The sequence below is a fragment of the Natrix helvetica genome, assembly GCF_964273705.1.
Source record: "Natrix helvetica genome assembly, chromosome: 4".
Classification (NCBI taxonomy): domain Eukaryota; kingdom Metazoa; phylum Chordata; class Lepidosauria; order Squamata; family Natricidae; genus Natrix; species Natrix helvetica.
In genome coordinates, this window is record NC_138550.1 from 155,610,971 (window position 1) to 155,755,149 (window position 144,179).

Consider the following 144,179-nt stretch of genomic DNA (forward strand, 5'->3'; position numbering starts at 1 on the left):
TTGTAAACCGTTGATTTTTTTTTCTTACTATATGATGAATTATTATATTATAATCTCATTACTAGAACTGGAATTGGAAAACTTGTAAATAAACAAATGCTTCAGCTACACATGGTTTCTTGTTTATTAGTAAAGGAGATTTTTTAAACTTACAATAAAACTATGTTTGATGAGTGTTTTCAGAGCAAATATTTATTTCAGTACAGTAGCCTATGTATTTTGCAAAGGGGTAAAGATCTCTCTCTCTCTCTCTCTCTCTCTCTCTCTCTCTCTCTCTCTCTCTCTCTCTCTCTCTCTCTTTCCCTCCCTCCCTCCCTCCCTCCCTCCCTCCCTCTCTCTCTCCCTCTCCCCCTTTTAAAATACATAGGCTACTGTACTGAAATAAGTATTTGCTCTGAAAACACTCATCAAAGATACTTTTATTGTAAGTAAAAAAAAACACCCTTAAAAATAACAAAAGGAACAGATGGAAAATATTTTATTAATACAATTTTGTTTAGAAGAGTTTCCAATCCAGAATTTGAAATTCCGGCAATGGAATTAGTAGCTACATGTAAATTTCCTTCAAAGACTAGTTTTCAAGAAGAATTTTGGAAATTAGGAAGAATGTTGGCTAAGTGTTTTCCTCTCCCCACGGTTCAAAGTCTTTGTGTAATAACATAGGAAATTTATTTGTTTGTTTTACCTAAGTTTCCTTGTAACATCCATATGCAGAGGCTTACAAGTTATTGTATGCTGGAGTGTCACGATGTTAAAAAGTTTGCTAGGCCTGAACTGCCTAAACTGACACTCAAGAGTTAAACTAAGAAAGCTTTATTGCGCAGGTCATAAAACAAAAAAGGGTTCTTATCTGAAAGTGATTTATTGCGCACGCGTTACACATTCCAAATTCCTCTCTTCTTTGTTCGGCAGCCAACTTTGGCAAACGTAGCTTTCATTATCAAAATGTAACCAATTAGTTATTTCTGTTTTCATTTACTTTTATTATTTTATTATTAAAAGTTTGTTTATCAATTAGAATACTTTAAAGACTTATTTTTCTCAATATCTCAAAAGATATGCGGAAGGGAAACAGCCACGGTCCATTGATCTCCAACAGGGTGTTTTTTCCCCTGACATGGATGAGTTTGGGCAACTAATAATTGCTGGGATGGGATATTTTTTCCTTATTCTATATTCTGTTTCTCCAGAGCTCTTTTGTATTCAAGAATGCAAACTGAATCTGCAAAACCTTTCCAACCCTCAATTACATATCTTGACTTCTCAAGCTACAAAATTGGAGCTGCATTACACAACGGTTGTTTCTGATATGTCAAATTGACTTACAAGACCGATCATTTAGGCTGGTCATTTCTTGTTCATTTCTAAATTATAAAAACCTAAAATCTCCAAGTTTAATTCAAATTTGGATGATTATTTAGGAACAACGCAGAAGCATTTGACACTGATTTGCTTTAAATTTGGGGGGAGGGGAGGCAGAACTTTCCATTTTGATCTACTACCCTGGTGCTTCCTGGTGGTGCCCCTCCAAGTACTAACCACGTCAAACCCTGCTTAGCATTTTGAGATGAGCCAAAGGGCTTTCATCAGAGATATATTTTCTGAGTTAGAGCCTTCCCTAAAGCAAAATTGATGTTAAACAATGGGTGTCTACATATCAGGGTTAGTTAACTAATATTACACTTTTGAAAGAATAACTCCCCAAAAGCATCACATGCAGGGGTGAAATGTTCTAAAATCTGCTACCGGTTTGCTTTGCACTCATGTGCACCAAACGTGTGCTACTACGCAGTGCTGAAAAAGGAGGATTACGTTAAGTAGACCAGCAAGAGGGGGGAACAGCTGTGCCGTGTGATTTAGATTCATTAGGAAGTAGGATTTCCTTTTTTCTAACGAATATAAATCATGCAGCACAGCTGATTGTGGCATAGCTAATCATCGGAACGTAAAAAAATGCTACCGGTTCGCCCAAACCGGTAGCCTTTTTCTTTCCTACCGGCTCAGGTGAACTGGTAGCATGTTTTACTACCAGTTTGGGCGAACCAGTCCGATCCAGTATCATTTCACTCCTGATCACATGTACACTACGCAGAGGAATTACGTATATAAGAAGCCAAGATCTCAAATCTGTGCTCTCCACACACAAATCTTGGATATGACCCTCTTGGATATAACCTTAAGCAATTGTTACCAAAAGGAATTATAAATATTAAAGACAGTCTAAGGCAGTGGTTCTCAACCTATGGGTCGGGACCCCTTTGGGGGTCAAACGACTCTTTCACAGGGGTCGCTTAAGACCATGGGAAAACACATATTTTCGATGGTCTTAGGAACCGAGACACCAATTTTATGGTTGGGGGTCACCACAACATGAGGAACTGTATTAAAGGGTTCCCAGCATTGGGAAGGTTGAGAACCACTGGTCTAGGGATTGTTCTGAACCCATTCCTTGCTACTTTCTAGCTGTTTGGGAAATATTTGAAAATGTGAGCAATGTGGGTAAGCATAAACCCCAATGTGATTTAGAAATCTTCACTGTTAAACCGGTGTGAAAGATGGGGAACCTATAGCACATATACAGGTAGTTCTTGACTTACAACTGTCCGTTTGGTGACCATTGAAAGTTACAATGGGACTGAAAAAAGTGACTTATGACTGTTTTTCAGTTATGGCTTTTGCAGCATCCCCATGGTCAGCTGATCAAAATTTGGACACTTGGCAACTTGGCCTGTATTTATGATCGTTGTGGTGTCCTGGGATCATGTGATCATCTTTTGCGACCTTCTGACAAGCAAGGTCAATGGGAAAACCAGATTCGCTTAATAAACATGTTACTAACTTAACAACTGCAGGGATTCACTTAACAAATGTGACAGGAAAAGTCGTAAAATGGGGCAAAACTCACTTAACCACTGCCTCGTTTAGCAACAGAAATCTTGGGGTCAATTTTAGTCGAGAGTATCTGTAGCAAGTTTAACTTACTCCGAATTTAAACAAATTTTGCTTCCCCATAAAGGTGCCTGAATGGTAGGCTAAAAAAAAGATGGTAGCCACAACAGTATGATTGAACCTCAGTTTCTATATGCATTAACTTATATAAAAACAACCAGGCAGAGCTTTGATTCTACTATTGCATCCGCCATGTTGAATTTTTTGACCATATCTCGTTTCCCCAACAACAAATGGAAGGGTTGGGTGATAAAGACTTGGGTAGTTTGTTCCCCAAGGAATTCACCACTGGTATTCCCATAAGGCTTGGACAGTTTAGGAAATCCAGAGATTCCTTGGTAACTTATTCCTCAGCAAGGTCATATTGGAATGAGGCCAAATATGTTTTATTTATTTTGTCAGAAACTAGCCATAGAATTTTCCTGACTCCTACTGCACTGTAGAAAAATTGAGAAAACAATTTTAAAAACGACAGTCACAAACGTTATGTGTTTGAATGAATGTTTGAGGAATCTTCCATTTTTTACCTTCAGATGTTTGAGGTATGATGAGAATACAGCCAAAGCATATCCCCCCTCCTCTCTCTCTCACACACACACACACACACCTGCATATAAAATTTGCAGAGTTAGAAATACCGGTACTTTGTATTATACTTAGAAAAGGAGAAAAGGGACCAGGTATGCACACAGCTAAATGGAAACGTGGGCCCACATAAAACATTATTGATCAACCAAACCAAGCTTGCCTTTTGATGCTGACTTCCATGATTAAATTAAGATTCTATTAAATTAAGACACTATTGTAGAAAAAAAATGTAATACACTCACAATTGTACAAAAATATTTTATTTATTAAAGTAACAATTGTACTAAACAACCTATATTTGAAATGCATTGAATTATTGCTAGAATAAATACAGGCAATAAATTCAATATTTTTTTTAATAAAATGAAAAGAATTATTTGACACTCAAACGTTATTTCCCCAAAGCTTTAACTTATACAATATAAATAGTTAAAAGGCAAAGTCAAGTTTCTTTCCCCCCCACTTGTGTTGTTTATTTGTTTTGTTTCATTTTTTAAACATTTTTTTTAATACTGATCCATTCGGTGGCTAAAAAGGATGTTCCCCTTGCCCAGCTGAAGCATATATCAAAAACACATTTGCAAGCAAGCATGCTTGTCTCCATATCACAGACAAATAAAAGGAAAGTGTGTTACACATCATTTTATGACAGAAAAAGAAGCATCTTAATAAAAGATGGTCGAAGAGGTGTCTGAAATCAGATGAATGTATTTTCCACAATCCAGTCAAGAAACTAGATTTGCAAACCAGTGTGGTGCTGATAATATTTCAGTAAATATCCTTTGAGAATTTGTATTATATGATTTTGCCCAACCCATAGGCATTAGGCCCCAATTTCTTTCTTTTTCTAAACTAGAAACATATTTATAGGCATAAGTAAAACAAACTTTGTTTACAAACGTGAATATCAGCATTTCTCAATGTTGACCATTTTAAGATGCGCATCTTAAGTCTAAGTTGAAGTCTACACATTTTAAAATGCTCAACGTTGAGAAAATGCTGGTATAGATGAAATTGGAATAGATGGTATTACAACAGCCCATATCCATGTTTATTCATTTCACAGAGTTGCATCTAGTGTGTTCATATTACCTTGAAGTAAATCACATTCAGTCCTGTGAGTTTTATAGTAAAGTTATGAGATTATATTTGTAATCACATATCTGTCTATGGAAATCAATGGAGCATTAGACTTATTTAAGTCATCTTCCATAAGCTAGCATTCTTCTGATTGGCAGGATTGCAGTTTCCCTTCAAATCAATCGCCATGCTTACTGAGAATCTTGGATGGAAAATTTTTGAGATGAGATATTGGGTTCATATGTGAGTAACCTAGCTTTAGATCCAGCTAACATGTTTAAAAACTTGGAAAGTAAGGAATTATGTAAAGACCCCTTTTCAGTTTCCAAACTGGGGTCATTCAAATTGAAAAATGATATTCAAATTCCTTTTAGTTGCATTTCCTCTGTGTGCATTTTTTTTAAAAAAAATCACTTTCACTAACATTGATTTAAAGTTGCTGTGGTTTGTGAGTCTTTTGGTTTTGTTTTAATGGCATTTCTGTACATTTTAAACACAGAAGCACTGTACCATGGCTACCAACTGCTACACAATTGAGTACCTTAATTAGTATCTTTGATTATGTCATGTGCTCACAGCTTGTAAATTACCTTGCTCCAAGATAGCAAAAGCAATAGCATTTAGACTTGTGTACCGCTTCCCAGTGCTTTACAGCCCTCTCTAAGCGGTTTACAGAGTCAGCCTATTGCCCTCAATAATCTGGGTCGTCATTTTACCGACCTCGAAAGGATGGAAGTCAGAGTCAACCTTGAGCCAATGTAGATCGAACTCCAGGCTGTGGGCAGAGTTAGTCTGCAATACTGCACTCTAGCCACTGTACCACTGCCGCTCCCAAAGATCCTCACAGATCTTTGGCTGAAACAGAGATTATGGGATTGATTCATCTGTCAGGAAATATATTCTGTTTTGCAATATCCAAAGCACCTGAAGGCAGGACCTGAAGAAGTAATGGGTGGAAACTGACCAAGGAGAGAAGCAACCTAGAACTAAGGAGAAATTTCCTGACAGTGAGAGCAATTAATCAGTGGAATGACTTGCCTCCAGAAGTTGTGAGTGCTCCAACGTTTGACGTTTTTAAGAAGAGATTTGTACAACCATTTGACTGAAATGGTATAGAGTTGAACTAGAACAGGGGTGTCCAAACTTGGCAACTTTAAGACTTGTGGACTTCTGGGGAATTCTGGGAGTTGAAGTCCACAAGTCTTAAAGTTGCCAAGTTTGGACACCCCTGAACTAGAAGATCTCCCTTCCACCTCTATTATTCTGTTATTTCTGGGAGGGGAAAACAATTGCACATATCTATCCCTTTGGCCTTAATGGGGCAGAATGTCCTTCAGTACAACCCACACTAAACACACAGAGTTGTGCATAATCACTCCAAATTCCCAGGAGAATGTAGGGCAAGCACTCTGCAACAGAGGTGGCATGCTGCTGGTTCTAACCGGTTCGTCCAAACCAGTAGTAGAAATCGTGGGTGGCCTCTCTCACCCGCCCCGGCTCTACGGCATCACATTTAGGCCCTTTTTTTTAAAAGGCAAAGCATAGGTGTGGCAGACGGAGTGCATGCACGGACGTGGTAGAGCGTGCGTGGTCACATTTGCAAACTGGTAAGGAAGGTAAGCGAATACCACCCGCTGCACTGCAGGTGCAACAAATAATAGAATTATCGGTAGGAAACGGGGACAATAGATGTGGAGAGCTACAGTTCGGGCTGTTTTTATCAAAATGATGGAAGAACTGTCGTAATAGAAGCCCTGCCCTTTTTGACATCACACAAGGGATGTCATGATGCCTCTACAGAAGCATTGGGGCTTGCTTCACTGGATGCGCTAACACCAGATGGATTGGTTTGACCGATGCGCATGGAACAGAGAGCAAGGGGTGAGATTCACCTGAAAAACCAAACTTGGTGGACTGACGTAGAAGACCTTTTTAGAAGTTTCCCTCATCGTTTTTCTGTCCGTCCCCCCATCAACTGACCATCAGGTTGCTTTTCCCAAATAAAATTAAAGCAAGTCACACAAGTTTATATATACTGTAATGGAAATAGTCATCCATCCATTGAAAAATACAGAAATTAAGTTTTAATTCTTAAAACAAAAACACAGAGCATCCATTTTCACATTGTGGGCAAGAAGGTTGTTCTCGTTTTTAAACCTTTTATTTTAAAGTAACCATTTTTCAAACACTTGTTTAGAAAAGTAGGCTGTTAAGTAGGATGGGAAGAAAAGATTTTTTGGCAGTAATATAAAATACGAGCTTGTTGTTTTTTTAAAAAAAAATGGTGTAAAAGGTAAACAAAGACAAATTATTACAATGATATAAAAATACAACTGGATCATCCACTCTTGTAAAAATTGACTTTGGAATTGCATTTGGCAGTTTCACATTTACACACATACACGCGCACACACATACAAACACACAAAAGCACACATGTGCCACATCATTCTAAAAAAAAAATCACAGAACAATGCAAAGAAATTTATAAATTATGGTCGCAAGGGGTTGTCAAATCCTTTGCCTGTGTCTCCAAAACTCCCTTTCTTCTGTGTCTGTCCATATCAGAGTGAGTAATGAGGTATATAGGACATTAACACTTTCGGACATACGTGTGATAGAAGAAAGTGCATTTTCAGAGACATCCCCCCCCCGCACAGGAATGGGTTGAATCCATGATTTTTTTATCCTCCCCTACCAAAAAAGGCACAATCACATTTTTATTTTATGTTTTTTTGTTTTGTTTTTCTCTTTTGCTTTGGCATGCTTCGTTAATGTTCAAATCCAAGCAGCAGTAATCCTTTTCCCTTAGCGATGTCAAAATTCAGTGCCACCAACTCTGAAAAGGTTTATTTTCATGTCCCTTGAAGAAGAAGAAAAAACACTTTGCTAAGGGCAGCAAAGATGAAACAACCACAACAGGAAAATGTCCATGCTGGTGAAATCACACGTCAAGCACCATGTCGTATTGTTGTTCCTTCTTCCGCCGGCCACATTTAGTGATAAGAGCTAAATATAAAGTCAAAAGCATCACCCAGTAGCAGGCATAAAGTATAGTGCCAATGATCAGCACCGTCTGTTTTGATTCGGAAAATGGCTTTCTAGATTCCTTGTATATGGTGAAAATAACCCCGCCTAGAAGGATTGTAAACCAAACAGACACGGGGATGAGTCCTATGAAATTGACCACGATAGTTTTTCGGCCAGATGTGCCCCATCCTGCCTTGTTTATGGTGGCAATTGCAAACATCTTGGCGGGAAGTAAACTTGACATGTACAACACTGAGTAAAGGGACATAAACACCATGACAATGTTCCCTCTAAGGCAGCTGGCAAAGGAAGACTTGATGAGGCCAACAAGTTGGACAGTCAACAAGAAGAGAAGGATGTTCCACAGTTTCCCCCGGTAAAAAAGTTGTATGACAGTGGCAATGAGAAAAAAGGGAAAGAACCCTGTGATGACCGCCTCGTAGGTCATCCACAAGTGATGCTTGTGGAACCACATGGCGTTGTACAACCACTCGCGGAAATAGGACTTACTCCAACGGGTCTGCTGGTTCAACCATCTGAGATATTCGATGGGCGTTTCCGTAAGGCACTTGGATCGAGCGGTGTACTTCGTTGCATAGCCGAGGCTTAGGACCCTGTTGGTGAGATGTCGATCGTCTCCAAAGCTACACTGAGAGCCCATGAATTCCTGATTGTACCAATCTTCCACAAATTCGTGGAGTAAGGAGTTCCTGTACATCCCTAAGGGTCCACTGATACACTGCACACAGCCAAAGTAGGACTGGCATGCTCGTTCAATATTAAAGGCCATCCAGTACCTGACACTGCTGAGAAAGGAGATCCATGAATCGTACTTGTTCAAAATCTGCAAGAGAAGATTAAAAGTTAGTTCCTGAGAGAAAGCCCGCAAGGTTATCCTTGACACAGCACCTTGTTATTTTTTAATATTGTAATATGGAAGGTTTCCCATTTATTGTTTTCATTAACCAGCTCTTACCCGCATAAGAGTAACAACTCATTGTTCCTATCAGCCATCTCTTCTCACTGCCCCATTAGTTATAATCCCACTTTAGGCACAAAAGCAGCTGGGGGGACATTGGGCCAGTGATATAAGAAGGAGACCAGGACAAACTAGTTCTGAAATCTTGCCAAGTAAACAGCAGAGACTTGTTCAAGCAGTTACAAAGAAAGCACCAAAAAACAAAAATGCCATACTAAAATCAGAAAGATTACTATATCTACCTGTACGTCTCCTCCAACACCACCAACCATCGGATCTTCTTCTAAAACCTTTACCATTTCCACCGAAGATGCTGGATCGAGCATCGTGTCTGAATCACATACCTGTCCATAAAAAAAACAAAGCACATGCAAAAATAAGAGATCAGGGGCAAGATTGTTGAAAGAACGAACTACAAGCAATTACATAGTTCAGGGGTCAGCAAACTGCGGCTCTGGAGCCGCATGTGGCTCTTTCATCCCTCTGCTGCAGCTGTCGCCAATCAGCGCCACAATTGATAGGGCTTTCCGTTAGGACAGGTAGTGGAAAAAGGATGCCACTCTAGGAGGAGACTATGATGGGGGAACTAGACTTCCGGTCAGCTCCAGAGTTGAATGTGGGCCTTCCGTTTAGGTCCTTTGTGGCTCTTTTGAGTGTTTAAGGCTGCTGACCCCTGACATAGTTGAATAATAATGCTTGCATATTGATGATATTTTCTCGAGAAATCCCATAATTATTACATCCAGTACTTGGAATTCTTTAGCGATGAGTTGGAAATGGAGAACAAGTGTTCTGAAAGTGTAAAATATACCCCTGTGTCTTTAGAATATGGGCCGAAGAAACTTGTGAAATTGATTACAAATTGGGAGAAACAAATTTCTGCAGGGCGCTTGCTTTGTATGCAGAATATAGTCTGCTATCCCATCCCACTGAGAGTTCAGTTGGTTTTTCTGAATCTCTAAAATCTGGATCTCTAAAAACCCAACCAATGGAATTTGTATTGTTTAGTCTTTGCAAGCAGCGTTAAACTCAAAGGAGTGGAGTGGTCATATCACTGCAATGATTCATTACAGTTAGCCCTTCAATTATGACCACAATTGAGCCCAAAATTTATTGAGATATGTGTGTGTGTGTGTGTGTGTGTGTACGCGCGCAAGCACATATATGGGTCGTCGTCATCATCATCATCATCATCTATCCATTGTAGGATGAAGACTCTTCCGTATATTTCCAAACAATATGATCCTGAGCTAGCGCTAGAGCTCTCTCTCTCTCTCCCTCTTTCTCTCTCCTTCTCTCTCCCTCCCTCTCCCTCCCTCTCCACACACACACACACACACACACACACACACAGAGATAGTCCTGGACTTACAACCACAATTGAGCCCAAAATCTCTGTTGCTAAGTGAGACATTTCTTAAGTGAGTTTTGCCCCATTTTACAACCTTCTTTGCCACAGTTGTTAAGTGAATCCCTGCAGTTGTTAAATTAGTAACACAGTTGTTAAGAGAATCTGGATTCCCCGTTGATTTTGCTTGTCCGAAGGTTACAAAAGGTGAACACGTGATCCTTGGACATTGCAATTGTCCTAAGTATGGGTCACTTGCCAAGCATCTGGATTTGGATCGTATGACCATGGGGATGCTGCAATGGTTGCAACGGTGAAAAACGGTCATGTCACTTTTTTCAGTGTTGTTGAAACTTTGAACAGTCACTAAGTGAATAGTTGTCAGTTGAGGACTACCTGTATATATTCTTTGGAGAGCGGGCATCAGAAGTTCATTTTTTAATGTGTGCCAGTGTGTTCACAGAAAAAAAAGTGACAATAAAGGTGATCTCATCATCTTATCTCATCTTATCTCACCACCTTATATCTTCTATTAGTATTTGATACAGAACAGCGGTAAAGAAACACTACTTGGTGGGCGCTTTGCGCTTTTCCTGATCTTCACTTCCCCTCGAGGCGGGGAAAAAAGATTGCATTTGGTGCCCCAGTGCAAATGTTTCCCACTGTCCTAAGGGGGAATGAATGATGAGTGAACTTACAGATGCTTCCCTAAAAAAATTGGCAGAGGATCTGGGAAGAAACATGATAGCCCTTTTCGCTCACAGAAGGTTTAGCTATTCATGTGAAATATATACCTTGGATCCCACCATCCAGCTCGCTTTGAACTCTCAGTTCATGGGGCTCCACACTTCTAAACATTAATAAAAGTCTGTTTCACTCTTACGTTTAGAGTGCATGTTATTTTATTTCCTGATTACGTTTCCAATGGACTGGGAAGGGTTTATATTTTTAGCCTCCTTAAAATGTGAAATAGATACCTCTTTTGAGCACGGTTGTTGTGAATACAACTAGTATTTGTGTTGTATATACAGCACACTTTGCATAGCTTGGTTTAAAAAAAGATTTCGTGGCTGTGTGAAATTTGGTTTATTTTTAATCTTACTGGAGGTATCTCTGTGTTAAAGTGCTATGTAAACCCAACTTCTCTGGCTGGTTTATGGTTTACAGTGCTGTGTAAACTGAGAGAATGGGTTAATTCAGTAAGCAAGCAGATTTATGAACACATTCTTTGAACTGTTGCAACTCTGACTTTAATCCATAGTTTTCTGGAGGATCTATCCTCATGTCAATATAGTGTAAACGGGATTAATCTCATCTCTTCTATGTCCAGCCTTAGATATACACACAACACTTTTGAATTTAAAGTTTTGAGTTTAAATTCCGAGCTTAAAACCAAAACAGTTGGTTCAGATTCAAGAAGGGTTATCTTAAGCATTTGGGTTGAAAATCAGAGGGCTTGTTTCAAGCTCAAGGATTGTTTGCACACCTTAACAATACCTTATCTCTTCTATAGAGTTGAGACCAGTGGTGAAATTCAATTTTTTTTACTATCAGTTCTGTGGGCATGGCTTGGTGGGCGTGGCAGGGGAAGCATACTGCAAAATCTCCATTCCTACTCCATTCCAGGGGAAGGATACTGCAAAATCCCCATTCCCTCCCCAATCCTGGGGGAAGGATACTGCAAAATCCCCATTCCCTCCCCAATCCTGGGGGAAGGATACTGCAAAATCCCCATTCCCACCCCACTTTAGGGGAAGGATATTGCAAAATCTCCAATCCTACCCCACTCTGAGGCCAGCAGAGGTGGTATTTGCCAGTTCTCCGAACTACTCAAAATTTTCACAACCAGCTCTCCAGAACGTGTCAGAACCTGCTGAATTTCACCTATGGTTGAGGCATCCCTGACAACCATCAAGTTCATGTGCTGCCTGTAGCACATTCAAAAGATTCCATTGGTGGTCAAACTTATAAGGGAGGAATTTCATACAAAAAAGGGACATTTCAAAGATCAAGATAAAATAAAGAAAAGGGAGAAAATGATTATTATTTTCAGAGCGAGTAGGACCTTCAATATTTTGAGAGAGTCCATTCAGGAATGGAAAGGCAATTTAAGGCAACTTAAGATAATTAAAAGAATATGTACAATATTGGGCATGCTAATCAAATCAGCATGATTAAACTCAAAATTAAAATCAGCCTTGTTAAAACCAGCCTTCCTCCTTCGGAAGAAGATTTGATAAACTTTCTGTACACAAATGAAGGTGCCCAAAAATTTCAAATGTTTTTTTTTTTAAAAAAGAGAGAGAATATAATGTTTTCAAGTCAAGCAAACAAAGTACTCTAGCCATTCACACTGCATCTCCTTTCCCAACAGGGCCTCAATGCCTGTGATTCATCATGATCAAATCATTAAAGTTAGATGAAACCTAATGACTCATGGGGAGAAAACATCACATGCATTTAAAAAAAAATTAGAAATTATTTCTGAATTCTAAATTGGGGAGTTATTGCCAAATGTCAAGTTTGTGTGGCCTAATGGTAAAAGGTAAAGGTAAAGGTTCCTCTCGTACATATGTGCTACTTGTTTCTGACTCTAGGGGGAGGTGCTCATCTCCGTTTCAAAGCCGAAGAGCCAACGCTGTCTGAAGACGTCTCCGTGGTCATGTGGCTGGCATGACTAAACACCGAAGGTGCACGGAACACTGTAATCTTACAAAAGGTGGCCCTGTTTTTTCTACTTGCATTTTTTACATGCTTTTGAACTTTTAGGTTGGCAGAAGCTGGGAAATGTAATGAGAGCTCACTCTGTTACGCTGCACTAGGGATTCGAACCGCTGACCTTTCTGATCGACAAGCTCAGCGTCTTAGCCACTGAGCCACCAGCTCAGCAGTTTAAAATCGGAGGTAATGGCTAAAAAAGATGGAGGCCAATCCTTCTCCTGGATGTTCAGCTACTATCTCTTTGGGATGCTTTAATTTGGATTTATGCATTACGAAGGGGCTTGAATGACCTCTATAATTCTGCTGCTTTGTTTCTGTATCTATTAATGGCCCGATGTGACCATAACTCAACTTTATGCAATGTTTTACTTCAATCCACCTTTTTCTGGATTTCTAGTATCTGTCCTCCATGGCTAATCCAATACTCTTGCTTCCCATGGTCAGGGTGTTGGGTGTGACCAACTGAAAACCCTACTCATTTTGCTGCTCTCCTCCCCATCCATTGCAGAAGAGTCATCTAGATGAGCAACTGTGTTTTTCTTGGACATTAAAAATGGCTCCATGACCTTCATTTTGGAAAGTACAGATGGTGACTGCCCTCTTCTCTCTCTTTTGCTGGTGTATAGCACATCTGCTGGCAGTAACAATCTCATTTTGCCCAGCAATAGGACCAGCTTGTCAGGGAATTGAGCAACCAGTGTCCAAATGGAGTCAGAGATGCTGACATGGGAGTTTTATATAAATAAATATATTTTATAACTATATACACAGCAAACTAGAAAGTCAGACAAACAGGAGCATCATTAGATAAATCAACACAGTGGGAACATCATGAGGTAAATCACACAGAAAGGACACACAGCACATAGAGGAAAAAGGCGGGAAACAAGGAAACTCCCCCTCTACACTCCTAGTAACAAATCACAAAGTAGATTGCCTCATGCAATGGCCAGTTCTTTTCAAACAATTAACTGTAACTGTGTGTTCTTGGTCATTATCCAACTCTTCACTCCTCCAGCTATTAAATATCTTAACATGGCTTTTGTGGGTCACCCAAAAAAGAAAAAAGAAAAGGTAATACAGAGAATCTGTTCACATCTCTGTACCTTCTTGATAGAAGGTACAGAGAAAAGACAGACAGACAGACAGACAGACAGACAGACAGACAGACAGACAGACAGACAGATGATAGATAGATAGATAGATAGATAGATAGATAGATAGATAGATAGATAGATGATAGATAGATGATAGATGGATGGATGGATGGATGGAGAGAGAGAGAAGAGCAGATAGATAGATAGATAGATAGATAGATAGATAGATAGATAGATAGATAGATGATAGATAGATAGATAGATAGATAGATAGATAGATAGATAGATAGATAGATAGATAGATGATAGACAGGCAGGCAGGCAGGCAGGCAGGCAGGCAGACAGATTAGGTATGCAGGTAGGCAGACAGATAGACAGACAGATAGTAGATAGAGATGATAGATAGATAGATAGATAGATAGATAGATAGATAGATAGATAGATAGATAGATAGATAGATAGATAGATGATAGATAGATAGATAGATGATAGATAGATAGAAGATAGATAGATAGATAGATAGATAGATAGATGGTAGATAGATAGATAGATAGATAGATAGATAGATAGATAGATAGATAGATAGATAGATAGATAATAGATAGATAGATAGATGATAGATAGATAGATAGATAGATAGATAGATGACAGATAGATGACAGATAGAGAGATAGAGAGATGATAGATAGATAGATAGATGATAGATGATAGATGGATGGATGGACGGATGGATAGAGAGAGAGAGAAGAGTAGATAGATGATAGATAGATAGATAGATAGATAGATAGATAGATAGATAGATGGATGGATGGATGGATGGATGGATGGATGGATGGATGGATGGATGGATGGATGGATGATAGATAGATAGATAGATAGACAGACAGACAGACAGACAGACAGACAGATAGATAGATAGATAGATAGATGATAGATAGATAGAAGATAGATAGATAGATAGATAGATAGATAGATAGATAGATAGATAGATGGTAGATAGATAGATAGATAGATAGATAGATAGATAGATAGATAGATAGATAGATAGAAGAGGGTATCAAGAATACAAATACACTGATGATTAATAAAAGTAGATTACATGAATAAAATATAGTTCGGGGGATAAGCTGTCCCGTCTACACCATCTACTTCATTTTTAGGGGGTTATGCATGGGTGGAGGTATCTACTAGATATAGCCTAGCTGACAGATAATCCCCGCCTGAAGCTTGTACTTTAGAATTGAGGAGTTGGCCTGGCCTAATTCATTTTTAAGCGAACAGTATCACCAAGGCTTTAAATACAAAGCTTTTGCCTTGAGTGAGGTAATGCAGCTGTGGAGGCTGAAGCCAAAGAACTTGGCTGAATGACTTGTCTTGTTTGTATTTCTAGGCTCCCACCCCTCCATCTTCCTACTGACCCAACCCACTTTCCCTCCCTGCTTCTTAACAAGTTTTTATAGGATTACAAACTTTCCATTTTCACGGATGCTGCCAGACCTTTGAGTTTCTCTTTTGAGACGTAAGACCATATGTTCGCATAAGAGAGCCTCTGAGATGCTCTCAGAATGAACTAAGCCTTCAGCTTCTAGCTGGGATTGCTGTTTTTTTAATTGCTTGATTTTTTTTTTTCTTGGAAAAAAAAATAATAGGAAAAAAAAACTTTTAAAGATAGACGGAGAGAGAAATGCATTGTTAATATTAGATAACAGTGGCCTGGAATTCATCCCAAATTGTATAGTTAAAAGTCTCTAGAGATCCTCAGTCATCCAGGCCATGGTTATCCTTAAAGGTGCTTTTTCAGGAGGCAACTGGACTTTCTTGTTTTTTCCTTGAAGACATTTGCTTGGTGGTCAGTTGTGGGCCGATGGCTGAGGACCACTCCAATTTCAAAGGGGGAGGCATTACAGGTGATCCAAACCAGCAAAGTATGGTTGAATTGGATGCACACACTGTTGGAGGATAGGAGCTCTTTTACCGCTGCGAAGGCCCAGTCTTCCTTCTGTCCCCAGGTCCATGGCACTGTCTTTCCCAGGAGATTGTGCAGTGGCTCAGCAACGGTGGCCTTCTGCTGTAAAAAAATACTATAGAAGTTCAATAGTCCTAAGAAGGCTTGGAGCTCTGTCTTGTTACTTGGGGTGGGGGCGTTTCTAACAGCCTTTACTTTGCTGTCGGTGGGCTGGATGCCAGACCCGTCTATGAGGTACCCCAGGAACTCCACCTGCCTCATGCCAATTTTACATTTCTTTGGGTTCACTTTAAGTCCCTTCTCCTTGAACCTCCCCAAAGTCTTGCGCACGTGTTCCATCTGCTGCTCTATGGAGTCCCCTGAGATGAATATGTCATCAAAGTATGGCACTACCCCCGAGATTCCTTGCAGTAGCCACTCCATTAAACACTGAAACAGTCCTGGGGCTATGCTGCAGTCTGGTGCATTTGAAAGCCTCCCTATGGGTCACAATCATCTGTGCTTCTGTGGTGGCTTCGTCCACAGGCAATTGTTGGTATGCCTGGGCCAGGTCCAGTTTGGTGAATATTTTCCCGCTTCCTAGGGAATGCAACAGATTTTCACAACTGGCACCAGGTAGGCGCTTTGCTGTAATGCCTTATTCAGCATACATTTGTAATCTGTGCAGAGGCAGACGGAACCATCTGGCTTCACGGGGGTGGCTGTTGGGGTTTCCCATACCGCGTGGTCGGTTGGCATGAGGATTCCTTGAGCAATTAGTTTGTCCAATTGCTCATCCACCTTGGCCCGTAGAGCAAAGGGGACCCTTCGGGGTTTGAACCTGATGGGGGTTACATGAGGGTCTAGGTTAAATGAAATGGGTTTCCCCATATATTTACCTAGGCCCTCATCAAAGATATCCATGAACTCTGCCAGTAGCCAATCCAGGTCGTGGGTTGAGATTCGATGCAGGCCGGTGATGCCTAGCCCAGGGTCTTGAACCATTCCAATCCCAGTAGGGATGGTCGGTGGCGATGACCGTGAGGGGTAGATGGCCCTGGAATTCATGGAACACCACCTTGACCTCCATTTTTCCTAGGACTTGGATCAGGTTCCTCTAGTAGTCATTGAGCCAGATGTTTGGTGATTTGAGGCGCTTCTTGCTGGCTGTCGGGTTCAATTTCTTAATGGTCTGCCAGGATACAATCATAAAGTATGATCCTGTGTCCAGGTCCATCTTGCATGGTCCCCCTTCAATGGTCATCATGGCATGGAACTTTTCCCCTTCATAGGCGCCTGAGTGGCCCACAGTGATGTGCTGGATCTCCCTCTGGGCTTGGTTCTGTTCCTCTCTCCATCTATTCTGCTGTTGGCCAGGTCATGGGTTGTTTTGTCTCCCCTGTGGAGCCGTGGGTCTTGGATGGGACAGGGTGGGCTGGGATGCTCTGCACACCTTGGCAATGTGGCCTTTCTGCTGGCATCTGTGGCAGATGACTTCCCAGAAATGGCATGCTGCTCTTGAATGGAATCCCATGCAGCCTGGGCAACATGGCTGCCTGCCCTCTATGTCCCTTGCGCTTAGTCTCCTCTCTGGGTACACACGGTGGATGGCATCGGCATCATCCCCTTCATCGTCGTACTCCAGAACTTCAGATGCCCAGTCAGGTTCCCTGAAAATTTGGTATACCCCACTGGTTTTCCTTATGTGCGCTGCCAAGTTATCCGACGACTCAGCTGCCCGGGCTTCCTTGACCATGTCCTTGAATGAGATTCCCCTTCTGATTAGCAGTTTCTTTTGCAAGGAGAGGTCTCTCATTCCTAGGATGATCCGGTCCTTCATCATTTCTTCTGGGTTCATGAAGTCGCACCGGGTCATGATTTCTCAGAGGCTGGCCATGAAATCATTCACCTTCTCTCCTTCCGGTTGACGCTGGTGGTAAAACTCATTCCAGCTCACCATGGGGGTGGCGGATGGCGTGTAGTGGTCTTCCAGGGTGGGTTGTAGGGTTGTCCATGCAACGGTCTCTATGTCTGCTGGGGCAATCAACGTCTATGCCATCTTATAGATTTTCGTTCTGCAGTAAGTTAGGAATAATGCCCTCTTCCTATTGTCCGACTGGTCATGGTAGTCGTTGGCTTCCAGGAACATTCGGAATCGCCCCATGTATGTGTGCCAATCCTCTGTCTGCGGGTTGAAGATTGCTGGTGCAGGAGATGCTTGCGATGCCATCTCGTCTCTTGGTCCTTGTGCGAAATGGCTGCTTGTCCAACGAGGGTTCTCAGGTCCTTTTGTCCTTCATCGCCAGTGTTAGATTGGCAAGAAGCAGCAGGTGAGAGGATTGTTTCAGCACTTTTTATTGCAAGAGTAAGTGACTGTGCTCTGCTGGCTGGGCTGCTGGAGTTCGCCTTTTAAGGAGCTCCGGCAGACCAGCCGGCCAATGACAGTAGTTTAAACTTCCCAGGGTTTGGGCAACCAATCCCCAGTGAGCATGTGAAAACATGTAAATTAAGGAACTCCAGCAGCCCAGCCGGCCAATGACAATTGTTTAAACTTCCTGGGGTTTGGGCAACCAATCCCCGGTGAGCATGTGAAAACATGTAAATTTAACAACGTATGTCGGTACATAACACTGCCTTAATCATGAAAGCCAACTGTATGACTTTGGACCAATTACTCTCTCAGCCCAACAAACCTTACAGGGTGGGGAAAATAAAAGGAAGTAGTATTAGATACCTTTACCACCTTCAGTTACTTATCAAAATAATAAAGGTGGAGTATAAATAAATACAAATAAACAAATAAAATATATAAGCTATCCCCTGTGGCTCTGTGGAGCATCTGAACTTCCACTTGTGATAGCAGACCGAAGGCAGATGTGGTATGCTGCCAGTTTGCATCGATTTGAGCTCCGCCCACCCACTCAGACATCATCAATGCACGTTTGCACATGTGCAGAAAGTTCTGTGCAAGCCCAGACATGCTGCAGGCAAACGAAATGAGTGTGCAAGCAACGCGCTCCTGCTATCAAACCAGTAGTGAAGAAAATAGAATACCATTACTGACCAAAGATATGAGGGAAATCAAATATCAGGAAAAAATAAATAAAAACCTTTGCTAACTCAGCCTAAAGTTCTACCCATTTCCACAGTGGCCAATCAGATGTTTTTTGAGAAGCAAAAAGGGAGAAATGAGCATAATGCCTTCCTCTTTCTTGTGTTCCAAACAGTAAATATTGAGAAGTAAACGTCTATTGAAACAGAAGAAATGGTCATTCTAAACAAAGTAGTAACTGCAAAAGCAAACTGCAATCTTGACATATTAAGATTCTAGCTGTAGGTTCTTATTTCCCATATTGGGGGTATTTTTCTTAAAAAGCAACTCCTAGTATTACATATCATGTCTAATTATGGTGATTTCATTCTAAAAAAATAGGATCCAAATTTATAAATGTGATTAGGGGTGTTATACAGGTAGTCCTCAACTTGCAACCATAATGGAATCTGGCCATCGTGATTGCAAAAATGGGTCAGTCATGTTACTAACTTTTTTTTTTGCAGCAGTTGTTAATTGGATCAGCATGTTCACTAAGAGAACTGATGGTTTGCTACGGGCACGGTTTTGCCAAAAAGTGGAAATAAGTGCTGGGTTTTGCCAAAACTGTCATAAAATGCAGTCACATTTCCATAGGACTCTGCAAACAACCATAAATGTAACCATGTTACCAAGTGCCCGAAGTTTGCTCATATGACTGTGGGAAGGACTAACTGTTGGAACTTTAAATCCAGGTCACAATTAGCCCCAAGATAATAAGATCACTGTAGACAGATTGTTTGATAGGCACAATTTTCACTATGTTGACTATATACTACCTATAGTTGGGCATCATTTCACTACGTTAACTGCATACTACCTTATAGTAAAATCCTGTTCGTTCTTCTTACAGATTTTCATCTTTAAACTGACTAGCCAGTAGAAGGCAGCCTCAAACCGAAGGTCAGCCCTCGGGCTGCCATTCAGGGGGGAGCCCATCCATCGCCACGCCTGCTCCACCATGCTTACATGCCACCAACATTGCCACTTTGATGTTGACTCTCTGATGTTGGCGGGGCCTGTAGCTGCATGTGGCTCTGTAAGGCTTCCCTCACCGCTCTGCAGAGTAACTCTTCTACTTGGGTGCAACTGCCTCCTCAGAAGTAACTCTTCTACTCGGGTGCAACTGCCTACTCTGACGTAACTCTTCTACTTGGGTGCAACTGCCTCCTCAGAAGTAACTCGTCTACTCGGGTGCAACTGCCTACTCTGACGTAACTCTTCTACTTAGGTGCAACTGCCTCCTCAGAAGTAACTCTTCTACTTGGGTGCAACTGCCTCCTCAGAAGTAACTCGTCTACTCAGGTGCAACTGCCTACTCTGAGGTAACTCTTCTACTTAGGTGCAACTGCCTACTCTGAGGTAACTCTTCTACTTGGGTGCAACTGCCTACTCTGAGGTAACTCTTCTACTTGGGTGCAGCTGCCTACTCTGATGTAACTCTTCTACTTGGGTGCAACTGCCTCCTCAGAAGTAACTCGTCTACTCGGGTGCAACTGCCTACTCTGATGTAACTCTTCTACTTGGGTGCAACTGCCTCCTCAGAAGTAACTCGTCTACTCGGGTGCAACTGCCTACTCTGACGTAACTCTTCTACTTAGGTGCAACTGCCTCCTCAGAAGTAACTCTTCTACTTGGGTGCAACTGCCTCCTCAGAAGTAACTCGTCTACTCGGGTGCAACTGCCTACTCTGAGGTAACTCTTCTACTTAGGTGCAACTGCCTCCTCAGAAGTAACTCTTCTACTTGGGTGCAACTGCCTCCTCAGAAGTAACTCTTCTACTCGGGTGCAACTGCCTACTCTGAGGTAACTCTTCTACTTGGGTGCAACTGCCTACTCTGAGGTAACTCTTCTACTTGGGTGCAGCTGCCTACTCTGATGTAACTCTTCTACTTGGGTGCAACTGCCTACTCTGAGGTAACTCTTCTACTTGGGTGCGACTGCCTCCTCAGAAGTAACTCTTCTACTTGGGTGCAACTGCCTCCTCAGAAGTAACTCTTCTACTCGGGTGCAACTGCCTACTCTGAGGTAACTCTTCTACTTGGGTGCAACTGCCTACTCTGAGGTAACTCTTCTACTTTGGTGCAGCTGCCTACTCTGATGTAACTCTTCTACTTGGGTGCAACTGCCTACTCTGACATAACTCTTCTACTTGGATGTGGCTAACCAGGAAGGAGGCTATGATGACACTGAGTGGGGGTGTGGCTGAGAGTGTGGGTCATGGGGATTGGTGATGGTGGTTGGGTGCCATCTGGGTGGAGTTGTGGGTGGAGCTGGGAGCTGGGTAATGGTATATATATGAGTGATGGTGTTAACTTGGTTAGAACTGACTTGGATTTGCTTACCTTTGTATCATTGTCATTTAGTGCTGGTTATCACGAAATATTAGATAGAGATAAAGTTTTTCACCCAACAAACTAACTCTCTGCTTGCATTCAATGTCAACGCCGGAACGTGACACCCAATACTGCATCTGTACAGCAGCTCAAAGACCACAGTTTTTGTGAAGTATTTAATTTGAGACCTCAGGGCCACATTAGGGCCCCCCATAAGTGCGCATTCCTCAAAAATTTTCAAACAACAAATTTCCATAGTCAGTGTGAAGAAGAAACTTATTAAACCCACAGCTAAAAAGACAATCATATTCTCTCTGATGAGTTGTAATTCAGTGCCGCTGCATTGCAACTGAAATGAAATCAAATTTAGTTTTGCTCTGGCTACCTCCGTTGCATGCCCCTGCTATGACAAATGATACTTATGTACCAAGTGCAAGGTTTAATGCAGAAAAATACCTGCACAGCTGGTTTAGTAAGTAACCATATTGACCATACAAATCCTTGCGAATCATTGCTGACTGTAGGGGGTGGTGCTCATCTCCATTAATTTATGCTGCCATGAGGCCAGCATGAGCACTGTTACCTTCCCACCAAAGTGGTACCTATTTATCTATTTTCATTTTCATGCTTTCACAATGTTAGGTTGGCAGGAGCTGGGCGAGGACGGGAGCTCACCCTGTCACGTGGCACTCAAACCTGAGTTGCCGGCTTTCCATCCAACAAGCCATAGCGTCTTAACCACAGAGCCACTAAACAATAAAGCATCGTTTGTAAACTGCTCTGACTTTGCACAGCATGTTAACCCCCATATTATAGCAACCCATGTGATAGCTTAGCTGAGTTGTGCGAACTCAACCAATAAGGCCCATGGAAAAGAGGAGAGTACTCCTTGCTTTTTCTGCTGACAGAATGCTTAGCTACTGGCTGAAGAGTAGAGGTTTGCACGATATGCAGCCATGTTTGATAATATTTAAGCTTTAAGAGCAACCAAAGAATCATCTTTGCAATATGGCTATCAACACAAACAGAGGATTAGGATAGAAGTTGTTTAGATGAAAAACCCAGTCAAACAAACCAGAGTTGGTTGGTTCACAGTGCCACAGACTCTGTTGAGATCTGTGCCAACTTAGCAATGGAAGGCAATCAAATTCAGGCAGCTACAGGTGGAAAACGCTTCCCTGACCACAGTTCATGGCATGCTGTCTGGAACAGAGAATAATGCAGCTTGTGAGACTCCTGGTAGAGTTGTATCACCTTCTACTACCCTGAAAAACTCCTTCAGGGAAGCTACTGGGGCAACATAGAACCAAATGCCCCAGCGTCTCTCTCTCTCTTGATTAATTTATTAAGTAATTGTCATCACTAAACTTGATGGCAAGCTTTCACCCTCCCTGTCTGAGATCTCCTCACTGTCCTTGTGTACCATCTGATCATCTTAACTATTTCAAGAAGTCCAGCTTTTTCAACGGCTCTGCTGTTTTCCAATGGAGAGAGAAAGAGGCACACTGTTTGCATAAGGGACAGGATGGGTTGGGTTGCAAGCAGCTCAAAATATACAAGACCGGCTTTCTTGGGACGCCTGTTTTATTTGGCAACGAGGGAGAACGTTTTAGACCTACCTGCACATAATCCACGCTTCTCCCCAGTGCTTTGAAGGCTGTGTACATGACTTCCCTTTTTCCACCCCATTTTTGCATGATGCAGACACTCTTGTTGGACAGGACCAGCTGAGTGACATGTTGCATGCTTTCTCTATGGGACTCTTCAGTCTCGTTGGGGCCTCTCTGATGAAAGTTATTCCTCCAGATGTAAGTCGCAGATTTATCCCGGCCCATGATTTCACTAAAAATGTCCATCATGTAAACATCATCTTCAGAATTCCCATCGATTACCATAATCAACTTAATTCCAGGGTAGGTGAGCCTCTTCACGGAAAGTAAACATTTCTTTAAGTAGTCTGGGTCTTCTTGATAGGCAGCAATGCAAAGGGCAACAGTTTTGTTCAGCTTGATTGGCGTCTCGAGGGATCGGCGCATTTTACGGTGCTCCAGAAAGGCAAATAAGCTTTGGATGATAAGGTGGGATGCCAGAATAGCACCATAGAGCCCAAAGGAAAAATAATAGTTGTCTGTTTGGATAAACTGGTAGCCCACAATATAAGCAGCTGAAATTCCCAGCAGAAGAGATACTCCGAATAGGGTCGTTCCAAGAATTCTCAGGATGCATATAAACCTCTCACAATGCATCTGTAAAAACCAAAAAGAGAATTGTAAATACTGCTCTGTGGCTTAATAGAAGCACAAAGTGGGTTATTTAGTAAAACAACTGAGGGATTGGCTTCCCACTTTGCAGCCTAGGATGGAAATAGTTGGCCTAAAGACCGAGAATCTGAAATGCTCATTAGAGTATCAATTAAAAGGAGGCTTAAGGTTACAAAACAAGTATTCCAATGAGGAACACACACACACACACACAAACAGACACACACACACACACACACACAATTTAGAGCAGGGATCACCAACCTTTTGGACCTCAGGACCACTAAATTCATAATTTTAAATCCCACGGACCACTACTATGAATGTTTCAAAAAGATAAATAGTATTTAGTGCAATATAAAAACATGCAAATAATTTTTCTGCGGACCACCAACATTTTCTCATTGACCATCAGTGGTCCATGGACCACTGATTTAGAGTGTTAAAGCTGTTTCACGCTTCCTTCCACTTTTTAGTTACAAACAATTGGAAATTTGCCTCTTTTAGGAGACGTTCCCTCATTTTGTCCCAAAGGCAGTTTTTTGAAGAGATAACTGAATTTTGTTTTTTTCCTTGAAGACGTTTCACTTCTCATCCAAGAAGCTTCTTCAGTTCTTCTTCAGAACTGAAGACGTTTCTTGGATGAGAAGTTTCTTGGAGGATAACCATCACTCCTATCAATGTGAGAAGTTTCTCTCAGAAGAAATAAAAAAAAGTAACCAATTCTGGAGCACATTGGTTTTGGGTCGCCAAAGGCTATGGGCATGTATCATAAAGTATCTCGCCACTGCATTATGAGAAAGAGCCTTTAGAAGGTGGTGGGAAGCAGTCTGTACAGAGCCTGGGATAAAATGGATGGAGAGACCAGTGACCAGAAATTCAAAGTAGTGATGTGGCCCACCAACAGCCACCGGAACTGGCAGCAGATTCGGACAGTGGGGAGGTTGGGGAGGAACATGGGCCTGTCCTGGAGTCTGGGGAAACTCTGAGGAAGGCTCTGTGTCAGAAGCAGAGAGGGGGCCAGAGCCGTATGCCAGTGATCAGCTGCCTTCAGAATCAGACATCAGTGAGGCAGACGAACAGCTGGAGCCTGTTCCCAGTATACACATGTGCAGAGTTGCTAGGCGAAGGGAACAGCTAAAAAACAGGGGTCGACTTGGGAGTAAGGCCACAGGTGGATGATGAATGGCCCCTCCCATAGGGAATAAAAGAGGAGCAAAATGGGAGTGGAGTTTGCAGGAGACAATTAGTTCGCTTAATTGGGTCATGACTCTCCAAGATGCCTTGTCAGGTTTTGAAGATATTGGCCTGGCAGCTCTCCAAGCCAGATAAGGTCTGTGACTGTAAATTAAATAAGGGGTTTATTGGGACGAGTTTGTGCTGCTGGGAAGCCTAGGTCAGAACAGGTAAGTAGAAAATATAGGTAAGTAGAACAGGTAAGTAGAACAGGTAAGTAGAAAATATAACTGCTGTGGAACAAGAGAGAGGTGTAGGTAGCTATCAAAACAGGGATGTGTATTGAGAATGCTGCTATGATTCCTGTCCTTAGTGGGCTTACTTTGTGTTAGGATAGGCAGGACATATAGATGAATCCCAGGTCATGTGAGGTGCAGTTTGTTGGACAATCAAAACCATTGGCCATATTCAATAAAACCAACACACTGGCTCTGCTCTCCTTCTTTTCTTTGGGAAAATAATTAACATTGCAAAATGGGAGATCCAAAATAACAGTAATGAAAGACTTTAAAAATCCCATTTCATCAAGGATTGCTTTATTTGATTTATATGAATTCCTGCTTCTATAAACTGTATTATGGCCTATTCCCCATCCTTGGTTATTTTCCCACAGTGGTGACCTCTAAGTTAGGACAATCGGATGCCTTCCAGATGGTTTTGGACCATCACTCTTAGCCTCTCATTAGCCAATAATCAGGGATGGTGGGAATTTTGACTGAAATACCTGGAAGGACTGGGTGTGTGTGTGTGTGTGTGTGTGTGGGTTGTATCTTTCATTGATCCAGGAGTTCACAGAATTCCTTTCGCTGCCAAAGGGAAGACATCTCCATAACATTTTCTACCAATTCGCTTTCAATTCAGGGAAAGAGAACTTGTTGCTTTGAAGTTGCTTTCAAAGATGGAGAATTAAAAAGAAATCCTCATGGGCACAATTTGGCATTCATGAACTTATTCATCAACGGGGTGGCCTGAAATTTTGTTCAGTCATCTTTCTAATGGTCTGAAGGCTCCTTGGCTTTCAATGCTTTGGTTAAATCTTAAGGGAAGGCAATGTACGGGAAATTCTTCCATTCAGCTTTCTCACATCAGAAAATGAAGACAACAAGGGAAATTTCAAAGCACTGGAACATCTTAAAACAGAAAACTGTTTTAAGTACCGTCTTCTGCCATATTCCACAATAAAGTATGCTTGAAAACACTACTGGGAAGTTGAAAAGGAAGAAATATATATCAAAGAATCATGAAAATACCGTAATAAAAAGGAAATCTTTGCAAAGAAAAGTCATTTCAGAAATTGAACGCAACATTAATCGCTTTGTCAGAGTAAACTGATTGTTGGCAATGCAACCATTTTGATGAGGAATTTATCCTGATTAAAAATATAAAGTTAGTTATTAGCACAGTACTATACAAGAAGTAAGGGATGTGGTGGCTCAGTGGCTAAGACACTGAGCTTGTCGATCAGGAAGGTTAGCAGTTCGGCGGTACGAATCCCTAGTGCTGTGTAACAGCAATACAATACAATACAATACCAGAGTTGGAAGGGACCTTGGAGGTCTTCTAGTCCAACCCCCTGCCTAGGCAGGAAACCCTATACCTTTTCAGACAAATGGCTATCCAATATCTTCTTAAAGACTTCCAGTGTTGGGGCATTTACAACTTCTGGAGGCAAGCTGTTCCACTGATTAATTGTTCTAACTGTCAGGAAATTTCTCCTCAGTTCTCAGTTGCTTCTCTCCTTGATTAGTTTCCACCCATTGCTTCTTGTTCTACCCTCAGGTGCCTTGGAGAATAGTTTGACTCCTTCTTCTTTGTGGCAACCCCTGAGATATTGGAACACTGCTATCATGTCTCCCCTAGTCCTTCTTTCTACAGAGTGAGCTCCAGTTACTTGTCCCAGCTTCTGCCAATCTAGCAGTTCGAAAGCATGTAAAAATGCAAGTAGAAAAATAGGGACCCCCTTTGGTGGGAAGGTAACAGCGTTCTGTATGCCTTTGGTGTTTAGTCATGCAGGCGACATGACCACAGAGACTTCTTCGGACAGCGCTGGCTCTTCGGCTTTGAAACGGAGATGAGCACTGCCCCGTAGAGTTGGGAATGACTAGCATGTATGTGCTAGGCGAAACTTTACCTTTACCATTTGTTTACTGACCATTCAACATTACAACAGAGGTGAAACAAGGGACTTACTATATAATCACATGATCCTCCCCCTTGGTTGATTGATAAATGATTTGAACAGTTGGCAATCATCACACATTTATGACAATTGCAGTGTCCTCTGGTCATGTGATTGCCATTTGTGAACTTCCCAGCCAGCTTCCAACAAGCAGTTGATAGAGAAGATGGTAGGGAAGGTTGCAAGTTGCAGGGACATGATATCTCACTTAATGACCACAGTGAATCACATCACGACCATGGCAAAAAAAAAAAAAACCACAGCAAAATCAGGTGTTCCCATGTGATACTTCACTTGATGGCCAAACTGCTTAAGATAAGTCAAGGACTACCTATAGTGCCTACTTTTGCTTGACGGCCTCTCTTTTCCTTCCCTTTCCATGCTTGACGGTTGTCAATATTTGTGAATATGACAACTCAGGCTTAAAGTACATAGAATAGAGCATCTTCCTTTAAATATACCAGTGGCCCAAACATGCATGAGGAAACGTGTGTGTGTGTGGGTGGATGGGTGGGTGGGTGGGTGTATTCCAGATGATTCAATATTTCTCAAATACAGAAATCCTAAAGCGGGGATGGAAAGGTATTTCTAAACTTCTAGGTACTTCAGTGCATGTGGAAAAGCAAGCTTATCACCAGTCTACAACTCTTTAAAGCACCCATATCTTCTCTAGAAACCTTATAATGACCCTCTGTAGCTGCCACATGGATTCTGGGAAAAGACTGAGTAGTTTTAAAAAGTTGCAAACAGGTTGATTGCATGCCATCAGGTTGGTGTTAGCTTCCAACAATACACCTATACAAAGATTATCTCCAGGAATTGGGTCCCCAAACTGATCTTCAGATCTTGCACCAGTGATCCCATCACTGCTATAATTATCTCTATCCACTGGCAGCTGATTATCTCTTTCCTTTCCCAAAATTATAGATTGCTCCAGAGGGCTACATTTTTTTGCATAATGTGTTCAGAATATCATAATTTAAGCATGGTCCTTTGTGCCCTGAGTGAGAACTTTGGATTTGATCCACAACGTTTTTTGGGAATAGAATCCAAAACATTGTACTCATTCCTTGGCTATATAAAACGTGGTATACAAAGCAACTTTCTTGGTTATGTTACTCCGTGCTGCTTGTACTATTATTAGAATGGTGTTTAAACAGCAACAACAACAAAAAGAAACAAGATAGGGACATCTATATATAGCGTGACTCTTTACAACACTTGAAACGGAATCCGACAGGCTCCAAAATCTGTAATAGTAAACTCTACGTGACACATGACCTAACCCAAATGCAAGACCTAACAAGCAGTGAGATGCCAAGAGACCCTTGCAATGAGTAATATAATGAATGAAACAAGACCTTGTAGCTGAATCTGATGCACAGTTACTCTAAAATAAGCCCCCTTATTCAGTTGGCAGTGTACGTACTGATAAGTAAGATTAATTTAACTTTAACTTTATAACTTTATTGTCACTTTGAATGTAGACTCGTCAGCATACATTAAAGTGAAATTTCGTTGCCTACAGCTCTCAAAGGGTCACCACCTCCAATATACACTACATAATATAAATAAATAAATACAGATAAATACAGTGTCTAGTTCAGATTTATACCTGAACATGGCAAGAAAAAGCGAATCTTGTGAGTTTACCAGACGGATGGCATAGGGAACAAAGCTGTTACAGAATCTGGTAGTCCTGCTAGAAATACTTAGAAACCTCCTCCCAGAGGTGAGCAACAAAAATAGGCTGTGTAGTGGGTGTATGGGGTCTCTAACAATGCCTTGAACTCTAAGCACATTGAGCTTATAAACAGTATCCTAAATAACGTCTTCTTATGATCTTCTCAGCTGTCCTTATCACTCTCTGTATGGACTTTCTATCTGAGGCACTGCTGCCACCAAGCCAGACAGTAATGCAGTTTGTTAAGACGCTCTCAATTGTGCCTCTGTAAAAAATGGCCAGGACAGAAAGATTGCATACATCTGAACATAAATTCAGTGATCCTCACTTCTGAATTAATATGCAGATGTTTGCATGACACCTTGAACAAATATTTCAAAGTTCAACTTGAAATCACACCGCTGCTTCAGTGACGAACAGCAAGAATCAGAACTATCCTTCATGTCTTAGACGTAGTTTAACTTCTTCAATAAATTGGGATTAACAATCCCTGCTGGATTAACTGCAAGGTATTTTTCATCATCATTCCTTTCCCCCCCCCTTTTAATACTTCTCTTATCTCCTCTGAACACTAAAATTTAAAGATGGAATCTGAAATGATTTATCGGTAGAATTTGAGTTGATTTATCCCTAGAGTCATCCAGATTCTATTGAGGAAAAGTCCTTAGTAATGTTTATTTATTCATTTATTTAGTGTGTCACTCATGTACAAGATAACAGGTATAAGTATAAACATAAGTATGAACACAATAAATGGGTACGAATAAATAGAGACAGTAAGACAGGGACGTTAGGCACGCTGGTGCGCTTATGCACGCCCCTTACAGACCTCTTAGGATGGAGTGAGGTCAACAGTAGACAGTCTAAGGTTAAAGTTATGGGGGTTTAGGGAAGAAACCACAGTATCAGGTAGTGCATTCCAGGCATTGACCACTCTGTTGCTGATGTCGTATTTTCTGCAATCGAGTTTGGTGCGGTTTACCTTGAGTTTGTATCTATTGTGTGCTCGTGTATTATTGCAGTTGAAGCTGATGTAGTTTGCCTAGATTGGGTTAAAGATAACTTAAAACACCTTCTATGTTTACATATAAGATTCATCCTATTTTTAAACATCAGTGTTAAAGTCCCAGCCTTGTTTTCATGGAGCTATAAATCTCTTGCAGATCAATTGATGCGTGCATCACAATGAAAGCTGCCTGCAACAGAATGGAATAGTTTTAAAGTACTTCATTCCTGCTGGTTCCCTCCCCACCCCACCCCACCCCACCCCAAATGACTAGGGACAACATGTAGCAAACCACCAAGAATCCATTCATCTTGAACATTAGAAAGCCCAATGCAATCTGCTGATGAATTTCCCCCAACCAGCTTGAGTCACTGGTTTGACAAATCAGGATGAAAGTCAAAATGCATTATATGGCTTCAAAAGGAAAGCCTCTTTTATTTATAATGTTTACTTTATGTTAGGGAACTTGCATCTCTGCTAGCAATTATTTAAGAAGCGTTTCAATATGGGTGCTTATGTAAGCATTAGGATTGGATTCAGATTAGCGTTGCGTTACATTGCTATTGAGTTTTCTGCCAAAGTTTTTCCAGGCCAAAGGAAATTGTATGATGTGAATGGCTTAAGGGGAAGCTGAAAGTATATTTCTTTATGGCGTCTTTGGTCCAAAAACTATTTTCCACAAGATGAGAAAACGATATGGACATGTGCATTCAAAATGTTTGATCATTCACTAATACTATTTCTTGATCCAGGAGGCAAACACTATTGCTACATTCCCCCTGACCCCAATTATTTACGTGAAGTGTTAATACCACTTTATAAGGCCTTGGTAAGGCCACACTTGGAATACTGCATTCAGTTCTGGTCGCCACGATGTAAAAAAGATGTGAAGACTCTAGAAAGAGTGCAGAGAAGAGCAACGAAGAGGATTAGGGGACTGGAGACTAAAACATATGAAGAACGGTTGCAGGAACTGGGTATGTTTAGCTTAAGAGAAAAAAGGACCAGGGGAGACATGATAGCATTGTTCCAATATCTCAGGGATTGCCACAAAGCAGAGAACCGCTTGCTAAATTATTTGAAGCCCACCCCTGATTGCAACATGTCTTTCTTTAGTTCTTACACATATCAGCTAAGAAAACCAACCAAAGAATGTTTTATATGAACCAGGCGTCATTCACTACTCAAGGGGACCGTGTTCATTAATTTCCTTGGCATTCTCAGCTTTAGATATCAAAAATAATTAATCTTTCAGCCAGATCACACTCAAAACTTTTTTCTTCCATTTCCCCACCCACCCACCCCCAACCCCCAATTTTTCCAATTGAACAATTCTTAAACTTTAAATTTGAATTGATGCGCTTGAAGTGACAATAGGGAAGTGTTCCAACGCAACAGCTTGGAATTGCAAGATTGATAGGTGTTCCAAGTAAATAGAAGAACAAGTGTTTAAAAGGATACTGGAGCCCAGCTGTCTTTGCCTGTATGTGATCATGTATAATCCTTACATCACAAATAGTTCTAAAATGCATCTGTTGCACTGCATGCCGGAGACACTTGAGTTTGGATGATACATTTTGCCTCTGCCTCCCAGAGGGACATACTTTTGAAGTTTTCCCCGCTTTGAAAGGCTATTTGATCCGAGTCCAGTTTAAAGATAAAGAAACTTAAGCTAACTTTAAGCATACTGAGTAGGTCAGTTTTTCGCACTCTGGTAATATATACTTTGATGCTAGTTTCGTTTTATTAGGTTAGGAATGTTTCTTTCTAATTATTTTAATGTTTTTATGCTACAAACCGCCCCCAGTTACTTCGAAACGAGACGGACTGCAAATAAATGTAATAATGAATAAATACATATACTGAATTTTTGTAATTCATTGAATCTGAACTGTTGGGATTATTTGAAGCCATGGATATTAATCAGGTCAAACCAAGTGTGCTCCATCTTTTGTCCTCTTTTGCACACTCTGTGCACACGCAGTGTATTTGAAAACAGCTCAAAAACTTACTTTCTGCTACAGCTCCAGTGAGTAAAACAGCTGAGGCATAGCAATCCACTCTGCCACACCTATCAGCTGGGCTTCAAACAAAGGAAATATAGGTCAGTATAGCACAGGGGTGGGCAGAACCAGTCCGAACCGGCTGAATCCCATCCCTGGGTGAGATCCATGACCTCTTTAGCACTATGCAATTCTTGTGATATTCTAGTATCTGATCTAGATATTAGATTAGTACAGTCCTCAACCTATGACCCCAATGGAGCCTAAGATTTCTGTTGCTAAGTGAGACAGTTGTTAAATGAATCTCTGCTTTTGTTAAGTTAGCAACACAATGGGTAAGTGACTCTGGCTTCCCCATTGACTTTGCTTGTCAGGAGTTCTCAAAAGGGGATCACATGGACACTGCAACCACCATAAATATGAGCCAGTGGCCAAGCATCCAAATTTTGATCATGTGACTGTGAGGATACTCCAACTATCCTCAATATGAAAAACTGCATAATTCATTTTTTCCCACTGCCATTGCAACTTTGAACAGTCGCTAAATGAACCGTCGTAAGTCAAGGATTACCTGCAACTCCAATCCAATTTCTGCAGACCAGAGGTGGGTTGCTACCAGTTCACACCGGTTCAGGCCAACCAGTAGTGGATTTTGCGACTGGGTTGCCGAACAGGTAGGGATGAATGGCTGGCCACGCCCCCAAACTGGTTCGCCCCCAGTCACCCATGCAGTTGCAGGCATGTTTTTACTCCTTTTTAATGTTCTGCGCATGTGCAGAGCAATTTTTCAGCAACTGCGCACACGCATGTAAGCAGTAATGCTAGTAGCAACCCTCCCTTGGTGCAGACATCGTAAAAAACAAAACTCATTCAATTCAATGAAACTTATTTCTCCAATCTGACAGTTAGAAATTGTAACCTTAATAAAAATAATATACTCATGCACGTAAGATAAAGATGGAAGTTTTTCACATGAGATACAACCCAGAATATTACTTTAAAAAACTGTAGAGACACTGATCATGGTCTTCCTTTTTTCTGCCCTGTTACATTATTCATATTTTCCTTGCATTTTATCAGTGTCTATATATATGCTGATAATATTCACCGCACCATCTGCTGGCCACATCTGATTTCAGAGTTACGCCCTCTGACTTCATATAAACCAAAGGATCATCTCTTTGAAAAGCTTGGGAAAGAAAGCTGCTACTTAATTACAGCCATACAATGTTCAACATCAGCTGTTCACAATCCATGTGAACCTGGCAGCCAGAAGGGAGAAAATGCTCTCTCTTTTTTTTTATTTCAAAGATCCATTTGCAAGGGAAAAAGATCGCCTTGCGGATTGCAGACTTGGGAATTATAAAGGGAAGGAAGAAGAGCTTAACAGTAGAGTTTAGAACAGGGGCGTCAAACTCGATTTCATTAAGGGCCACATCAGTGTTAGGGGGAATGGCCTGGGGGGGCATGGCTAGTTCAACATCACACATGTCAGGGGGCAGGTAGTGGTCTGCCAGCGAAAACGGGGCTCCCGAGCTCCGTTTTCAGCTGCAACGGCCTCCTGCAAACCTCTGCCAGCGAAAACAGGCTCCCGAGCTCCGTTTTCAGCTGCAACAGCCTCCTGCAAAACTCTGCCAGCGAAAACGGGTTCCCGGGCTCCGTTTTCAGCTGCAAAGGCCTCCTGCAAACCTCTGCCAGCGAAAACGGGCTCCCGAGCTCCGTTTTCAGCTGCAACAGCCTCCTGCAAACCTCTGCCAGCGAAAACGGGCTCCCGAACACCGTTTTCAGCTGCAACGGCCTCCTGCAAACCTCTGCCAGCGAAAACAGGCTCCCGAGCTCCGTTTTCAGCTGCAACGGCCTCCTGCAAACCTCTGCCAGCGAAAACAGGCTCCCGAGCTCCGTTTTCAGCTGCAACAGCCTCCTGCAAAACTCTGCCAGCGAAAACGGGCTCCCGAGCACCGTTTTCAGCTGCAATGGCCTCCCGCAAACCTCTGCCAATGAAAACAGAGCTCAGGAGGTCCACTTGCGACCCTCCCAAGCTCCGATTTCACTGGCAGGGGCACTGCGGGCCAGTCCTTCACTCTTTCCAGGGAGGCCTCATGCGCCAGATCTAAGGACCCTGCAGGCCAAATCCAGCCCCCAGCCCTTGAATTTGACACCCCTGGTTTAGAAGGAGGTGCAAGATTTTATAAGCTCCATACGATAGAGCTAGTTTCGTATAGTGGTTAAAGCGCTGGATTGGAACTTGTGACTAGAGATCATGAGTTCCAGTCCTCCCTTAGGTGACTTTGAATTGATCATTCTTGCTTAGCTGAAATCCACTTTGTAAGGTTGTTTTAAATGGGGAAAATAAGAGGAAGAAACATTAGGTACGCTGCCTTGGATGATTCAAAATGAAGGTAGAATATCCATCTGTGGGATTCTTGGCAATATAGAAACTGCCAAAGAAACAAACAACAAATAGCCCAACCAAAGAATCTCGAAAATCACCCCTCCAACATTGATAGGGCAATACTGACAGAATATAAACTGAGAGCAAACCCCACTCTCAACTAGCCCTGATGATGTTACCTAGTTTGGGTAATGAAATGCCTGCAATTTCAATACATAACACTACACATGCTCACTGCAGCTAGGATGGTTTTTGCACAAAACTGGAAACAAATCAATACACCTGCAGACGAAACAATAATTAGTAAAGTACTTGAATATGAAGAGATGTACAAAATGACCATGGAACTAGACGAAAGAGAAGAATCGGACTTCTATAAAATAAGGGATAGAATTTATAAGTGGCTAGAAAACAGAAGCCAAAACAGGAAATAGAGAATGTAAATATAATGGTGATATGAACAATTAATACTACTACAAGTGTCATTACTACTGTTATTATATTATTAGACAATGTAAAATCAATAGGAAGGCAATGCAGAATGGAGAACTACAAAGGCTAAACATGAATGCTGATACAGGGGGGCCTTTTACCAGGTTCGCCTGGTACGCCAGTTGCGCCCCTTCCTGGATCGGGATGCTCTGTGCACAGTCACTCATGCCCTCGTTCTTTCTCGCCTGGACTACTGCAATGCTCTCTACATGGGGATGCCCTTGAAGAGCACCCGGAGGCTTCAGCTGGTCCAGAATGCGGCCGCGCGGGTTGTCATGGGGGTACCTAGGTGCTCCCATGTCACACCCCTTTTAGGCGGCCTGCACTGGTTGCCAGTTGTTTTCCGGGTGCAATTCAAGGTATTAATTATGACCTTTAAAGCGCTCCATGGCTTAGGCCCAGGGTACCTGCGAGACCACCTACTGCCACCAGTAGCCTCCCACCGTCCAGTGCGATCCCACAGGGTTGGCCTACTCAGGGTGCCGTCGGCCAAGCAGTGTCGGCTGGTGACCCCCAGGGGGAGAGCCTTCTCTGTGGGAGTGCCTTCCCTCTGGAATGAGCTGCCCCCGGAGCTCCGCATAATCCCTGACCTCCGGTCCTTCCGACGCGCCCTAAAAAGTTGGCTTTTCCAGCAAGCCGGCCTGGCCTGTTAATGTTAATGTTAATTTATTTTAAATGTACTGTTTCTTTTTTAAAAAAAAAATTGGTTTGGTCTTTTTGGAATTGGGTTTAATCTTTTTTTTAACTTTTGTGATGTGTGTTTTTAATGTTGTACGCCGCCCTGAGTCCTTTGGAGAAGGGCGGCATATAAATCCAAATAAACCTTAAACCTTAAAACCATACAGAAGGCTGTATAATTACTTTATATTGTTATGTATGTTTTGGGTTTTTTGTCTTTTCTTGTTGTCTTTTTCTTTCTATTTTTAAAGATTAAAACGTTTAATAAAAATTATTTTTTTAAAAAAAGAAATGCCTGCAAGAAAACAGCAAAGCTCAGAGACCACCAAGGACCTCTCGTCTCTAGTGATAAGATGCCAATTGACTTGTTATCCTCAGGCTTGAAGTAAAGGTCTAAAAGTGAGAAAAATTTTGGCTTACCTAACAAATTTCTACGTTCAGATGATGTAACATCACCTGGTAATGAAACATCTGTAGCAGTGTTTTTCAACCTTGGCAACTTGAAGATGTCTGGACTTCAACTCCCAGAATTCCCCAGCCAGCATTCGCTGGCTGGGGAATTCTGGGAGTTGAAGTCCAGACATCTTCAAGTTGCCAAGGTTGAAAAACACTGATCTATAGGAATATAGCCTAGCTCAGAGAACACCAGGGACCCAACAGTTCAACCCTGAGCTGTATAGACCAATAACGTTTTGTTTTCATATCTGGAAGCTAGACAGTTTCAAAACACCACTTGCTTGACTTAAAAAAAAAACTCATAATGACTGCATTTTGAAACCAGTCCAAACAGTAAGTCCAGTGAAATGACATGTGACAAAAAAAAGTAGCAGGTTCAAATCTAGTTCCCCTCAATTTAGTATAAATTAGCCTTATCCATTTTACAGTCTATAAAACAAAAACAGAAGCAATTTAGTCTGGAGATGTCTGAAGAAGATTCTAAGGCTGGGAAAGGTGGAAGGGAGCAGGAGGAGGAGGAGGAGGAGGAGGAGGAGGAGGAGGAGGAGGAGGAGGAGGAGGAGGAGGAGGAGGAGGAGGAGGAAGAGGAGGAGGAGGAGGAGGAGGAAGGAGGAGGAGGAGGAGGAGGAGGAGGAGGAGGAGGAGGAGGAGGAGGAGGAGAGGAGGAGTCTGGAGGTCTCTGAAGAAGATTCTAAGGCTGAGAAAGGTGGAAGGGAGGAGGAGGAGGAGGAGGAGGAGGAGGAGGAGGAGGAGAAGAGGAGTCTGGAGGTCTCTGAAGAAGATTCTAAGGCTGAGAAAGGTGGAAGGGAGGAGGAGGAGGAGGAGGAGGAGGAGGAGGAGGAGGAGGAGGAGAGGAGTCTGGAGGTCTCTGAAGAAGATTCTAAGGCTGAGAAAGGTGGAAGGGAGGAGGAAGAGGAGGAGGAGGAGGAGGGGAGAGGAGGAGGAGGAGGAGGAGGAGGAGGAGGAGGAGGAGAAGAGGAGGAGTCTGGAGGTCTCTGAAGAAGATTCTAAGGCTGAGAAAGGTGGAAGGGAGGAGGAGGAGGAGGAGGAGGAGGAGGAGGAGGAGGAGGAGGAGGAGAAGAAGAAGAAGAAGAAGAAGAAGAAGAAGAAGAAGAAGAAGAAGAAGAAGAAGAAGAAGAAGAAGAAGAAGAAGAAGAAGAAGAAGAAGAAGAAGAAGAAGACTAGCATCAAGATGGAAAGACTTAGTTAAATTAGTCATATCTTCAGGAAGAGAATCTGTCTATGTGATTGCTAAGTATCAACAATGACTTGATTGGGTATAATCAAACAATCAGTCAATCAAATCATTTGTAGTAATTTGAATCCAAATTACTTACATTGCATGTCTGAATATGACACCTAAAACACAATGTCATAGGTTTAATTTGAATGTCACCCAGGATGATGCAATACTTGGTCAGTGGAGTTTATTTGCACATCCTGGATGTCCATCAAGTACTGAGGAATCAAGCAAGGTGCTCACATTTGTGAAGCAATGTGAAGCAAGCATAGAAATGGATACGGGTTCTACATTTTTTTTAAAATAACTTCTAGAATCCTGTCTGATTTTTCTTTTATTGCTGCCACCTTCTACTCTACCCTTCATGTAGGAGGAAATGACGTCATTGGAGGAAGAATTTGCTCTTCAAGTATATTAAATCTCCCAGAGAATGTATCAGTTCAGGAGAGGAAGATGATGGCAGCTCAATGCCAGTATAACCCAGCTGCCCTTGCATACCCAGGCTGGTAGCCAAATGAAGTTGCACACTCATGTTCATATTTGAAAAGCATTGCGCATTCACACTGAGGCATGAAAAGGCTACCCCCACCCCACCCGTCCGCACATCATCAAGATGAAGAGCGAGAGGAGGAACTCTGGGAGTTGAAGTCCACAAGTCTTAAAGCTGTCAAGTTTGAACACCCCTGGGGTTTTTTTTTTCCTAAAGGGTTAGGGGTGCAAGGGTCTTTTAACTTGACAGCTTTAAGACTTGCGTGCTTCAAATGCCAGAGTTTCTGAGCCAACATTTTGGTTGCTAAGTAAGAGCGTTGTTAAGTGAGTTTCCCCACATTTTACAAGTTGGCCACGTTCACCCAGTCACATGACTGCCAAGCCACTCCCACCCGGTCACATGGCCGGCAAGCCACTCCCACAAAGCAGGCCACACCTACAGAAGAGGTTCTAAAAAAATTTGAAACCCACCACTGCTCCATTCAGTTGCCCGTATTCCACCCCATGGGGGATTATGGGGTTATTAAAAGAAGATAATGAATTACAGTCATAAGTTGAAGGCTATTTGTACTGTAGAGAATTCTCCTAGTATATGGTCAATGAGGCCCTTCCTTTAATAATTCACAGCCTAGGAATAGGGCTTCCTTTGGACAATGAAAATCCATTTGGGATACACCAAATCAAGCCCTGGCCTCTCATGTCTACAATGGGACCAATTAGGATAAATTTGGAGCTGACAGATGGCACCTCCCCCTCCTATTGTAGGAAGGAAAACTTGGATGGACTTCATTAAGATGGCTGGCAGCAATTCAAAAAAAGCAGAGAATTTGCCCTGTTGCGTTTTCCTGTGCTATGATGGGAGAGACCCATATTTAAGTCATCACTCAGGGGTTGAAACCTCCTGGGTGACTTTAGTCCAGACTCTCACTCTTAGCCTGTTTCACCAACAAATTGTAGCAAGGAATTGTACATCTTCTTGAGCAGTGTGCGGCATCAGCCAAAGCTTGGTTGTATAAATAGAGGCATAGAATCAAAATCATGTGAAGTACCCCTTTGTAAACTCTTAGTAAGGCCACACTTGGAATGCTGCATCCAGTCTTGGTCACCACATCACAAAAAAGATGTTGAGACTTTGGGAAAAAAATACAAAGAACAACTAGGGTAATTAAAGACATGCAGACTAAAACATATGAAGAATGGTGGAGCAATTGGGTATAACTAGCCTAGGGAAAAGAAGAATAGAGGTGACATCAGTGTTCTAGTAGTGGCTGTCAGAAAGAAGAGGGAGATCAACTTATTTTCCAAAACACCCGAAGCAAGACAAGAAACAATGGATGGGAAGTAATCAAGGAGAAAAGCAACCTGGAATTAAGGACAAACTACCTAACAGTGAGGACAATTAATCAGTGGAATGGCTTTTCTTCTGAAATTGTGGGTGCTTCATCACTGGAGGTTTTTAAGAGTCTGGACAGCCACTTGTCTCAAATTGTATAAGGTCTCCCAGGGCTGGGTTCCTGCCAGTTCTAACCTCTTCTATAGAAGAGGTTCCACAAATCTACAGTGCCAGTGAGAACCAGTTCCAGCTTCCTCCCCCCGCCCGTCCACACATCATCAAGATGAAGAGCGAGAGGAGGAATTCTGGGAGTTGAAGTCCACAAATCTTAAAGCTGTCAAGTTTGAACCCCCTGGGTTTTTTTTCCTAAAGGGTTAGGGGTTCAAGGGTCTTGTAACTTGACAGCTTTAAGACTTGCGCGCTTCAAATGCCAGAGTTTCTGAGCCAACATGACTGGAGGAGGAATTCTATTTATTTATTTATTTATTTATTTATTTATTTATTTCTTAGATTTTTAAACCGCCCCCTCTCCCAAAAAGGGACTCGGGGCGGTGTACAGTCAGTGCATAAAATACAGACATAACAATAAAATACATTTAAAATACATTAGAGGGGGAGATAGACTGTACAAGAATTCTGGGAGCTGAAGTCCACAAGTCTTAAAGCTGTCAAGTTTGAACACCCCTGGGTTTTTTTTCTAAAGGGTTAGGAGTGCAAGTGTCTTGTAACTTGACAGCTTTAAGACTTGCGTGCTTCAAATGCCAGAGTTTCTGAGCCAACATTTTGGTTGCTAAGCAAGAGCATTGTTAAGTGAGTTTCACCACATTTTACAAGTTGGCCACGCCCACCCAGTCATATGGCTGGCAGGCCACTCCCACCCAGTCACATGGCCGACAAGCCACTCCCATAAAGCAGGCCACACCTACAGAAGAGGTTCTAAAAAATTTAGAAACCCACCACTGGGGTCTCCTGCTTGAGCAAGAGGTTGGACTAGAAGACCTCCAAGATCCCTCCCAGCTCTATTCTAACAGATTCATCCTTGTAATATAAATCTGTTTCTAAATAATGAATTTATAAAATCAATCCATCAGGTGTGACCCATACTAAACGCACGCTACCCTTACTGTGCCAACAGCTGTGGTGGTGCAGTGGTTAGAGTGCAATATTGCAGGCTACTTCTGCTGCCTGCAATTTGGCAGTTCGAATCTCACCAAGCTCAAGGTTGACTCAGCCTTCCATCCTTCCGAGGTCAATAAAATGAGGACCCAGATTGTTGGGGGCAATAGACTGACTCCGTAAAACCGCTTAGAGAGGGCTTGTAAAGCACTGTGAAGTGGTCTATAAGTCTAAGTGCTCTTGCTCTTGTTATTTGTGAGCTGTATTTTATTGCTACTTGTGAACTGTGACAGTATTATTACCTCTTGTCTTGTTTTATTTACCTAAAGGTGGAGCTCTTCTTCACACCACTAAGCAGATTGAAATCTGACCCATCTCCCATTGGGAAGAGAGTGCCAGGGACCAATGCTAGATAACAAGCATTCCACCCTCCCCTAACTACAAATAAATAAACTGACATTTAAAAAACAACAACACCCATTTTCCCACCCTTCCTTGTTGAGCCTTACTTCCCCTTAGATGCAAAGATGTTGGTTTATTTATCCTTGCAAAGCTGACAACACATTGACAGGACGAAGTAAAACAGCAACAATAACAAGAAAAGGTTGAAGGTGAATCGAAAGGTTATTTGTTTTGAGTCAAATTGTCGTGTGAAAAAGGGCTCAGGGCATCCCTGATTAAGCCCACCATTTCAAATGACTCCAATCAACCTGACAGATGTAATTTTGGCTGCCTTGAACACAGGGGAAAACTTTCTCACTGAGTTAAAACGAAGAATAATCTTCTTCTTTATTTTACTTCGGTGCTTTCTAATAAAGCTATGGAACTGCTGGGCCATGATAGCTCAGGGTTTTTTTTTCCCATGAAGAATACCAAAGGTTAGGATCTGATAATTATCCAGCAAGAGTAAACCTTTGTAATTATGTGAAAATTCAACTTGCATTGCCCAGCTTTTAGACTTCATGTAACAACCTGATGACTTCCAGAGATGAAGGTTTAATAACCCTGACATATCCATCATATTAAGGGACTCCGTGTCTCAGTGGCTAAGATGCTCAACTTGTCGATCAGAAAGGTTGGCAGTTCTGCAATTCAAATCCCTAATGCCACATAACGGGGTGAGCTCCCGTTACTTGACCCAGCTTCTGCCAACCTAGCAGTTTGAAAGCATGTAAAAATGCAAGTAGAAAAATAGGAACCACCTTTGGTGGGAAGGTAGCAGCGTTCCATGTGCCTTCGGTGTTTACATGATCATGGAGACGTCTTCAGACAATGCTGGCTCTTTGGCTTTGAAATGGAGATGAGCACCACCCCCTAGAGTCGGGAATGACTAGCATATATATACGAGGGGAACCTTTACCTTTTACCTTATCCATCATATTGGCTTGGCTATTTCAGGACATAATAAAACAATACCAATTCTTAGCCACTTTTTTTCATATCAGGGTATTGTTTTATAGGCTCAGCTGGTGGCTACTTCTGACTGTCCTTTGAGGAGGAAGTAGGATCAGGTTAGACGAGAAAGTTGAAAAATGTATTAGAAGAAGACAGTCGCAAATCTCTTCCAAGCCATTGCTAAGAAAATTGCATGGTTACTACAGACAAAGTGACCTCCAGAGTCACTGGACAGCAGCCCCCAGGTGACCCAACCATCATGGGCTTTAACATTGTCCTTTACTTTTTTTTATTGTAAAATTTTTATTGGTTTTTTACAAATGTTTTAGGGGAAAAGGTAAATAGGTGTAGAAAAATTTTGACAGCTACATCATGCGGGAGGTAGAAATTCCCCCGAATCTCACAACTTTAACCAAAAAGAAAAGAAAAGGCATCAAAATTTGAGTAAACATTGGCAGCTTTTTGTTTTTACATTCAATCATCAATATATTCAATCATCTTTTGTATCACTTCCGAGAGTTACATTATAACAACAATCGCAAAAATGTTTCAACTCATTTTTGTGATCCGAGTCTTCTAGGTGTTGCCTCCTCCCCCCTGTCGGCTGGCAGAACCGCGGCCCCTCCCTCCTTCACATCTTGTGTACTGTCCCCTATTTGATCTAGGAGGGCACTATTTTTTTTAATAAAGGCCTCTGCCTCCGCAACTGTGTTAATTCTAATTCTACTGCCCTCCCAGAAAATTAGCATCCCTTCTGGCAGCAACCATTTAAACCAGATTCCATTGTTATATAATTTCTTTGCTAAAGAAGAGTATTTCTTCCTCTTATCTCTTACTTTCTTTGGAATCTGTTTAGACATTGTCCTTTATTTGCAACCACAAATGAGCCCAAATTTTCGGTTGCTAAGTGAGATGGTTGTTAAATGAATTTTGTCCCATTTTATGACCTTTCTTGCCATGGTTGTTAAGTAATCACTGCAGTCATTAAGTTAGTAACCCGGTTGTTAAATGAATCTTGCTTCTCCATTGACTTGGCAAAAGGGGACCATATGGTCCCTGGACACTGCAACCGTCATAAATATGAGTCAGCTGCCAAGCGTCTGAATTTTGATCACGTGTCGGTGGGGAAATACTACAATGCTCATGTGAAAAATGGTATAAGTCACTTTTTTCAGTGTCATTGTGTCCAAGTCACTAATGGCACACTCGGTGTCATTTTCATGTGACTTTGATGGTCAACTAATGAACTATTTTAAGTCAAGGAATATCTGTAGTGCCAAGATATAGGGAAGGCACCAGGTTTGAGGAAAGGAGCAGGAACGAAAACGAATTACGGTAGTTCCCCAACTAAACAATATTCATTAAGCAATTTCCAAATCACTTCTGCTATTAGGATTAACGTGTCAAGCTGTCCAAGATACAATCTGGAAGGCAGCTAAATTGCAACGGAAGGCGAGCAGTTGGAGACAGCCGAATCCCTTTCAAGATTGCAGCCCTGGAGGCAAAGCTGGTTTTTCATCCCTGAGGTCCTTTAATGTTTGCAAACTGACTCCCAGAAGGTGATAGGATTTGCCAGCCCTGAGAACATGGTGTTTGCCACAGCCCCTGCCTGGCCATGTTCCAGCCCCAGATTAAATATGCCTTCAAAGGGCAAATGGGTGTGGCTGGAGCCCTAACCCACTCCAGGACAAAACCAGCGAAAATCATCCAATTTCTTATTCAGGAATCTGACTGATAAAATAGTCTAATGTCTATTTTAGGGGCTTTCAGATGTGCTGGATTGCAGTTCCTGTAATTACCAGTGTACACTGCACACTGGATCTCTCCTTGGTAAGTTTCCATCCATATTTATTAATTCTGTATCCCATAGATAAAGACAAAGGTTCTCCTCGCACATATGTGCTAGTTGTTCCTGACTCTAGGGGGTGGTGCTCATCTCCGTTTCAAAGCTGAAGAGCCAGTGCTGTCCGAAGACGTCTCTGTGGTCATGACTAAATGCCAAAGGCGCATGGAGTGTGGTTACCTTCCCACCAAGGTGGTCCCTATTTTTTCTACTTGTGTTTTTTACGTGCTTTCAAACTGCTAGGTTGGCAGAAGCTGGGACAAGTAACGGGAGCACATTCCGTTACGTGGTGCTAGGGATTCAAACCACCGAACTGCCAACCTTTCTGATCGACAAACTCAGCGTCTTAGCCTTTGTATTCCATATTGATTCCTTATTGATTAATAGAGAATAAAACAAAGTTTTTTTTTTAACATTGAAGTTACTGAAGGATAGTTTTGAACAACGGGCCTAAGAAGTTAACCTGAAGACTATCTGCCTCTGGGTTACGAAAGAGGAACAGGTTTTATCAGACAAATTGTGTATTACTTTTTTGTTTTTCTGTTTTCTTTTTAATTTTCTGCACTTTCTATTTTTATTTTTATTTAGTTTGTATTTATTGGTATCTTTTTCAATTTAACTTTTAATAAAATGACAGAGAATGGAGTCCATCTTTAATGATATTTCACAACTCTGCCCACTCATCTAACCTCCCTGTTCCATATATGGATCATGTCAGCATTGCAAGATCCAATCTGAGTTGTTAACCAGGACCAGAGGTTTAGTCTTCCGAACTTTTGGACTCACGCTGGAGCCCATCCTCAGGGAGCTTCTCTCTACCTGAATGTGTGCTTTGGGTTATTCTATGTGTTGTATTTGTGTGGTGCCTTCCTATTGGTTGATTGGTATATTGATGGCCAGGGATTGGCTGTTTTTTTCCTTGTGCTACCAAATCCTCAGCTCCTAAATACCTGATAAGCTGGTGGTAAATCGGCACTGACAAGGACCCTATTTCCCAGGCTTCAATGATTTCCCTGGCTGTTTTTGTACCTGCATGGCCAACAATCTTAGTAGCCGAGAAATTAATTGAATGCACTTGTTCATTGCAATGTGAGGCTACCGATGTCATATCAGCATTTTGCATGATATACTAAATGACAAATTAGGTAACCGTATTTTAGGTTAATGACTTGTATTTTATAGATTATGGTTTGTTGTGTCATCCGCAACCAGAATATATGGCTAATCTGTGACTAAGTTAACGCTGGGCAAGTAGGCTGTGTGATCTCTGAATTTGCAGGTCTTGCTCATAGGATCCATTAACCTACTCTGAAGATCACGTGCTGAATTCCAGATACAGAAGAACTTCTGGTCACGAACGCTTCTGACCACGACCAAAAAAATTCACAAATATTTTTTTTCACGGCCAATTTCCCCTTCCGTGCCATTTTTATGGTAAGCACCAAATTTCCAAGATTAGATCCGGGTCACTACCAAATCAGTTTGTGACCAAAGTTATGAAATGAATTATGGTTGTGACCAGAGGTTCTACTGTATGTGCATTAGGGGGTGGGTTCTGGCAGTCACTACTGCTGCCAATTCGCTTGTGGCTGCACCGCACATGCACAGTTCAATACAAAATTGTTCTGCGCATGCGCAGAAGCAAAAAACAAGATGGCGGCACTGTAGGTGTACCGGTTCGAGGGGGTGGCAGGCCTGGGTCGCTGCCGGCTCCAGCGACCCAGGCCGCCAAACCACTACCGGTTCGTCCGAACTGGTCCGAACTGGTAGGAACCCACCACTGATGTGCATCTATGCACATAGCCACACAACACCCCCCCCCTCTTCCCCATTACAAATATTAGCTGACTGCTCTTAAGTAGAATCCAGATTTCTGAGAAGGAGGCAATGATGATGATTGCTATAAAGGTTTTTATTTTATTTTTGGCAATAGCCAGAAGTAAATCTAATTCTGAAACACAAGTGATTTGCAGCATTCATTCACTCTGAACATAAAATAGCTGTCAGCATTCCTCGCCTTTTCGTTTAACAGCCAGTGGAGAAGAAGTTGAGCAGCTATGTTACATCTGTAGGGTTTTCCTGCTACTTCATCTGCGACTCATTTATCCCTTCCAGATTTTTACATGCTATGATCTTCACTGCAGGGCTCAGTCAGGAAAGGCCTCGGTTCTCTGTTTGAAGTGCAAATTAAAGAAGAGTTAAGCTCAGCTTTCAGGAATGGCAAACTATCAATAGCAAGGACAGGAATGAACAGAATCTCAACTCAGCGGTAACACAGACAAAAATTGTGTTCCTTGGAACAGAGTGTGTATTACAATATCTTTCAGCTATCCTAGATCCTGGGGGAGAATGACCTGTTCAGAAGCGCTAATCCTGTGACAACCGTTTGATAGATTGTGGTTAATTGGGAACCATCCTCATCCTTGCACTAACATCAAGCAAACCAAGAGATATTATCAAACCAGTTTAGTCTCATTCTTGTGCACCAGCTTTAAATCTTTGAACTTCTTGATGGGGATTATTTATCAAGTCAGCCAGAAGGGACCTTGGAGGTGTTCTAATCCAACCCCCGGCTCAAGCAGGACATGCTATACCAGTGTTGGCGAACATGGAAATGTCACGCGCACGCTCATCAAGACCACACTTCAGAAAAGCTGAACTTCCGGGTACTAGCAGGCATGCACGCCCGATGATCAGCTGGCCAGTGTGCACGCACAGGCCAGTTTTTGGCACTGCCACACAAGCAAAGGGATTGCACTCCGGAATAGCCAAACTTCCAGGTTCTGGCACAGATGCACACCAGACAATCAGCTGGCCAGAGCACATACACAAACGGTTTTCAGCACTCCCGTGCGTGCAAAGGACAGCCGATCATCGCGTGTGCGTGCACGCCAGAAACCCGGAAGACAAATAGGCAAGGCTGTGCGTGCCAGGCGACACGGCTTCTGTACTATTTGAGTCAAGTGGATGTTCAGTCTCTTTTTTAAAAAAAAAACCTCCAGTGATAAGCACCACAACTTCCTGCACTAGTTAATTGTTCTCACTATTAGGAAGTTTCTCCTTAATTCTAGGTTGCTTCTCTCATTGGTTAGTTTCCATCCATTACTTCTTGTCTTGCCTTCTGGTGTTTTGGAAAATAAGTTCTCTTCTTTGTGGCAGCCTCTCAAATATTGGAATACTGCCAATTTCCAAGGCAGGGACAGAGCAAGCCCAGGCTGATGAGAAGGAAGCTCAACGGACGCCGGCAACCGTTTCTATCTGCCTGTATCTCCACTTCTACAGCTATTGTCCCAAGTGATGGACAAGGCTGTAATCAGACCAGAAAAAAAAAACTTCCCCTTTTCTAATTTTCCTACAACATGGTAATCTAATGGGCTATCTAAGTTATAGGAGGTGGAACTGTGTGATACCAGTTGTTGCCTAACTTAGTTGACCTCACTGATGGAAGCAACACATTCTCTACTTATTGGATGCATCCAATATGAGTTCTCTTCAATAGCTCTTAATCAATTAAGCATTCCTCAACTTGGCATCTCCCAAATATACCGGGACTTTTGCACCCAGATTTCTAGCCAAAAGTGATTGCCCAATTCTGGAAACCCCAACACCTCTTGAGGATTCTTGTTTGAAAAAAACAGGATTAAAGGATTTGGTCTCTGAACCATCTATTTATCTTCCTCATATGCCATTTATCCAAACAAGCTTGGAAAGCCAAATATGAATGGTATCAATTGAGAGTAGAAAACCAATGATATTTATGCCAAACCAAAGAGAAGCCTTTGTGTTGTTATCCTCTCTTGAGAAAAAAACATGTTTAGAGCAGAGCACTCTAGAAAGAGTGCAGAGTGCAGAGAAGAGCAACAAAGATGATTAGGGGACTGGAGACTAAAACGTATGAAGAACGGTTGCAGGAACTGGGTATGTCTAGTTTAATAGAAAGAAGGACAAGGAGAGACATGATAGCAGTGTTCCAATATCTCAGGGGTTGCCACAAAGAAGAGGGAGTCAAACTATTCTCCAAGGCACCTGAGGGTAGAACAACAACCGTTCTTCATATGTTTTAGTCTCTAGTCCCCTAATCAACTTTGTTGCTCTTCTCTGCACTCTTTCTAGAGTCTCCACATCTTTTCTACATTGTGGCGATCAAAACTGAATGCAGTATTCGAAGTGTGGCCTTACCAAGGCATTATAAAGTGGTATTAACACTTCACCTGATCTTGATTCTATCCCTCTGTTTATGCAGCCTAGAACTGTGTTGGTTCAATCAACATACTTGAGGGAATCATAAAAAAACTAGAAAATCTATTCTTTCTATTGAGGTTCTGAACAATCAGACCAAGTTACTGCTTTAGTTTTCTACACTCTTCTTTCTGAATGCTTTAAATTCCAAAGAAACCATCATTTGATTTCAGATTCTGAATAATTTCAGAGCATTGTAGACACCGGCTAGCCAGATCAAGAGTAAGGCTCATTAAGCTGCAAAGAATTCCTTTTTTTTCTTTTTGTATTAAAGCAGCCCTGATAAATCTCTTTTTAAAAATCTCCTTGCATCTTAAAACACCCATGGATGGCATCCATCCATCCTTCCTTATAACCGTTACTTCAACACGAAAGCCTCTCTTTTTTCTCTCTCTCTCTATGAAAAGTTCCTATTATTTTCCTGCAACCTTCTACTCAGCCGCTGAAAGAAAAGAACGTTTCAGTTCTCACTTTAAAAGCTCTTTTCAAACTTTCAGCCTTCTGCTTCTGTTGGGGGAACCCCTTCCACATGACCGGAGCCAATCAGGAGAGGGTGCGGCCATTAGGTCATAAAGGGAGGCGGGAAGTTCCATTCAATGAGCTCATCATCCGGCATTCCCAGGGTTATTATTTCTTTATTTATTCTCTAGCTCTCCTGCCACGTGGGGTCCAAGAGTTCTTTCTTTCTTTCTTTCTTTCTTTCTTTCTTTCTTTCTTTCTTTCTTTCTTTCTTTCTTTCTTTCTCTTTCTTTTTCTCTTTCTTTTTTCTTTCTTTCTTTCTTTTGTTCTTTCTCTTTCTTTCTCTTTCTTTCTTTCTCTTTCTTTTTTCTTTCTTTCTCTCTTTCTCTTTCTTTTTTTCTTTCCTCTCTCTCTCTCTCTTTAACTTTTCAAGACTTTTCAACGCTTTCTCCTTTCCTTTCCCTTGCTTCCCCCACAGAAGAGAAAGCGGGGAAACAGGAAAGCATGAAGACCCTGCCTCAGTCAACCATGGCTGTCTCCAAAGGTGCTTTTTCAAGAGGCAACTGGACTTTCTGGTTTTTCTTTGACTGACGTTTCGCTTCTCATCCTAGAAGCTTCTTCAGCTCTCCCCTTTCTGTTTTTTTTCCCCCTTTCCTTTTCCCTGAAGAGCTTCAAAGAAAAGAAAACGTCTTCCCCTTTCGGGAAGAGGCTGCTGCAGCTCCACAGATTGCCGCCGCTCAGGGGAAAAAAAAGGGAACGGATGGGTTGCGGGGCGATCCCAAGCGCTTTGCACCACCCGGGAGAAGAAACGCGTGGAAAGCAGGAAACTCACCGCCCTTGGCCAGCTCCCACGTGCGATCTCACGCATCCCCACCCACCCTCCCACCCGAGCCTTCATCGCGAAGGAAGGGCGCCCCGGCCCAGCTTTTTCTCCGGAGCGATGGTTAAGAGCTGGAACAATAAAGTGGCTTCCATCCAGAGGAGGCAGATAGGCATCGCGGAGCCCAGCGTCGCCCCAGCGGGCCAGCTCGCCTCTCTTAGGCTGCGCTCTGGTCCGTCCGCCGTCCCCCGCCACTCCCCTCCCTCGAGAGGGGGAGGAGAACGCGGCTACCCGGGCGAGCGGAGCTTCTGAGCGGCTGCCACGTCGGTCTTCGCCTTCCCGGCCTTGCATCCCTCCCGCCCCGGGACACTTCTACCCCTGCACACACACACACACACACACACACACACACACACACACAGAGAGACCGCTTCCATTGAAGCTGCAGCGTCTCTGCAACGCCGCCGGCGCAGCTCCAATCCTACGGCGAATGCGCAGGCGGCACTCAAAAGGGTAACAGTTGGAAGGGGCCTTGGAGGTCATCTAGTCCAACCCGCTGTTTACGCAGGAGACCTACACTAGGGATTCGAACCGCCGACCTTTCCGATCGACAAACTCAGTGTCTTTGCCACTGAGCCGCCTAATCAGGGTGCTCGAAGGATCGCGATTGTTTCCACAGATCTCAACACGAGCCCGGACTTTCTGTGCTGCGCTGGTGGTCCAGCAAGGCACAATAAATGGGCCTTCCTCCCAACTGACTCAAAACTTCCTCAACCTTTACTCTAAGGGGGGGTAGTAGTAGTACCCACACTCCCTAAGGACACCTCCCCTCCCCATCAACGGCACCACCTGTCTCCACTTCTCTGCAGCCTTTCATCTCTTCCAAGTTGTAAATCAACCTCCCTGCCCAAATTCCCACCGGCCACAATGCCCCATTGACAACGGGGCATCCAATACAGGTAGTCCTCGACTTACAACCCTCCGTTTAGTGACTGTTCAAAGCTACAACAGCACTAGAAAAAAATGGACATGCCCACTTTTCCACACTTAACAACCATGGCAGCATTACCCACCCACCCCAGCACTCACGTGATCTACATTCGGATGCTTGGCAACTGACTCATATTTACGACGGTTGCAGCGTCCTAGGATTCCCTTTGGCAACCTTCTGACAAGCAAAGTCAGTGGGACAGCCGGATTCGCTTAACAACCGTGTTCCTAACTTTTTAACAGCTGCAGCGATCCGTTTAACAACTGGTGGCAAGAACGGCATGGTAGAACGAGACAAAAAGCCACTTAACCAATGTCTCACTCAGCAAGAGAACATTTTGGCTCCATTGCCATTACGTCAATTACAACCAACATTTTGGTCGTAATTCGAAGACTACCACATCTGCTGCTCCCGGGATGCATCTTCAGAGAGGCCCCAACTTGCCCAAAGTTCAAAGAAAGCCAAAAGTCCAAGCTGATGAAAGTCTAAGCATCCCAGCCTTCCTATACCGGAGAACAAAAGCGTGCCAAGAATATGGCACGGCTGCTAATGTGCGTATGTGGGCTATCCCACCACATCTATCCTGTATGTGGACAGGATATAGTGCTGCAGAGAGCCCACCCTTCGACGCCCATGGGAAGAAACCTGTATAGTCTACCTGTCTGCTTCTACAAATCTGTGTAGAGCAGGGGTGTCCAAACTTGGGAACTTTAAGACTTGTGGACTTCAACTCCCAGAATTCTGGGAGTTGAAGTCCACAAGTCTTAAAGTTCCCAAGTTTGGACACCCCTGGTGTAGAGCTTCTCAGTCATCCAGGTACTTGGTTGTCCCCAAAGGTGGTGTTTTTTTTTTTTCAAGAGGCGACTGGACTTTCTGTTTTTTCTTTTTCTTTTGAAGACGTTTCCTTCTCCTCCAAGAAGCTTCTTCAGCTCTGACAGGATAGTGGAGAATGGAAGTATGGCAGACAGCTGGATATTTGCATCCTTTTAGAGGGGATTTGGGCCATTACTTCCTCTAAAAGAATGCAAATAACCCGCTATCTGCAAGGAATATCAATCCTTTCATGCCCCACCATCCCACCAGAGCTGAAGAAGCTTCTTGGAGAAGAGAAACGTCTTCAAAAGGGGGGGGGGACTCCCAAGAAAATCCAGTTTGCTTCCCGAAAACTTTGGAAAGTCCCTTTCTACCGCCGCCTGATCGTGCATTAAGAAGAACCTCGCAGTTCCTTTCTGAGCATCTGGGATTCGGGCGTCCCAAACCCCGCCCATTCCCCATCCCCCTACGCACCCACCCACCCACCCATTGGAACCAGGAGAAGAAGAAAAAAACGGGATGGGCGGGGTAGAAATCACGCTTCATGTTTTTACAAGCGACTAAATAGCGACAGTGTACATCTTGTGGGCTCGGAGGGAGGGGAGAACAGAAAATGAACCGCCTTCCGGGATATTGCCGCCTCCTTGGAAACAGATCAAGATTGGGTGTCCCGTCCCCGTCCCCCCACCCCACCCGCAAGCCTGCGAAAGCGAATCTATACGTATGTATGAGCTGGGGAAGAAACACAGCTGCTCCACTATTAATTGCGCGTCTGCCCTGCACATGTCTCGGGACACTCGCCTTAAAGTTCGCAGGGGTGCGTTAGCCAAAACCTGGGGTAGGGAAATCAGAAGAGGTTGCAATTGCACTTAGACTTACATATCACTTCACTTAGACTTTATATACCGCTTCACAATCATCTCTAAGCGGTTTACAGAGTCAGCCTATTGCCCCCCCAACAATCTGGGTCCTCATTTTTACCCACTTCGGAAGGATGGAAGGCTGAGTCAACCTTGAGAGCCTGGTGAGATTTGAACTGCCAAATTGCAGGCAGCTGGCAAATCAGCAGACATAGCCTGCAGTACTGCACTCTAACCACTGCGCCACCGCGGCTCTGGATTCTAGGTATTACGCATATGCATATATTAGGAGTATATTAGGAGATGGAAAGATAAGAGAAGCGGGGAGCATTTTCACAGTCAGGTGCTGTTAAGGCAGGGCAGCGAGACCCGATCCTGGGAGCTTCTCGGGCGCTCTTTCCCAACACCGGATGCGACCTTTCTGGGATCCCTCTGCCCTAACAAGCAGCGATCGGCGCACAGTTAAGTCTCGCATCCGTGCAAAAAGGAGAGGCGTGCCGTGCGGGCATCCCCATGTAAACTGGGGCGCTTGTAAACGACCCCCAGGGCAAAAAAAGCGAGGGAAAATCTCTTCCAAATCGCCGGGAGGGGGCGGGGGGGTTAAGCCGGTTTTGAAAAACGGACGAGGCGCCGCGCTCCTCGGGGAAGGGATCTGCTTGTCCTAAACAAATGGGTCCCTTGTTTGGACAGCGCCGCTGACATTTCCTGCTCCCCACCGATCTAAAGATCTGTTTTAGGTCTCGCTTGGACTGGGGAAGTGGGAGACTTCCTTGGCTCCCCTATTCCCAGATCTTTGAACCTTTCCTTCCCCCAGCGGAAGATCTCAGAACTTGGCAGAACTCAGAATGATGATCAGGGGAGATCCACTCACCTTGCCGCCTTTCTGGATCTTAACGACCCATCCAAGATCTCCCCGGCGGGCTTTTTGCTGCTGGGACGCTTTTTCCCCTTACACTTACACACACACACACGCTTACACACACACACACAGCTCCCCGATCGAAGCAATAGAGTCAAAGTACTTACTCTCCCGGGAGAGTTCTGGCGAGGCTGGCCGCAGCTCGCCTCCCCACCATGGAAAAGGGCCAGCGGGTGCCTTCTCTGCCGCACGAGGGTCCCAGTTCCAACAGCCTCGGGAGCCCCTCTTAGCCCCCCTCTCCAAACAAGGGGGTCTCTGCGCCGAGGTTAAGCGGCGGGCCGATCCCTCTGGGCGCAGAAGTCCTCCAGGCGCCCGGAGCGAAAGTTGGGGAAAAGTTGAGGCCGGCGTAGCATCTGGAGAACTTCGCGGCGCTTCTGCGGCCACGGACTGAATGGAGCGTCTATTTCGAGGTTCCACCAGCCGCGGCGGCGGCAAATATTTTCCAGGCGCCTTTTTTTTTTCTTCCGCTTCTTGCCTTTGCTGGTCTTCCACCTCTTTCCTTCCTTCCTTCTTTCTTTTTTTTCTTTTTTTCTTTCTCTCCGCTGCCCCTCGCTGCCTCCCTCTTCCCAGGCGGCCGGTTCTGTGCCTCCTCCAACTTAAGGGGGTCTTTTTAAAACAAGTGAGGCTTGGAGGTTGTTTTAATAGGGTGGAGGGAGGGAGGGGAGGGAAAAGGGAGGAGGGAACTCCTGCAAAAGGGGGAGAGAGAGAGAGAAAGGAGAAGAGGAAGAGAGGAAGGAGGAGAGAGAGGGAAAAGGGTGGGTGGGTGTGGGGAACTGCCCAGCAGCAGCGTGCAAGGCTCCAGGAGCCAGGACCAGTGGAAACGAATGAATTCAATTAAGAGTTAATGACAAACAGTCGTCAAGAAATGCAATACACGCATGTTATCACCACCTGATTTCCTCTTATTTCGTGCAGAGGGAAAAGCGAGGCTGGTCCTTTCAAAGCCCTCCTCCCGCTGCTCTAGCACGCTCCCCCCTCCCTCCCCGCCCCTCCTATTACAAGCATAGGTTGTAAAAGGATTTCTGCTCCACGTCGGGTAGAAAATCCAGGTTTCCGATGCTTTCCGTCTGCTAAATCCGGGGGAATTGCCGATAGCCGGCGTTTAATTCATCGGAATGGCTTCGTGCCCGTCGCCTCTGCTTCCTTGATCCTGCCCAGCTTTGCGAGATCAGAAGGGAGAGGAGGACGGGGAAGGCTGTGGGGATGGGAGGGAAAGAAAGAAAGTTCAGGCTGCAAAGAGCACCCGACGATGGAGAAGAGGGGTTTGGTTTTAAAGTGGGAAGAAAAACACAAACGGGAATATTTCAGGGGGAGATTCCCCCTTATCCTGTTTGCAGTTTTGTGTAAGAATCCTGCAAAAAAAAAAAAAATTAAGCCCCTTTTCCAGCATCTTGTGATGTGACGAGCGGCTCAGATCCTGATGGGGTCTTCTCCTTTGTGGAAGTGCTCATTCATGCTTCGCTGAATTACAGAACAACAGAGCGGGAAGGGACCTTGGAGGTCTTCTATACAAACCTCTGCTCAAGCAAGAGACCCTTATATCAACCAATTGGCAATTGGCGGTCAATCTTTTCTTAAAAACACCTCCAGTGAAGGACCACCCAACAACCCTTGAAAGGAAACCATTCCGCTGGTTGTTATCATTTGAAAGGATGACTCTTTTGTGAGACACTGCCTTCCTTTATCAACTTCTAGAAGGACCAGCATCAAAGGAGCACAACTAGGGTTGGGGTCCTCGAAAGCTCCTCTTACTTTTATTAGATGACAGTAAGGTACTAGAGGAAGTAAGGTTGACTCAGCCTTCCATCCTTCCGAGGTGGGCAAAATGGGGACCCAGATTGTTGGGGGCAAGATGCTGACTCTGTAAACCGCTTAGAGAGGGCTGTAAAGCACTGGGAAGCGATATATAAGCCTCAATGCTATTGCTACCCACACATTCTAATCCTGACTAGATGTTAGAAATATACAACAGTCATTGCTAGCAGGTTTGCCATCTAACAGACACCACATAAGAGGAAAAGGGAGCCCAGAGGGAAGAAGAAAGCAAGCATTGGAACGTAATCTGTTTATCGACAGATGGAACCAAGCCAGGGAACTACTCTATCCTGTAACCATCATGTCCTTTCTGTGAAAGGAGTCTTAATCATGTCAACCAGGCATGAAGCAGATTTTTTTTTAAAAGGGGTGGGGAGGAACCAAGCTTCCTTTACTGAACAGGTGGATGGAAATAGGTCTTTCTACCACCAAGATCTGAAAGGTCAAAGAGGGAGTAGACCTTCTCCATTACCCACCATAGAGGCAGTCTAATCAAGGAGTTAAAAGTTAAGGGGTGCTGCTGGGTCAGGAGAAACTTCCTGGTTGAGTGAGTTGTCAGCCACAGAAAGGGAGAAGAAGTCCACTTTCACTAAAGGTCTTCAAATAGAGGCTGGATGTCAGAAGCTTCTCAGAGACACTCTAGTGCAGGGGTCGGCTCTGGGGCCGCATGTGGCTCTTTCATCCCTCTGCTGCGGCTCCCTGTCGCTCAAAATATGTGTCACAGCCGCCAACGTGCGACACCTGCTGGGACACGATTTATTGAGCTTTTTGACCCTTGATAGGTTTTGTGGCTCCCGGTTTTTTTCTTTTTTGTGGGCAATGGATCCCAATGGCACTTTGAGTGCTTAAGGTTGCTGACCCCTGCCTTAGTGGATTCTGCACAAGAGTTGGACTAGATGACCTCAAAGGACCCTTTCGACTTTCACCTCCTCTGGATTTTTAAGATGCATGGTGATCTTCTGATCCTGAAGGATGGCTTTTCCTCAGAGGATGTTGCTTTTTTTTGTTGTTGTTGTTCTCTAACACTGGACAGCTTCCTTTCATACAATAGCATTCCACAAAGCTCAATGCTTATTTCAGTGCCCATCCTGGGTTTCCAGCCAAAAAGTATCTGATTTACCGAATAATATAAATGTGCATTTATAACTTTGAGACTCCACTTTTCTCAGTGAACTCAAGCTGATGGAAAGGGTTGGTCCTGTTTGCCTTTTTACACCCACCTTGGGAAGAAGTTTGGGCGGAAATGCTCATCGGCAAACTCTGGAGCGGAGTTTGAACTAGAATAACTCCTGTGAATTCTGTCCCCATTTCTGGTTTTCGTTGGTATTATTTTAGTTAAGAGAAGTTGTATGATCATCCTCAGTTACAGCCAGGTAACAAAATCCATCCATCTATCCATCTCATTGATAGATTGTCTTTTGGCCCAATTTTAGGGAAATGTATTGGGAGTTTGCTCCAAATTTGAAGATGAATCGCCACCAGGTGGCACTGTTGAAAAACACAATAAACTAGTAATAAGTCCATATTTTGTCACTGGCATGGCTTATTTTTGTTAATATATGCAGATGCTAAGCCCAACTGAAAAGCATGTATCAATTTGTGTCCCTTGAGACTGATCCAACTCAAGTCAGTGGCCAAAGCTCCCCAGCATCTGGTTGGCTTCTAAATGCACGTGAATCTTCTTTTCTCTGACATTCCCTTTATTAGTATAAGGACAGACTCCTTGTAAGATTGTTTAGGGGGGATTCGGAATAAATTATGACTTTCTTAGACATTTGGTGGTTCCTCAAGTAGTTACTTCAAATGAGGTTTTACAGAGATAATTGAATCAGTGTGTGACATTTTATTCCTTCCCTCTTTAAAAAGAAATCTGCAAGGTCAAATTTATGCAAGCCTGCCGGAACTTAGATCTGACACAACCCGGATTTCCCTAGGCGGGTGATGGCAGAACCATTTCTGAGGGCACGCAAGGCCTTGCCCTGTCAGCTCCAGCGTGTATGTGTGCACTGGCCAGCTAATTTTCGGCCTTGATTTTCAGCCATTTTTCACCCTCCGGAATCTTCCCTGAGCCTCAGGTTGCGTTGGAGTGCAACCGGACTTCCAGTTTGCACGTTGGGCTGTTTATCGCCCTCCGGAGGCTTCAGGGAAGCCTCCTGAAGCCTCTGGATGGAGAAAAACGGTCCAACAGGCAATCCGGAAGTCTGTTCTTGAAATTCCGATGTGTGGGTTGGGCTATTTTTCCAGGCTTCTAGAAAGCATTAAATTATGGGGGTGGGCATGCATGCACATGTGCTTTTGGCACCCGAAGTGAAAAAGATTCGCCATCACTGCCCTAGGCCTAGGCCAAAACTCTATTTGTATTGAAACTTTACTTCCCAGAGTTTTCAGGTGCAGGCAGGGTTGTTCCAAGAAAGCCGAGAGTTGTAGTCCTGAAGCATCTGAAGCAGGGACGTGCGGTCAGGGGAGGCAGAGCCTCACCGCTCTCATCATGAAAATTAAAAAAAAAGGGGAAAGGGAAAAGGCGCTGAGGAGCCTTCTGCACACGTGGTCGGGAATGGGAGCGCTCCGTGGTCCCCTTCATGTTGACTCAGGAGTCAGGAAGGAGGGGAATGGGACCACGTGTGCAGGAGGCTCCTCTAGCCTCAGCCTCCCTCCTGCGCACGTTCCATTCCCCGCCTTCCTAAGTCAACATGAAGGGGATCGCGGAGTGTGAGCCGCGGTCCCACGGAGCACGCTCTGTGGTCCCGCGGCTCACGCTCCGCGATCCCCTTCACGTTGACTCAGGAGTCAGGAAGGAGGGGAATCCCTCCTTCCTGACTCCTGAGTCAACATGAAGGGGATCGCGGAGCATGAGCTGCGGTCCCGAGGAGCACGCTCCGTGGTCCCCTTCATGTTGACTCAGGAGTCAGGAAGGCGGAGAATGGGACGTGCGTAGGAGGGAGGCTGACGTGGTCCCATTCCCCTCCTTCCTGAGTCAACATGAAGGGGACTGCGGCTCATGCTGATGACGTCACCAGCCTCACCAGTCATAAACCTCACCGCACGTCACTGATCTGAAGTAATGCGGAAGGACTGAAGGTGGTGAGGTCGGAACCAGCAATTCTCAGGGTAAATAAACAGAGTTGTTTATTTAAACCCTGAGCAAGTATTTCTCAGACTCAAAAGCTGGGAAGAGAGAAATCAAATGTCTGATTTGGAGTTTTAATGGCAAAAGAAGACAACGGGTGGCTTCAACTCTGCAACAGTAGGCTTGTAGACAGATCTTCAGTTGATGTGTAAGTTCTACTCCATCTGCCATATAATAACCCGATATACCTCTGGTCCAACTAGTGATAAAAACTTGAATTTATTCATTTCAATAGATATAGTTGCCCATCTCAAAATCATAACTTTGGGCAGCCAACAATCAATAACACCATAATAATAATAATAAATACATAGTGGCAGATGAGCTTTTTCAAGGTTTTTGGCACCCACAGGGGGGATTGTGTACAAAGTTGTCTAGATAGTGGGTGTGGTGTGACAGACCAAGCTCTGCCCCTTTTATGCACACTGTGAGTATGGGCACTAAAATGGTGAGTCTTGTACCAGAAACGCTGCTCATGGCTCTTGCCAATTTTGACTCTCATCCTAGGGATGCCACTGCATCCTTGTGAGTTGTGTATGGAAACCCAGCAAAGAGAAAATGCAGAGATGAGAAGGAGGAGGGTGGCAGAGAGGCTGTTAAATAATGGCGGGAGGATGAAAAGGTCTCTATAAATGTGGAGTTTAGTCTTCAGCTGCTCCACACTTCAAATATGGGAGGGAAATTTAGTAGTCCTTGGCTTGTGACCATTCATTCACTGACTATTTGTTTTTGTTTTTTGAGGGGATTGTACTTGAGCCCCACAGTTCCTTCAAAAACTAGTGGAAAGAAAGTTCAGGAATACCCAAAGACAAATACAATTTCCATTAGGGTTATTTGGAGACCAACAAAGGAAGTTTTTAGGTCCTGCCACTTCCTTTCTTTTGAAATGTTGATTTTTTGGGGGGGGATTTTGTGCTGAATACCCTTTGGTGGCATCAGTCCTCAGAGGGGGAATAGGGATGCAGTCTTAGGGAAATCAGCTTCAGAGCATTCAACCATCTGGAACCAGAAAAATCACCCTGAAAGCAGTGCCCTCAGTTATTACAGCATGACAAAGTTGGAAGGGGCCCTGGAGGTCTTCTAGTCCAACCCCCTGCTAGAGCAGAAGACCCTATTTCAGACAAATGGCTGTCCAGTCTCTTCTTGAAAACCTCCAGAGCACCCACTGACTATTTGAAATTATGACTTTGCTGAACGAAGTTACTGGAAGGTACAGTCGTTGCAGTACCCTTGCATTCATGTGATGAAAATTTGGGTGCTTGACAGTCTGCCAACGGACACCACTCACCTTTCTTCCCCTCATCCCACTCCTCTGGGTCCTAGAGTCCTTGCCCCTACTTCCTACCCCTCATCAGACCATTCTCTAGTTCCCCAAATCACTTTTCTGAAAGAGCAATGCAACATCTGGCTTTGTGCCATTCTGGAAGTGTGTATGTGTGTGTGTGGGGGGGGTATTCTCGCAGGCTCTCAGAAGGACACAATTTGGAAAATGATTTGAAGTCCACTCAATGGTGGGATTCAGCCGGTTTGCACCGGTTTGGCAGAACCGGCACCTCATTTTTTGTTGAGTTCTGCGAACCACTTAGAGACGTGTTCTGGGAAAAATCTGCATTTTCTGGAAGACGTCTGGTTTTCGTTCAACTTCCTTCCAGGTGGGAAAAAAAAACCCCTTCTTTTCACAAGAAGTTGGAATTGATTGATTGAACTTTTTTTTTTTAGTCCCACAAACTTTTGTTTCCCTGCACACAATGGAGAGAAACATAACAGAGAAATGCGACAGAGTTGGAAATCAGGTAGGCAAAGAAATGCTTGGAGGAAGTGAGGGCATCTGAGTGGTGGTGGGTGGGGAAAACTCTGCAGCAGAGCACGGTGCTGCAATGGAGAAACGGGCAATGGAGTGGCCGGTGTGAGGGAAGGAGGAGGCTGCTTTCCAGGGGTGAAATCAAGCAGGTTCAAACAGGTTCTGGAGAAACGGTAGAAAGAAATTTTGAGTAGTTTGGAGAACCGGCAAATACCACCTCTGGCTGGCCTCAGAGTGCAGTGGGAATGGAGATTTTGCAATATCACTCCCCCAGACGTGGGGAGGGAATGGGGATTTGGCAGTATCCTTCCCATGGAGTGGGTTGAGAATGGAGATTTTGCAGTATCCTTCCCCTGAAGTGGGGTGGGAATGGAGACTTTGCAATGTCCTTCCCATGGAGTGGGGTGGGAATGGAGTTTTTGCAATGTCCTTCCCATGGAGTGGGTTGAGAATGGAGATTTTGCAGTATCCTTCCCCTGGAGTGGGTGGGAATGGAGACTTTGCAACGTCCTTCCCATGGAGTGGGTTGAGAATGGAGATTCTGCAGAATCCTTCCCCTGCCACGCCCACAGAACCGATAGTAAGAAATTTTGAATGTCACCACTGCCACCTTCCCTCTTTCTTCTCCCTGGTCCTCCTCCTTCCTTCACGCCAGTCACTCCGTTGTCCGTTTCTCCATTGCAGCCCAGTGCTCAGGATCCACTTTGAGTGTGTGGGTGTAATTTAACAACTGCTCCTCCCAGGGTCAGATTGGCCATTGCGGGAGGCTCGTACAGCACAGCTGCAGGATGGGAATGTGCCATGCCTCCCACAATGGCCAAACTGACCCCAGGAGAAGCAGTTCTTCAATTATTTGAATCCCACCACTGTCCACCCATGTTAAAGTTGCTCACATTGAGAATGTGGTGCTATACCAACAGGGCACACAGCAATGGCAGCTCTTCTTATGCCAGTAATGATGGGACGTGTGAGCTTCTTTGCTTTGGATTAGTCCAGGCTGTCCAGATCTCCAAGAATCATGGGCTAAAAGATGTGACGCAGAACAAATGAATTGCTGAAAAGGCTTCTGACGACAACACCTTCCTTGAAGGCCTCTTTTGAATATGTGTGGCCATTCCCTATTGTCTGCCAGCAATCTGTTTGTGAATGGTAATTCTGCCTTGACTTGGCAGATAGGAAAGTGCAGTAAATAACTCGCAAACAGTTAAAACTAGAGAATGGCAAAACGAGATAGAAGAAGATGCGTAAGACATGCGATGTCCCGGATAGACCCCAGTGCACAATCTGGGTGTCGTCCTATGTTCACAATTTATGCTTAATTAGCAGAAGATAAGTAGGGCTAGGAGGGCTTTGCACGTAGTCATCTTTTACATGAATCATACCCTTCCCTGGATTGACAACCCTAGATAGAGATAGAGGGACAGACAGACAGACGATTGATAGACAGACAGACAGACAGACAGACAGACAGACAGATGATTAGTAGACAGACAGACAATGATACATAGATAGATGATGATAGATAGATAGATAGATAGATAGATAGATAGATAGATGATAGATAGATAGATGATAGATAGATAGATAGATAGATAGATAGATAGAAAAAGAAAGAAAGAAAGAAAAGAAAGAAAGATAGGTTTTTTAATTTTGTAATTTTATTTAGGGGATTTTAAATTGCGATTTTAATTGTTTCTATTCATCTGTCTACCTCCTCCACGTATACGTCTACATTTTTGTGTATGTATTGTCCATATTTGTATTTTATGTGTTTTTTATTGTACGCCGCCCCGAGTCCTTCGGGAGAGGGTGCGGCTAACAAATAAAATTTTATTATTATTATTATAATTATTATAATTATACGATTGTATCACAGCGGCCAGTTGATTCGCCGGATTTGGCATTGATTACTAGTCGGGCCCCACCCAGGGGCCTAGGACGTCGTAACGTATTTTCGTAATATACGTGCAGATCCAAGCAGTGCAGCTTTTTGCATTTGACTGATGGGGATTTTGTCAAGTTTTAACTGTTTTAAATGTAATTCCAGTGCTTTTGGAATAGCACCCAGTGTGCCAATTACCACTGGAATTACCACTGCTGGTTTGTGCCATAATCGTTGGATTTCAATTTTTAAGTCCTGGTATTTCGCGACTTTTTCATGTTCCTTCTCCTCAACTCTGCTATCACCTGGTATTACGATGTCTATGATTGTAACCTTCTTTTTCTCAACCAGTGTGATGTCTGGTGTGTTATGGGCTAGTACTTTGTCTGTTTGTATACGAAAATCCCACAGGATCTTGACCATCTGATTTTCGGTGACTTTTTCAGGCTTATGTTCCCACCAGTTTGTTGTTGTTTTAATATTATAATTTTTGCACAAATTCCAGTGGATCATTTGTGCTACTGAATTGTGCCGCAATTTATAATCAGTCTGCGCGATTTTTTTACAGCAGCTGAGTATGTGGTCAACAGTTTCATCAACTTCTTTGCAGAGTCTGCATTTGGCATCATCAGAGGATTTTTCGATTTTGGCCTTAATGGCATTTGTTTGGATAGCTTGTTCTTGCGCAGCCAGGATTAGTGACTCTGTTTCTTTCTTTAATGTACCTGTTGTTAACCATAACCAAGTTTTTTCACTGTCCACTTTATCTTTTATTTTTTCCAGAAATTGACCATGTAAGGCTTTGTTCTGCCAACTCTCCATTCTTGATTTTATCACATCTTTTCTGTATTCTTGTTTCGTCTGTTGGGCCTTCAGTAGATTTTTGTTCTTTACTTCGATTAATAGATGTTCTTGACTTTCTTTTAAATAATCAGCTAGTGCATGTTTTTCTTCTTCAACTATTTGCTTCACTTGTAATAATCCTCTGCCACCTGATTTTCGGGGCAGGTATAGTCTATCAGTGTCACCACATGGATGTAAACTGTAGTGCATTGTCATTAGTTTCCTTGTTTTTCGGTCCAAAATGTCCAAATCAGCTTGTGTCCAGTTAACTATACCAGCTGTGTATCTTATAACTGGTATTGCCCAGGTATTTATGGCCTTGATTGTATTTCCACCATTTAATTTAGATTTCAAAATTTTCCTAACTCTGTTGGTGTACTCTCTCCTGACAATATTTTTTACTTGTCCATGTTTGATGTTATCCAACTGCAAAATGCCTAAGTATTTGTAGGCTTCATTTTCGTTGCATTTAATTAGTTGGCCATTGGGCATTTCAATTCCCTCACATGTAGTGATTTTGCCCCTTTTTATGGATACAGTGGCACATTTTTCCATGCCAAACTGCATTGAAATATCGGTGCTGAATACTCGGACAGTGTTTGTCAGTGATTGGATTTCTAATTCTGACTTTCCATAGAGTTTCAAATCATCCATATATAATAAATGTGAAATTTTTTCAGCTTCTTTGGCTGTTTGGTAGCCTAATTTCATTTTTTTTTAAGATTACTGATAGTGGGATCATCGCAATGATGAAGAGAAGAGGTGAAAGTGAATCACCCTGGAAAATTCCTCGCTTGATATTAACCATTCCATAGTTCTCATTCCCTACTGCCAACTCAGTTCTCCATTGTTTCATCGCCTTTTCAGTGAAGGATGTAATATTTTTACTAATGCCAGTTGTTTCTAAGCATTTTATGATCCAACTATGTGGCAATGAGTCAAATGCTTTTTTATAATCAATCCAGACCATATTCAAGTTCGTTTTTCTTTTCTTACAATTTTCTAATATCATTTTATCAATTAGGAGCTGATCTTTTGTGCCCCTACTCCTTCTTTTGTTGCCTTTTTGCTCTACTGGCAAGATGTTGTTTGTTTCCAAATAATCCATAATGTTATCTGCAATAATGCCTGTGAGTAATTTAAAGGTTGTTGGCAAGCATGTTATTGGTCTGTAGTTTTCAGGTATTGTTCCTTTAGTTGCATCTTTCTGAATCAAGTATGTTTTTCCAGTTGTCAACCATTCATCAATTTGACCATTTTGTAAAATTTCATTCAGTTGCCTGGCCAACATTGCATGTAAATTGGTCAGATATTTGAGCCAGAAACCATGTAATTGATCATTTCCAGGTGATGTCCAATTCTTTACTTTTTTTACTCGATTTTTGACCATCTCAGTTGTTATTTCTAATACTTGCATTTGTTTGTTACCAATGCTTTCCTCAAAGTCATGTATCCACTTTGCTTCCTTATTGTAGTCCTTTGCATTTCCCCACAATTCTTTCCAGAATTCAGCTGTGGCCTGCTTTTCTGGTTTTTGACTTTTGGTGCCACCATTCACATTAAGACTTTGATAAAAACGCCGTTGGTCTGATCGAAATTGTTGATTTTGTTTATACTGGATGATTCGTGCCTCATATCTTTCAATTTTTCTAGCTGTTGCTGTTATCTGCTGTTTTACAATCTCTACAGCTTCATTGATGTTTCTTGTATCCAATCTATATCTTCTGATTAGCTGATCTATGATTTTTCTGTTTTTAAGCCGTTGCTCATGCATGTTCTTTAAGTTGCTAGCATCTGCCCTTAATTTTTTGACTTTTTGTTCTAATCGGATTTTCCACTTTGGCTTTGATGCTTTTTCAATTGTGTGATTAGGTACTTTGATTTTAATGCCTAGTTCATTAGTGACTATTACAGCTGCACTGTACATTAACTGATTTGTTTCCAAGATGGATCCCGGTTCAATTGTTGAAAGCACTGCATTAACCATTTTCATGATAGGACCCAAAATTTTCTTAGGGACAGTTTTTAATGATGGTAAATGTTGCCTTTCCTCCCTAGCCAGAAAATGCTCCATGATCTTGTCCTTCAGTTCATTTTGTTTTTGAGTTGGTTCATCAGTTGGTTCAATGGTAAGTAGTTCTGGTGGTAGTGTTTTTATTTCCTCTCCGGCAGCTTCCTCTGAGAGTTCTCCTATGATTTCTTTAGTTGTGTCATGAGTATCACTTATTTCCTCTTGTGATGTTGTTGTTGTTTTTTTGCAATTTGCCTGAATTTCCTCAAGTTCAACTTCGCTAAACACTTTATTTCGTATAATAAATCGCCTTTGATCTGCTAGTCGTTGTCCACTAACATTTGAATCTGGATATTGTTGTTTCCATAAATCATACATTCGCTTTAAATAGCCTCTTTTTTTTTGCTCTGAGTTGTAATAACAGGCCATTATGGCACGATTTTCATCTGCACTATATTTCTGTCGTTTTGTTGGCTGGTCCACTTGTAGCCCACTTGTCGACGGATGCCCAGGGACCTCAACATCCGCCGCGGCCCTTGTTAACCCGCGCGACGACCGATGCCGTATAGAATTTTTATTCGTTTCTTTCACCATGTTGTATGGGTTGGCGAGTTTTTATTATTATTATTATTATTATTATTATTATTATTATTATTATTATTATTATTATTATTATTATTATTATTATTATGTAGATAGATAGATAGATAGATAGATAGATAGATAGAAAGAAAAAGGAAGGAAGGAAGGAAGGAAGGTAGGTAGATAGATAGATAGATAGATAGATGATAGATAGATAGATAGATAGATAGATAGATAGATAAAGAAAGAAAGAAAAGAAAGAAAGATAGATAGGTATGTAGGTAGGTAGGTAGGTAGGTAGGTAGGTAGGTAGGTAGGTAGGTAGGTAGGTAGATGATAGATAGATAGATAGATAGAATAATTTCCAGAGCTATTATCTTACAGCAAATTATAACAATAGTAACATCATTATAAGAGTTTTGTGCTTCCTTAAAGTGCACCACATTTATTTAGTTACAAGCTAATTTATTTGTCTCTAAAGTACGCTTAAAGGGATGTGGTGGCTCAGTGGTTAAGATGCTGAGCTTGTCAATCAGAAAGGTTGGCAGTTCAGCAGTTCGAATCCCCAGTGCCAGGTAACGGAGTGAGCTCCCATTACTTGTCCCAGCTTCTGCCAACCTAGCAGTTCGAAAGCAGGTAAAAATGCAAGTAGAAAAATAGGGGACCACTTTGGTGGGAAGTTAACAACGTTCCATGCACCTTTGGCATTTAGTCATGCCGGCCACATGACCACAGAGATGTCTTTGGAGAGTGCTGCCTCTTCAGCTTTAAAACAGAGATGAGCACCGGCCCCTAGAATCAGGAACGACTAGCACAGCGATGGCGAACCTTTTTTGGCTCGCGTCCACAAGTGGGGGGAGCGCAGGGGGATCGTGTGTGGGTGTGCCACACCCATAATGCAATGCGCGACCCCCAGTGCGCATGCACGCACAATGCGCGACCCCCCTCCGGACGGTCCCTGAAGCCTTCGGAATGCTTAAAACGACTCTCCGAGCAACCCGGAAGTCACTTCCGGTTTGCTCAGGGGGTCGTTTTGAGCGCTCCGAAGGCATCAGGGAAGCCTCCGGACGGTCCCTGAAGCCTTCGGAACGCTTAAAACGACCCTCCGAGCAACCCGGTTTGCTCGGAGGGTCGTTTTAAGCGCTCCGAAGGCGTCAGGGAAGCCTCCGGCAGTCGCTGAAGCCTTCGGAACGCTTAAAACGACCCTCCGAGCAACCCGGAAGTCACTTCTAGTTTGCTCGGAGGGTGGTTTTAAGCGTTCCGAAGGCTTCAGGAAAGCCTCCGGACGGTCCCTGAAGCCTCCGGGGGGGAGGCTCTTTTCGCCCTCCCCAGGCTCCTATAAAGCCTCTGGAGCCTGGGGAAGGCGAAAAATAGCTTTTAAAAAGGTGAACTCAGCTGGCCAGTGCGCGTATGCGCGCTGGCCAGCTGACAGGGCAGCGCCTCGCGTGCCCTGACAAATGGCTCTGTGTGCCACTTGTGGCACGCGTGCCATAGGTTCGCCATCACTGGACTAGCACATATGTGCAAGGGGAAACTTTACCTTTTAACTTTACTTTAAGTGTGGCTAGGAGGGCTTTGCACAGATTCATCTTTTGCATGAATTATACCCTTCCCTGGATCGACAAGCCAAGATAAGAGATCGATGGACAGACAGATGATGGACAGACAGATGATAGATAAATAGATAGATAAATAAATAGATAGATGAAAGATGATAGATAGATGATAGATAGATAGATAGATAGATAGATAGATGATAGATAGATAGATGATAGATAGATAGATAGATAGATAGATAGATAGATGATAGATAGATAGATGATAGATAGATAGATGATAGATAGATAGATAGATAGATAGATAGATAGATAGATAGATAGATAGATAGATAGATAGATAGATAGAATAATTCCCAGAACTAATCTCTTACAGCAAATTATAACAATAGTAACATCATTATAAGAGTTTTGTACTTCTTTAAAGTGTCCCACATTTATTTAGGTAGAAGCTAATTTATTTGTCTGTAAAGTACGCTTCTTTGTGCCTGCTAGAGATATTCCTAAATGCCCAGATTGGTGTCTGAATGAACAATAATGGCAGTCAGTGAATAATCACAAAGTTTAGCTGAGAAAGTTGGTTCCCTAGATCAAAAAAAAAAAAAAATCAGTCATCACAAATTACTTACTTAAAGATGATTTAGATTGGATTACAGAGATAAACTAATGGAAAAGGTCGGTAGACGGTTACTAGAGGAGAACAAATGCTCTGAGCAGCAGAACTAAAGCCAGAGAATTTGAAGATGCAAAAAAAAAAGCAGAATGGAGCAATATAGCGCTATATTTATATAATGGTGGGACACACAGATTCTTCACCATAGGACACGTAGCCTTGAAATTTGAGCCAAAAGATTAACTAGAAGTGGCACAAGGATGAGTTCAGCTTTAAACCATTTATAATTCTTAAATTCTTCCTTTGACATCAGTGGGAAATAAAAGTGGACTCTTTGGTGAAGGTTGTGTTCACTTTGTTTCCATTCCCTAATGTCACACTTTACTTTTTTTTAAGTGTTTTTATTTTTAATCCTAAACATTTTGAACACAGTGTATTGTCAGGGTATATCATTCTACAAAAGGAAAATGACAAAAGAAGACAGTAAAAATATTAACACATATACTGGTAATGAAGGCACGGGGTGGCTCAGTGGCTAAGATGCTGAGCTTGTCAATCAGAAAGGTTAGCAGTTCAGCGGTTCGAATCCCTAGTGCCAGGTAATGGCGTGAGCTCCCATTACTTGTCCCAGCTTCTGCCAACCTAGCAGTTCGAAAGCATGTAAAAATGCAAGTAGAAAAATAGGAACCACCTTGAGTGGGAAGGTAACAGCGTTCCATGAGTCATCGGGGTTTAGTCATGCCGGCCACATGACCACAGAGAAGTCTTCGGACAGCGCTGGTTCTTCGGTTTTGAAATGGAGATGAGCACTGCCCCCTAGAGTTGGGAACAACCAGCACATATGTGCGAGGGGAATCTTTACCTTTACCTTTTATACTGGTAACAATAGTAATAATATAACAGAATGGTTTTGCTTAAGTTCCTTTTTATATCAGCTTATTTATAGTTCTGTTGAATATCTTGGTGTCTTTATAATTACAGATCATCTTTATATTTAGTCCATACAAAGCAATAATCTTTCTTCGTCTAATTTCTACCTCTTATCTCTAAAATCTATTCCATGTCAAGTAATATTCAGTGTCAACTTTTTTCTTTCATTTTTAAAGTTAGTCTGTCCTTATCTGTACAATCTAATATTTTCTAAATTACATCCTCCTCTGGTAGAATATTCTCATTTTTTCAAAGCGCTCCGAAGGCATCAGGGAAGCCTCCGGACAGTTTATTTATTTATTTATTTATTTATTTATTTATTTATTTATTTATTATTAGCGTTTATATACCGCCCCCTCTCCCGAAAGGGACTCGGAAGCCTTTCAGTATTTTTCAAATATAATCCTTGCTGCTGTCAGTACACGCAAAACAGTGGTGGGAAGCTGTCGATTTAACAACCGGTTCGGTGAGCGCACTTTGTGTGCGCGTCAAAAGCACTTGTGTGCAGTGCTGAAAATAGAGCATTTAGAAGCTCAGCTGCTTACTTTCCAAGACAGCAACAGTAAGCAGAACAGCGAGGAGGGGAAATCAGCTGTGATGTGCGATTGAGATGAGCTAGAACTCAGGAAATAAAGGACAGGATAGGACGGGGGCGGGTGGGTGGGTGGGGCCAGCTGATTGTCAAAGCTACCGGTTCACCCGAACCAGTCCAAACTGACTGAATACCACGTCTGATGCAAAACTAGATATGTAGTCCCTTTATCATAACCCTCTGGCATCATACCCAAGAGAAATACTTCTGGTTTCAGGTCTATAGGTTGTTTAATCATCTTTTCCAACCAGTTACGTATTTTATTCCAATATTTTCTTGCTTTTTTATAAGTCCACCATGTATGATAGTAAGTACCTGGGGTCTGATTGTATTTCCCTAATGTCACACTTTGCAATGGTCTGCAATGGATGCAGGTTGGCTTTGTGACATTCTGAACCTCCTTTGGACTGGTAGTCCTCGACTTACCATCTTTTGTTTAGTGACCATCCGAAGCTACAGTGGTACTGAAAAAGTGACTTATGACCGTTTTTCACCCATGATCATTGCTGCATTTGATCAAGATTCAGATCATTGGCAGTTGGTTGATATTTATGATGATTGCAGGGTGCCGGATCACCTTTTGCGAACTTCTGTTTAGTTTAGCTTATTGTCATTGTACATGGTACAACAAAATTAAATGCTGTCTTCAGTGTACATTACAATTATAAAAAAAAACCAACCATACATCCTTTACATTCTTTCTAATTGAAACTGAAAGCCCAATATTGCACTATACCAGGGGTGTCCAAACTTGGGAACTTTAAGACTTGTGGACTTCAACTCCCAGAATTCCCCAGCCAGCCATGCTGGCTGGGGAATTCTGGGAGTTGAAGTCCACAAGTCTTAAAGTTCCCAAGTTTGGACACCCCTGCACTATACTGTAGAATTCAATATGGTGATTGCCCTGGGATAGAAGCTGTTTTTCAGCCTGTTTGTCCTTGTTTTTATTATCCTGTACCGTCTGCCAGATGGAAATAGTTCAAAAAAAAATTACTCAGGGTGAGATGGATCTTTGAGAGTGTTTTGAACTTTCTTAAGCCAGTGAGAGCTGTAAAGCTCACCCAAAGAGCTTTTTTCGGACAAGCAAAGCCAATGGGGAAGCCACATTCACCTAACCATCAAGTGACTGACTTAACCGCTGCAGAGACTCACTTAACCACCATGGCAAGAAAGGTTGTAAAATGGGCCAACATTCACTTAACGACCGTCTTGCTAATCAGCATAAATTTGAGGCTCAATTGTGGTCATAGGTTGAGGTTGACCTGTATTGTCCTTCACTTGTTGAAGTAGCTTAGAAAGGCTGTGTCCCACTCTATGTCTAGTTGGATGAAAAGACGGACTAGGGGTGATGTGGTAGCAGTGTTCCGATATCTCAGGGGCTGCCACAAAGAAGAGGGAGGCAAAGTATTCTCCAAGAAGCGATGGGTGGAAACTAATCAAGGAGAGAAGCAATCTAGAATTAAGGATACGTTTCCTGACAATTAGAACAATTAATCTGTGGAACAGCTTGCCTCCAGAAGTTGTGGGTGCTCCAACACTGGAAGTTTTTAAGAAGAGATTGGACAACCATTTTTCTGAAATGGTATAGGGTTTCCTGACTGAATAGGGGGTTGGACTAGAAGACCTCCAAGGTCCCTTCCAACTTGGTTGTTCTATTCTATACTCTGGACTGGCACCCAGGGAAATTCTCCTCTGCATGGGGCTTATCTGACTCCTCCTGAAGCAAGCTCAGTTAATTTGCTCAGGATGTAACAATCCAAACAATTTAAAAGGCTGTTAAACCACTTAAGGGTCCCCCAAGTGCCAAATGGGAAGAAGATATGCGAAAGGAGAGGAGGGGGAATAAAGTCAATCTGATCTTGAGAGCTCTGAGTAAATTACTTGCCAAACATTTGATTTAATTCAGCTGCCCAGATCTTAAGCTTCTAGTTTGGTCTCTTTAGCGACGGATTCCTTTGAATAGATTGGCTTTGGAAAGATTAGAAGAGGTCAAAAGGTCCTCTGGCTCAGGGCAAAATGTGGTAGGTGTGAATGTACAGAAATATCTGGCTCTTTTGTTACCTTAAGAGTGACACATTTAAGCTCAAGGCATCATAAAGTTGTTAGTTTTTAAGGAAGATCTCCCTGACCTAGTACTTACCTTCAAAATTCCCAATTTGATTTCTCCCGCCACGGAGCAAAGAAAATGGAATACTTCACTCAGTTTTCCTCGCCACAATGCAAAAAAGAGGTTGAGACTCTAGAAAGAGTGCAGAGAAGAGCAACCAAGAGGGTTAGGGGACAGGAGGCTAAAGCATATAAAGAACAGTTGCTGGAATTTAGTATGTCTAGTCTTATAAAAAGAAGGACTAGGGGAGACATTATAGCAGTGTTCCAGTATCTCAAAGGCTGCCACAAAGAAGAGGGAATCAAGCTATTCTCCAAAGCATCTGACAGCAGGACAAGAAGCAATGGATGGAAACTAATCAAGGAGAGAAGCAACTTAGAACTGAGGAGAAATTTCCTGACGGTTAGAACAATTAATTAGTGCCTCCCGAAGTTATAAATGCTCCAACACCAAAAGTTTTTAAGAAGATGTTGGATAACCATTTGTCTGAAGTGATGTAGGGTTTCCTGCCTAAGCAGGAGGTTTGGCTAGAAGACCTCCAAGATCCCTTCCAACTCTGTTATTCTAAAATTCTAAAATACTGCTCATTGTCAAAATTGTCACTTCCTTGTTATGCAGCATGCACTGTGCTGAACCTATTAGCTTCAATCCTGCATTGTTGGCTGCTATTATTTTTTAGCAATAGCAATAGCATTTAGGCTTACATACCGCCTCCCAATACGCCCCTCTCTAAGCAGTTTACAGAGTCAGCATCTTGCCCCCAACAATCTGGGTCCTTATTTTACCCACCTCAGAAGGATGGAAGGCTGAGTCAACCTTGAGCCTGGTGAGATTCGAACTGCCGAACTGCAGGAGGGCATTCATCAGTCAAATGTAGCCTGCAGTACTGCATTTTAACCATTGTGCCACCACAGTGGCGTCAGTCATTTTATCTGTGTTCCAGCTGAAAAATAAGGGTAATGGACAGTAGCCTGACCCTTATCACAAAACAGGAATGGCCACACCCGTTTTTCAGAGCAAAAGACCATGAATGGTTGTATCCAGGTTTGGTTGCCACGATATAAATTAGACTTTGAGATTCTAAAAAAACATGCAGAGAAGGGTAACAAAGATGATTAGGGGACCGGAAGCCAAAATAGATGAAGAGCGGTTGCAGGAATTGGGTATGTCTAGTTCAATGAAAAGACGGATTAGCAGTGTTCCAATACTTGAGGGGCTGCCACAAATAGGGGAGGTCAACCTATTCTCCAAAGGATTTGAAGGCAGAACAAGAAACAATGGATGGAAACCAATCAAGGAGAGAAATAAGCTAGAACTAAGAAGAAATTTCCTGGCAGTTAGAACAATTAGTCAGTGGAACATTTTGCCTCCAGAAGTTATGGATGCTCCAACGCTGGAAGTCTTTAAGAAGAGATTGGACAACCATTTTTCTGAAGTGATATGAGATCTTCGGCTTGGACTAGAAGACTCTTCCAAGGTCCCTTCCAACTCTGTTATTCTATGATGGTCCATGGCAGGAGGCCACATTGCTTCATGCTGGATTTTGCTGACCTTTGTAAGTACAAATGAAATTAGAAGAATCCATTTCTGTAAAACATTTTCCTTTTTTACTGGAAACCGAGTCCGGATATGTGAGCATTCTAGTTAAGAAGACATAGTTCAGCCAAAGTTAAGGTGTCTTTAGGAGGTATCCCACTTGAAGCGAGTCCCTCTGAATTCCTGGTAAAGATGGCCAGAATTCATGCTTGAATCCTGATAATTTCATGGACACATCCATGCAGTTTTCTTGGCAATAGATGGAAGGGGATCTTTCCTCTCCAAGTAAAAAGCATGCTGGATTGCCTTGTGTGACTAATTGCATTGGGAAGGAGCATGCACACATGCTGGTTTTTATAAAATCCACAGGACTAATGTGCTTAAGTTTGATTAGATCGGGTATGTTTTTGCCTTATTGGGTTGTTTCTTTTCCAACAGCATGCCAATTTCTCTGGTTATCTGCTTCCTATTCTCTCATTCTAATACCTACCTCGTTTCCCCCTCTTCTTTCAGAATAATAAAGTTGGAAGGGACTTTGGAGGTCTTCTAGTCCAGTGGTCACCAACTGATCATCCATGGACCACTAGTGGTCTGCAAGAAAATTTTGGTGGTCCGCAGAAAAACTATTTGCATTTTTAATATTGTACTAAATCAGGGGTCCTCAAACTACGGCCCCTGGGCCGGATACATGCAATGAGCGCTTGTGTTGCTACAGAGAATCCCCCCCCCTTTCAGGGTCTTTTTGTGCAGTTCAGAGGGGGGCAGAAATTCTGATTTGTGGTCTGCTTCAGCCTCCTGGTGCGGGGCTTTGGGCAAAGGCTGGAGGGAAGTGCTGCTGGTGGCAAAGAGCCAGAGGGCCTTGTTCCAGTAGGACTGTATCATGGCCTGGAACTGCCTGACCAACTCAGCCCACTGAGCCTCCAGGCACCAATACCTGGTCTTGCACTCCCGCAGGTCTTCCCTCTGCTTGGAAAGGCTATGCTAGTAGTCCTCAGTGAGGTGCTTCTGCTGAGCCTCCTTCTTGGTCAGATCGAATTTGAACTGAGCTGTTTTGCCAACTCTTTCTCATGGTGGCTGCTTAGCTCCAACAACTGCTTCCTGTTGGGGCCCTAAGGAGCCTGGGCGGACAGGCGAGGAACGGCTGGGAGGGGCAAGAGGAGGCTGGTGAGGTGCCCCTCAACATGAGTGACATCAAGTTGGCCACGCACACCCAGTCACATGCCCACCCAGCCAGTCATTAGGCAGATCATATTAGTAGTCTGTGGGATTTAAAATTATGAATTTAGTGGTCCCTGAGACAAAAGGTTGGGGACTCCTGTTCTAGTCCAACCTCAGGCAGAAAATCCTACACCACTTCAGACAAATGGATATCCAACATCTTCTTAAAAACGTCCAGTGCTGAAGAATTCACAACTTCTGGAGGCAAGTTGTTCCATTGATTAATTGTTCTGTCAGGAAATTTCTCCTCAGTTCTAAGTTGCTTCTCTCCTTGATTAGTTTCCACCCATTGCTTCTTGTCCTGCCCTCAGGTGCCTTGGGGAATAGTTTGACTCCCTCTTCTTTGTGGCAACCCCTGAGATATTGGAACGCTGCTATCATGTCTCTCCTAGTCCTTCTTTTCACCCTATGGTCCCACAGGTAACAAATGCTATCAGAATATCCAAAGGTGCTCTTTTCAAAACCAGACTTTCTTCGATTTATATTATTTGCAGTCATAAATATAAACACAAATTCCCCCATTTCCCCTCCACTCAGTTAGAAGTAAAGAAGCTTTTGGATGAGAAGCGAAATGTTTTCAAAGAAAAAAAAAAAACAAGACAGTCCAGTTCCCTTTTGAGAAAAAAAGCCCCTTTGGGATAACCATGACCTGGATGATAGAGAATCTTCATAGACAACCAGTAGGAATAAAATGGCTATCAAAATAAACTGAACAAATATCTTAGAAAGGAGCCTTTCAAATCAATCTCAGCTGTACTTTTCTTAGCAGTAATAAAAAAAATGGCCCATGCCAAATGACATCAAAAGTCACATGTCCAATTAATACTAGGTTGCGTTCTTTAATGTTGTCATTTTATAGGAAGGCGGGCAAGCTGTTCTCTTTTGATATAGATAGGCTCGCGTCTTTGCAGTTTTGTTACTCATTGAAGGGCAAGATTAATCAGTTTATTTATAAATTGCTGACCATGTATCAAGAGTTTTTACAGACCAAAGGGGGTTAAAGTTATGATTTGAAATCCTGATGATAGTTAAAGAGCAGGCACAGTGCAGAAATTGATGGAGTTAACTAAAATGGCGAAATTGACCATTTTGATTAAAGAAAAGAACATAAGTACTTTTGTTTCCACAGGGAAACCTCTTCTGGACTTCATCCTTGATGCGGAGAAGAATGAAACTCTGATTTTGTGTTTCACCGATTAGACTGATAGCTCTTTAAAGAAATGGCTTGTTCATATTATTATGAAAAAGTAAAAAAAAGTTGTGATTTGATGTTAAATGTCTTATTTTACTGTAACAGAGAAAGTCAGAAGTCAATGCTTTTTTTTCTTTTTCCCCCCTTATCTTCCCTCACTTCCCCTTCTCCTTTCCCTCCCCACTGCTTTCCTATTTATTTTGTATTTTACAATACTTTATGACTCAATAAAAATGTTAAAGGATGAAGAGCAGGCACACAGACAAGACAGGCACCAAAAATGCACAAAAGTTTTGTGTTCATCCTGTAGGAGAACCTCTAGGCTACAGCCCACGACTGAGTCTTGAGCCCTTCAGAACTGGGCCACAAAAGGGAGGGGGCAAATGTGCCTGTGCATATCGCCACTTGTGTGAGTGTTGTGGCCCGCCAGTGGAGCTGGCAATAGATTCGAATAGTGAGGAGGTTGGGGAGGAACATGGGCCAGTCCTAGAGTCTGGGGAAGCTCTGATGAGGGCTCTGCGTCGGGGGCAGAGAGGGGGGCAGAGCCATATGCCAGTTATCAGCTGCCTTCAGAGTCAGACATTAGTGAGGCAGACGAACAGCTGGAGCCTGTTGCCAAGTTTTGCAGATATCAGCCTGGCAGCTCTCCAAGCCAGATAAGGTTTGTGACTGTAAATCCTCCCTTGAAATATTTTGTTGGATGTGAATGAGCAGAATTCATAGTAAATTAAGAAAATGATTTTTTTGTGGGGACAAGGAGTTTGCTTCATACTCTTGGAAAGCTTAGGTTGGAACAGTGAGCAGCAGACAAGCACGTGTTCACACACACTCCATTTGGATGGGTGTACCTGCCGCTCAAGCAAATGGAGCTGCACACACTCATGCCCGCCACTTATAGGGATCCATTCCCTCCCCCTGCCACTCCCCCGTCTGCAAAGCCTGAAGGGTTGGGGGGGGGGACTTTGCTCTAGGATACATGGCAGATAACTTGCTAGAGATATGAGTTATCAAACAGGAGATGGGTGATCAGCCAATTCTGTTTCAAGTTATTACTGGAGTCAGTTTGGTGTATTTGCAAATAGAAGAACTTCCAGAACTTACTCTGTTTTTAGTTTGATCTGTGAATTTTATTTTCATTATCCATAAAGTATCGTTTTTCCTCGTATCATTTTCTTCTCATCGTAATAATAAGTAATTGTAGCCAGCAGCATCTACCGATATAAGAAAATCTCTTTTATAATTCTGGATTTGAAAATCAAATCAAATCAGTGAGAACCTTTCTCGTACCCCAACTAAAACGCTCTCTTCACACCAGTCTTTATCCTTTTTCTCACACTCATCCTATTCTTATTGGGGTCATTAGGATTATAAACTTCCAAAAAGTCACATGCTGTTAATATAGTAAGAAATGAAAGTGAAACATCTTAGCTAATGGCTTTTCAATGCGAGCTGCTTCTTTGTTTCCTGGTTGTTTAGAGATGGAGAGCTAATACTGTAGCATAAGTAGTCAGAAGGCACTATAGCTAGCTATTTCTTCTTCTTAACAGTTTTGTTTTTCTGGAAATAAATGATGGAACAATAAAAGTCAAACTAGAGATGGCAAAATCCAGACCAGGGCTGGGTTATGGCAGGCACGACTGCTGGTTCGCTCGTGGGTGCTGCTTGCGCATGCACAGTGCAATAAAAATTGTTCTGTGCATGCACAGAAGCGAAAAACAAGATGGCGGTGCCTGTGGCACTGTCCAGAGAACTGGCTTGGCGGCGTGGCAGGCCTGGGTCGCTAATGGTTCCAGTGACCCAGGCCGCCAAACCACTACCAGTTTGGGCGAACCGATCCCAACCGGTAGGAACCCACCACTGTTCCAGACCTATTATACAATTTTTAGCTTGAGGCCAGGGAGATCTACAAGATGAATCAGGATGTTCTTTATTTTCCTATTATTTTGTTGAATAGTTTGTTAATTGCCTTACTGACTTTAAATAAACTTGAAAGGTACAAAAATGGTGCATTAATGTTAATACTTTTATTTTATTTTATATGTATATATTTTCATAAATGAAATGACAAATTCTTGGCATTCACTTTTGTTCGGGGGGGAAGAAAAGCTTTGCAGTTTAGATGTTCTTTGGAAAAGACATTTAATAATAATACAATTTATGTAATGTGTAAGTCAATCATTTGATCTACTGAGGCATTTTATACCTGCAGAAATTACACCAATCACTTCTGAAGGAAATTTTGCAGGCAAAATCCATATTTTGGATAAATGTATTTAGCAAGCAAGCAAGCATGGTATCTCTCAAAGTTTAGAAATTAAGAGATTAAGCCTAAATATAATATTAAGAATTGGTCAAGACAACCATAATTTTTTAAAAAAATTCAATGTTTTAGTTGCCCGAACTGATTTTATAATTTCACTGGTGCCTTACAATTTTATCGCTGGTATGATACTGCCAACATTCTCTTCTGAACCATCATAGTCCCTCTATTCGAAAATATGTCCTTTAAAGAATTTTCAGGATAATTAATAAGAAAAGATTGAATATCCTTTATGTTATATAATATACTATTGGATATTTAAGTCACTTAATGCTACTCAATTGTATCCTGAATTAGCAAGGTTTTGACTATTTGTACAACAGATTCTAATATGAAATTATTAACGATTATACAACTGAACACTTTTGCAGATGTTTATATTGACCATATGAATTATAGAATGAATGATCAACTTGGATTTCCCAAAACGGGCTCTCTAACTGTAGCACCAGCCAGGGAGTTCCCTTGTCAACAAATCCAAATATGTCTCTGTGCAAAGCCTAAAAGACCCTAAAGTAGAAAAGCAGACACAGACTTGTTAGCTGAATAAAAGGAGCTCCTGTTTGCCAGCAACTTTGGATACAGATCTGATTTCCGTCAAAGTTCTCAGATTAACAAATTCCATCCTAAAAGTGGAGCTAATTGGAATACAACCCTTGGCTTGTTTCTGACTATGTTTGCTCTGAAATGAACAGCATCAGGGGAAAAACCCAATTCCTTGGAATTTAATAATCCAGTTTCACAATTGATTTCACAAAGTTGTTATTATTTTTAAATTCCAGCAAATCAGATGACCCTTTGGAGTTTGGTGTGCACTGTCAGCATGTGGTTTAGAACACAGGGCTGGAAGGGACCTTAGAAGCCCTCTAGTCCAACCCATTGCTAGAGGCAGGAGACCTTATACCAGTGATGGCGAACCTTTTCGGCACCGAATACTCAAAGCAGAACATGCATGCATGTGCATGCATGCGCTGGCGCTCCAGAAACCTGAAGAACAGCTGGCCGGTGTGCATGCATGCGCTGGCCAGCTGGTCTTTGGGTTTCCGGCACTCCAGCGCACACAAAGAGCAGCTGGCAACAGTGCACGTACCCACAGAGAGGGCTCTGCATGCCACCTCTGGCACGCATGCTGCAGGTTCGCCATCATGGCCTTATAGCTTTTCCTGGTCAAATATCTAGTCTATTTTTGAAAACCTGTTGTGGCGCACCCACAACTCCAGGAAGCAATCTATTCCACTGATTAATTGTTCCTAATCTCAGAAAATTTCTTCTTAGTTCTAGATTGGATCTTTCTTTGGCAATTTTCCACCCATTGCTTCTTGTCCTGGCTTCTGATGCTTTGGATAAAAAGCCAATCCCCTCTTCTCTGCGACAGCTTCTCAAGTAATGGAAGACAGATATCATGTTGCCCCTAATCCTTCTGTTTGTTTGTTTGTTTGTTTGTTTGTTTATTTATTTATTTATTTATTTATTTATTTATTTATTTATTTATTTATTTATTTATTTATTTATTTATTTATTTATTTATTATTTATTTATTTATTTATTTATTTATTTATTTATTTATTATTTATTTATTTATTTATTTATTTATTTATTTATTTATTATTTATTTATTTATCTTATTAGTCGCCCCCTCTCCCCACAGGGACTCGGGGCGACGTACACAAGCAACAGTCAGCACAGTGTCGTACAGAGGAGGTAAAAAATAAATAAATAATTACAATACTAAAAAAGGTTAAAACCCCAATAACATTAATAGTTTAAAAACTAAAATTAACAATTAAATATGACCTAGGGGTGGAAAAGTTGTCGAGTTATGCCAGGCCGGCTAGCCAAAACAGGTGGGTCTTCAGTTTACTGCGGAAGGAGCGGAGATCGGTTGTTGTTCTGATGTCTGGGGGGAGGTCGTTCCAAAGGGTAGGGCCCGCCACAGAGAAGGACCTACTCCTGGGCACCGCCCTCTGACAATCTCTAGAGGACGGCACCCGGAGGAGACCCTCTCTGTGTGAGCGAATGGGCCGCAGGGATGTATGGGGCAGGACACGATCCCGCAGGTAACTAGGCCCTATGCCATGGAGCGCTTTGAAGATGGTAACTAACACCTTGAAGCGCACCCGGTAGGCCACAGGAAGCCAGTGCAGCTCGCGCAGGAGCGGTGTTATATGGGAGAACCTCGATCTCCCCATAATTACCCGCGCGGCTGCATTCTGGACCAACTGCAGTCTCCGGGTGCACATCAAGGGGAGCCCCATGTAGAGAGCATTACAGTAGTCCAGGCGAGACGTCACCAGCGCGTGAGTGACTGTGTGCAGGGCCTCCCGGTCCAAAAGGGGTCGCAATTGGCGCACCAGGCGAACCTGGTGGAACGTCCCCCTCGCCACAGCTGCCACATGATTTTCCATAGCCAGCCGGGCATCAAGGAGGACGCCCAAATTGTGTGCCCGTTCCACCGGTGCTAATTGTTCATCCCCGATGGCCAGCGATGGAATGTGCTGGTTGTACCGGGGTGCCGGAAGCCACAGCCACTCTGTCTTGGAGGGGTTGAGCCTGAGCCTGTTGTCACCCATCCAGACCCGCACGGCTTCCAGACAACGGGACATCACTTCAACAGCCTCGTTGGGGTGGTTTGGGGTGGAAATATACAGCTGAGTGTCATCAGCGTACAGATGATATCTCACCCCAAAACCACGGATGATCTCGCCCAGCGGTTTCATATATGTGTTGAACAGGAGAGGCGAGAGGATCGACCCCTGTGGGACCCCACAAGTAAGGGGCCTCGGGGTCGACCTCTGCTCCCCTGTCAACACACATTGCGTCCGGCCAGAGAGGTAGGAGCGGAACCACCGCAATACGGTGCCCCCGATCCCCAACCCCTCCAGACGGCGCAATAGGATACCATGGTCGATGGTATTGAAAGCTGCCGAGAGGTCTAATAGGACAAGGATGGAGGAACAACCCCCATCCTTTGCCCTCCAGAGATCATCCACCAACGCGACCAAGGCCGTCTCCGTGCTGTGACCGGGCCATGTTGTTGGACTCGACATAGCAATAGCACCAGCACTTAGACTTATATACCGTTTCACAGTGCTTTTACAGCCCTCTCTAAGCGGTTTACAGGGTCAGCCTATGGCCCCCATCAATCTGGGTCCACATTTTACCCACCTCGGAAGGATGGAGGGCTGAGTCAACCATGAACCTGGTGAGATGCGAACTGCCAAATTGCAGGCAGCCAGCAGCAAAAGTAGCCTGCAGTACTGCACTCTATCCACTGTGCCATCGTGGCTCATACCTATTTTCCTCAACAATGTGTTTTCATCATGCAATTTAGTCACTAGATCCTTTGTTATCTTTGTTGCTTTTCTCTGCCCTCTTTCTGGGGTCTCGGCATCTTTCTTCCTCTCCCACCAACTCTACCCTCACTTAATATTAACTTCCACCTTCTTCCTTGGTTATCTGTAAGGCTTTTTGCACCGGCCACACACACAGTGTGTCTCTGAATGACACTTCACATTTTTATCTTTCCAAGCTTCTGTAGGGAATCTGTCATGTGTTCCACCAGATGATCTCTTTCACCTAGAAAGATTGCACGGTGATTTTGTGAACTGACTTCTTGGGGAAAAAAGAATTGTTTTCAGTTCACCTTGAGATATTTTCCCCACTACCGAGGTTAGGTGACAAAGATTGAAAAGATTTTTTGCACTTTAAATGGCCTTATATCAGTCTGTGGTCCAACTATTACAATAGCAGAGTTGGAAGGGACCTTGGAGGTCTTCTAGTCCAAACCCCTGCCTAAGCAGGAAACCCTATACTGTTTCAGACAAATGGCTATCCAACTTTTATTCTGAATTGCATTATAAGTTTATTTATCATCTCAGTTTTAATCATTCAGTTAATCAGCTGTGCTGTTTGGAGGCATTTATCCAAAAGTAAATCCAGCTGTTTTGAATGAGACTAGTTCTTTTACATAGATGTGTTTAAAACTACAACCTAGCCCCCCTTATATTACCAAATCTCAAAACTAGCTTTCTGAAACAAAAATCCTACATTCCTGATTTTTCTCCTCATATTATATTACTGTTTTCCCCACTTTTATTGTTTTTATAAATAACTCAAAGTGGCTAACCTAAGTAATACTTCTTCCTCCTTCTATTCCCCCCAACAACAACCACCAGATGGATAAAAAGGACATATTACTTCACTCACTCACTCACTCATAAACCTCTACTCTACTGTGATCAAAATGACTCAGGGCAGGGTACAGTAACATTCAAAACATTCATAGTTAGATATAAAATAATCCCAAGAACAATAACAGCATAAAACATCTAGCACAAAACCAAAAAGAAAGAAAGAAAGAAAGAAAGAAAGAAAGAAAGAAAGAAAGAAAGAAAGACAATAGAAAGGCAAGGTAGCATTATATAATTTATGACCTTTTTTGCCCTGGTGGTTAAGTGAACCACTGCAATTGTTCATTTTTGTTCCCATGCCAGAAACATCAAAGTCCTTCGGTGGTAGAAGGACTTGCCTGTGATATCATCATTGCCTGGGAGATGCCAATTTGGGGGCTGTTTCATGTCCTTGTGAAGTTGCCCACCGAAGTGGTACTCATTAACCTATTTGCAGTCACCTGCTTTGGAATTGCTGGGTTGGCAAGAGCTGGAGGGTATGACGGGAGCCAGTGACGTGCGGTGAGGTTTATGGCTGGTGAGGATGGTGACGTCTTCAGGAAGGCAGGGAATGGGACCACGTGTGCTGGAGGCTGAGACTGCCTCAGCCTCCAGCACACGTGATCCCATTCCCCGCCTTCCTGAGCGTGCTCCGCCAGCTCGCACTCCGCAGTCCTCGAAAGTGACTGGGGAACGACGAGAACCTTCCTGCCTCTGCTGGACTTTGCGCGCTCCTTGCGACTGCATATTGCGTTTCTAGTTCAACTAAGATTAGCCACTGAAAAACACCAGGGATGTTAAGAAGGATATCCAGCTCTTTACTGAACAGAAAAAAGAACCATTTAGAATAGAAATAGGCCATATAATAACCACCAAGAACACCAGAGACCTCTGTATGCTCACCAAGGTCTCTGCTACACTAGACTTTTCAAAAGAAGAAGAAAGAGAAAGAGAAAAACAAGGAGGAAGAGGAGGATGTTATCAAGCTACAAAGCAAACCACCAATGAGTTAAACACTCTTAAAGATCTTAAGATGTAGTGTGAGCTCTAAGGCAGCATAATACAATTTAAATGCCAAGATTTTCCTGTTAAAAACAAACAACATCCTTCTGATTAGCCCCCTCCCCACAGTTATTAGGTGTACAGTGTGGTCTCACCCACTTTGTAACCGTCAGCCTCCATAAAATATAATGTAGAGTTCTTAGCCCCTAAGATTTGTTTCTACCCAATCTAGCGAGATGTACAGGCATATCCAACCAGGCATTAAAAAGTTACTCAATTGCACCACAGATTAAAAACATTGAAACTTTAACCAGTTACACACACACACACACACACACACACACACACACACCCCTCTGGGTTTCAGGAGGTGCCAGATCAAAGCCTCACATGTGTAATGTTGCAAAAACCTTTCCTGATTTTTAAAGGGGGGGGAGCTGTTCCCTCTCGCAAGAGGTCACTGGTTATTGGCATTTTCCCAGCCCAGTAGCATCTTTTGCCTTTGTTGTTGAGTTTCAAGGAGAAAAGGGGGGAAATGCTGAAACCTGAGCTGCGCGGCTGAATGGAGACAAGGAAGACACCAACAAGATGAGGTGGTAATTTGACCTTCCTCCCATATTTGTTCATCTGAAGGACACTGCTTTGAACAAGACTTCAGCCTGAGTGTTTTCCAAAGTTCAAAGCAAACTGAAGGAAAGTTGATGTGTCACTCTGGGGGTGCCTTAATCCCCTCACAATGTCCTCTTTGATTCAAAGGTCTGCTTGGGAGGCTGGTCCTCCTAGAGCCTCTGAAATATTTTATATTATTTTATTATTTTATTTTATTATTTTATTTTATTTATTATTTTATTTTATTTATTATTTTATTTATTATTTTATTTTATTATTTATTATATTTTATTTTATTATTTTACTTTATTTTACTTTACTTTATTATTTTATTTTATTTTATTTTTCTCATTTTATTTTATTTATTTTATTTTATTTTATTATTTTATTTTATTTTATTTTTCTCATTTTATTTTATTTATTTTATTTTATTATTTATTTTATTTTATTTATTATTTTACTTTATTTTACTTTATTTTATTATTTTATTTTATTATTTTATTTATTTTATTTATTTTATTTATTTTATTATTTTATTTTATTTTATTATTTTATTTTATTTTTCTCATTTTATTTTATTTATTTTATTTTATTTTATTTTATTATTATTTTATTTTATTATTTTATTATTTTATTTCATTTTATTTCATTTTATTTCATTTTATTATTTATTTTATTTTATTATTTTACTTTATTTTACTTTATTTTATTATTTTATTTTATTTTATTTTTCTCATTTTATTTTATTTATTTTATTTTATTTTATTTTATTTTATTATTTTATTTATTTATTTATTTATTTATTTTATTTTATTTTATTTTTCTCATTTTATTTTTCTTATTTTATTATTTTACCCTGCCTTTATTATTTTACAAGGAAAGAAACAACCAACTATACTCTCTCTCTCTGTTTGAAAAATAACATTTTCAATTAAAATATTATACTAAAAGGCAAAAGTTGAGTTAAGGCAGCAAACAATACACCTTCCTCCTCCTATTTTCTTCACAAGGGCAACATCCCTTTGAGTTAGGCTGAGAGAGAGTGAGCGTCCCAGAGTTACTCCATATGGCTCTCATGCCTAAGGCGCGTCTAGAACTCACTGTCTTCTGGTGATTGGCCCAAAGTCACCAAGATGGCCTTAATTCCTGAGGCAGGACTAGAATTCACCCTCTCTTGCTGATTGGATCAAAGTTACTCAAATGGCTTTCATACCTAAAACAGAACTAGAACTCCCAGTCTCCTGGTTTGTAGCCCACTTCTTGCAACTGTTCATCATATGTTTTAGCCTCCAGCCCCCTAATCATCTCTGTTGCTCTTCTCTACACTCTTTCTAAGGTCTCAACATCTTTTTTATAGCGTGGTGACCAAAACCAGGTGCAGTATTCTAGGTGTGGTCTTACTAAGGCTTTATACAGTAGTATTGGCACCTCACTTGATTTTAATTCAATCTCTCTGTTAATGCAGTTTAAGATTGCATTGGCTTTTTTGGCTGCCACTGCACAATACTGGCTCATATTCAATTGATTGTCCACTAGGACTCCAAGATCCCTTTCATAGTGGACTCTCACAGTTAACAAATGGTTATCAAAATTTTCCAACTATTCTGGCTGTATGCATTGCAAGACTGCAAAATAGCCCCTTTAGTGGTAGAATTTTAATTTTCCACTAGTCCAGAATTAAAGTACGTATCCATGCTGTTGCAAGGAGTTTTTTATTTTTTTAAAAAAAAAGCTTGGGCCTGGGAGCAGAAGAGGAAGATGTTCTAGCAAATCATCAGATGACTGAAGAAAAACCAAAATAATGTGGCAAACGTAGCAAAGGAATTAATCTAGTCCTGAAACCAAGGCAGCCCTATTCAGAACCACAAATTCTAAAAATGGATCTGTGCATAAAAGATTATCTTATTACGGTAATTGCTACCGTTTGTAGAAAACAAATGGTTGTCATGTAGAAATTTATAATTTTTCCCATGGCTAATCACTTTAAACAAGCCCTACATAGGAAGGAATAAAATGGAATCTCAAGATTCTCTTTTTGTTCGATATTGGTTGTATTTCAAGAATAGCTCTATATTCGATGGGCAATTTTAAAACCTCAAATGACTGCGATGTATGTACCAAATGTCTGATTTCCATTCGCACAAGTCTGACGAATAAATGGAATAAAAGCAAGGAGTAGGCCACATCTGAAGTAGATTCCGAAAACAGTGGTCTCAGTTTTCTAGAACGTAAATTTGTTTTAATGATAGCAGCGTGACCCATAACCCATTTAAAGTAAGGGGTGTGTGTTGAAGGTTTTATAGCTCTGTTGATTTCAGCAAAAATGGGATTGAGATATTTCAGTTTAGCTTGGTTGCAGATTGAGTTGCGAGACGATGACACCACATCCAAAATTGGGGGTTGTATCACTTAAATGGCTTAACAAAATGGTGATCAGCAATTCCAGTCCTTAAAACATTCAATCTGAAACATTTAATGTGGGTACATCTGTGGCCTGTGGTCATGGAAAATTATAACTTTTGCCTTTTAGTATAATATTTTAATTGAAAATGTTATTTTTTAAAGAGAGAGGGAGAGAGTATAGGTTGGTTGTTTCTTTCCTTGTTAAAAGGTAATATATCTTATTTTTTCCCTCTCCTCCTAACTTTTTTCAAGTTATAATCTGTTTCTTGAGTGCAGAATCTGGTGCAAATTATATTCTGTTTCTCAAGCAAATTGAGGAAGGCAGGAAGTAAGAAGAACAGAAGACCTGATTATTTTAAGATAATAGCCAGGAATAGAAAGGGTCTATTGCCTGAGGTAAATTAAAATTAGGCACACAGATCACTCACACCCTTCAGGATATAGGAACCCACTCCTCTATGCTTTTCTACAAGCAATTGTTCTAAAATGGTCTCCTGTTTATTATTGTGGGCTGTCATAATTCTTTGACTTACTCTAAAGAATTAGAGTAAAATTGAAAGAGCCATGGGAGCATCTACTTCAGACATGGGAAATGCCAATCCATGTGTAATTACTGCTTACAGAAATTCTTTTTTCAAAATAGAAACATGGAATTTTTATGCAGAAATGTCTGCTTTGCTTATGGAGATTCCCAATAACCCAGGTCATGGTTGTCCCAAAGGCCCTTTTCACAAAAGGCAACTGGATTTTTCACTTCTCATCCAAGAAGCTTCTTCAGTTCCAGAAGTGAAATGTTTTCAAAGAGGAAAAAAAACCCCAAGAAATCCCAGTTGCCTTTTGAAAAAAGCACGTTTGGGACAAGTGCCTGCTTTATTTCTTCACAGCTATAAAGACAGTAGATATTTTATTTTGCAAAGCCACTTTTGTACATTCTACTAAGGAAGCAAGAGCTTCCTTCATTAGGTTATTATCTTCATTCCAGCTGCTGACATTTGCCATAGATAGCACCAATTGCATTCACAGATGGATAGAATCAAAATCATGTGAAGTGTTAGTGCCACTTTATAAAGCCTTAGTAAGATCACACTTGGAATATTGCATGAAGTTTTGGTCACCATATTATAAAAAAGATGTTGAGACTCTAGAAAGAGTGTAGAAAAGAGCAACAACAGTGATTAGGGAACTAGAGGCTAAAACATATGAAGAATGTTTACAGGAATTGAGCAGTGTTTCAGTATTTGAGGGACTGCCACAAAGAAGACAGGTTCAATCGATTTTCCAAAGTATCAGAAGGCAAGACAAGAAACAATGGGTGGAAACTAATGAAGGAGAAAAGCAACCTAGAACTAAGGAGAAATTTCCTAACAGAGAGAACAATTAACTACTGGAACACTGGGCCCGATCTAACAAAATGAAATTCAATGTAAAGAAAAGTAAAGTCTTACACTTAAGCAAGAAAAACCAAAAGTACACAAATAGACGGGGTGAAACCAGGCTTAATAGCAGTAATCTGAGAGGGATCTTGGAGTCTTAGTGGACAACCAGTTAAATATGAGCCAGCAATGGGCAGTGGCAGCCAAAAAAAGCCAATGAAATCCTAAATTGCATTAACAGAGGAATACAATCAAGATCAAGTGAGGTACTAATACCACTCTATAAAGCCTTAGTAAGGCCATACCTAGAGTACTGCATCCAGTTTTGGTCACCACACTATAAAAAAGATGTTGAGACTCTAGAAAAAGTGCAGAGAAGAGCAACCAGGATGATTAGGGGACTGGAGGTTAAAACATATGAAGAACGGTTATAGGAACTGGGCATGACTAGTCTAGGGAAGAGAAGGACCAGGGGAGACATGATAGCAGTGTTCCAATATTTGAGTGGCTGCCACAGAGAGGAAGGGGTCAAGCTATTTTCCAAGGCATCTGAAGGCCAGACAAGGAATAATGGATGGACACTGATCAAGGAGAGATTCAACCTAGAAATAAGGAGAAATTTTCTGACAGTGAGAACAATACAATACAATACAATAGTAGAGTTGGAAGGGACCTTGGAGGTCTTCTAGTCCAACCCCCTGCCTAGGCAGGAAACCCTATACCGTTTCAGACAGATGGCTATTCAACATCTTCTTAAAGACTTCCAGTGTTGGGGCATTCACAACTTCTGGAGGCAAGCTGTTCCACTGATTAATTGTTCTCACTGTCAGGAAATTTTTCCTCGGTTCTAAGTTGCTTCTTGATTAGTTTCCACCCATTGCTTCTTGTTCTACCTTCAGGTGCCTTGGAGAATAGTTTGACTCCCTCTTCTTTGTGGCAACCCCTGAGATATTGGAACACAGCTATCATGTCTCCCCTAGTCCTTCTTTCTCTTAAACTAAACATACCCAGTTCCTGCAACCGTTCTTCATCTTCACAATCAACCAATGGAACCACTTGCCTTCGGAAGCTGTGGGAGCTTCATCACTGGAGACTTTCAAGAAGAGATTGGACTGCCATTTGTCAGAAATGGTGTAGAGATTCCTGCTTGGGTAGGGGATGCCCTACAAGGTCCCTTTCAACTCTGTTAATCTGTAATCTGTAACAGTTTGCCTTCATAAATTATGTCTGCTCCATAACTGGAGGCCTTTAAGAGGAGACTGGTCAGCCCTTTGTCTGGGATGATATAGGATCTCCTGGAGTTCTGAAGTCTGATTCACAAATACGTTATCACTGCGCAAAAGAAGTATGAATTGGCAAATACAGTCCATCTCCCACACATTTTCCTGTTAGTTCTAGAACTAGCTTGCATAAGGCAAGGTTCATCTATGACAGTGAGATTTACACAACCTGACCTTTTGTCCATAAATGGAGAGTAAGTTGTTTTATGAAGACACAAGGAAGCTGGATGTTAAAGGAAGGCCTCTATCATGATTAATAATTGGGTTTCTTAACTTTCATTGTAGTCAAGTTTAATCCCAGGGCCGTTAGTGTGATTCATGGTAGAAATGTTAATTCATAGACTGTTCCAGGCAAGTCATAATTTACTCGTGATAACATGCTCGAATATTCTTTTGCCCTGAAATGTGGGTCATTTCCCAAAAGTATGTATGCAATAGCTAATGGTGACCTTCAGAACGAATTCTTTAAGTATACTCTTAAAGAAGAGCAATTGCTTGGTGGTCCGTGATAAAACAGCCTGAACTGGAGACAATGAAACATGAAAATCCTTGGATTTAGGATATAAATAGAGAAGAGGTGCTACAATTTTGTCCCATTATCTGCTTTTGAAAATAGATGATTCCAGTGGAAAGACACAAATACCTAGATGTGGATTCAAGTGACAAATGTGTCTATCTACTTGATGGAAATAAGTCCAAATTACTTCTAAGTAAGATGTCAGGTAGAATCACCCTTCAGTGTCTGCTTTTTTTCCATCCCACTCTCTCCTTTCTGTTCTTAGATATTTCTACATAATGTAATGACTCTTACCTAGAAGAGTGAAAAGGATGTTGCAGCTGGAACAATGGCCTATTGCTACTTTTCCTCTTTCCATGTTCTTCATCAGAAGAAATGCAGAGAAAAGAGGATGGACGTTTGTTTCCCCTCTCAAATCCTTGTCTAGAAAAGCAGAGGTAGGCAGGAGAAAAGTTCTAAAGAATGGGTTATTTAAGAATATTTAAGGAAAGAGAGGAGAATATACTGTATCTTTGGATGTTCTTGACATCAAGCACAGCAAGTACCAGATTTAGGTAGAAATATTCCTCCTGACAAGATAGATGAAATTCAATTTTATCTATGCACTTCCCAGCTTTAGGTGACATGGACTGTTGACTGTTGTTTTGAGACATTCTCTAAAAGGAATTAGAATTTAAATCTTGACTCGGATCCAGCAGCATTTCCTCAAATGAGCGTGCTTCTCCATCTCATCAAATTGCCATGGTACCACTTTGGTGGAAATACTAGGAATCAAATCTGGATCTTCTTTATAGTAAAATGTTAGGATTTGAGCCAAGGATTCCCATCATCTTTCCTAAAAGAAGGCTACTGGCTCTTGTTTTTTTTAAAGATGACTTAATTCTTGAGTTACTGCCAGATGTTGCAGACCAGGGTTTGGCAACAGTGAAATCAAGGGACTGGTCATTCCCCAAATTGCTTAGGTAAACAGACTGGTGATTTATAAAGTTAATCATATAACAAATGAAGAAATGAGGCCCACAAATCTTTCCTAGATAAGTTAAGATAAAACTACGTAAGAGCTCCAATCTTTGTAAGCTTCTGATGCTTTCATGGATTTTACAACAACTCAGAAGAGTTGCTAAAGTATGTCAAGATTTAATCTTACAAGATTTCAGGTGAACTGGAGAGTAGATGTAACATTTCTGAAGGAGTAAACCTTGATAGCATTTTGGTATAATAAATCTTGATTCCGTAGCTTGGCCATAAAAGTGTTAAATGAGCATTTAAAAAAAAAATCCAAATAAGCATGCCATGAATACAGTAACTCTGTATATGCATTTTTCGTGTTTTGTTAACAAGTTAGGACAAGAAACAATATTTAATATTTAATCATCATCTGCATCATTTAAATTAAACGATGTTCAATTTAGGGCTTCTTAAAAAAATAGAAAGCTGATAATGCCAGTAATAAGGTTCAACTGTGCAAAGACATTTCTAATAATATCTTTTTCGGATTATAGGAACTGAGGTAACAGTCATTACAGAATTTAGTAGGCATAATTGGGAAGGAAACTTTGGGAAAAGCAGGAATCCTTGAAAAGAAACGTGTTCTGTATCATTTATGATTAATTACTTTAATTAGCAGAAAGAAGATCCAAGGCAAGCTAAGACAAGGACTTCTTTTGGCCAGATAGTACGTTTAGAAATTTGAAAATATCTGGTGGATATATTCAGAAAATAGCTGCTGCAGGAATCACAGAATAACAGAGTTGGAAGGAACCTTGCAAGTCTTCTAGTCCAAACCCCTCCTCAAGCAAGAGACCTTAGACCAGTGATGGCGAATCTTTTTCACCGCGGGTACCAAAAGCTATCATGCGTGTTCGCGTACCCACCTCCATAAGTTAATGCCCCAAGTGCCATGCCCCGCACATATCATGCATGACCCCACCCTGCTGTTCTGTGTATGTGCGCACTTTTCTGCCCCCCCCCCCCCGACTTCTGGTGGGCCCAGTAAGTCTGTTTTTCACCGTTCCCAGGCTCCAGAGGCCTTCTATGAGCCTGGGGAGGGTGAAAAAGCCCCCCCCCCAGGAGGTCCTCCAGAGGCTGGAAATGGCCTGTTTTTCAACTTCCGGATTGCCCGTTGGGCCGTTTTTCTCCCTCTGGAGGCTTCAGGAAACTTCCCTGAAGCCTCCAGAGGGCAAAAAACAGCCCAGTTTGCAAACTGGAAGTTCAAGTAATGAACATTTCATAAAATCTGCTGCTGAAGTACGCATCTTACTCTAACTAAGGGGTGGTCCTTTCATATTTAGCTTGTTAAAAGTCTCCTCTCCCCCCCCCCCCAAAAAAACCCTCACCCTAACCCTACGCCAACATTTTGAATTTATTTCCTCACCAACCAACCTTTTTCACCAGGCCCGGATCCTTAAATAGCTTATACATAAGGATATAAATAATTCGGATTTTTACGAAAAGAATATTGGATCATTCCTGCTTGTAATCTCAGTAGACATTCTTTTCCCTAACCCTTCTGTTATACAGGTAGTTCTCAACTTACAACCATTTGTTTAGAAGTTACAAAGAAGTTACAAAGAAGTTACAATGTGCTCTTTTTCTCTGTGATGTTAAATAACAAACAAACAAACAAATAGAGAAAGTTTGGCATCCCACACTGAAAGAATTCAATCTTTGTGATCCTGACTGGATCTTTCTATTGAATAAGATTGGACCAGTAAGAGTGTAAATGGCGCCCTCCATTTCCCACTACTGCAGCTCAATGATACTGGGGCGGGTCTTCCATCAAGACCCTTCCATTGAGGGTCATCAACTGAGTGACCAATTGCTGTTCCATCCCATAATGCACCATGGCTGCTTTCAAAGCAGATGATGTCATGACTTCTCTCAAGGAGGTGCTAACTACTGTATTTTTCAGAGTATAAGACACACCGGAGTATAAGATGCACCAAAGTTTTGAAGAGGCAAATTTAAAAAAAAAGTTTTTGCACTCTGCAAACCTCCCCAAAACAGCCCCCTTTTCATGAAAACGGGCCTGTTTGTTTGTTTGTTTTAAAAAGGGCATGGATAGCCTTTAGGAAGCTTATAGAGTGCTCCTGGGGGCTGGGAGGAGGGGCAAAACTGAGCAAAAAACAGGCCGATTTTTGCTCATTTCTGTCCTCCCCAGCCCACAGGAGATCACTGAAAGCCTCCTACAAGCTATGCACAGCCATTTTGGTGAAGGGGGCGGGGTTTCAGGAGGCAAAAAATGCTGTATTCAATGTATAAGACGCACTCAGATTTTCAGCCTCTTTTTTGAGGGAAAAAGGTGCGCCTTATATTCTGAAAAATACGATAAGTCCTAAGTATCAGCCACTCATACCCAGTCACTTCCACAGCAGTGTTCCTAAACACTGTGAGAATTTCATGCAAGATCTGCAGCCCTCCTATCTCCTAGGTTTTCATGTTTCAGTTGCTGCACGACTTGAAAGATAGGGAGACAGATTTCTGAAGGGATAAATCCCCATCTATGGCAAATTTAGATAGCATACTAAAAAGCAGAGATGTCACTCTGACAACAACAATGTGCATAGTCAAGGCTATGGTTTTCCCAGTTGCAATGTAGGGCTGTGGAAGTTGGGCCATAAGAAAGGCTGAGAGCTAAAGAATTGAGGCCTTTGAACGATGGTGCTGGAGAAGACTCCTGCGAGTCCCTTGGACTGCAAGGCGATCAAACCGGTCAGTCCTAGAGGACTGATCAACCCTGACTGCTCTTTAGAAGGCCAGATCCTGAAGATGAAACTCAAATACTTTGGCCACCTAATGAGAAGGAAGGACTCCTTGGAGAAGAGCTTAATGTGGGGAAAGATTGAGGGCAAATGAAGAAGGGGATGACAGAGAATGAGGTGGCTGGATGGAGTCATCAAAGCAGTCGGCATGAGCTTAAATAGACTCCGGAGGATGGTAGAGGACAGGAAGGCCTGGAGGAATGTTGTCCATGGAGTTGCGATGGGTCCAACATGACTTTGCAACTAACAACAAATCCTCATCACTGCTCAACTGGGCTTCAGTAACACAGGACTCCATTGTTTTATCTCTACGGCAATCCTGTAAAATAGATTGGGTTGAGATTAAACTTGACTTCCCCAAAGTTATCTGATGAGAGTATTCTCAGTAAAGTCCAGTCCTTTAACCCCTGGGCTACACTTAGCAGTTTTTATAGCTTTTCACTTCATCATGATCTTGAGTCCTAAAAGGGATCAGTAAAAAAGGCCAATATTATTGTTGTGCTTGAGGTTAATTAAAATAAACAGTCGTTTGTGACCCAGAGTCACTGTTGGATTGGGTGACTTCATTAATTAATTGGTAGCTGTTCCTCTAATCTTGTCTTGGATAAATTACAAACTGTCTTGATTCCAAGAGACTAGGATAGCATCTAGAGCCCAACAAGGTCGAAAGATGCCAAATAAGAACCAAAATCAAATCATTGAGAGTATCAAGTCATAATGAACCACGGTGTCACAGTGGTTAGAGTGCAGAACTGCAGGCTACTTCTGCTGCCTGCCTGCTGCCTGCAATTTGGCAGTTCAAATCTCACCAGGCTCATGGTTGACTCAGCCTTCCATCCTTCCGAGGTGGGTGTAAATGAGGACCCAGATTGTTGGGGGGCAATACACTGACTCTGTAAAACCACTTAGAGAGGGCTGTAAAGCACTGTAAAGCAGTATATAAGTCTAAGTGCTATTGCTATTAAGGTTGTAATGAAAAATCCACGTAGAATTGAGGAAATTCAAATTGGCGGCCCGCAGGCCAGAGGTGTCATGCACAGGCCACGCCCACCCCAGCTCTGCGAAGGGGGGGAAATGTCACAATACATCACTTGATGGCAACATGATACCACCTGTTTGACACCCATGACTTACATCTTCAAAACAAATAGTAATAACTACACGAATCAATCAGTCTAGAATTTAGAGGCCCTGAGTGATTTCAAAATCAGAGCAATCACCCAGTTTCTGAACCAAGGCCTTCAGAAGTTGTGGGTGCTCCCTCACTGAAGGTTTTTAAGAAGATATTGGACAACCATCAGTCTGAAATGGTGTGTTGCTTGAACAACGGGTTAAACTAGAAGACTTCCAAGGTCCTGTAGGAAGTTAAAACCTACTCCTCTGCTAGAAAACTGAAATATCCTGGGAAATATTGAAAAGGCAGAATATTATATTTCCATAGATGTGAAAAGGGAGAAAAAATGTTTTTTAAAGACAGAGTAGCTCCCTGCAGCTTCCTGCCCCTCCCCCCTTGTCAATGAACCATTAAAGCCTGAGCTAGTCTACTTTACATAATAAAGGTGGGATCAGCCTTCCACAGAAACTCACCACATGGCATCTGGAAACTCAATCAAACTTGGGACTCAAAACACAGCCTAGAGAATTGCCCTTGCATGGCCCCATGGGAGTCTGACAACAAATCAGAATACATTTCTTACACAGGAACAGGAAACAGAGAGGTGGGGCCGAACAGAATATAAAAAACCCAGCAAGCCCCTTCTTCGCTCTTCTCTTCTTCACCCAACATCTGGAAGCATGTGACACCCGCCCCCCATTTTCTGTTCAGGAACTCAAGCTATATAGTCCTGTCCGCCATTAAACCATTTTTTCCAAGCAGCCTCCATGTTTCCAGTGACTTTTGCCCCACTTGGAACTGAACCCAGAAGGACATTTCTTCCAACAGTCCCTTCCAACTCTGTTAAATGTGTTAATTCTGTTAATGGTGACTAGAAGAGCATTGAGAAAACCTCTTTTCAGGAGATTTCTCCTCAGATAACTGAACCTGGGGCCTCTTTTCACTTGATGAATTTACAAGGCTTTTAACACCCTTTGATCTAACCCCTCTGCTTCCTGTCAGACACCCAATCGTCTACAAACCATCCCCTCCATTGTATCTATGCAAATGACCCTTATTCAGTCAACATAAACTCACCTAAAACCTATCCTTTGAACTGCTAACACCTGGGAGAAGAGATCCTTGCAGGGCTTAAAGCTAAAGAATTAGGGTCTGTTTGTCTGGAAGATACTCCATTATCTGCCTCTTAGCACATTCTCAAAGTATTAACTTAAGCAACACAAGAGGGGGAGTTTGCTTTGAAAGCAGCAGAAGTCAGACAAGAGAATAAACTTCCAATAGCAGCTTTTTCCTATTCCTGGTTACCCTTCTTTTTTTTTAAAAAAAATTGCAACTGTTTGCCAGAGGAAGAGGGGGGATCCTTCACCCTACAGTTGTCACCCCCTTAAAACAAATGACTTGGGGATGGAGTTTCCAACTTTGACTGGAGAGAGAAGGGGGCTGTTTTGTGTTTGTGGATTCAAAGCAGGCCCTTAATGATACCTGAACGTAATTACTGTTTGTTTTTGCTCTGTGCTGTCTTCTTAAATAAAGGAGGGGAGATGAAAGCTGAGGATAAACAAACTTCACAGAGATCAAGGCAGCTTCAAAAGCCAAATTATGCCCACCCCAAAGTCCAAACATAGCTCATCTAGAAGCATGTCTTCTTCTCACTGCAATCAGCCTAAATAACTTCCCCAGTTCTCTCTTTTCTTTTCTTTTCTTTTCTTTTCTTTTCTCTTCAGTCTTTCAGTTCTGAATATCTGGCTCTTGGTCAAATATTAATTGAAACTATGAAGTCATATGCTGGAGAAGGAGTATGGTATGAAGCCCTGTTGTTGTTCAGTCACTCTGCAACCTGATGAACCACATCATGCCAAGGTCCTGTGCCCCCCACTGCCACCTAAAGTTTGCCCAAATCCATGTCCATTGCATCAATGACACTATTTAACCAATTCATGCTCTGCTGTTCCCTTTTCCCTTTGCCTTCCATCTTTCCCAACATCAGGGTCTTTTCCAAGGAGTCCCTTCTTCTCATTAGGTGACCAAAATATTTGAGCTTCAGCTTCAGTCTCTGTCCTTCCAAAGAACAGCCATGGTTGATTTCCTTTAAGATTGACTGATCTCATCTCCTTGCAGTTCAAGGACAGTCGAGAATTCTCCAACCACGCAATTCAAAAGTGGTGAATCCCTATATCTAGAGGAGGATCGTGGAATATCCTATGGAATGGCAAACTCGAGAGAAGAGGCTGGAGGGTGTCATTTTGGAAATGATGGTCTTTTTTTTACTCTTCGCCATCTCCGATCATGAATAATTTTCATGATCCTCATCAGAAAAAAAAAATAGGGTGAGGAAAATATACAAACTGGGCTTTGAGAGGGAACGCTGAGATTTAAAATGCAAAATTGGCCAGTTTCAATCATTTGGAGAAGAATTCTACCTGAAAGTTTGAAACACTACCATTTTCTGAAGAACGGGGATGGGGAAATCGGACTCTCCATATGTAGCTGGACTTCCAGTCCCAGCAAGACACACAACTGACAGTAGCTGCGATTTATAATTTGGAAACAGTTGGAGAACCACAGATTCCTCATCTCAGATGCAGATGAGATTGAGATGGATGATCTGTCTCAAGTATGCCGCCTTCCCATTAGCAAAGCCAACAATGGATCATTAATTGTCATCTAAGTCAACAATGGATCATTAAGGAATCATGCATTAGTAAGTGGCAGTATGGTATAGTGGTGAGCCTCCCGGTTTGAAAATAAAGAAACCTCAAGCTTAAAACCCTATATGGCCGTGAAGCTTTTTTCTCCTTTGATTTTGTCCATGGAGTTCCATGCTTGTAGGCTAGATGGGAGCATTTCAGAATGTTGACACTACCCTGTTTCCCTGAAAATAAGACCTCCCCATATAATAAGCCCAATTGTACTTTTGAGCACATGTGCTAAAATAAACCCTCCCCGAAAATGAGCCCTCCCTGAAAATATTGCATCACAGCAGCAGTGACTATGCTCGCCGCCTCCTGCACCTCAAAAATAATAAGACCTCCCCGAAAATAAGGCCAAGCGCTTATTTCAGGGGAAACACGGTAGTTTTATTTTCAGGGAAATATGGTAGTTGGAATTATCCAAGGACTTAAATATAACCAGTAACCTTTTTTTTTTAAAAAATGGCAGTTTCCTTTCTTAAATAGATAGGTATGGAACAGGGAAGACAAGGTCAGGGGTGGGGTGGAAAAAGAAGGGATGAAATTCTGTGCAGGGTCTTCAAAGAGGAAAACAAAATCACAATGGCAACTATACACATACAAAACTCTCTCTTTTACATATATGTTGTATGCATGATGCTTAGATGCACACAAGGAACAAGGCTCTGTTGATGTTGCCATAGCTATCATCTTGGGTTTTTTTCTTTTTTAAACCTCCTTATTTCTCTGCCCTATGTATGTATTTTAGTAAATAAAACTGAAGGATGAAATAGAACGGCAACATTGTTGGATTTCCCCCTAACCCCGTGGAGTACGGTAAGCCGTTACCATGGCAACTATACTTGTGCTGTACAGTAGAAGCCATTTTATGGCAGTACAGTAGAAGTCATTTTAAGGCACAACAGGCTGTATCTTAATAGAACACACACCCCGAGGAGTGTTAGGGGTGTCTTACCCCCACAGTATTTTTTTCCAAAGAGTAAGTAATCTGGGTTCCAAGTTTGGTTGAAATTGCTTGAGGTGTTGCAGAGTTATGCTGGAAAACACACACACACACCCATTTTTTTTATATATATGGAAGAAAGATAGAAGAAAAAAGAAAAAAGATTCCATTTCTAATTTAACAGTGTGTTGTCTGAGTACAAATAATTTTGAGAAATAATAATCATAATATTCACAATAATATTCATCATATTGGTATTAATATCATAGGAATCATATTTGCTTATCTAATTTTTTTAAAAAAACCTTTATACAATTAGTCCTCTTATATTTCCATATTTCTAACTTCCGTTTTTATTGGCTAGCCATTGATAAAATAAGTCCCATGTTAAAAAGTATTCAATTTCTTCCTTTTCCTTAATTTTAAGCGTTAATCTATCAATTTCTGCACATTCTAATATTTTTTTTATTACAGTTTCCTCTGTAGGGATCTCTTCACTTTTCCATTGTTGTGCAAATACAATTCTAGCTGCGGTTAACACATATAAGATTAAGTATGTATTCTCTTTACTAAGTATGTATTCCTTTTATTAAATAAGAGCAACGAAGATGATTAGTCGACTGGAGGCTAAAACATATGAAGAACTGTTGCAGGAACTGGGTATGTCTGGGTATAATGAAAAGAAGGACTAGGGGAGACATGATAGCAGTGTTCCAATATCTCAGGGGTTGCCACAAAGGGAGTCAAGCTATTCTCCAAAGCACCTGAGAGTAGAAGAGGAAGCAATGGATGGAAACTAATCAAGGAGAGAAGCAACTTAGAACTGAGGAGATATTTCCTGACAGTTAGAACAATTAATCAGTGGAACAGCTTGCCTTCAGAAGTTGTGAATGCCCCAACACTGGAAGTCTTTAAGAAGATGTTGGATAGCTATTTGTCTGAAGTGGTGTAGGGTTTCCTGCCTAAACAGGGAGTTGGACTAGAAGTTCCTCAAGGTCCCTTCCAACTCTTTTATTCTATTCTATTTTTCCAGTAGGATCCCCAACAAGAATATTTCTGGTTTTAATGCTATAGGTCAGCGATGGTGAACCTTTTTTGGCTCGCGTGCCATAGGTGGTGGAAGCGCAGGGGAGTCATTTGCAGGTGTGCCCCACCCATAATGCAATGTGCGACCCCCCCAGTGCGCATGCGTGCACTACAGGTGCAACCCCCCATTTTTGCATGCTTTTTTTGCCCTCCCCAGGCTCCAGAGGCTTTATAGGAGCCTGGGGAGGGCGAAAACAGCCTCCCCGCCCCCTGGAAGCCCTCCAGAGGCTTCAGGGACCTTCAGGATGCTTCCCTGAAGCCTCCGGAGCAGTCAAAACGACCCTCCGAGCAAACAGGAAGTCCATTGCAGAAATTCCGGTTTGCCCGTAGGGCCGGTTTTTTGTGCTCCGGAGGCTTCAGGGAATCATGAAGCCTCTGGGAGGCCTCCAGGGGGGGGGGTGGGGAGGCTCTTTTCACCCTTCCCAGGCTCCTATAAAGCCTCTGGACCCTGGGGAGGGCAGAAAATGGCTTTAAAAAAGGGTGAACTCAGCTGGCCAGTGCCTCACGTGCCCTGACAAATGGCTCCGCATGCCACATGTGGCACGCATGCCATAGGTTCGCCATCATTGCTATAGGTTGTTTTATCATTTTTCCAACCATGTACCAGTATATCACAGAAGTGAGTACACTCCCTCACATTTTGTAAATATTGAAGTATATCTTTTCATGTGACAACACTGAAGAAATGACAGTTGGCTACAAAGTAAAGTAGTGAGTATACAGATTGTATAACAGTGTAAGTGTGCTGTCCCCTCAAAATAATGCAGTACACAGCCATTAATGCCTAAACTGCTGGCAACAAAGACTTAAATATTTACGAAATGTGAGGGGGTGTGAACTCACTTCTGTGATATACTGGTATGTATTTTCGTCCAGTATTTTTTTGCTTTGGGGCATGTCTACCACATATGATAATACGGGCACAAACAAGTGATTTTGAGTGGTGTACAGCAAGACTTTAAAACAATTAATATATAAAAGCAGTCTACCAAAGAGAAAAAACATCCATCTATCAATACTGGCAGGGCAAACTACCGTATAAACACTCACTTGCACTGATGAGACTCCTTAGTCAGGTAACGAAATGTCTACAAGCAAACCACCACATTCAGAGAGCAACAAGGACTCCATAATTCAACTCGGAGCTACATATATTCTCTTCTATTAGAATTCCATTCCCATCCAGAGGTTGAAATTAATAGGATTACTTGTGTGCCAAGCTGTTATATACTAATTAAGAGCACTGGCTAGGTTCACAGAATATGCTAATCCCAGTGGTGGGTTGGCATTTTTTTTTACTACCGGCTCGGGTGCACTCGTGCGAGGGCGTGTGAGTGCGCGTGACCCTTCTGCGCATGCACAGAAACATCCAGGCGGGTGATCGGACCCTGCTGCCGCCGTTACTACCAGATTGCCCGATCTGGGCTGGATTGGGAGCGACCCACCTCTGGCTAACCTGAAGTCAGATTGATTAGATGGCATGAGCCAGTTTGGTCTAATGGTTAAGCACCAGGCTTAGAAACCAGGAGACCATGAGTTCTAATCCCACCTTAGCCATGAAAGCCAATTGGGAGACCTGGAGCCAGTCACTCTCTATCTCTCAGCCCAACCCACCTCATAGAGTTGTTAGTTGTGGGGAAAATAGGAGGAGGAAGGTGTGTTTGGATATGTATGCTGGATATGTTCACTGCCTTGAGTTATTTCTAGAAATAAGAATAGAATAGAATGGAATGGAATGGAATGGAATGGAATGGAATGGAATAGAATAGAATAGAATAGAATAGAATAGAATAGAATAGAATAGAATAGAATAGAATAGAACAGAACAGAATGGAATTCTTTACTGGTCAAGTATGATTGGACATACAAGGAATTTGTCTTTGGTGCATATGCTCTCAGTGTACATAAAAAGACAAGATACATTCACCAAGAATCATAAGGTACAACACTCATTGATAGTCATAGGGTACAAATAAAAAATCAGGAAACAATCGATATCAGTACAAAGGCAGAATATAAATAAATAATGCTTGGAAGAAGGGATGATCAATAGCAAAAATGATTCTGTGATTTGGGGGGTGGGGTAGCCATGTCAAACCTATTCATGCAGCAAAATCAGAAAAGTGTTGTTATGCCATAAAAGCCTAATAAACATATGCTTTACTTCAGTGCACACATGATAGGAAGTTAGAAGTGGCCATTTAAGCCTTCACATCAATGCCATGTATGTCTAAAAAGAATATTGTTTGATCCTAAGTATGGAAAAACTAACTAATCCCTAACATCTCCCTTCCCACATTAATCAACCCATGATTCTGGGAAGGCCATAAGTCATACTGGAGAGCATTTGTCATCAGCAAATGGTATTGCTTTTGAATGAAGTGATATACTTTAACCGGTTGTAAAGCTATTGTACATCCTTGTCTGAGACCCTTTTAAAGTTACCGTATTTTTCGGAGTCTAAGACGGACCAAGGTTTTGAAGAGGCAAATTAAAAAAAAAGTTTTTGCACTCTGTAGACCTCCCAAAAACGGCCCGTTTTTCATGAAAACAGGCCTGTTTTTTTCTCAACAAAAGGGCATGCTTAGTCCTTAGGAGGCTTATAGAGTGCTCCTGGGGGCTGGGGGATGGAATTGAGCAAAAACATCCCGTTTTTCACTCACTTCTTCCCTCCCCGGCCCCTAGGAGGACTCTGCAAGGCTCCTAAAGGCTATGCATGGCCATTTTGGTGAAGGGGGTGGGGTTTCAGGAGGCAAAAATGCTATGTTCAGTGTATAAGACGCACTCAGATTTTCACCCTCTTTTTTGAGGGAAAAAGGTGCGCCTTATACTCCAAAAAATACGGTAGTCCTTCCATTCAGCAAATCTTTGGAAAATTAATTAACTATTCATATGCAAAAACACTCAAGTTGGGTTTCACCCATTTCAGTAAGTTACAATGTGGTTTATTGGTATTCTTTTGGTTGATTCAATAGACGCTGCTTAAACAAATTATGGCATAGTGCAATGTATGGATCAGAGCCATCAAGGAAGTGGGCAGCATATACATTTGCTAAATAAATAAATCAGACTAAGAGATTGCCCTTCTTCTTGGAAAAACTGCTTTCAAATAGCTCCGACGACCCACATACAATGTTCTTTTTTTTTTTTAAAAAAAAAAAAGCATAATCTTTTAAAAATGTTTGGACTCCAGCCCTCTTATGCTGCTGGTTTTAACCAATTCATATTATTATGATTATGATCAAATATACATTTTACGTCATTTCCTATTTTAAAGCATCTTGAAGCAGTTTACAAACTATAAAATGTACAGTTTAAAAAAAATGCTAAATGAAAAGCCATATAAAACCACAGTTAAAAAGGAAACAGAAACAAAAGTCATTCCCCTTACCCAAAAGAAAAAAAAACAACAAGAAGAAGAAGATTTGGATGAAGAAAGAGAAGAAGGAAAAATAGGCAGCTCAAAAATTCCAAAGAATAGAGATTTCCAAATTGTGGATGCAAAGATTTCCAGATTCGGAGATTTCCAGATTGTGGACTGTGGAAAAAACCCATTAACTAGCATTGGTAAGGTGGAATTCCATGGTTTTAGGTCACCTTCTCAGAGACTGTGTCCTCATCTATTAGATAGGTCTGTAAAACCACAAAAGAAGGCCACTAACATTAGCACATAGACTTATATACCGCTTCACAGTGCTTTACAGCCCTCTCTACAGAGTTAGCATATTGACCCCAACCAGGGGTGGGTTGCTACTGGCATTACTGCTGGTTTGGCATGCAAAAATTTTGTGTGCGCGGCCTCGCTTTGCTCATGCGCATGCCAAACGCACACTCCGTGCACGTGCTCATTTGCACCTAAAAAGGTTTGTGTTTACCCATAACATTAGAAAAGGGGGAAAAATACATTTTTGCAATGAAGACTATTCTGCGTGTGCGCAGCACTGAAAATCAAGGTGCCGACGCCGATAGAACAGGTTTGGGAGCATGACAGGCCGAGTTATTACCTACTCAGCCGAACCGGGCCGAACTGGTAAGAACCCACCTCTTCCCCCAACAATCTGGGTCCTCATTTTACCAACCTCAGAAGGATGGATGGCTGAGTCAACCTTGAGCCGATCAGAATCGAACTCCTGGAGTTTGCCTGCAATACTGCCTTCTAACCACCATACCACCATGGCTTCCCCAAAGAGAGGCTGCCCCAAAGAAGAGGGGGTCAATTTATTTTCGAAAGCCCCAGTGGGCACGACAAGAAATAATGGATGGAAACCAGTGGTGGGTTTCAAAATTTTTAGAACCTCTTCTGTAGGTGTGGCCTGCTTTGTGGGAGTGGCTTGCTGGCCATGTGACCGGGTGGGAGTGGCTTGCCGGCCATGTGACTGGGTGGGAGTGGCCAACTTGTAAAATGTGGTGAAGCTCACTTAACAACGCTCTTGCTTAGCAACCAAAACATTGGCTCAGAAACTCTGGCATTTGAAGCATGCAAGTCTTAAAGCTGTCAAGTTACAAGACCCTTGCACCCCTAACCTTTAGGGGGAAAAAAATCCCAGGAGTGTTCAAACTTGATAGCTTTAAGACTTTAAGGTTTAGATAGGACTCTTAGAGGTGGGCGGGGCGATTGGTGAGCCAGCCAATCAGTGAGCATCGGGCGGGGCAAGCGTGGTGCGGACGGGTGGGGGGGAGGGAGCTGGAACTGGCTCTAAACGGCACAGTAGCTTTGTGGAACCTCTTCTATAGAAGAGGTTAGAATTGGCAGGAACCCACCCCTGGCTCCATGACACCTAGTTTGGAAGCATCCCGAATCTGAAACTGGCAAGCTGTAAAGAATGACCTGGGACAAGAAATGTAGAAATGTGGATTATTGACAATTGTTTCATTCCCCCCCCCCCCCCCACACACACACACTTGATCTTTAAAAATGTTTGGGAAATTTTTATTGCGTGCATTATTGAATACTATCTTCAAGATAGCGGTTAGATTTGTGAGAATGGACTACTTCTGCAGAATTATCTAGGAAGGATAAGATATGAAACGCCTTGATAAGCCTTGATGTGGACATGGTTTCAGATTCTAAGTGTCCAGTGTCAGGAAAATCAGAAGATCTAGGCAGTTCAAATGGATATGAAGATTTATTGCACGTTTAAGCTCTTTTCAAGAATCTGAACTATTAAGGATGCAAGAAATTGGCGGTAGATAAGAATCAATGGAATTCAAGTTGGGATAGACTCAGATCTCTTGGGCGCACATAGGGATTCATGACGAATGATGCATTTGATCCCTCCCTCGGGTTCAGCTTTGTTGTCTCCTACACTAAGCTTGGTTGAAACAGAGGTTAGATATTCTGTACTACAGTTCCCATCTTCACTCAGCATACAGGTTGTCCTCAACTTATGGCCACAGTTAGGACCAGAACGCCAATCAAAAGCAATGTGCTAATTAAGTGAGTTGTACCTGATTTTGCAACCTTGTTTTTTCTTGCCATAGTTGTTAAGCAAATTACCATGGTCGTTAGGTGAATCACATGGTCCTTAAGTGAATCCAGTTTCCCCCTTAGAAGTCCTTTGGGAAGGTTGTAATACATACCGGTTGCCAAATATCCACATTTTCATCATAAGACTGTGGGGATGCTATGACAGTTGAAAGATAAGAGAATATTAAGAAGATCCATGTTTCATGGTCTTCAAAAACCTAAAAATCTGCAGAGAAAATGGAGCAGATATAGCAGTGATGGTTAACCTTTTTGATGCCGAGTGGCCAAAGCGTGTACGCAAATTCACGCACACGTGTCCCAATCCCCAAAATACAATGCGAGCGCCCCCCATGCATGAGCCCCGACTCCCCACGCATGCGCTCTGGCCCTCTTTGTGCCCCATTTCTGCTTCCAGGTTGGTGCAGGAGGCTTTCCAGCCCCAAAACAGTGCATGGAGGGGGGAGGGCTTGTGTGGCGCCCCCCTGCCCTATTTGACTTCCAGGTTGGTGGGGGTGGCAGAAATGGAGGAGAAAGGTAGGGCATGCTTGGGGGGGGGGAGGAGAACTGCAGGGAGACCGGAAGACCAGCTGGCCAGAGGGAGGCATGCATGAATGTTCCGTGAAGCTGGGCTGGGGTGACGGCCGGCATGCCTGCAGAGAGGGCTCTGCATGCCATCTGTACAGTGGTGGGTTGCAGGCGGTACGCCCTGGTACGGGCGTACTGGAGCCAGCCCGGAGCACCGGATATCGTTCCAGTACGTTGCTCCGGAGAGCCCACCCACCCACCCAAGCTCCTTACTGGTCTTTTAAGTCTTCTATGCTTGCGCTCCGCTCTGCTGAGCAGCTGGAGCATGACGGAAGCTCGCGGAGGTGGTAAGAAGCATGTGCGTGAGCTGCCCACGCCCATGTGTATCCAAAACCCACTACTGCATCTGTGGCACATGTGCCATGGATTCACCTGCATGGAGATATAGTGTCTGGGAATTCCCGAGAACAGAACAAATTTGATCTTAGAAATGGCCTAAAAGCCATTTTCCCTTAAACATTGAAAATGAATCTGATATTAAGAGCTCTTTTGAAAATGACCTGGCTACCTTCGGTAGTGATGGCCTCTTCATGGAGCAGACGTTGGAGAGCTACCCACCACAGGAGCTGAAGATGGATTGTGGACTTGCGACCACAAGGGAGCTCAAATGTCCTTTGCTAAGCACTCAACTAGTTGTTGAGCCACCCCCACCCCACACACACCCATTTTACTTTTTTTTTAAAAAAATATTTTTATTGTGCATTTTTCTTTCTAATACATCACATCTCCAGTTTTGCAGCGGCAGTGCATTGGTTGTATCTAGTCCTTTTTGAGTGTACATAGTTTTATACACCCTGATTATAACCAATATTCTCTTTATCATACATTTATCATCTCTTTTAAATAGATAATGTTGTACGTCATAGTTATAGACATTATTTTCCCAATTGTACCATAACGTTCTATATTTATCTCTTTCTTTTCCCTTCTACTTCCTTCTCCTTCCTTCTCCTCCCTTTGCTTTTTCTCCTCTCCGTTCTTCTCTCTCTCCTCTTCTCCACTTCCCTCTCCTTCCCTCTCTCCTACTCCTCCCCTCGTCCATTTCCTTATCTCCTTTCCCCTCTCTACTTCCCTCTTCTTCCTTCTCCTTCCTTCTCCTCTTCCCTCAACTTGTCTCTCCTCCTCTCCTCTGCTCCACTCTACTTCACTTCTCTCTCTCCCTTCGTCTGTCCACTTCCCTTTCCTTTCATCTTTCTCCTTTACTTATTATATGTAAATTTCCATTCCCCCCACCCTTTTATTCATCACAATTGTTAAGCCAATCATTGCAGTTGTTAAGTTAGTAACACGGTTGTTAAGTAATTCTGGCCTCTCCATTGACTTTGCTTGTCAGAAGCTTCCAAAAGGTGATCGCATGCCATGATCCCAGGATACCACAACCATCATAAATACATGGCAGTTGTCCACCATCCATATGTTGATCCTATGAGCATGGGGATGCTACAACAGTTGCAGTCCTAAGTGGCTCTTTTCAGTGTCATTGTAACTTCAGTCCCTAAAGAAATTGTTGTACATCGAGGACTAGCTGAAGCCATCTGTTCAGAGGATTATAATTGCATTCTGTTTTAGATCTTGCATTGAGCAGGGCTGGTCTAGATAAGCTCTATTATCAAACTCTGTGACACTGAAAGGACTATGAAAGGAAAGGTAGGTATTGCATATCAACTTCTAAAGCCAGTTCCCCGCTCTGTTGTTTTACTCTTCCCTACCACAAAATTGCCAAATAATATAGATCACTCTATATTGTCGTGAATGATGTCCTTCCCCAGCTGTGTTAATACAGATGCACATTTTTCAGGTTGACTTCCAGGCAGATGAGCTCGGGTGCCTCTTATTTTACAAACCTGGCACAGAATCAAAGTTTAAAAGGAAGAGTTCATCATCAGCCACCTGGCTCAGTATGCTGATGTGGTCAATTTGCACCCCATTTAAAAAAAAAAAAGTTTATCCTTTTTATGTCCCCGCACATGGGAATAATGCAGAATGTGTAGAGTCTTGCCTAATGCTTCTTATAACATCTCGCTTTCATCATCCTAGGCCCCCCCCTCCAGATGTTACGGAGATGGTGGCTCCCGTTGATTTATTTGCTATGCTCATCAAAAGACAAGGAACCACTTTGCAGTAAAAGGAGAATGCTTTTGCAGCTGAAAACCCACATTCAGTGATATCCTGGTTTGTTGTAGTGGGCATTTGGTCTGGGAAAGGTGTTTTGTAACTGGAATGGTAATTCGTAATATAGGGTTTCCTGCATGAGCAGGGGGTTGGACTAGAAGACCTCAAAGGTCCCTTCCAACTTTGTTATTCCAAAGATGCTTTTTTCAAAAAGGCAACTGGACCTTGTTTTTTTTTTCTTGAAGACATTTCTCTTTTCATTGAACTGTAGGAAGTTAAAACCCACCCCTCTCCTAGAAGAATGAAATATCCTGGGAAATATTAAGAAGGAAGAATATTATATTTCCCTGGATCAGAAATGGAGAAACATGTTTTAGGCAGGAAAAAGACTCTCTCTTAATGGCCCCCATCTTTGTTAATAGGCCATAAAAAAATGCCTGGGTCAATCTATTCTACATAACACAGAACCCTCCCCTTCAGTTCCAGAGTGATGGGATTAAGGCATGATAGTATTAGCCCTTTACCATCATCACAGGGCACCTGGGAAAAAGCAATGCTCAACCAAACTTGGACTCAAAGCACAACCTAAAGAGTTGCCCCTGTATGGCCCCATGGGAGTCAGACAACCAATCAGAATACAATTCTTACACAGGAACAGGAAACAGAGAGGTGGGGCCAAACAGAGTATAAAAAGCCCAGCAAGCCTTCTTTTTCTGTTTTCTTCTTCACCCAACATCTGGAAGCATGTGATCCCCCTTTTTCCCCAGGACCTCAAACTATCTGGTCCTGTCCACCATTAAATCATCTTTCCAAGCAGCCTCCGTGTTTCCAGTGTCTTTTTCCCCACTTGGAACTGAACCCAGAAGGACATTTCTCCCAACAGAATATAGAATAATAGAGTTGGAAGGGACTTCGGAGGTCTTCTAGTCCAACCTCTTGCTTGAGCCGGAGACGCTATACCATTCCAGACAAGTAATTGTCCAATCTCTTCTTTAAAGCCTGCAGTGATGGAGCACCCATAACCTCTGAAGAAAAGCTATTTTATTGGTTAATTGGTCTCACCATTAAGAAATTTCTCCTTAGTTCTAGGTTGCTTCTCCTTGATTAGTTTCCAACCATTGTTTCTTGTCTTGTCTTTTGGCGCTTTGGAAAATAGTTTGATGCCCTCATCTTTGTAGGAGCCCCTCAAATATTGGAACACTGCTATCATGTCCTTCCAGTCCTTCTTTTCATTAGACTAGACATACCCAATTACTGTAACTGCTCTTCATTTGTTTTAGCCTCCAGCCCCCTAATCATTTTTGTTGCTCTTCTCTGAACTCTTTCCAGCTCAACATCTTTTTTGTATTGTGAGGACCATAACTGGATGCAATATTCCAAGTGTGGTCTTACCAAGGCTTTGTAAAGTGGTACCAGAACTTCACAAGATCTTGATTCTATCTCTCTATCAATGCAGCCTAGGATTGCATTGTCTTTTTTGGCTGCTGCCAAAAAATGAAAGAAATGAACAAAATGAATGAAAATGAAGAAGCTTCTTTAGTTCTTCAGTCCAGAGAGAAATGTCTTGAAGGAAAAGATAAAAACAAAATCCAGTTGCCTTTTGAAAAAAGCATTTTGGAACAACCATGATCTGAATGACTTGAGAATTTCCATAGACTTTTAACTCTGCTATTCTGAAATCTCCAAGCTCGTGCTCTCAGAGAGCATGGGAAAAATTGTGAAGTCCTGGAATTTGGAACCCCAAAGTGTCTGGTGGGCACCAACTTGGTGAACTCCAGACTAATCTATAGTAATAGAAAAATAAAAGTTCTTCCTCCAAATGAATTTTATTTCTTTTTATTTTATTCATTTATTAGCTGGATACCCGTGCTTTGCGATGAAAATATGTGATAGGGCAATGCAAGATAAATCTGGTTCACTCCAGTTCAATCTGTTAGCTCAGTGGTGGTCGGTGATTGAAACACATATGGGAATATTGCTCCTGCCACCTTGAGTCCAGAAGCAGTTCCATAGGTGGAAGGCATAGACATTTTGGTGAGATACCAACGTTTAGTACTGTAAGGAGCCCCAGACCGCTCCTGAATGAAAGAGTGGAATGTTTGCCAGTTTGAACTGAGGTAATGAATGTGAGGCAAGTGGCAGTTGAAAGAGAGTTCTTTTCAGTTGGTGAGAGGGAGTAGAATGTCTAACTCCTTAGCATCAGAGCATGTTAATATAAAACAACTGGCAGTTGGAACAGAGTTCTTTTCAGATGGGGAAGGGGAGTAGAACTCCTTAGCATCAGAGTTAATTACTCTATAAGAAATACTAATGATCTGATGGTCATTTTGAAAAATCCTTTCTTAGTGAGCACCTAGAAGCCAAGAGGAACATACGTGCCAAATTCCAAGTTTGTAGGTTTTACAGTTCTGGGGATTTTGTGATGAGTGAATGGTATTTGGCTTTTATATATATAGATTCATATTATGGGAGTCAGTCAACGCTTCACAAAATCTCTGTCTTTAAAGTAACTGAATAAGGTTCTTTATATTTATTTTAGAGGGGGGAAATCCTGTAATTTAAAAATGGTTTCTGATTAGAGAATGAATTACTAAGAATCACAGATTAACCCGACGATACTTAAAGGAAAATTTTTCAATTCAAAATTAGAGCACTTAATAGCGTCCCCAACCAAATAGATACCAACAACAATTATATTGATAAACAAAAATAAATGAATGGGGGTGGGATGAGAAAGATGCCCCAGCTCTGTTGAGATCAGTTGGCTAGCTCAGGGGTCACCAAATTGTAAACAAAAAGAGGAAAATCTGGCTGAGGAATTCTGGGAGTTGAAGTCCACAAGTCTTAAAGTTGCCAAGGTCGGAGAGCCCTGGGCTAGCTGATATGTTTTACAAGCGTGTACCAATTCAAAGGAGGGGAAAGATACGTTTTCACTGTAGTACTTTTTCCCTTTTTGGTTTACACATCCTCCTTGTCACACCCCTTAAAAATAAAACAAATGGAATGTGTTTGGTAATGCAAGGATTTTATAGCTAGTTGTAAAACTGAGAAACTCTATACTAAAAACAATAACAGAGCCTTGCATACAGTGATGTCATTCTGAGTATGTTGATCTTTCCACCCTTCTCCACTCTTGGATATCCCCAGAGGTGGGTTGCTGCTGGTTTGGCCTGATTTGGTGGAACCGGTAGTGGAATTCAGGTCTAGGTTGCAGAACTGGCAGCAGCCCAGGCCGGCTATGCCCCCAAACTGGTTCCCTCGCTGCCGCCATTTTGGATTTTAGTAACTGCGCATATGCCGTTCACTGTAAATTGTTCTGCCCATGTGCGCAGAACAATTTACATTGAGTAGTGCAAGCAAGCGCAGTGCAGGCATGTTGTGCACAGGTTGCGAACTGGCAGTAATGCTGGCAGCCACCCACACCTGGATACCGCCGTGGTCCAGACTTCTGCAGGATGCTCAAGGATGAATTGAAAATGTGGGAATGATGGAAGGCCTCCTGTAGAAACGAAAGTTTGCATATGTAATTATTATTATACAAGTGTATCACAGCGGCCAGTTGTTTCGCCAGATTTGGCATTGATTACTATTATTGTTGTTGTTGTTGTTGTTGTTATTGTTGTTGTTTAATGAAAAGAAGGGCTAGGGGTGACAATTATCTGAATTATAAGAATGTTTAAGCAACATTCATCAAGTCTTGTTCTGATTTGTTCTTTGATATCAGCCAGGGACTAGCTTCTTCATTTCTGACATAACCCTCACATTTCTCATGTGTGTAGACTCTGCTGCCTCTGTGACCTCTTTCACACATCTTTCTGTTAATACCACTCTATAATGCCTTGGTAAGGCCAAGAACAGTTGCAGGAACTGGGTATGTCTAGAATAATGAAAAGAAGTACTAGGTGACACCTGGTAGCAGTGTCCCAATATCTCAGGGGCTGCCACAAAGAAGAGGGAGTCAAGCTACTCTCCAAAGCATCTGAGGGTAGAACAAGAAGCAACGGATGGAAACTAATCAAGGAGAGAAGCAACCTAGAACTAAGGAGGAATGTCCTGATAGTGAGAACAATTAATCAGTGGAACAGTTTGCCTCTAGTTGTGAAGGCTCCAGCACTGGAAGTTTTTAGAAAGAGATGGGAAAACCATTTGTCTGAAGTGGTATAGGGTTTCCTGCCTAAACCGGGGGTTGGACTAGAAGACCTCCAAGATCCCTTTCAACTCTGATTCTATTCTATTCTATTCTGTGTTGTGTCATGCCATGCCGTGCCATTTTGATTCGGATGTTGATAGTTGGCTATTAAGTCATCCATCATGTGTCTGAAAGCTCAGAAGACTAAACCTCTGGTTGTGGTTTCCGACCCAGATTGGACCCTGCAACATTATTCTGGAGCACATTTATTTACCTTCATTCATAAAATGGATTAGTGGCCAATTTTGGCTGATCGATATTCATAAAAATTCCATTTTTATGGCTAGCGATCTAAAGAGTTGTATGTTGCCAAGAATCACAAGGATTATTTTATTATTATTATTATTTTCACATTTCACATTCTGGAAGATTAGCAATGGCCTATGTACACTGCACAAGTTGACATTATAATCCCAGATAATAACTGATAGTTTTAAAGTCTGGGAGAGTTACGCTTTAGCAAAATGTAGTAATTGTTCTGTTATTGTATTACATTTCAAATCCAGACTGTATCTTGAGATAAATGCATGAAGTGTTTATTCCAACGACATGCTGTTTCCATGAGAATTAGAAGTCTGGATAACATCACTATCACAGTTACATTGATATCTGGGCTGACAGATTGCAACACAATGCAAAGATGATTACCTTAAACAGCTGTCATTGTGAACAAATGATGGTGCTTTGAGAGCAAGTTCCATTTACATGTGCAAATAAAGGTTTATGGATTGGATCCAAATTTGCTATGCTTAGAGTAGCCACTGAGATCCCAGTAAGGCTATGTTGCACTTCGTTTAGAATAAGTTTGGGCAGGCCATTGTAGTAAGATGACACAAGCCATCAGGGCTTTAGAATTTGCTTCACTAGGAAGAGTTAATCTTACAGACTGAGACACCCTATCATGATGAAAGAACAGAAATAGGCACCTTGGTGTCTGCAGATGTGGCACTTAACGCTACTGGCTATGCTAGACTGCCCATAAAAGCCATCCGACTCTTCTTCAGAAGTGTTAGATTATAGTTCCCATCAACCTACTATAAATCAGTGTGTCTCAACCTCAGCAACTTTAAGATGTATGGACTTCAACTCCCAGACTTCCCTAGCCAGCATGTTGGCACAAGAATTCTGGGAGTTGCAGTCCAAGCCAGGGGTGGGTTCTGGCTTCTTCTACTGCCGGTTCAGGCACGCACATGCTTTGGACATGCAGGTACTTTGGGTGCGCAGGTACTTGATGCGTGCTACGCGCACATGCACACTAGGTAAAAATGCTTCTGCACATGCGCAGAAGTAAAAAACAAGATGGCGCCGCCTATGGCATCACCGATAGAACTGGTTCGGAGGCGTGGCCGGCTGAGCTACTACCTACTCAGCCGAACTGGTCCAAACTGGTAGGAACCCACCTCTGGTCTAAGCATATTAAAACTGTCAAAATTGTGAAACCCTGATTTAGAGATTTAGTCCTTATTCCTCCTCTCCATGTGAACAAATCACTTCTGAGTCCTTCTTACACAGTGGTCTCTCACATGCTGGCTGAGGAATTCTGGGAGTTGAAGTCCACACATCTTAAAAGTTGTTGAGGCTGACAAACCCTGTCTTAAGTAGCATTGCCTCAGAAAAAGGTACATTGAAATCTCTGCTTGAACTCCTTAAAGCAAGCATGGATGGGTAGCCCATCAATTTGCCCCTTTATTTTATTTAGAAGAGTGCTTATTTTAATTCAGCTCCCACAAAACTTCTTCCCTTGCATTGCAGTGATGATTCTGTCAATCCAAGAGACTTAATCAAGCTGTCTATTAGACACTACAAACTGGAGGTCTAGTCTTCCAGAGTACATTATCTAAGTTCCATTGTTTGAATTGTGCATTGTAGGAAGTTAGTACCCACCCCTCTCCTAGAAAAAAGGAAATATTTTAGGAAATATTAAAAAGGCAGAATATTTTCCCTAAAAAGGAGGCAGAAACTCAGCCCCCTCCACCTTTTGTCAATGGGCCATTAAGGCCTAAGCCTGTCTATTCTACATAACAAAGAGCTATCTCCTTCAGGTAGAGCCATAATAGGAATCCCAAAGCCCTTTTATTACATCATCACCCAGCAAGAGTCAACCAATCCTGGGACTTAGAACAGCCTACACAGTTGCTCCTGCATGGCCCCATGGGAGTCTGACAACCAATCAGAATACAAGTTCAAGTTCAAAGCCCAACAGAGGATATAAATCTCTCTCTCTCTCTCTCTCTCTCTCTCTCTCTCTCTCTCTCCCTCCCTCCCTCCCTCCCTCCCTCCCTCCCTCCCCCCTCCCCCCCCTCTCTCTTCCCTCCCTCCCTCCCATGTACCTTTTTTGCCCAAGACTCAAACCATGTGGTCTCATCCACCATTAAATCTATAGTTCCCAACAGCCACCATTGTTTCCAGTGTCTTTTCCCCCACTTGGAAGTGAACGTAGATGGACATTTATTCCAACACCATCACACATGCATGAAATGGGGCTAAAATACCATTTCAAGGGCCTCAGGAGAAAAAAGAGGCAGAACCAGAAAAATGACTTCCTCGCTCTTACTATGCCATGCATTTTTTGAGCAGCCATATTTGCACTGTGTAGTAAGGGGGTCTTGCCAAGACCTGTTCCTCCTTACAGGAAATCAAAAGCCATCATTAAGCAGGCAACAACTTGTAGACATAATTCACTGGCTTGAGCAACAAGGAAGCTCTCATTATTCATCCCTCATAGCCGTGGAAAAAGGATAAATCAAGTATGCTACAGAGCTGGGTTAACGAACAAAGCAATCCAGACCTTTAAAAAAAAAAGAACCAGCTCAATCATTTCCTAGTAGGGCTTAATGGTCTTGGGTGGCCTACAGAAAAAAGAGAGTAGCCTGCAACTATATGAAGTGCTCAAAGTTTATCATTACTGGAAGCTTTCAGGAAGAGACTGGACTGTCATCTGTCAGAAATGGTGTAGGGACTCCTGCTTGGGGTGGGGGTTGGACTAGATGACCTACAAGGTCCCTTCCATCTCTGTTCATCTGTTAATACGTTTCTCATCATTCTGAGATGAGTAGGGACGCGGTGATTCAGTGGCTAAGACGCTGAGCTTGTCGATCAGAAAGGTTGGCAGTTCGAATCCCTAGCACCGTGTAACGGAGTGAGCTTCCATTACTTTTCCCAGCTTCTGCCAAACTAGCAGTTTGAAAGCATGTACAAATGCAATAGGAATCACCTTTGGTGGGAAGGTAACAGTGTTCCGTGCGCCTTTGGCGCTTAGTTATACCGGCCACATGACCACAGAGAGGTCTTTGGACAGCCCTGGCTCTTCGGCTTTGAAATGGAGGTGAGCACCGCCCCCTAGAGTCAGGAGGACGTATGTGCGAGGGCTGAAGCTTATACATTTCTTATCATTCTGAGATGAGAAGCACATGCAAAATACATTTTTTAAAAAATAAGGAAGCTTCCCCACCCAAAAGAAACAAGGAGGAAGAGAGGAAACCCGGCTAATGTATGACATGACTCCAGCCACATTGCTTTTTGGCCCGGCCCACTCTGCTCCCGGCTTCTCCCAATCCATTCAGTATGCTACTTAGCCAGCAAAAGAGTGGCCAAACCACATGAAAATTGCAGGGACTTGTTCAGGAGTCAATGCTGACCTGATGGTGTGCATGGAGATACACACACACAGAGACAAACAGACACATAGAGTTTCAGTAACAAATGGTGGAATCGTGACACAGGATGGATCCAGAAGTCATGATGAGCAATTCCACCATTTGTTACTGAGACTGTGTGTGCTTATGCATGTACACTTTTGAGTCAGTGTTGACTCTTGGACAACTCCCTGCAATTTTTTTGTCGTTTGCCACTGTTTTCTGTCTCGGGCTGAGAGAGTGACTGGGCCAAGGTCATCCTGCTGGCTTTGTGGCTAAAGGCAGAACTAAAACTCACAGCTTTTTTTAACCTGGTTATCTGCCACTACACCAAAGTAACTCTCCTAAAATTCCTGAAATTATGACACTAAATTATTATCATTTTCTTTGCATTGTTGAAAACAGTGGTTCCCATGGACGATAAGCTCATCTAGGGCTGAAAAGAGATTGGGCCGTGGCCGTCTGCTCTTTCTTCTCTAGGCTATGAACAGCTGTCTCAGGACAGCTAAAACGACCTCTGTCAGTCCATTCGGTTCCTCTAATACAGGGGTCTCCAACCTTGGCAACTTTAAAACTTGTGGACTTCAATTTCCAGAATTCCTCAGCCAGCTGGCTCAGAAATTCTGGGAGTTGAAGTCTGCAGGTCTTGAAGTTGCCAAAGCTGGAGACCCCTGCTCTAATAGAAATAAAAGGAGTGAACACAAAGTCCAGGAATCCCTCATTCTGTGCAAAATGAAAGCCGCACCAAGCAAAGGTCCAGTTTCTAAAAAGCTTGCCAAGGTCGGGCAGAGCAAGGCATGCAATGATTCCACTTCAATTTCATAAAATTGCACTGAGTTAAAGATGCTCAATAGCACTTCCCCCCCTGTATTAACTGTTCTCTCTTATTTCAAAACGATAATTTGCTTGGTTTGGAAGCTCTGCAGCCTGAGGTCCACTGCTTCTGACTGACTGCCCATTTTAACCACCCCCGTTGTACAAGGGAGTCAAAGTGACGGCTCATTCAATAATAGACATCGTTTTTGGCCAAGATACCCAAAGCGTGTGCCGAATAGATTCGTGGAACTCGGCTTTGAAATTTCCAGAAGAAGCGACAGTCGAGGAATCTGCATGAAAAGAAAATTCTGAATTGTTCTGAATACAGATAGTCCACGACTTACGACAGCGAGTTTAGTGATCGTTCTAAGTTAGAACGGCACTAAAAAAAAGTGATTTATGGCCATATTTAACACTTATAACTGTTGCGGCATCCCCATGCTCATATCGTCTAAATTCAGATGCTTGGCAACGGACTCATATTTATGACGGCTTCTGCAAGCAAAGCCAGCGAGGAAGCCAGGTGCACTTAGCAATCATGTTACTAATTGTACAACTGCAGCGATTCACTTACCGAATGCGGCAAGGAAGGCCGTAAAAGGGGGCTAAACTCACTTAACAACTGTCTCGTACATTTTGGGCTCAATTGTAATCATAAGCTGAGGACTACCTATATAACTGATATAGGGAGTAGTTGGCAGAATCAAAGAGAGGTGTCAAAATCAGCAAGATAACGGCTGAGTAGATGCAATTCTGGTTGCACTCCTTTTCAAGATATGAAAATGAATAACAATGAGAATCGGAATAGAACTGGAAGGGACTTTCTAGCCCCTTGCTCAAACAGGAGATCCTATACATTTCAGACAAGTGTCTGTCCAGTCTCTTCTTCAAAACCTCCAGTGATGAAGCACCTACAACTTCTGGAGGCAACTTCTGTTCCACTGGTTAATTGTCTTCACTGTTAGGAAGTTTCTCCTTAATTCTAGGTTGCTTCTCTCCTTGATTAGTTTCCATCCATTGTTTCTTGTCCTGCCCTCTGGGGTAGAGGTGGTATTCTACCGGTTCAGATCAGATCGCCCAAATTGGTAGCGGAAATTGTAGCTCCGCCCATCCACGCCCAGCTCTGTGGTATCCCATTTAGGCATTTCCCCCCTAAAAGCACATGGGTGGAAGGATCTGCGCATGCGTAAAGGTGGGCATGCGTCCTCACATTTGCGAACCGGTAGGGAAGGTAAGTGTATAACACCCCTGCTCTGGGGATGCATGCAGCCACATGGCGAAGGGAGAGACACGTACCAAAGGTCACCACAATGCCATGCCTTTAATCTTGCAAACCTTGACCTTCCCCCCATAAATGCCCCGGTCATCGTTGACAATTTCTATTAAACATACACATTTACACTTTCACACAGCGAGAGCTGCCTTTTGGCAGTAATTTATTCCTGGCTCTCGTCTACTGGGGGAAAAATTCAAAGGAAACCATAGACTCGGGGAGTATCCTTAAAATGAAGCGTTCATCTAAACCCCTGTCTGAGTTTCTCTGGCCCTGTTCAACACAAAGCAGCTGGCCTTTAATGGCATTTTAATGCTGTTGTAATACCGAGCATCTTTTAGGCGTGTCCAATAGTAATATTTAATCATGCTTTTGGCAGGTGGAGCATTACCATAACTGGCCAGTGTCTTTAAAAACGGAATTGCCTTTGAATCCAAGGACACTTTCAAAGTCTTTATTATCAAAGCTCCTAGAACCGTGATGGCAAACCTATGGCACGCGTGCCCAAAGTGGCATTGCAGCCTTGCCTATTTGTCTTCTGGGGTTCTAGCACACACGCGTGTGTGACGATCAGCTGTCCTTTTCGCACGCGGCAGTGCCGAAAACCAGTGTGCGCATGAGCATCAGCCAGCTGATTGTTGGGTGCACAGGCGGGCCAGAAGCCAGAGGTTTAACTTTTCCGGAGCGTGATCCCTTTGCACGCGTGACAGTGCCGAAAACCAGCCTGTGCATGTGTACCTGCCAGCTGATCGTCAGGTGGCATGCACACTAGAAGTTCAGCTTTTCCGGAGCGCGGTCTCGATAAGCAGGCATGCACATGCACGATATTTCCGCATGACCTTTTCAGCACTCAATGCCAAAAAGGTTCGCCCTCAAACAAGAAGGAAAAGAGGGGGGGCGGTGAAAGACAGTGGGGAGACTAAAAGGTGCTTTTTTTTCTCTTCAAAAGGCAACTGATTTTTTTTCCTTGAGGAAGAAGAAGAAAACATTTCGCTTCTCATCCAAGAAGCTTCATCATTTCTGGCAGTGGGAGCAGGGGTGGGTTCCAGCAATCACTACTGCTGGTTTGCTCATGGCTGAGCAGCGCGCGAATGCGCAGTGCGATAAAAATTGCTCTGCGCATGCGCAGAAGCAAAAAAACAAGATGCTGGTGCCTACAGCGCTGCCCGGAGAACCGTTTCAGGGGTGTGGCAGGAGTGGGTTGCTGCCAGTTCCAGCGACCCAGGTCGCCAAACCACTACTGGTTCGCCCGAACCAGTCCAAACCGGTAGTAACCCACCACTGGGCAGGAGGGATCCTGATGAAGCTTCTTGGATGAGAAGCGAAACCTTTTCTTCTTCTTCCTCAAAGGGAAAAAAAAAACCAGTCCAGTTGCCTTTTGTTGAAAAAAAGCAACTTTGAGACAACGATGACCTGGATGACTGATGATCTCTAGAAACAGATAGTGGGGAGAGAAAGAAAAGGCTCTTTTTCCAAATTTCTGGCCATTCGTTTTAAACTCTGACATTGTGCAATTTTGGCAACTGCTTGATAAGAGTTTGAAGCTGTGGGAAAAAAATTATAAACAATCCAGAATAAGTAAACTACTGTCCTCCTTCCAAATTCCACCAAAAGACGTACAGGGAATGAGATTTTCCAGAATATTTTCCTCCTCAAGTGTAATATACCTTTGCAGTCAAGACAGCTCATTTCAAGAAGTAATTTATTACATGTTTAGCTCATCCACCCTCTAAAAATCTAGTCTGAGATGCATGGTTTCCTTCTTTGACTCAGGTGGAACTGGAAACAGCCATTGATCTCAATCCAAGCTATATACAGATAATCCCCACTTAACAACCAGTCACTGAGCAATTGTTTGAAGTTACGACGGACTTTCCCAGACCTACTTGTGAACTGTTTTCAAAGTTCTGATGGCATCAACCTCCCTGCAGTCACATCTGAGGTGGTATTCAACCGGTTCTGGCTGGTTCTAGCGAACCGGTAGTGGAAATTTTGAGTAGTTCGGAGAACCGGCAAATACCACCTCTAGCTGGCTCCGCCCCTATCTATTCACTGCCTCCCAAGTCCCAGCTGATTGGCTGGGTCTTCTTCTGTTGCCCTGCATAGGAGAACGCAGCTGGAAAGCAGGTTAGTGAGATGGGGAAGGAATGGGGATTTTGCAGTATCCTACCCCTGCTGCTCCCACCAAGCCACGCCCACCAAGCCATGCCACGTCCACAGAACCGGTAGTAAAAAAAAATGAATCCCACCACTGAGTCACATGATTGTATTTTGGGCATTTCTCAACCAGGCCCCCTTTTTTCATACTTATAACTATTGCAGCATCCCCATAATCACCTGATCAAAATGTGGACACTTAGCAACTGGAATTTCTTATGACTGTTGTAGTGTCTGCGTCTGTGTAATCACCTTTTGTGACCTTCCTGCAAGCAAAGTCAACGGGGAAACCAGATTCACTTAACAACCATGTTACTAACTTAAGAACTGCAGTGTTTAACTTAAAGAACTGTAGCACGAAAGGTTGTAAAAAGGTGCAAAAGTTGATAAACAGCTGCCTTGCTTAGTGATGGAAATGTTGCGCTCAATTGTGGTCATAAGTCGTGGGCTACCTGTAATATAACTTGCCCTGTTATTGTTCTGACCGAGGCTTCCCAAGAACATGAAGCAAACTCCTTGTCCTGAATAAAACCCCTTTTATTAATTTACTGTGAATTCGGCTTATTGACATCCAACAAAGTCTTTCAAGGGAGGATTTACAGTCACAGACCTTATCTGGCTTGGAGAGCTGACAGGCTGATATCTGCAGAACTTGGTAAGGAGTCTTGGAGAGTCAACAACCAATTAAGCGAACTAATTGTCTGCTGCAAACTCCACTCCCCTTTCGCTCCTCTTTTATTTCCTCTCGGAAGGACCATTCATCGTCCACTTGTGGCTTTACTCCCAAGTCGACCCCTGTTCTTTAGCTGTTCCCTTTGTCTGGCAACTCTGTGCATGCACACACTGGGAACAGGCTCCAGCTGTTCATCTGCCTCACTGATGTCTGACTCTGAAGGCAGCTGATAACTGTCAGACGGCCCTGGCCCCATCTCTGCCTCCAATACAGAGCCTTCATCAGAGCCTTCCCCAGACTCCAGGACTGGTCCATGTTCCTCCTCAACCTTCTCACTGTCTGAATCTGCTGCCAGCTCTGCTGGTTGCTGGTGGGCCACAACAGTTATCAAAAAGAAGAGGTGGTGGTTTATGACTTGCTACAATGGTTTCTGAGACAAAAAAAAGTGTTGTTAAAGATGTCTACAATATGAAAGCAGACAGATCACTCTAGGGTGCTCTTTAGGAACCCTTAAAGAACCAGATTGCAAAATTAAGGTTTGCCTTGAAACAGTTCCACTAATACAGGTTTCTTCCCAGCCTTGTCCAAGATCAAGCAGATTGCCTAGTCTCTCATTTCTCTTGAAATGTGTTTCCAATTTAGCTTTGCTTTTCTCTCTCTCTCTTCCATTCGGCCACCTCAAATCCAGCCACTAATATTCAAAGGAGGCCAAATAGGATTCTAACAAAATATCCCTCCCTGGTTTATGGGTAATGAAAGGCAGACTAAATGCTGTCAGATGCAGCCAAGCAGTCTCGTTTCCCCCAAACTTCTTGAGTGCAAGCAAAGAGATCAAATCCAAGGGCCAAAGCAAAATAGTGGGTATAGCTGGGCAGGAACCATTGCCAAAAAACTCCCAATGTTAGGTTCCCCACTATAGAATTCAGTGGGCATTGGATGCCACGGTGATGTAATAAACACAGAGAGAATCAAGAATTAAGAGCTGCAGTGCAAGAGTCATAATTTATAAGGCCTTGGGCAGACCATCCTTGGAATACTGCATCCAGTTTTGGTCACCACCAGTGGTGGGTTGCTCTTACCATCACTACTGGTACGCTGGCCGTGGTCTGTTCGTGCATGGCTCTGATGTACGCTGCGCACGCATTTGCAATCCACCGGCCCTGTGACAACCAGCTGCTTGATTGGGCTTGCACAGGCACCGCACTCTGTGCGCGCATGCGCAGTGTGCCTTTTGGCATAAATACAGCTATAGAGTGCAAGCGGGCAGGCTAAATGAGCCACCGTACCGGTACGCTCTCAGCTGCTCCAAGCCACTACCAGTACGGCCGTACCGGTCTGAACCAGTTCACTGGTCACCACATTACAAAAAAAGATATTGAGATTTAAGAAAGAGTGCAGAGAAGAGCAACAAGGATGATTAGGGGACTGGAGGCTAAAATATATGAAGAACGGTGGCAGGAATTGGGTAAGTCTAGTTTTAGGAAGAGGAGGACTAGAGGTGGCATGATAGCAGGGTTCTGATATCACGGGGGCTGCCACAAAGAAGAGGGGGGTCAATCTATTCTCCAAAGCACCGAAAGGCAAAGCAAGAAGCAACAGATAGAAAGTAATCAAGGAGAGAAGCTACCTGGAACTAATGAGAAATTTCCTAATAGTGAAAACAATTAAGTTGCCGTTGCTCCACCACTAGAGGCTTTTAAGAAGAGATTGGACAGCCATTTGTCTGAATTAAAATAAGGTCTCCTGCTTGAGCAGGGGGTTAGATTAGAAGACCTCCAAGGTCCCTTCCAACTTTGTTAATCAGTTAATGGAGAAGAAGCTGATGAAATATTTAGCATGTGTTAAATCAGGGATCAAATCGTAGAAGAGTATCCAAGGAACTTGGATATATCCTACCATATCTTACACAGCACAATTATTTATATTTTTTCATTGCATAGTCAGACAGATGTTCACACTGGATTTGGCATTTTATCCACCTATCGAGCCCTTCCCAAGGATCTGGGATAGGCAGATGTGGATGTTTTATGGTGTTAGAGCAGGGGTGTCAAACTCACATCGTCATGGCAGCATCACATGATGTATTGGGACATTTTTCATTTTTGTATTTGCCCCCTTAACCTACAACTTAGCATATGCCTATTTTACGAAGAACAGAGATTCATGTTTTTTAATATATTTTTTTTAATGCTTTACTGATTACCTTGTGTGGCTCGTGTCCTCAACCTCAAGTTCCTTCAGTTCCTTTCTTTCAAAAGACATTGAAAGAAAAGAAAATTGAAAAAGAATAAAAAGGAGGGAAACACGCTTCCTTTGGGGAATTACATTAATTGTTTCCCTTCCTTCAAGTTATGGGTCAGTGGGATAAACAAAATTTATTGCAAGATTTGTAAACTGAATTTCTAGGAACCGAATTTTGTGGGTGAGTTGAACCAGAAAATCAGAGAGTTTTAGGTCACTGTAAAATAATCTAGTGCTCTCCAGATGTGCTGGACTACAACTGTCCAAAATATTTGGGAGACACCAGTTAGAGTAGCTGTTATAAATATGACAAATATATTCTGGAATTTGTTTGCATGGACCATGCCTTTTTTTTTGTCCAATGCAATAACTATGCTTGCTGGTCGTTTTTGAAGCTGTAATGGAGAAGTAACCAATCTTGGCCAGCTTTAAGAGCTGTGGACTTCAACTCCCAGAATTCCTCAGCCAGCCATGGGGATTTCTGAAAGTTGAAGTCCACAGCTCTTAAAATTGCCAAGGTTAGACACCCCTGCTCTAATGCTAACATGTCCAGAAAACTCCTGATTAGAGAGCTAGCCCATCCCTGCTTTTTCTCACAGTAGTACCACATACCAGTGCTTACTTTTCCCACATTTCTATAGGCACATAGTGACAATACAACTTAGCAAGATCTGATGTACCAACCATTGTGTTCTGACCTAAGCTTCCCAAAAGCACGAAACTGACTCCTCGTCCCAATAAAACCCCTTTTATTTATACATATCCTTTTGTTTTCCAGATGTTGCAACCTTTGGAAGCCTTGAGGTGCTGCTATCAACGCAATCACTCACTGATCAGCTCAGCAAAGCTACCATCTCCCATTAAAATGAGCACCGAGTATTTTACCGTATCGGGAGAAATATCCATCTGGTTCCATTCCAACTGGGGAGAAAGACACTGGAAACATGGAGGCTGATTAGAAAGGTGTTTATTGATGGACAGGGCCGCATGGATTTGAGGTCCTGGGCAGCTGAACACATGGAGTTGAGAGAGATACCCTCTCTTGGGCCTTGCCCTTGAGCTTCCTGTTCCTGTGCAAGAAATGCATTCTATTGGTTGTCAGACTCTCAGGGGGCTATGCAGGGATCATAGCAAACTGTTTAGGTTGTCTGAATTAAGTTTGATTGAAGCCTGGACTCTCTGAGATGATGTAATGAGGAGGCTTGTGTCCTGAAAAGGTGTTGGGCCATTTGGATCTTGAGTGAGGGCTGATCCTACCATTCCACCTAATCCTGCCCTTGTTCAAAATATCCTGTCTTGAATGGATTACCAAATCTGCATTTCTAAAAGCTGGACTCAACTGAGTATCTGCTGGGGGAGGGGAGGAAACTGCAGCTCTGAGCTTGTCTCCCTTAAGATTTCTATTTCTCTTTTAGGGGAAATATTCTGCCTTTTTAATATTTCCTGAAGTACTTCATTCTTCTAGGAGAGGGGTGGGTGCTAACAGTTTACAACTGAATGCATGTCTATTGCAACAGCCAGCTGAAAACCCATAACGTCGCTTTTCTTGGCTTGCAGTCAAACATCAACTCGGATCCCATGGCAGTTCCACAACACTGCATGGCACTCCCTACTTATCCACCTGTGTTTATATTATGGTTTCTTTTGTTCCCAGGTGTAGTTTTCAAAGGGAGCTCATTAGAGAGACACAAGCCATCGCCCAAGAGAGGCACTGTTATTCTTCCCCCTGTTCTAACTTTTCCTTCTCAAGTTTCTCTTTCCCTTCGCCTGATCATGGAAGCATATTAAATACTTACCGGCCAATATTTGATACCCAGGCCAAGGTTAATCTGTTGTGAATGATTAATGAACAATATCTGATGCTTTTGCATGTTAAAAAAGATCTTTGAGCAGACTAAAGCGGTAAGTACTTAACTATCTTCTCCAGCTTGTCTCTTCCTTAATGAGGTGTCAGACCTGATTCAGTCAGGATATCTGGCAAATCTAGACAGCATACTAAAAAGCAGAGATATCACCCTGCCAACAAAAGTGTGTATAGTCAAGACTATTGTTTTCCCAGTTGCAATGTATGGCTGTGAAAGTTGGACCATAAGAAAGGCTGAGTGCCAAAGAATGGAGGCCTTTGAACTATGGTGCTGGAGAAGACTCCTGCGAGTCCCTTGGACAGCAAGGCGATCAAACCGGTTAGTCCTAGAGGAGATCAACCCTGACTGCTCTTTAGAAGGCCAGATCCTGAAGAGGAAACTCAAATACTTTGGCCACCTAATGAGAAGAAAGGACTCCCTGGAGAAGAGCTGGGAAAGACTGAGGGCAAAAGAAGAATGGGACGACAGAGAATGAGGTGGCTGGATGGAGTCACTGAAGCAGTCGGCGTGAGCTTAAATGGACTCCGGGGGATATTAGAGGACAGGAAGGCCTGGAGGAACATTGTCCATGGGGTCGCGATGGGTCGGACATGACTTTGCAACTAACAACAACAATCTGTCATTTCTCCAAAGACAGACAAAAGCAACAGATATTGTAACTGCAGAAAGGGCAAAAATTAAATGCATTTCTTTTCATAAATGGCATAATTTTAATCATACAAGGCCAAGGGGTTCGGGTTTGATTTTCTGTCTTTAAAACGTCCCTTTCAGATAAATGGTGGCTCAGAGGCACATCAGGTTGTTGTCTTTTTGACCACCCAGAATGATCCAGACAGCTTCCTCGGGGTTTAGAAGAAAGGGCTGATGAGATTTCCCTTCCAAATCTGAATTCTTTATCTAGAGAGCACTGATGGTGGTGTGGGGGAATACACCCAGGAAGGCTCTGACAGGCAAATCATCCCATTATTATTATTTATTTTTCTCCAATTGTTGCATATCTGGATTTTTCATCCCAGAATTATTAGCTTAAAAGTGTCCCTTTTAAAATAACATGGGATGGATGACACTCTATGAGGGAGTAAGCCAAAAGGTAAATTTAATGATTTTTAAAAAGATGTCTGAACTTCCGAGCGTGACTATAATCCGTAGTGGTATACAAATGAAAACAAAATAAAATTTAGTGATATATTGACCGACAGGGCTCATAGGCCACTCAGGTCAGCTGAGTAGAACCCACCCTATTCTTCGGTACAATAAATCCATTAAAGTTCCCACGTTTGGAGACCCCTGCTGTATTGAGATCTTGAAATGTAAAGTGCTTTAAAGCAACCCAAATTAATTGCTCTCAGCCAACATCCTGAATCAGAGGTGGGATTCAGCAGGTTCTGATCAGTTCTGGAGAACCGGTAGTGGAAATTTTGAGTAGTACGGAGAACCGGTAAATATCACCTCTGGCTGGCCCCACCCCCATCTATTCTCTGCCTCCTGAATCCCAGCTGATCGGGAGGGAATGGGGATTTTGCAGTAACCTTTCCCTGGAGTGGGGAGGAAATGGAGATTTTACACTGTATAATACAATAGCAGAGTTGGAAGGGACCTTGGAGGTCTTCTAGTCCACCTCCCTGCCTAGGCAGGAAACCCTATACCGTTTCAGACAGATGGCTATCCAACATCTTCTTAAAGACTTCCAGTGTTGGGGCATTCACAACTTCTGGAGGCAAGCTGTTCCACTGATTAATTGTTCTAACTGTCAGGAAGTTTCTCCTCAGTTCTAAGTTGCTTTTCTCCTTGATTAGTTTCCACCCATTGCTTCTTGTTCTACCCTCAGGTGCCTATCCTTCCCCTGCTGCCACGCACAAGCCACGCCAACCAAGACACACTACGCCCACCAAGTCACATTCACAGAACCGGTAGTAAAATTATTTGAATCCTACCACTGTACTGAATTATACCTGAAAGCTGGAATATATAAAAAGAATAGCATTGGTCCTGTTACAAAATTCAGGATTTCTTTGTATAGAATATTATGCACACTTTGGGGTTTCAACATCCTGGGGAGGGGTGTTATCCCTAAATTAGAAGAGGGCAGAATAAAACAGTAGCTGAGGCCACCATAAAAATGAACTTTGATTATAGTTGATTAGCATTTAAACTGAATTCAAATGAATCAAATGATGACTCCACAGACATTTAATGCTTTTCTCTTTTATTTCAGTTAAACTCTAGCGTTTGGTGGCGCAGTGGTTAGAATACAGTATTGCAGGCTAATTCTGCCGAGTGCCAGCAGTTCGATTCTCAACAGCTCAAGGTTAATTCAGCCTCCCATTCTTCCGAGGTCGGTAAAATCAGGACCCAGATTGTTTGAGGGCAACAGGCTGACTCTGTAAACCTCTTAGAGGGGGCTGTAAAGCACTACGAAGAGGTATATAAGTCTAAGGGCTATTGCTATTGGTGGAAATGTTATCACTTCTTAAACTACCTTGGCTGTCATTGGAAGAGGCTCCAAAGGTCAAATTGATGGTCATAACTGTGGAACCAGAGCCTTGCTTTTTTGAAGAAGATCAAATGTCACGGTACCATCTTGACATGTTTAGTTCCTCTTGAAGTTATCTCCGAGGACAAAATTTTGGGCAAGGTCTCAGGTTGAATTTAGTTCCAACCACTTAATTCAAAGAAATTCCTCTGTGGATGACAGAATTCTGCATTTTCAATTAGGAGTAGACTGGGAGTATGTTGTGTCAGTGAGGCTATCTAAGAGTCAGCTGCAGTAGATGACATTTGCAAGAATGTTCTGTTCTTCTGCTTTTCCCACCTGACTGAAAACCCTTATTATTGCACTGAAGAAAGTTTCTGTCAAGGCTGGAAGGATGTTTAATTTTTTTTTTTTAAAAAAAAAGACTGATTTAGCTTCTCTATGTTTTCTTGGGAAGTTTTGATGGCAACTTCTTTTAAACAACAGCTGGCTTCAGAAGAAGTCCTCCAAGGTTGAAGGCAGAGGGTGTCAAGAGGAATAGAAGTTGATGGGCCAATTGTAGATGAAGAGTTTAGATCAATCTTGGGAATGGAAAGCCCTTCATTAAAAGTGAGTTAATAACTTGGACTTCAAAGGAAAGGGAAAAAGGTATTCCTTGCTCAGGTTTCTGGCTCAGGAGGCTTTATAAGGGGAATAAAAAAAAAATCAAGATGGCAACTGTGTTTGCATCTTCAAAACCCTGCCCCCTTCTAACCTGTGGATTACCTACCTTGTGTTTAAAACCCATTACATGTGCAATTTAAAAGCAATCCTTCTGATCTAGGGTAGCCCTTAGGTAATGGAAGGAAGACAAAACCTGGTAAACAAAGACAATTGTAACAGATCAAAGACTGTGTGAGCCTTGACCAGTGATGCAATGAAAAGGGGGATACCTTGATGCTTGATGATCATTCAAACAGGTAAGAGCTGTCGCCTTAACTGTCCATTTCTATGCACATGGCCCTTCATATGGAAGGCATTTGGCAGTGTGGGACTCTTACATCCAGATGTGCTTGCAGGTTCCTCTCTTGGTGCCCACAGGTTTTTGGCTTCCCCCGATTTCATGGATTACAAAATATATTTTTTTAAAGAAAATTGCTTTTAAAAGAATAACCGAAAAAAGATAAAAGCAAAAGATGGAAGGAAGTTAGCACCCATCCCTCTCCTAGAAAAATGAAATGTCCTAGGAAATATTGAAAAGGCAGAGTGTTATATTTCCCTGGATGAGAAGTGGAGAAACATGCTTTTTTTTAGGCAGGAAGCAGACTCACTCTTAATAGCCCCCACCTTCTTCAATAGCCCACAGCAGATTCCTTAGGAGATAAAGAGATAGTTATGTCTTTTCATAGGGAAATGCCCTCACCCAAGATTCAACAAAGGTAGGATTAGCTTTCTACCCATCTCACCAGATGGCACCTAGGGAGATCACATCAAGATTCAACCAAGTCTACAAAGTTAGCTAAGACCAGTGGTGGGTTCCTACTGGTTCAGTAAGTGAACCAGTAGTGGTTTGGTGGCCTGGGTCACTGAAACTGGCAGCGACCCAGGCCTGTTACGGCCCAAAACTGGTTCTCCATAGGTGTCGCCATATTGTTTTTTGCTTCTGCACATGCACAGAACATTTTTTATTGCACTGCGGATGTATGCACAACACGCATCAAGTGCGCACATGCACAGCATGCCCACCCCTGGCTAAGACCCCCGCCCCTTGGGAGTCTGACAGCCAATGGGATACATTTCTTACACAGGAACAGGAAACTCTTAAGGTGAGGCCCAACAGAGGGTATAAAAAACTCAGGGACTCTCAGCAAGATCCTTTTTTTCTTCTTCATCCAATATCTTGAAGCATGTGATCGCCTTTTTCACCAGGACCTCAAGCCATCTGGTCCTGTCCACCATTAAACCCTCTTTCCAAACTGCTTCCATGTTTCCAGTGTCTTTTCCCCCCACTTGGAACTGAAACCAAAAGGACATTTCTTCCAACACAACAAAACACAAGAGTACATACATTATAAAAATATGTAGCAAGTGTGTAGAGATTCTCAGTCATCCAGGTCATGGTTGGTCCAAAGATGCTTTTTCAGAAGGCAACCGAACTTTGTTTTTTTTTTTTTTTAATGTTGTAAGCGCTTAAATAAGTGGGGGAAAAATCAGTAGAAAAAAGAAAATATAATATAACAGAACAATAAATACTTCTACACATGGTTAATACAAGCATTTTTCAGGTGTGTGTGCCTTTGGATAGATAAGATAGAGAAGACAGACAAACAGACCGACTGATCAGAGTTGGAAGAGACCTTGGAGGTGTTCTAGTCCAATCCCAGGAAACTGTAGACACAACTGTATGGTAAGGCCACACTTGGAATACTGCATTCAGTTTTGGTCGCCACAACGTAAAAAAGATGCAGAGACTCTAGAAAGATTGCAGAGAAGAGCAACAAAGATGATTAGGGGACTGAAGGCTGAAACATACGAAGAACAGTTGCAGGAACTGGGTATGTCTAGTTTAATGAAAAGAAGGACTAGGGGAGACATGATAGCAGTGTTCCAATATCTCAGGGGTTGCCACAAAGAAAAGGGAGTCAAGCTATTCTCCAAGGCACCTGAGGGCAGAACAAGAAGCAATGGATGGAAACTAATCAAGGAGAGAAGCAACCAAGAGCTAAGGAGAAATTTCCTGACAGTTGGAACAATTAATCAGTGGAACAACTTGCCTCCAGAAGTTGTGAATGCTCCAACACTGGAAGTTTTAAAGGAGAGATTGGATAACCATTTGTCTAAAGTGATGTAGGGTTTCCTGCCTAAGCAGGGGGTTGGACTAGAAGACCTCCAAGATCCCTTCTAACTCTGTTATTCTATTCTATTTCATACAAATGGTTGCCCATGGCAGACAGGTAGATAGTACACTTACATAAATGTCATTTTTTTTCAACCTATTGTACTGTGTACAAATGAATTCCATATTTCTTTATACTTATCCATACAAAGTATATGTCTATAGGCAATTTGCTCATTGACAGCAAATGTCTTCAAGTCTTCAATCCATTGAGGATGTGAAAAAATACCATAAAATTACCGTATTTTTTCGGAGTATAAGACGCACCGGAGTATAAAATGCACCAAGATTTTGAAGAGACAATTTTTTTAAAAAAGTAGGTAGGTAGATAGAGGGCGAGGGGGAGAGAGAGAGAAATACAGTAGGTAGGTAGGGAGAGAGAGAGTAGGTAGGTAGATAGGTAGGTAGGGAGAGGGGGAGAGAGAGAAATACAGTAGGTAGGTAGGGAGAGAGAGAGTAGGTAGGGAGAGAGAGAGAGAGAGAGAGAGGGTAAGTAGGGAGAGAGAGAGTAGGTAGGTAGATGTTTCCAGATGTATTTATCCATGTGCTGGACAAAGAAATCACTGGCAATCTACAGCACCTAACACTTTGTTTCTGCTGGCACAGCAGTTGATCAATGTAATTCTCATCAATCAGTTTAACTAAAGAGCTTCCCCAAAGGGGGAAAAAAAGTTTTTGCACTCTGGAAACCTCCCAAAACGGGTAGGGAAAAAGAGGCATGAATAGCCTTGGGGAAGCTTGCAGAGTGCTTGGGGAGGGGGGGTGAGCAAAAAACGGCCCGTTTTTCACAAAAAAATGGCCTGTTTTTCACAAAAAATGGCCTGTTTTTTGTCAAAAATTACATGCATAGCCTTATGGAGGTTTATAGAGTGCTGCTGGGGCTGGGGGGGGGGGCAAAATTAAGCAAAAAATGGCCTGTTTTTGGCTCATTTCTGCCCTCCCCAACCCCCAGGAGCTCTGTGAAAGCCTCCATAAGGCTCCGCACGGCCATTTTGGTGAAGGGGCGGGGCTTCAGGAGGCAAAAAATGCTGTATTTGGTGTATAAGACGCACCCAGATTTTCAGCCTCTTTTTTGAGGAAAAAAGATACTCTGAAAAATACGGTATCTTTAAAATGCTGCAATATCTGTTTTTCTAAAGACTTCATGCACCTTTCAAATAATACTTTGAAACTGACAACTGATTCACATTGCTGGCTCATATTTAGCTTGTCATCAGTGATCACACCAGAGGTGGGTTGCTGCCGGTTTAGCCCAGATTGGACGAACTGGTAGTAGCGATGGGAGGAGACTCCGCCGGACTCTTCTGTGCATGCGCAGAAGCATCACGCACACACACAAGTGCATGGGGGAGTGCGCCAGTGGTGGGTTCAAAATTTGTTAGAACCTTTTCTGTAGGTGTGGCCTGCTTTGTGCGAGTGGCTTGCCAGCCATGTGACCGGGTGGGAGTGGCTTGCCAGCCATGTGACCGAGTGGGCGTGGCCAACTTGTAAAATGTTGTGAAACTCACTTAACAACGCTCTTGCTTAGCAACCAAAATGTTGGCTCAGAAACTCTGGCATTGAGGTGTGCAAGTCTTAAAGCTGTCAAGTTACAAGACCATTGCACCCCATACCCTTTAGAAAAAAAACCCAGGGGTGTTCAAACTTGACAGCTTTAAGACTTGTGGACTTCAACTCCCAGAATTCCTTTTCTCGTTCTTCATCTTGATGATGTGCAGAAGGGCAGGGGGAGGGAGCTGTAACCGGTTCTAAACGGCACTGTAGATTTGTGGAACCTCTTCTATAGAAGAGGCTAGAACTGGGAGGAACCCACCCCTGGAGTGCGCCCAAATTGGTAGTAAAAAAATTGGCAACCCATCACACCCAGTGGTCATTGACACTATCTATTTAGCCATGGTGATTGGGCAGGTTAAAAGTAAAATTTAAAAGAGGTGATGTTTTCTTGCTCATCACTTTTCATATAATGAAGAATAAAACAAATTAGAATTGAATTCTATATGGCACCAGTCATTTATGATTGCCTATTGATAAAGAGTTAACACTGTTTTCTCTAGCATGAGTATAAGTATATACTCATGAGTATATGTGAGTATTTAATCTAACATTTTTCTTTGTAATGAAGCAGGGGTTTTTCTTTCGACCATGCATATGGAAAGGATTACCCAGAATAAAATACCATGATTGATTGGATAGGGAGCCCATGATTGAAATCTTTCTAATTTAGAACTTAAATGTTGACATACTCCTAAATCCTTATAGTAAACTTACAGCTTTTTTCTTGATCTCTTTAACAACCCTAATGTTCACATCTATTGAATTTCTCTGGAAAAAGACCTTGTCCTGTTTCACCACTTTGATCATAAATGCGTCAATTGATTGAAGCCTTTATGATCAATCAGGGTCCAAAAGTTCTTGATGGTTTTATTGCCACTTTTTTAATGCTCTTCAGATATGGTATCTTCCTCCGGATGACACACTTGGAATTGTGTGAACAAATAGCAGGGGATTATCGCTGAAACAAAAAGAATATTTCAGTGTCTTTTCTCTAGATCCTATTTCCATAATCACCATTCAAAAGGAAGTTTTAGGCAAGGAGTGAGGGCAGTTGTGGACCAGTGGTAGGTTCCGGATCCCGGTGCAACTGGTACATTGCAACGGGGTCTGGTGTCCACCACATGAATGCGCACAACGAATTCATGTGTATTTACCACCTGAGACACTCTGCAACGCTCCAGCTGCTCGGCGGTGCCGTACACTCTGTGTACATGTGCAGAAGTCCTGAAGAGCTCAAGTAAGGAGCGCGGGTGGGCCCTCCGGAGCACCATACCAGAATGGTACCCGGTACTCCCAGCAGGCGTAACCCACCACTGTTGTGGACATTGGAAAGAGGAAAATGCACTGATGTGGCAAACCCATCAACATTTTAGTAAAGCATAGGCAGGGGTGGGCTTCAAAAATTGCAGCAACGGGTTTATTGTCCTGCTGCTGGGTGGGTGCACCACAGCGGGAGGGCATTTTTTGCCCTCTCCAGGCTCCTGAGGTTTTCCTTGAGCCTCTGGGGAAGGTGAAAACTGCTTCATCCGGGCTCCAGAAGCCCTCCTGAGGCTGGAATCGGGCCTGTTTCTGGACTTCCGGAACTTCTGGTAGGCCTGTTCCCCCCCCCCCCCCCAACGAGCCTCTGCATGGCCTTGCACTTACCTGGCATGATGAATGGGCCGCGTGGAGACTCCTAGGAGAGGCGTGGCGTGTGGCGCATTACAAATAATCTTGGCCCATAAGGGAAATTCTGGTGGCTGAAATATTGATTTGTCCTAGGAACTTTGGCCAGGTATGTACATACCTCTTCAAATCCTAGCAACCTAGTTTCCCTAGCAACCCAAACTGTTGTTAATGAAACAAAGAAATACACAGCAGAGTTTTCTCAGTTCTTGGATCCTTGATTACCATATTTTTTGGAGTATAAGATGCACCGGAGTATAAGACGCACCCAGGGACGTGCGGTCAGGGGAGGCAAGGGAGGCAGAGCCTCACCTCTCTTCATGAAATAATATATATATAATTATAATAGTGTTGTATTTGTACTGATAAATAAATAAAGGGTTTGTACTAATATTTGTACTGATAAATAAATAAAATACTCAGCTATACATTTCCACTCCGAACCACCCCAATGAGGCTGTCGAAATGATGTCCCGGTGTCTGGAGGCCGTACGGGTCTGGATGGATGGCAACCGACTAAAACTCAACCCTTCCAAGACGGAGTGGCTGTGGCTTCCGGCCTCCCGGTTCAACCAGGTGCTTCCATCTCTGGCCATCGGGGGCGTCCAACTAGCCCCCATGGAACAGGTGCGCAATTTGGGCGTCCTCCTGGATGCCCGGCTGTCCATGGATAACCATGTAACAGCCGTGGCAAGGGGGGCGTTCCATCAGGTCCGCCTGATGCGCCAATTGCGCCCCTTATTGGACCGGGATGCCCTACGCACAGTCACCCATGCGCTAGTGACGTCTCGCCTGGATTACTGCAATGCTCTCTACATGGGGCTTCCCTTGAGATGCACTCGGAGACTACAGTTGGTCCAGAACGCGGCCGCGCGGGTGATTATGGGGAGGACTAGATACTCCCCTGTAACACCTCTCCTGCGCGAGCTGCACTGGCTTCCTGTGGTCTACCGAGTGCGTTTCAAGGTTTTGATTATGATCTTTAAAGCGCTTCATGGCACAGGGCCTAGTTATATGCAGGATCGCATCCTGCCCCACACATCCCTACGACCAATTCGCTCACACAGAGAGGGACTTCTCCGGGTGCCGTCCGCCAAACAGTGCCGGGGGGCGACACCCAGGAGCAGAGCCTTCTCTGTGATGGGCCCAGCCCTGTGGAATGACCTCCCCCGTGACATCAGGATTACTTCCGATCTCCGCTCCTTCCGTGTACAGCTGAAGACTCACCTCTTTCAATTATCTGGCCTGGCTCAATCGCAATCGTAATTTTCTCATTCCTCCTAACTGTTTTTTAAATTGTCCTTAAATATTAATTCTTATTGGGTTTTTACAATTGGGGTATTTTAAAGTTGATTTTTAACTGTCTAATGATGTAATTTGTTTCCTCCTCCGTGTATGTGTATGTATGTGTGTTGTGTATGTATGTACGTTTTTGTGTTGTTATATATCTTTTATGTTTTATGCTCCATTGTACGCCGCCCCGAGTCCTACTTGGAAAGGGAGCGGCTAATAAATCCAAATTTATTATTATTATTATTATAAAATAAATAAAATAACACAAATACATAAATATTATAATATTATATACATCCGCCCGGCTGCGCCCGGGAGCTGCGGAGGCAGAAATGTTGTTGGCGCTCCCGGATGACAAAGCCACGAAAGCGACTGGGGAACGACGAGAACGCCGGATGGGGACCAAGATGAATGTGTTGGGGAACCAGAAGTGAGGAGAGGAACTAAAATAACGGCTGGGGATGGCCTAGAACTTCAGAGGCCACTGGAGGCCCGTTTCAGGGCTATGGATGGGCCTGACTGATTGCCTAGATTAAAAACAGCTGGGCTCAGAATGCCCCCCACCCACCCACTAAGGATCCCACATCTGTAATTATATCTATCCTCAACCACCTTAGACTGTTTCCCATTTTTATGACATCTCTGCCTTGCTCCACTTTGGGAATATTTGAACATTTCCCCCCCGCCCTCTTTCCAAGTACTATCTGGATACTAAAGCCTCCAGCTTTAGTATCCCATTAAGACCTTAGCCCTCTGGCTATTGACTTTTACTACCTGCACCCTTACCCAATTGGGCTTTAATATTCTATCAATTTATTCAAGGTTAGACCTGCTCCGCCTGCGGGAGGCCCCTCTCTCGCAGGTATGGCCCTTGGCTCTTACAAGGGCCTGCCTTGATGATGGGTTTGTGAACCCCGAGAGGTGGAAGAAACAGAAGCTGAGGGGATTTTTAGTCAAATGTTTTACATTGTTTTTAGGGGGTTCCAGGGAGGGGGGGGTGGGTTAACCAGGCCGGGAGGGAAGCCAGCGCCAGTCGAACAGGTGAGTCCAGGAGTGAAGTGAGCGGGGTAGGGGGGGGAGAGGGAACAAATTATTCCGGTAGAGGGTTGTTTTATTACATCGGTCGCGGGGAGGGGGGGATGCGAGGACAAGAGAAGATCACAAGGTCGGTTGGGAGACCGTGGCTGTTGGCTACGCCCGGTCGTTTGTACCAACCCCCGCAGCCTAGGTGGTCAGGAACTACAGAGCCAGGGCCTGCGGCTGATGCTTTGCAATGCAAGGTCCGTAACCAACAAGGCCCCCCTCATTAGCGAGTTGATCTCAGAGGGGGAGCTGGACCTTGCAGGGATAACGGAGACCTGGTTGGGCCACGAGGGTGGTTTACCCCTCGTGGAAATGTGCCCACCGGGTTTCCGTGCATTCCATCAGCCTCGGGCCCTGGGTAAGGGTGGTGGGGTGGCGGTAGTTATACCGGATGGTCTGGAACCGAGAGAGTTCACTGTTCCTCAGATACCCGGTTGTGAATCCCTAGGTGTGAAATGGGGCCCAGGGAGGCAGTTGGGCCTGCTGATTGTATACTTGGCTCCTCGCTATACATCAGCGGCCCTGCCCGAGCTCCTCGAGCTGATCTCAGAGACGGCGGTTGAGATCCCTAGGCTTTTGGTCATGGGGGACTTCAACCTGCCGTCGACGGGAGCAGCATCTGAGGTGGCTCGGGAGTTCATGGCTTCCATGAAAGCCATGGGCCTGACCCAATTAATTCAGGGCCCCACACACGAGGGCGGTCACACACTGGACCTTATTTTTGTATCTGAACAGTGGACGAGTGATCTGGGAATAGGGGACTTAGTCATTACTCCCCTGTCATGGTCAGATCACTCATGTCTCCGGCTCGACTTCCCTTCCACTACCCCCCACCGTGAGGAGGCGGAGCCAGCCTCTCCAAGCTGGTACCGCCCCAAGCACCTGATGGAACCGGATAGGTTCCAGACAGAACTTGGGCCACTACCTGTAGCCCTGACCCGCGCTCGGTCGGAGGACCTAGTGGCCGCCTGGAATACGGCGGTGGCTGGGGCCTTGGACCGGGTTGCGCCTTTGCGACCTCTCCTGCGGCAGCGATCCACCCGAGCTCCTTGGTATACCGAGGAGCTAAGGGTGATGAAGCGCCATAGGAGACGTCTAGAGAGCAGGTGGAGATCCTCACGCTCCGAGTCTGATCGAACACAGGTAAGAGCCTATTTACGGACCTACCTTGTGGCATTGAGAGCGGCCAAACGTAGACATTGTGCCGCTCTTATTGCATCCGCGGATAACCGCCCTGCTGCCCTGTTTAGGGTGACCCGCTCTCTCCTGTCACAGGGGACGCGGGGGGCACCCTTGCAGGGTAGAGCAGAGGAGTTTGGGGAATATCTGCAGGACAAAGTCGCTCAGATCCGGAGCGGATGGGCCCCCTCCAGTGGGCCGGACGAGCCATCAACAGTGAGTTTTGTGAGACCATTCTGGGAGGAGTTTGACTCTGTTGCCCCCGAGGATTTGGACAGGTTGCGTGGACGGCTGCGACCCACCACATGTTCAATGGACCCGTGTCCCTCCTGGCTGGTACTGGCATCCTGGGAAGTGACACGAGGCTGGCTTCTGGGCCTGGTGAACGCCTCATTGGGTGAGGGCTTCCTACCAACTGCCTTGAAAGAGGCGGTGGTGAGGCCCTTGCTCAAGAGGCCTTCACTGGACCCAATGGAGCTGGCTAATTATCGTCCAGTCTCCAACCTTCCCTTTTTAGCGAAGGTTGTTGAGAATGTGGTGGCACAGCAATTTCCACGACACCTTGACGAATCCGAATATCTAGACCCACGCCAGTCCGGCTTCCGACCCGGGCACAGCACAGAGACAGCCTTGGTCGCGCTGGTTGATGATCTCTGGAGGGCCAGAGATAGAGGTTGTTCCTCTATCCTGGTCCTATTAGACCTCTCAGCGGCTTTTGATACCATCAACCATGGTATCCTATTGCGCCGGCTGGAGGGGATGGGAGTCGGAGGCACCGTTTTACGGTGGTTCGGCTCCTACCTCTCCGACCGGTCGCAATGTGTGTTGACGGGGGGGCAGAGGTCGACCCTGAGGTCACTCACTTGTGGGGTGCCACAGGGGTCGGTCCTCTCGCCCCTCCTGTTCAACACATATGTGAAGCCGCTGGGAGAGATCATTCGTGGTTTTGGGGTTGAATACCATCTGTGCGCTGATGATACTCAGCTGTACGTTTCAACCCCAAATCACCCCAGCGAGGCTGTCGAAGTGATGTCCCGGTGTTTGGAAGCCGTCGGGGTCTGGATGGGGGACAACAGACTCAAACTCAACCCCTCCAAGACTGAGTGGCTGTGGCTACCGGCACCTCGGTTCAGTCAGCTGACTCCAACGCTGGCCATAGGGGGCGAACAACTGCCCCCTGTGGAACGGGCGCGCAATTTGGGCGTCCTCCTTGATGCCCGGCTGTCAATGGACGACCATGTGGCAGCCGTGGCTAGGGGGGCGTTCCACCAGGTTCGCCTGGTGCGCCAATTGCGCCCCCTTCTGGACCGGGATGCCCTACGCACGGTCACTCATGCACTGGTGACGTCTCGCCTGGACTACTGTAATGCTCTCTACATGGGGCTTCCCTTGGGACGCGCACGAAGACTGCAGCTAGTCCAGAACGCAGCCGCGCGGGCAGTCATGTGGAGTACTAGGTACTCCCACGTAACACCGCTCCTGCGCGAGCTGCACTGGCTACCTGTGGTCTTTCGGGTGCGTTTCAAGGTTTTGACCACCATCTTTAAAGCGCTCCATGGCATAGGGCCTAGTTACCTGCGGGATCGCATCCTCCCACATACATCCCTGCGGCCAATCCGCTCTCACAGGGAGGGGCTTCTCCTGGTGCCGTCCACTAGGCAATGCCAACGGGCGACACCAAGGAGTAGGGCCTTCTCTGTGATGGGCCCAACCCTCTGGAATGACCTCCCCCCCGACATTAGAACCACCACTGACTTCCGCTCCTTCCAGCAGAAACTGAAGACTCACCTGTTCCGACTGGCTGGTCTGGCATAATTCTTAATGTCTACCTCCTGGCATATATATTTCCTACTGGTTTTTTAGGGGACTTAATTTTATAAGACACTGGGGTTTTAAACTTTGTATATTTTAAATTATTTATTTAGCAATTACAGTTCTGTCTATTTTATCCTCCTCTTATTTATGTATTTATCCATTTAATAATTTTTAATTGTTATTATGTATGATGTTTTTGATATGGACTGTACACCGCCCCGAGTCCCTTTTGGGAGAGGGGGCGGTCTAGAAGTGCTAATTAAATTAAATTAAATTAAATTAACTGCTGCAAAGTCCAGCAGAGGCAGGAAGGTTCTTGTCGTTCCCCAGTTGCTTTCGAGGACTGCGGAGCGCGAGCCGGCGGAGCACGCTCAGGAAGGCGGGGAATGGGATCACGAGTGCCTCCAGCACATGTGGTCCCATTCTCCGCCTTCCTGATGATGTCACAAGCCTCACCAGCCATAAACCTCACCGCACGTGACTGGACGCACCGAAGTATAAGACACAGCAAGTTTTTAAAGAGGCAAATTAAAAAAAAGTTTTTGCACTCTGCAAACCTCCCCAAAACGGCCTGTTTTTCTCGAAAACGTACCAGGATTTTTTCCAAAAAAGGGCATGGATAGCGCTTAGGAGGCTTATAGAGTGCTCCTGGGGGCTGGGGGGGGGGCAAAATTGAGCAAAAAATGGTCTTTTGCTCATTTCTGCCCTCCCCAGCCCCTAGGAGGACTCTGCAAGGCTATGCACGGCCATTTTGGTGAAGGGGGTGGGGTATAAGACGCACCCAGATCTTCAGCCTCTTTTTTGAGGGAAAAAGGTGCGTCTTATACTCCAAAAAATATGGTATATTCATCATCTGCCAACAGGTAAGTTTTCAATGAAATCCAAAGGAAAAAAATTCATATGGTTAGTGAATATACTTTCAGAAGACTATTGATGGATTAGCCCAAACTGAGAACTTTAATTCATCCACTCCTACTCCCTGAAGGCTACCTTTTTATTTTAATGTATCAGGAGGACCTCATGACCTTAGATAGTAAAGGAAGCATAATATGTCTGGTGATTATTTCCTTTGGTCTTTTTCCTATCCAGTGGAATGAATCAAGCATATTTCATTCTATTCAGTTTTTCCCCCCTCGTTATTATGGCCTCATAATTCCTGTATGATTGCGGCATGCTTAAACTGGTCTGTCAGAGACCTGCAGTTGCAGTTGTATAACTTCCTAACCTTAGTTAGTGTCAACTTTGGTTATGTTATGGATGGCTTACTGTGAAGCCAGCACATTTTATTAATTTATGGTCTTTTTCAAGAAACTAGAAAATGAGTTAATTCACTAGGCAAGACTCTTATAGAAGTCTGCCATGGTGGGCAAACAGCAATCTGTGTTGTAACATAAAATTTATGATTTATATACTTGGATGCAACCAAGGCTGGGACTTGTATCATTATGTTAAAAAAAATTTTTTTTCAAATCCTTTTTTACCAGAGACCTGGGTAAGTCTCCGAAGAGGGCCGTGGGAGGAGTCACACATGGGTATTAACACAGCCCTTTTGCCCTGGAGGCTGAGGTAAATCTTGAGGCCACACCTCCGTACCTCCTCTGACCTCCCAGATTAACCTCAGCCTTCGGCCCAGAAGGAGTGTTTTTACCTGACTCTCCCTCTCTTCGAAGACTTCAGGTTTTTTTTTCACAGAGCTTAATTTCTCTTCATCGGATTGCTTCTTCACCCCTCCTCATCCGTGCTCATCGCAGCTAGCTCCAAAGCCTCTCCGCTTGCTAGCGCGAGCCCCCAGGCGGCCGGATGGCCGCGTAAGAGGGGGAGAAGCCCCGCGCCGCGAGGACCACTGAGGCGGCGGCAACCAAGGCTGGGACTTGTATCATTATGTTAAAAAAAATTTTTTTTTTCAAATCCTTTTTTACCAGAGACCTGGGAAATTCATGAATACCTTTTGGGGGAGAACATCCATCCATCCATCCATCCATCCATCCATCCATCCATCCATCTATCCATCCATCTTTTCTCTCTCCCTTATGTTTTAAATGTTCTTTTCCTGTAGTTTGTAGTTTTAGATGAGGAGCTTAGACTTAGAATAACACAGTTGTCAGTTTAAATGTATGCTAATAACCATACAATTGTTGGAAGAAATGCCCATCTGGGTTCAGTTCCAAGTGGGGAAAAAGACACCGGATTCATGGAAGTTACTTGGAAAGGTTTATTGATGATGTACAGGACCACATAGTTTGAGGTCCTGGAGAAAAAAGGGAAGAGATACTGAGAATGCCTGAGTTTTATGCCCTCTCTGGGCTTTTGAATTTGAGTTTGTATTCTGATTCGTTGTCAGACTCCCATGGGGCCATGCAGGGGCAACTCTGTAGGCGGTCCCGAGTCCCAAGCTTGGTTGACTCTTACTGGGTAATAAAGGTCTTTGGGATTCTTATTATGGCTCTGCCTGAAGGAGGTAGATCTTTGTTATGTAGAATAGACTGGCTAAGGCCTTAATGGTCCATTGACAAGGTTGGGGTGTGGGGGGGTGAGTTTCTGCCTCTCTTTTACAGGAAATGTTGTGCCCTTTTAATATTTCCTAAAATATCTCATTTTCTTAGGAGAGGTGTGGGTGCTAACTTCCTAACACATTAAAATGAAATTTCATTTCACACAGCTCTCAAAGAGTCGCCACCTCTAATATTCACTACATAAACATGACAGACAAATAAAACAAAACAAAACAAAATAAAATAAAATAATAAATAAAATAATAAAATAAAGTAAAATAAAATAATAAAAATAATAAAAATAATAAAATAATAAAATAAAATAATAAAATAATAAAATAATAAAATAAAATAAAATAATAAAATAAAATAAAATAAAATAAAATAAATAAAATAAAATAAAATAAAATAAAATAAAATAAATAAAATAAAATAATAAAATAAAATAAAATAAAATAAAATAATAAAATAAAATAATAAAATAAAATAATAAAATAAAATAAAATAAAATAATAAAATAATAAAATAAAATAAAATAATAAAGTAAAATAAAGTAAAATAAAATAATAAAAAATAATAAAATAAAATAATAAAATAGTGAAGTGAAGTGAAGTGAAGAAGTAAAGTGAAGTGAAGTGAAGTGAAGTGAAGTAAAGTAAAGTAAAGTAAAATATATGCATATACCCACATAATATATTATACAACACAGAGAAGCAACACAGTCTAGCTGGCTGGGGAATTCTGGGAGTTGAAGTCCACCCGTCTTAAAGTTCCTCAGGTTGAGAAACACTGCATTAAGGAAACCATGAGGCTTGCACGAGAGTGGAATAAACTGGAGACTGCTAAAAGTAACCATTGCAAAATAAGGCTTGCAATTTATTACAGCTAAAGTGTTTGTGGAACTGAAATTGGTTCCCAATGTTAGCGCTCTCTCGGTGCTAATGAGAGGGCCAGGCCATCTTGATCATTTTCGCATGGCCTTGACTGCTAAGGACCCCGGGATCTTTTTTTTTTTTTTTTTTGCTGTGACCACAGATTTATATCCATTTCCTTTCCTGTCTGGTTCTTGCAGAAAGAAAAAGCGGAGGGGAGAGGATTGGCCTTGAAAACAAAATAAAGCCAAGCTGGGGTGAACAGCACAGATAACTATACCAGAAGAGCTTTCAGGCCTCTAATATATGAACTGTTTTTGACATACAGAAACTCCTCATTTGCTCGTTTGCTTATTGCAAACACGGGGCCCTCTCTCAGATTCAAAAGCTTTCCTCATTGAAATCAATACAGGGAGTCCTCGACTTACAGCAGTTCATTTAGTGACCATTCAAAGTTACAAGGGTGCGGACAAAAGTGACTTATGCCTTTTTTTTTCACGCTTATGACCGTTGGAGCATCCCCCTGGTCATGGGATCAAAATTCAGATGCTTGGAAACTGATTCGCATTTGTGACGGTTGCAGTGTGCTGGGGGCCACGGGAATGCGAAGCTTCCAACAAGCAAAGTCAACGGGGAAACCAGATTCCCTCAACGGCCGTGTTGCTAACTTAACAACCACAGCGATTCACTTCCTAAACGTGGCTAGAAACCAGGGGTGAAATTCAGCAGGTTCTGCGGAAATTCAGCGGAAATTTTGAGAAGTTCAGAGAACCGGCAAATACCGTTACCACCTCTGCCTGGCCCCAGAGTGGAGTGGGAATGGAGATTTTGCAATATCCTTCCCCTGGAGTGGGATGGGAATTCAGATTTTGCAGTATCCTTCCCCTGGAGTGGGGTGGGAATGGAGATTTTGCTGTATCCTTCCCCTGGAGTGGAGTGGGAATGGAGATTTTGCAATATCCTTCCCCTGGAGTGGGGTGGGAATGGAGATTTTGCAGTACCCTTCCCCTGGAGTGGGGTGGGAATGGAGATTTTGCAATTTCCTTCCCCTAGAATGGGGTGGGAATTGAGATTTTGCAGTATCCTTCCCCTGGAGTAGGGAGGGAATGGAGATTTTGCAGTATCCTTCCCCTGGAGTGGAGGGGGAATGGAGATTTTGCAGTTTCCTTCCCCTAGAATGGGGTGGGAATTGAGATTTTGCAGTATCCTTCCCCTGGAGTAGGGAGGGAATGGAGATTTTGCAGTATCCTTCCCCTGGAGTGGAGGGGGAATGGAGATTTTGCAGTTTCCTTCCCCTAGAATGGGGTGGGAATGGAGATTTTGCAATATCCTTCCCCTGGAGTGGGGTGGGAATGGAGATTTTGCAGTATCCTTCCCCTGGAGTGGAGTGGGAATGGAGCTTTTGCAGTATCCTTCCCCTGGAGTGGAGTGGGAATGGAGCTTTTGCAGTTTCCTTCCCCTAGAATGGGGTGGGAATTGAGATTTTGCAATATCCTTCCCCTGGAGTGGGGTGGGAATGGAGATTTTGCTGTATCCTTCCCCTGGAGTGGGGTGGGAATAGAGATTTTGCAGTATCCTTCCCCTGGAGTGGGGTGGGAATAGAGATTTTGCAGTATCCTTCCCCTGGAGTGGGGTGGGAATGGAGCTTTTGCAGTATCCTTCCCCTGGAGTGGAATGGGAATGGAGCTTTTGCAGTATCCTTCCCCTGTCACGCCCACCAAGCAACGCCCATAGAACTGGTAGTAAAAAAAATGAATTTCATTACTGCTATTAAGGTTGTAAAATGGGGCAAGATTCATTTAATAACAGAAATTTTGGCTCTATTGTCAGACGTAGATGGAGGGCCAACTGTAAATTAAATCCAAGGCTATGAAAATAAACTTAGGGAGGCTGACTTGCTCATCCATCACACTTTTCTTTCATTTCATCAGCGCAGCTCTTCCATTTCTCTGAATGATTCTTAAAACCTTGCTACATGTTTCAGAGGCTCTAATTAGGAGAAGAGATTGTGCTACACAATGGGATATTGTTAGCTTTGCTTAACCATATCTAGGTCTACTGTGGAGACCAATTATTCATCCCCTTTTCCTATCTCCTTCCCTTGGATTTGATACAGACCCAAGAAAAGTATTTCCAGACTGTCTGAAAAAATGTATGTCCTTATCTGAAATGAAAAGGCTTTCCCCTGATTTGACTTAGTCTCCCCTCCCCAGCATCACACATACTGCCAGGGCTACTAATACCTAAGCCAGGGGTGTCCAAACTTGGCAACTTTAAGACTTGTGGACTTCAACTCCCAGAATTCCCCAGCCAGCTGGCTGGGGAATTCTGGGAGTTGAAGTCCACAAGTCTTAAAGTTGCCAAGTTTGGACACGCCTGACCTAAGCGATCCTATTCTGTGGGGTTCTTGGTGTTTTCTGAGCTTGGAGGTTTTGTGCCTAATTACGTTACCTACAGTAGTTGGATAATGAGATGTTTGCAAGAAAACCACTAAGCTCACAGAGCATCAGGGACCTCACAGTTCAACCCTGTGCTCAGGGGTAAAATGCTACCGGATTGGACCAACTCACCCAAAGCGGTAGTAAAAAATGCTACCGGTTTAGGCAAAATAGTATTTCTGGCGATCAGCTGGGTGACGATCAGCTGTGACCCGCGATTCATATTAGATAGAATTGTTGAATTTCCTGCTTTCTAGCTACCGTATTTTTCAGAGTATAAGGCGCATCTTTTTCCCTCAAAAAAGAGGCTGAAAATCTGGGTGCGGCTTATACACTGAATACAGCATTTTTTTTGCCTCCTGAAGCTCCGCCCCTTCACCAAAATGGCCTTGCATAGCTTTTAGGTGCCTTGCAGAGTGCTCCTGGGGGCTGGGGAGGGCAGAAATGAGCGAAAAATGGCCTGTTCCACCACCAGCAGCACTCTATAAGCTTCCTAAAGGCTATCCATGCCCTTTTTTTGACAAAAAACGGGCTCGTTTTGCCCCCTCCCCCCCCGGAGCACTCTACAAGCCTCCTAGAAGCTATTTATGCCCTTTTTGGAGGGGGAAAGGGGGGGGCGTTTTCACGAAAAATGGGCTGTTTTTGGGAGGTTTGCAGTGTAAAAACTGTTTTTTTAAATTTTCCTCTTCCAAACCTTGCTGCATCTTATACTCCGGTGCGTCTTATAGTCTGAAAAATATGGTAAACTAAATCGTGTGGCACAGTGGATTCCAACCCCCCCCCCCAGCTGTTCTACTTACCTTTGCAGACTCAGAAGTCTTCAAAATGTTCCTTTTTTAGAGCTGTGCCCTTGCGCCTCAGGCACATATACGTGCAAAGCGCACATTCGGTAGCAGACTTCAGAGGATTTCACCACTGCCTGAGCTCTTAATATTCTCTTCCATCATTATTCCATTCTGTTGGTCAATGAGGGTGGAGTGGAGTGAAGTAGGGTCTATGACAACTCGCCACAGTCAACTTGCCATGATTGAGTCCATTTTGCGATTATTGGGTTTTTTGCATCATTTGCTAAGTGAATGCTTCAGTCTTTAAGGAAAACCATTGTCCACAATGAGCATTTTTTTGCAGGAAACCAGAAAGTAAGAGACAGTTTCTGGCAAAATACACCCCACATCGTGGTTACCATGTGACTGTGGGACATTGCAAATGGTTGCAAATCAGGGGTGGGTTACTGCCGGCATTACTGCCAGTTCAGTGCACATGCCATCTTGCACGTGCGCCAAATGTGCGTGCATGCACAGTTGTCCATAAATAGGTCTGTGCATGCGCAGAATATTTAAAAATGAAAAAAAACATGCCACGCCGACCGGGGAACTGGTTCGGAGGCATGGCAGGCCTGGGTCACTGCCGGTTTCGGCAACCCTAGCCGGCAAATCACTATCGGTTCAGCCGAACTGGCCCAAATCGGTAGGAACCCACCTCTGTTGCAAATGTGGGACAGTTTTGTAACTGTGGCAAGAAAGGGCATAAAATGGGGCAAAATTCAGTTAAACAACTGTCTTGCTTAACAACTGAAAGTTTGGACTTAATTGCGGTCATACGTGAAGCACTTCTTCTATGGCAAATCAGCAGCCAATACTTCTCTGGCTTTCCTGCCATTCAGTAGGAGTCACACTGAAGCCAATTTCTAATTGCATTTGGCTGTTTCCCCATTTGTTTGAATGCTTGCTGTGGAAAATCAGATTCTCATCTGTTTCAGGGCTGATGTGCATAACTACCATATTTTTCGGAGTATAAGACGCACCTTTTTTCCTCAAAAAAGAGGCTGAAAATCTGGGTGCGCCTTATACATCAAATACAGCATTTTTTGCCTCTCAAAGCCCCGCCCCCTTCACCAAAATGGCCATGCATAGCCTTATGAAGGTTTTCAGAGAGCTCCTGGGGGCTGGGGAGGGCAGAAACGAGCACACAATGGGCTGTTTTTGCCCCCCCAGCCCCCAGCAGCACTCTATAAGCCTCCATAAAGCTATGTATGCCTTTTTTTTTATAAAAAAGGGCCCATTTTTGCGGAAAGCGGGCCGATTTTGGGAGGGTTGCAGAGTGCAAAACTTTTTTTTTTTTCAATTTCGGAAAGCTCTTTAGTTAGAGTGATTGATGAGAATTACATTGATCAAGTGCTGTGCCAGCAGAAACAAAGTGTTAGGTGCTTCAGATTGTCAGTGATTTCTTTGTCCAGCACATGGATAAATACACCTGGAAACATCTATCTCCCTACCTACTCTCTCTC

At 43.0% G+C, this 144,179-nt stretch overlaps 1 protein-coding gene across 1 annotated transcript; it reads right to left on the reverse strand.

Moving 5' to 3' along the window:
* Positions 1 to 6,638: 6,638 nt before the first annotated feature.
* HAS2 (hyaluronan synthase 2) lies at positions 6,639 to 52,663 on the reverse strand. Its single transcript, XM_081950658.1, has 4 exons — positions 52,176 to 52,663; positions 22,784 to 23,410; positions 8,869 to 8,970; positions 6,639 to 8,491 (listed from the first exon to the last, which is right to left on the reverse strand). Exons 2-4 carry the CDS (start codon positions 23,408 to 23,410, stop codon positions 7,562 to 7,564), a joined length of 1,659 nt encoding a protein of 552 aa, XP_081806784.1. The 5' UTR covers positions 52,176 to 52,663; the 3' UTR covers positions 6,639 to 7,561.
* Between the last annotated feature and the right edge of the window lie 91,516 nt (positions 52,664 to 144,179).

Excerpts from the sequence above, each read along its gene's own strand:
- HAS2 (XM_081950658.1), bottom strand. The coding sequence starts at position 23,410 with ATGCATTGTGAGAGGTTTATATGCATCCTGAGAATTCTTGGAACGACC. Across the intron at positions 8,971-22,783 it reads GAAGCGTGGATTATGTGCAG|GTATGTGATTCAGACACGAT; the intron begins GTAGGTCTAAAA and ends TTTTATGGACAG. Across the intron at positions 8,492-8,868 it reads GTGTTGGAGGAGACGTACAG|ATTTTGAACAAGTACGATTC; the intron begins GTAGATATAGTA and ends CTTCTCTTGCAG.